A 133,341-nucleotide genomic window follows, 5' to 3' on the forward strand; every position below is an offset into this window, starting at 1 on the left:
CCGACCCTCCCAAGTGCAAGGAGACAAACTTTCATACGGGAGCTCCACAACAAATTTCCAGAACCCAATGGTGGACTTTGCAACAAATGTTAGGAAGGTGTAACCCCAATCCCCTGAAAACACTCCCTCAAAATCCCAGAGCTGTGGAGCCACACAAGAGGAAGGGCTCTGGGCAGGCAGACCGGCACGGGAAACCAGCCCCCTCCAGCAATAACAGGGCAGCTGTGCTGAGCTGGTGGGGCCCTGCTGGATGTCCCACCCTCCTCCAAACCTTGTGTACCTGGAAGGTGCTTTGCAAACAGCACAAAGGTGTGTGTGAGGCGGTGAAATCCAGCCCTTCCTGGTAAAGAACTCCAGCTGAACCTGGGATTGGTCCTGCAGCAGGATCCTCAAATATCTCAGGACAGGGAGGGTGAAGCCCTGTTCTCTACCATTGTTGTTCTCCAGTCTGTTCTGGGGCTTCTCCTGTTTGTTACCTACACGGGGGCTCCTTGTGGCACTTCCCTGGGCAGAGCATCTCTGTAACCCCTCCCTGCCTGACAGAGACGGGCTGTCAAGGACTGCTGGTTTTAGGAGAGGGATTAAGGTAAGTAAGGACAACATGACCAGTTGCCATCCCACACCAGTCCCACTACAGTAGGAAGAGAAAGCCCTGCTCTCCTTTCATGCTCTGACCTGAGCTGGGCTGTGCCCTTCCAGCCATGGTGACACAGGAGGTTGAACAGGGTTGTTTTTTGGGAAGGGAAGCAGAGGAAGGTGTGTGGCTGCATGTCAGAAAAGTCTGGATTCATGAAGGGGGTAAGATGGGAGTCTCATATACCATGAAAAATGAGGTGAAGAAGGGAAACACAACTGTCTTCAGCCCTTTCAGAACTCCCCAACATCCAATGCTCCTCACTGTCCTAGGACCCTGCTGACTCCTCTTGGTCTTCCCTCTAAACCTGCTCTGCCTCAGCCTTGTTGCCTGAATATTCAAGGAGGATCAAAGTTCCATTTTTCCTGCCCCTCTCAGAATCTTTTCTCCTTTTCTGCTCTCAGCTCATTAGATGACACACAGAGACTTGCTGATTTAGTTACTCCTGTTCAGGTGTTTGCAGAAGAATGGCTTTTGATGCTATTTTTCATAGAGATCCAGAATAGTTTGGGCAGGAAGGGACCTTAAAGACCATCAAGTTCAAGCCATGGCAGGGACACCTTCCACTAGCCCTGGCTGCTCCAAGACCTGTCCAACCTGGCCTTGAACACTTCCAGGGATGAAGCATCCACATTTTTCACCAAAATATATAGGAATGACTGGGAGTGGGGGGTTACTTTTGATAACCCTCTCATTTCTTGACTGACTTCTTGCTACCATAACAGCACGCAGAGGACACAAGCCTGGCATCAAGGACTCATGGATGTTGGCATTTTTCTGAGAGCACACCACAGAATGCAATTCTGCACTGGGATTATTCTTCAGCCACAGTGCCAGGGTGTCCCTAAGCAGACCATGGGAGCAGGTCAGGAAGAAGGCAGCCACCTGCCTCCAGCCCTGAGAGTGGAACCACATGGGGAGCACCACGCCATGCTCCCCACTGTCACAATCCAGTCTTGATGTCTGGCAAAGAAGGTGACAGTGCAGCCTCTGCAGTTCTGCTTTCCAGATTTGAGTTCTCTGGTGCACCAGAGTCCAAATCCCTTGAGTACTAAAGCAGCCACAGCCCCTTCTCCCAGACTTTTTGAGAAGCTGTGACACCATTGAAGCCACTCCTGGGAGTTCAGCAGCTCAGAGGAGCTGCCTGGATGTGTGTTCCCTGCCCTGGTGGGCAGAGCAGAGTTCATGCAGCACCTCTGCCAACAAGACTGAGGGAATGGGAGGGTGGCAGCTCCTGGACAAAGCTGTGGCAGGTGAGGAGCTTTTAGTAGTTCTGGAAGCTCTTGGAAGTCCACGACTGCCCAGCCCAACACACCTGGACAGATTCCCATGAAGCCTCATAGAGGAAGGAAAGAGGGCCAGATCCCACGGGATTGTGCAATCCCACAGGGACCTGCTGAGGAAGGTGAAGAGGACTGGCCAGGATCCAGGTGATGAAACACCCACAGAGGTCAATTTGTGCTGATGCACCAACCTTTCAGTCCCAGACAGAGAATTCCAAGGAAAGACCAGGTCATTGAGGGCTGCCAAGGGAGGCAGGTCAGCAGTGGGGTGAAGACATGAACACCTCTCTGGTGCCTCCTGGAAAGTGTCTCTGATGTGAGAAAGGGTCTTCCCATGCACTTTGGAGGCCACAACTACAGCCAGATTTTTTTACAGCTTTGACAGTGCCTATTTCTATTGGCAGAGTTGTGCTTGGCAGGACACATTGTCCCTTCTGGCTGGTGTGAAGGAGGGAACTTCAAATGGTATGTGAGTGACTGGGGAAGAGGTGGGAGCTGCAGGGCAGAGGGAGCAGCCCCACTTCACAGTCCCAGCTGACTGTGCACACCATGGTCCTGCTGAGGCAGGGTCTGCACTGAGGAGCTGCCAGGAGGTTCTGGGCAAGCTGAACATGCTCTTATGCCATGGAGGGGGTCTGTCATGGAGCTGTCCTGTCCTTCTTGGTCCTGGTTCCTTCTGCCAGGAAAGAGAAGCCTGGAAGAGGTTGGCTAAGGGAGGACAGTCCTTGCTGTACTTCTTGCTTTTCTCATCCCAAGCTGGCAGGACAACTCGAGATGAGTCTTCAGCAGGAGGTGTCAAAGGGACACATGGGACAAGGTGAGTGCTCATCTTGTCTCCAGAGCTCTCTTCCTTCTTGGCTTTTTGGGGAGCCACTGTGGCAGGGCCTGTCCCCATAATTCCTGTCTTGGTCACAAGGTGTGAGGGAGCCACGTGTGGGGAGAGGAGGGGCCTTGTGCAAGGAGAACACTTGTGAACATATTGGGGAAAATGCAACAAACCTCAGGAGTCTGGTTGGTCAGTGAGGAGCTGGGTCAGAGGGAGAGCAGAGCGAGTTTGTGTCTGAAGGTTTCAGGAGAGAGAGATACTGGGCAGAGCTGGAGGAGGACAAGCTGGTGGTGGAGGTGGGCAAGAAGCAAGTCCAGGAGCAGGAATGTGGGTGGTTTAGTGCTTGGCTCAGGAATTTGTGCCAACAGCAGGAATGGAAAAGGCTTTGCCAGAGGCAGGGCTGAGGCTCAGGTGTGTTGGGGACTTTGGAGGAGAAGCACATAACACAACAGGAGAAGGGAAAACTGGTGACAACAGGAAGGTAGCAGGAGCACCTGAGAGGGTCCCCCTGTGTGGGTGAGAAGACCGTTCTACCTGCTCCATTTGTTCCACTGCTCAGTGTAAGACCAAGGCTCAGGCTTTGTCATGGAGTTCACAAGCCAATAAATCCTATAAAAGCCTGGAGAAAGGAGAACAGTTTTCTTCTGTCCTGGCATGTTGTTTTACCCCAGTTCCTGGGGTCATGCTCCAGGGCTTGTCATTGTAGATGTCTCTCTAGTTAAATTATTTCCTTTCAGAGCTGATTTGATCTGTGCTGCTTTGAAAGCAGTTTTAGGGATGTTTCCCAAGGTACCATGGCCATATTTCTTCTAAACCAGGCGGTTTCTGAGTCAGCTGCTCATTGCCCTATTCACTGTCCCGTAGCCATTTGGACAAGTCCCTGTCTCAGTAGTTATTTCATACCTATAGTTTATGTAGGGTTTCATATATGGCATTTCAAGGACCTTCTAATTGAATTTCAGTTGCCACCTGACTTTATTTGATTAACAGAAAAGAGGCATTTTGTGAGGCATATTCTGAGATTTCAGAGAAAAGTTATTTTGAGGGATTCATGGAAGTTGAAGAAACCTTCCCACTCAGTGCTTCAATATGCTGGAGTTTGGCTGTGTAGGAATTTCTGACACTCTGATATTGATCACGTGTATTGGGAAAAATCCTCCCACTTTCCCAGCAAGGAGCTTTGCAAACCCCACCCCACTGATCCAAGTTGTAAATTAATCCATACATCCCTATCCTGGACAGAGATCCCTATCCTGGACAGAGATCCCCACGTGCTCAGAGTCTGGCTGTCACTGGCATTGTCACAGGGACTGCTGCCGATGTGCCTTTGGCCAGCACACTGCACAAGCCTCTCCTTCTGCTGAGTCCCTCCCTGTCCCAGCAGGGTGAGCCCTGGCACTGCCAGACCCCTGACCCCAGGCCATGGCATGTGGAGTGTGCCCGGGCTGCGAGGGATCCTTTCCGTGCCTGTTGGGAATTACAACCAGCTTGGCAACTGCTGGAGTAAGAACTGCACTCATCCTTTGGACAGAGCCCAGGGCTCCAGCTGAGGATTCCCAGCCCTCCTTCAGTGCTCCCATCACTCAGTACCTTGGATCACCCTCATCACATTCCCAGCACCTGCTCTGGTTCTCCTGGATCTTCAGTGTCAATGAGGAGAGTGGGATGGCAGGTATTCCACAGGTGCTTCCTGTTTTGGTGTCCAGCCATAATTCCTGATGTTCTGTTCTCCATGATGACCACCCAGTAGATTTGAGGTGATATTTTTATAGAAGGCTGTGCTTAATTAAGCACTTGTTGTACATTAGAAACTCATTATCAAGAAAGGGAAGCTGATTAATTATCTCAGATGTAGAAATCCAGACCACAGACAGCCTCTCATCATCCAACAGACCTCTCCTCCCGTCCCACCTCAAACAGGGGCGCAGTGGAACAGGGAAAGGTTTGGACAACTTGATCTGAGACAGAGAAAAGATCTGGAGAAGAAGCTACAGAGTAGGGATCCTTCAGTTTGGATAAGGGACAACTGATGCTGATACAACAGTGCTTGTCCAGACCCCTTCGTTTCACAGAGCGTGGACAAGAACTTACAATTATTGTGGCATCAAATTAAATAAAATCAAATAAAACCTAAAATCCCACACTGGATGCTGTTCTTCACACCACCAGGACATTGTCACCAGGAACTGTGGGACTGCACCAGGAACTGTGGGACTGCAGGTGACTCCACGTCACAGAAGCCAAATGTTCACGTGCAGTTTAAGGAGAAACCACGTAGATTTATGGAAGAAAAAAAAAACCACTGTTACTAAAACCATCAACACCCCCTTGGGCTGGGGAAGTCCCTAAGCTGCAAATTCTTGGTGTCTGGGAAATTTTTTCAGGAGAAGAGTCGTTACGTGCACATTCTGTTCCTGTGATTTTCCCAAGGAATCTGCTTTTGCTCGGAGTTGCTGCTGGATGGGAGCCAAATTTCAAAATCTAAACAGAAAATTGGGGAAATTGTGAAAGAGATCAAAAGAAAAATCAAATTACAAAGATGGCAAAAATGAAAGCAAGGGACGTGTCATGGATTAGAAGCACGCAAAGCTTGGAAAGATGAAAGGCAGGAGGGAACACGCTGAAACTCCTCTGGAAATGCCCATTGCTCCCTGACATCCAAGTACCTGGTGGGGATTTCCCACTGTAGTTTTGTCTGGAGAGGCAACAGGTCCAGCATTTGGATCCACAGTCACCAGTGGGGGTGGGAAGTAGCCTCATGTACCCACTTGTCCCATGGGCAGTTTGTCCAGGGCAGGGCACACTGCTGAGGGGCACAATGGCCCCGGGGACCCTCGAGTGGGGTGGACAGGGATGAAGTAGAAGCATCAGGAGACTCCAGAGGACCCGAAGGGTAACTTGGATTCTTGAAATCCATGTTCCTCAGGGTCTGCCTCTCACCACAAAGAGAAGCTGTGGGAGGGGTGCTGTGAACTGCACTGGGAGCATCCCCACCTTCACCACACTGCAGGACATTTTCCAACCTAAATCCAGTCTGGACCTGATATAAACTGGAATCCTGGATTTCCTACTTCCTTTGCTGGTGGAAGGTCCATGTCTGTGCAGGGAGCTGGGTGGTGGAGGTGGAGCAGTCAGATGTTTTCAGGGCAGTTTGAGGTGAGCCCTGTTGGTGCTGCTTGTCCACATCAATGGTGTGTTGGGCCACCCAGGGGGGATGGGGCTGAGGTCTGACATGGAGCATGAGCAGGTGTCCCTGCCCACAGAAAGGGAGTTGGGATTAGATGTTCTTCATGGTCTCCTTCCAACCCAAACCATTCTGTGATTCTATAATGAAGAGCCAAAATGAGGGGTCAGCAGAGTCTGCAGAGCTGTGTATTAGTAGGACCTGTTGTGCTCTGACAAGGGGTAATGATTTTACACTAAAAGAGGGTAGATTCAGATTAGATATAAGGAAAAATTTTTTTAGTACAAGGGTGCTGAGGCCCTGGCACAGGTTGCCCAGAGCAGCTGTGGCTGCCCCAGCCCTGGAAGTGTCCAAGGCCAGGTTGGACGGGGCTTGGAGCAACCTGGGCTAGTGGAAGGTGTCCCTGCCCATGGCAGAGGGGTTGGAATGGGTTGGCCTTTAAAGGTTCCTTCCAACCCAAACCATCCTGTGATTGCTCAAGACAGGACTGAAGAGCAGGGTCAAGATAGTCCTTGCACCCTGGAGGAAACAGGAGGACAGAGGGGAGATCACCCATCCTGGTCGTGCCATGTCAGTCTTGCTGAGGTCCTAGGAAAGGGTCAACAGCTCAGAGAGGCTTCCAAAGAGGTCTCTTGGATGGATGGAAAAGGACTGTTGATCACAATTAATACTCAGTCAGTCCATGTAGAGCTGCTGGGTTCTGGGGAATCAAGGACTGCTGACAAACTGAGCCAGTCTGAGAGCCCACTGCTGCTCCCCTTCCTTTCTTCATCCCCCCTCTGCTCCCAGCATCAGCCCTGAGCACTGTGTTACACCCTGTTCTGCACAGTTCTGCATCCTCAGCGATCTGATCCATGGAGAGCTCTGTGGGCCCTGAGCCCATTCCAGGTGGGAGGGAGGGAGGGAGGGATAGATGGATGGATGGATGGATGGATGGATGGACACACAGCTCTTGGCAGAGGCAGAAGAGACGTGGAGAGCAGCCCCTCCTTCTGTCAGTGCTGTTCCCTGAGCTGCCACCACCTCAGGGAGCTTCCCAAGAACATCTTGTCCCAAACCCACCTTTGTCCTGGTGGCCAAACCTGCAGCCACAGCAGGGGCTGGGTGTGAGCCCCTGCTCAGCCTGAGCCCTGCAGTGCCAGCCAAGCTCCCAGCTGAGCTTGGGTGAGCTGAGCCTCACCCACAGTGTGGAGCTCCAGCCCACATTGTCCTTTCTCCCAGCTGTGCTGCAGCTCCCAGGTGCTGATGGTCTGGCCAGTGTGAACAAATTGTTATTCCCAAGGCACTGAACACACAGCTCATCAGTCAGGGGCGTTCCGATGGATGAGTCAGGCCTAGGAAAACAAAATCCAGGGAGTGCAGCCAAGCAGGGACTGTCCTGCCCCTTACCCATCCTCAACCAGCATCCCAAGAGTGGGACCGAGTCCTGGATCATTTTTGAACCCACAAATACTTTGGGGAGTTGTGTTTTGAATCCTCTGGGTTTGCTTTAAGCCACAGTTTCCTGGCCACAGTGTGTGGGCCAGTGCTAAGTGCTCTGAGCTCCCTTTTGCCATGAGCTGCACACTGCAGACACTGCTCTGAGAGGACAAACAGCCACCCACAGGAGCAAGGAAGTGATTAAGGGGAAACAAAGTGGATGTGGATGCCAGACTTGAGGGTTCTGAGAGCAGGAATGAACTACTAACAGTCTCAAATCGATCATCTGCTATTTCTTCAGCAAATAAATTGGAGTGGGGGAGAGCCTGGGAGACTTAGAGGCAAAACACTGTGCTGAGAGGAATAGAAAAGAACAGAACAGAAATAAATTTGGGCTGAGAGGGAAGGGAGGAAGTGTATAATGCACACTTCGATGAAGAAGAAGGCAGGGGTTAAAAACATTAATATTTAAGCTACAGCTTAGTAAAAAAAAAAAAACAAGGAAAAAGTGATTAAAATCTACCAATATAAACCCTCCATGCAGATTTGGCAAGCTGGGCTCTCTTGGGGGATTTACATTCCTTCCTTCTGCAGAGGGAAAAACATCACAGCCTGAATTAGCAACTGGACTGTCCGAGGGGAAATCTCCCCCTCGCAGGGATGGCTCGACTTTGAGGTCTAAATTTGCAACCTAAACACATAAAACCGGGCTGAATTAAGAGCAGACGTGAGTCCTGCTCTGATCCTGGATAAAACCAAGCTGCCAGGGCTGGGTTTCCCCGTGTCCATCCCTCCCTTCGCTGCCGCCGCGTTGCCAGCAGGTGGTACTGTGCCCCCAAGGATCGCTCACGGAGGGGCTTTGCCAGGGAAAAAAAATCCTTTCCAAACACTTGGGAAAGGTGTTCGCTATTTTTCCCTGCCCCGTGGGCTCACCCTGCTGCTCTTGGAGCCCTTTTCTTGCCCTGAGCTCCTGAGGTGAGGTGTGAGGGCTGTGGGGACACCTCCCATCACTCCTCAGTAACACGACCACAGAAGTGACTGGTAACTTGGATTTTGCTCCCTCCCCATCACCTGGAGCAGTTCCACCTCAGGCAGCTGAGGGAGATGGGATGCAATGGGCTACCCCTCTGTGGATGGTTCTTCTGGAATAGTTGTCCTCCTACATCTTCACAGCTGGGACACCCCAGTCAGTGATGGGCACTGCCAGGCCCTGGGAAGGTGTTTGCAGGGATAGAATCTCTACCTGTGCTTTGCTGAACAGCCCAGGTTTGGCTGTGGTGGGACCAGGAAAGCCCCAGTGACCCAGAGTTTCCACCCACACCACAAATGGACCTGGCCCAGGTTGCCCAGAGAAGCTGTGGCTGCCCCTGGATCCCTGGAAGTGTCCCAGGCCAGGTTGGACGGGGCTTGGAGCAACCTGGGCTGGTGGAAGGTGTCCCTGCCCATGGCAGGGGGTGGAACTGGATGGGCTTCAAGGTCCCTTCCAACCCAAACCGTGTGTGATTCCGTGATCCACGTGGCACCCCGCTGGATGGCACTGTGTCCCACACTCCGAGCTCTCCATCCTCTCGTGCTTATCCCCCAGCCCGCGGGAAGCACGGCAGGGAGGCAGGTGCCCTGCAGGTCGGCAGCAGGTTCTGCATCACCTGCACTGCGTTTTAGGACAGTTTTCCTGGAAAAAAAAGGATGTTTTTCGAGAAACGCCAGTAATTGAGAATCAGCCACTGGTTGCAAAAGTGTGAGCAAGACAAAAGGTGCTGCACATGCCAGTTCTGATTCACAAACATTCACCTTTGTGATCACAGAGACAGTGATCCTGCTCCAGTACACAGACAACCTGCTGGTTTCCATGTTCACTTTCCATCAAAAATGTGATAAATCAAAAGGAGCAACAGATAAAGGTAGCACTGATGTAAACAGAGATTGCTCCCCAAAAAAGGTTATTTTTACAGCTGTCACCACTTACCCCACAAACAGGACACCAGGATAACTGGGAGGGTAACTCCAGGAGGGTAACTCCATGTGGCTGTGATGACACAGTGACAGAGAAATTTAAGCCAGAGCAGTGGCCAAGGAGGGCCTGAGGAACCCCCACCTGAGGAGCCCACACCTGAGGAACCCCCACCTGAGGAGCCCACACCTGAGGAACCCCCACCTGAGGAGCTCACACCTGAGGAACCCCCACCTGAGGAACCCCCACGTGGGGAGCCCTCAGCCTCTCTGAGGGGTGGGGAACACTGTGGGGTGGGTACAGAGAAGACCACACTGACTGGGGGATGTTCCAGTTGGGTTTTTTTTTTCTTGTTATGGAACAGAAATGGAATTACAGGGATCAAAAGTGAGGCTCTGGTATGTTTTTAGCTCCAGCTTCCCCCAGCAGTAAGACCTCCAAGGGTGGCCCACTTATCAAGCTACATGATGGAAAGATGATGCTCACACAGTCTGAGGGGTGCAAGTTCCTTTATTTTTGTCTACAGACAGCAGGGAAGGCACTGCAGGAGTGACAGAGCCTGGGAATTATCAGCTGCTCTGCAAAGCAGGACCATGGAGCTGACAAATAAAGTCCTGGTTGGGTGGAAGGAGGATGGGATGTGTGTCCAGGGAGCAGCATTGGGAACAGGAGACAGAGCTGCCCAGAACAGGAAAATCTGGCAAAGACAGGCAAAATCCTGCCTGCAAACACTTGTCCGAGTGGGTGCCCATTGATGCAGCTGCTCTTCATTCAAGGATATCAACCTCCCTTCCTTGAAGGCCAGTTCTTCCTGAGCAGGGAGGTTCTCCCTGGGCATGGGACACTGACAGACACCAGGAGCTCCAGGTGAGCAGGCAGGGCCCATGTCTGAACTGGCACTTGGACCCTCCAGCCCCACTCAGGGCCTGGCTCTGCTCTCAGAGGGTGAGAACCAGAGCAGGTTGTCCACCCTGGCCTGGGCTCTCCCTCTATCCGTCTGCCTCACTCCTGTCACAGAATCCAACACCTCAGCTCAGCACAGGAGTGGGAAAGGGGCTCTGGAGCAAAGTTCTAAAGGTTGGGAGGGTGAACAGGGCCCAGCCTCGGTCACCACCCCACATCCCAGCCATTCCTGCTCTTTCAGAGCTCACCACCAAAGACCCGAGAAGACCTGAGTACCCCCAACAACACATGAAAAAACAGAATTGGCCTCTGATAAGCAGGTGAGCCCACCTGGCCACGGGGTGAGAGCTGCAAGCTGAGCTATGCTCTGCTCCCAGTGCTGTCCTACCCCTGCAGGAGACTCATTTCTCTTGCTGCCACCTCTGCCTTCCCTTTGCCTTTTTATCTCGTGTGTACAACACCAAAGGGGCCCGAGCAGGACCTCTGGCAGCACATCACACTGTGGACTGGGAGTGCAAGTCCCCAGCTCCAACCTCACCCTGGGGTAGACCCAAGAGCACAATCTGAGCTCTACAACACAACTTTGGGACTTGTGTTATGCATCTGCCACTGGAGGAATCAGAGGAGGCAGCACAGGGCTGGATATATCCCTTTCATTTCAGTTCCTGGCACTTGGTCAGCCAGATCCCTCCCAAAAACCCAGGAGCTGTGGCAGGCAGGAAAACTGCCTCCAGCTCCCCTGGAAGAGGTGTCCAACCCCCCTTCATCGTGGGGGCTGTTCGGGTGCCAGGGTTGGTGTGAGCTGTTTGTCAGCTCTGAACAAGTAACAATTCCATGACTACAGAGGAACTGGGGGTGGTGAGTTGTGGGGGAATAATGGGCTGGAAGAGGCTGGTCCTGCCCTGAGGGGATGGTCTCCAGGGCACAGGGAGCACAACTTGTCCTAGATTTTTTTTTTCCCCCTTTTTTTTCCCCTGAGATCCGAATGTATAGTTGCAGGAGGGGACAAGGGGGGAAAATGAGCTGAAGACTCGTAACTGCAGAGGCCGTTCCCTGTGAGCAAAGGGCCACATGTCCCCTTTTATCGCCAGCCATAATTCCCTCCTTGGCTCAAAGGCGGCTGTGAAAAGAGCAGGACTGGTTCAAACTTCCTTGGGGTCTCCGTGGCAACCAGCCCTGCAGGAGCCTTTTCTTCCTTTCCCCATTTTCCTCTTTTGTTGTTGTTGTTGTTGTGTCATTAAAACTTCCCGGATTGAATCCCCACCAGGCTGCTCCGCAGGCACCGCTCCAGCCCTCCTGTCTGCCCTGCCTCCAGCCAGCTGCCCTGCCTTTTCTCAGCCCCTGCACCAGCCAAGCTCAGCCCCAGCCCAGCAAAGCCCACTCCAAACTCAACCCCAGCCCAGCAAAGCCCAGCCCAGCTTCCCATCGGGATGTTTGTCCTGTTCCACTTCATCCCTCCCCAGTACTTTAATTTCCTGCACTCCAGCCCAACATCCTCAGAGTAATCAAGGGAAAATGGTGCTTTCCTGATCCCCTGGGTTGGGCTGTCTCAGAAGGGGTGTGGGGCATTCCAGACCTGGCACCCCTGCCCTGCAGACCCAGGGCTGAGCAGAGCCTCTCTTGCATCTGTTTGGGCACAGAGAGGGCTCCTGGGGACCTGTGGAGCCTCATGGCCTTGGACAGCCAGTCCTGGCCATGCCAGTGCCAGATCCAGCACAGATCCCACACCCACTCTGAGTGCAGGCAACAACTCAAGAGAGGCTGAGATCTGTCTCATCCATCCCTACCTTGGCAGCACCACTGCCAAGGAGTGCTGTGACCTGGAGCTGGGTAAAGAAGCAGTAAATATGGTTTAGAGCTCCTCCTGTGTTGTGTTGGCTGTGCTGGACTGTTACACTTCCCTGCTGGCAGGGCAGGGCTGGGGTGGGAGTAGCTCTGGGGTGTGGGGAGTGAGGCTCCAATCTCTTCTCCCTGGTGACCAGTGACAGGACCCAGGGAACAGCTGGAGCTGTGCCAGGGCAGGGTCAGGTTGGATCCCAGGGAAAGGTTCTTCCCCCAGAGGGTGGTTGGCACTGCCCAGGCTCCCCAGGGCAGTGGGCACAGCCCCAAGGCTGCCAGAGCTCCAGGAGGGTTTGGACAATGCTCTGAGGGACAGGGTGGGATTGTTGGGGTGTCTGTGCAGGGCCAGGGGTTGGACTGGATGGTCCTTGGGGGTCCCTTCCAGCTCAGGGTGCTCTTTGACTGTGATTCTAGGCAGGGGCATTACCTGTGGGCTCAGCAGCCTGCACAAGGGCTCAGCAAGGAGAAGGTCTCCCATCCTCAGCCTGCTCCAGTTCACTCCCCTGACCACACAGCCCAGGAGACACAATACTGATGTAAATTCAGCAGCTCCTTTTCCTCCAGCAGCACAGGCCCTCACCAACATTAGAGGGCCCCAGGATTTCCAGCTACAACATCATGGAAAGTCATAGCCTGCAGCAAAAAATAGCTGGGCTCATTTTTTACCCACCTCCAGGATAGTGCTAGACTGGAGTCCTGGGGAAGGAGAGAAGGAAGGGGAGGACTGACACTACTCCCTTTGCTCCCCATCCCTCCCCCATCCCTGGGATGCATTCCTCCAGATGTCAAGGTAGACAGAGCTGCCTTCAAACAATCCAAGACCTGGGGCGTAGTTTCTTCTCATGCTCAGCTCATGCAATTACTCAGATTTACAGCAGCTCTGAGAGGCAGCTCAGCCTCTCCCATAGACTGAGGCTGCCCTCAAAACTGCCCTTCACTTCTAGTTCCAGAGACAACATTCACTGACTTTCCAGCACTTTGTGTAATGGGCCTGTTCCCAAAAGATCTCTGGGACCCACCATCCAGGCTTTATATTCCCATGGCACATCCTCATCCACCCTGAGCCACCTCTGCTCCCACACACTCACCCATGTGCAGACCTTGGGCACATAGGGTGGCAGCTGCACATCCTCAGCCTTCCTGCTCCCCCCTCTCCTGGATCCTCACCTACTGCTTCCAAATGGAGTCAAAAATCACATCATTGTACAAGAAAGTCTTCTGGGACCTTGTCCACAGGTATTATCCTACCCAAAGGTGCTGAGGTGAAGACTGAAGAGAACCCTAAGTGTCATCTGGAGATATTTTTCCTGCTAAAAGCTGCAGGTTGATGGGACAAGTGTCCTACTGTACCTTAACTTGAGGAGAGAGCAGGGGTGACTTGGAGTAGGGATGATGTGGGTATAAGAACAGAAGGGGAACAGAGAAGACTTTAAAGCTGCCTCCCAAGTGCTGCCCCTGTGTCAGCCCCTTGCTGCAGCAGTGTCCCCACACGGTGCAACGTGGGCCAGCACTATTTGAGGCAAAGCTCTGCCAGTCAAACATAATAATGGCCTTGTATTTACTGGACTTTGCCCTGGGTTTCACTGCTCCAAGTTGCCATAGTCACTAAAACCCATGAGTTAGGGCTTCATTAGGTGATTCCTTTTCAGTGGCAAGATAGAAGAAAGATGTGAAAATCTAACAGAGTTTGAAGTGCTGAAGGAATTTAAGTAGATGACACTGAAAGAAAGATGCTTTTCCTCACAGTCTGTAAGAGCTCCAGGTCGGTGGCACCAAGATGAAGTTCCTTAGAGGATTTCTGGCTCACTGGCAATGGTGGGGGAGCCAGGACTCAGCATTTCCACTTCACTGTTTCCTGTGATCCTCTGGCCACAGAGCAGGATAGATGTGAATAAAACAACTAAACCAGGGGCATCACCATTTATCCTTCTTGTATCCTTCAAACACAAAAACTGGGATTCCAGTTCTGCTCATATGTTCATCTGCTCAGTATTTATGAAGCCTGTGATTCATGACTGTCCCTTGGTGTTCTGGTTCAGGGCTGCCCAGAGGGTGAGACAGCTCCCTCCTGAAGGAGCTGAGAGGATACACACAGAAACAGGGATTTCCACAGGTTTACAAGTCAGAAATTCAGGGGCAGATAAGGAACCTGAGACAGCAAAACTGCATGAGGAGTCATTGGCAAAGTTGAGAACAGAACCCTTATTTCTTGAGTTTGGATCTGAAAACAGGTACTACAGCAGGTTACTCTGCCAGTGTTTTAAAATGAGAGGCTCTGAGATTCCCTGGAACTGGCATTAAAGCTCTGCTGGAGCAAAGATGGGGATGAGGCTCCCAGCAGGGACACGGGGTGGGCGCGGCCAGTCCAGGCAACGTTGGGGGCAGAGAAAAAGCATCCTCAGAGTTGCTCCATCAAAATGGGTGACCCTTCCAAATGTAACCCCAGAATACCAAGGCCTGACATTTTGAAAGGCCCCCTGAATTCTGCAGGATGGTGGGTAAAGGCAGGAGGACAAGTCACAGTACCTCGAGCACTGATGAGACAAGGTGCAGAGGATAAACACAGAGAAACACTTTGGGAAGCAGAAATTATTATAGAGAACTTGCAGCATCAAGTAATTAGTGCAAAAATGATAGGAATCATCGAAAGTGTAGTCAGTAAGTGTAAAATATGTTTGCAAAACAGTCCCCAGTCCTACAAAAGATCTCCTTTGGGGGTTACAAGAAGAGGGAACTGTCCTGGACATTACTGGCAAATAGGTTTTCCTGAGTTACCTCAACAAGGGAGTTTTAGTTGGTACATTTTCTGGATGGCATGAAGCTTTTCCCTGCCACCCCAACAAAGCAAGGGAAGTTACCAAGGTGTTGTTAGAAGAAATAATACCCCAATTCCATTGGAAATGTCAGATCACTGGTGGTAAAGCACATGGAGAAGATCCATGGAAATACACAGCATTGTTTCTGTCCAAAGCCCAAAGTGAGGAATATCCACCAGGCCCTCCTTTAAGCTGCTCTGCTCAGGTGTTAACACAGGATGGCTCTTTCCAGGTAATGACCACCTGGGTGAGCCCAGGGAACATCAGCTAAGGTGTGAAGAACCAGGAACAGCAGAGGAGAACTGCCTGTGAGATCCAGGGGGGACACAAAGGACCTGGGAGAGAGATTTGGCCAAGAAAGCTGAGGAACAGGTAAGTTTAGAGGGAAATGTTGATGTTAACAGCAAACAGAGCCCTCAGAAACACACGAGATTTTGGTAGTTTAAGATGGAAGGAGTTCAAACATCTCATTTATGCTTTGAGGAAGGATTTCTTCAGCTCTTTACATACTTTTATATAATTATTTACTTTAGAATTGATGGCTACAGCCATCAAAGCACTAATGCCCTGTTTTACCTCCACTTCAACAAACCCAGCTGATTCTAGTACTTGAAACCCCTGAAAAGACCATTGTCCAAGAGATCCACCTTCTCAGTTCCTGTTTCTGGCCATGCTCAGAAGTGCCCAGGTGTAAAGTTCAACCTCTAGCACCCAACTAAACCACCCTGCACCATCAGGTCATCCCAGACCATCCATCTCTTGCCCTTGGCAGTGAGGTTTGAGTTGTCCTCCCCACATCACACTGACCATGGGGTGACTCCCCCAGGAGAGGTCTGAGCTCCTGGTGTCCCACACTCATCAGTGGCTCAGTGCATTGCAATCCATGCTGAGAACAAATCCAGGAGGCTCCATGGTCCCATCACCCTCCCCAGGCACTTGGTTTCTTCCTGATGGGAGATTCCGACAGAGAAAGGAAGAAAAGCTAAAAGAAGTAGAAGTTGCAAAGTTAGAGCCCAGGGGGAAGAAGAGGCACATTTCCAGTGTGGTTACAATGCTCCTTTGCTGGAGTGTTGTTGGAATAAACCAAAGGATCCCTTTGGGTTCCTCGGCACCTCCAGCGACCACGTTTGCAGGACCACAATGTCCCACAATACAGAGGGACCTTTATACTGACATTGTAAAGGCAACAGGACTTTTCTCAAGCAGCCAAACCTCTGACTTCCTCAATTTCTTTCATTTCTGGGCATACTGAAGCTGGTCTATAAGAGTCAATACTGCCAAACTAGACAGAGTGATGTGATTGAAGAGACCCTCAGTTAATAAACCTGTCAGTCAGCAGCACAAGGAGGGGTCTATGAGTGAAATTTTGAAATTGTACTCTTTGGGGTAACTGTCATTTGCTCTTAGAAATTACATTTAAAATTAATGTTTGCTGTGGAACTTATAAATATTTGTTCAGGCTGGCATGAAATACCCCCAGGATAATTTTAGCATGTCCGCATCAGATTTTCATTTTGCAGCAGAGAAGACTCAAAGTGAGTCTGTTCCTTTCACAAACAATGTTGTCTTCATCCCTGTGAGACAGGCCCTGCTCCCTGGGGAGCCAGGCCTGCCATTCCAAGGCTTTGGGGATCAGGGCTGGTGCAACCAAAGACACAACTGAACCCTGACATTGTTTTTCCACTCATTTTTCTGCTCATTTCAGTGGGAGAAACTTGGAGCCAAGAGCCACTGGGACAGTAAGGACCTTCTACTCACAGCATTTCCAAGCCAAAGCAACTGCAGACATGCTTGAAACACAGTGTCTTCACCAAAGGTGGGAGAACATGAGTTGCTGGTGATGGTGGGACAAACAGACGTTCAGAGCAGACCAAGAGACAACGGGAGGGAGACGTTCAGAGGAGTTCTGGCAACTCGAGAAACTTCATCAGAGACCTTTCCTGCCACTTCAGCTGTTTGGGACCAAACCTCTACCAACACACCTCATCTTTCAGGACCTGTGTGTGGCCATGTCAGTGATGCTGGGCAGGTACAGGGTGGGAGCTTTCACATCTCTGCTGCTGTTGGAACCCAGCCCTTCCCAGGGCAGCACTGAGACCTCTGCCCATCTCACAACAACACGTAAAGTCTCTGGGTTTGGTCTCAGGTTGTTTTCCCACTTGATTTCCTGCAGAGGAGCCATTATGGAGCTTGGTTTGGGCTTGGCTTACAAATTCTGCCATGGAGAGATGGATAAAGAGCACTTTGTATTCCCCAGAGTGTGATGGACAGGAATGTCTCAGCCACCAGAGAATCAAAGAATTATTAAGGTTGGAAAAGACCTTTAAGATCATCGAGTCCAACCATTAATCCACTACTGCCAGGTCCACCAAGACCTTGATGATGGTCTCCAACCAACCATTCAATTCAGATTTCAAAAGCTTTCCCCATATGGATTCCTGCAGTGTCTGAGGTTTTTTGTCCCCTTCCGTGGGCTCTCAGTCACCTGCAGTGTCACCTGAGACAACTCACTTCAGTCTCTCTTTGCTGCCTCTCTGAGAGTTTGACACTTCAATGTCAGAAATTCTGTCACTCGGTACTATTAATCCTTATTGTTTGTGAAGCTTCAAAACACCCACCAGTAGAGGTACAAACCTGGGCAGCACTTTCAGTTCTGCTTTTCTGGACAGGCTTAGAGGTGGTTTTGTGGCATTTCACACACTCCATGGCATCCTTTAACCAGTGAGTGAAAAATGACCATTTCCTGGGACTGGAATGAGACAGACAAGGGCACAGAACCACCTTCATCCATCCTGCTAAACTTCCTTAACCTCCAGAAGAGGTGGGTCACACCTTGAGGGTCTATTTGGAATAGTTCTTGCTCTGCACCAACCTCAAACTGTGACTAAAATTTCTGCAGGGCTGTGCAGCTTGGCCAGGTCAGGCCCATTCCAGGGTCCATCTCCATGGTTAAAAACACAGGCAACAGAGTTCAAGATCTGGGAATATTTCCAGGCAGTGTTTAATTTAGTGAAACAGATTAAATCCTTGTCTTCAAATGCTCATTTGACAATCGTTGCTTCCTTAGACCCAGATGATTTTGTTCAATAAAACATCTGGGTGTCAGTAAAAGATTTGCCAGGACAGACACCCAACACATCCTTTGGGATTTGAAATCCCATAAGAGAACAAGCCATATTTAACATCTTTGATGGGTCATAAACAACTGGAAAACCCACTGCATGAAACCTGGAGAACCTTGTTCTCCCAGTCCAGGAACTGGGGAAGAGGGAAGGTGTGATCAGCTGCTCTTGGGTGTGTGATGGCCAAGAAAACAATTATCACTTGTGAGAGCAGCTCTGCATTAACTAAGTGTCCAAACACACAAAAGTCAATAAAAACTGGGAATCAAGGAAGACAGAAGCAAGAGGCAGGTGCATCATAGGATCATGGAATCGTTTGGGTTGGAAGGGACCTTGAAGCCCATCCAGTGCCACCCCCTGCCATGGGCAGGGACACCTTCCACCAGCCCAGGTCGCTCCAAGCCCCGTCCAACCTGGCCTTGGACACTTCCCAGGATCCAGGGGCAGCCACAGCTCCTCTGGGCAACCTGTGTCTCTGTGTTATTAAACACCCAGAAATCTGTTGTGCCCGGAGCCTCAATATAAGGAGAAGGTCGACAGCTTTCAAACCCATGAGATGACTGAGCTGTCTGAGAGCACCTTGAACCTCTGTTACAGCCATGGCTCTGAAATAAGTTGATTTATTGTCTGCTCCTAAAGCACCTGAAGTCCAGGTGGTGACACCATCAGCCCCAGGGCAGCAACAGAGCTGTGGGTGCTGAGCGTGTTTTAGGAGCAAAGGCAACTGTTTTGGTTTCTCCCCTTTCTTTGTCCCATTCTGTCGAGTCATCCCCTGCTCTGACACAACAGCCCCTGTAAAAGCAGGCTCTCTATCCAATAGCAAGGATTTTTAAGGAAAAGCTTTGTTGGCTCCATTTGCAAACCATAAAACTGATTATGATTTTTTTAATACTTCCATGTGTGGGGGTTTGATAATATTTTCATCCTTCTGCATCCAGAGATGCCCTTCCCAAGAAATCCATTCATGGGACACACTCCCACCTCCCTGCTCCCCTCTCACCATGACATGGCATTTTTTCCCAGTAGAAACCCAGTCTGACAGCGCTTCCCCCCTCCACCCATCCCACCCACCCACTGAAAACCTGGGCACTGCGGGTTTCATTTCAACTTTAGAACCAGTTGTGCCCACACCAAGGCAGCCAGAGGGTTGTTGTGTCCCGGGTGCCTCCGTTAGCAGGGGTTGGTGCTCCCCTCTCTCCATCTGGAGAACAAGTCGTGTGTCTCACCCCCAGCTCAATGGAGGTCGGTCACAGCCACCCCTCAACCCTTCACCACGGCCACCCCTCACCCTTACCTTGCAGAGTCCTGGTGAGCAGGGGCTGAGCATCCCGGGCTCTGAGCAAAATTGGGGGGAAAAAAAAATTGAAAAAAATTAAAATACAAAATAACCCCCCAAATGTGAGTGCCCCAGTAAAGCCTGGTGCACAGAGGGTTTGTGTGGCAGCCAGGGCTCGGAACAAAGTTGTGGGGTGGAGGGGGAGGAGGTGATTGACAGCCCTGGGCTGAGACTCATCCCTCACCTTGGGCCCTGATTGGCCGCCTGCTGACATCCCCGAGCCCTGCACTTTTTAATAGACGCTTTTGGATGATCTACGGGGGAAAGGCTTGGAGAGGTGTGTTTCTGACAAGCCAGAAAGTCACCCCGCACCACCAGGGACTTGGACTTGGCTTAACTCTTCTTTTGATCCTTTTTTTTTTTTTTCCTGCAAGGAGGGGGATCCTTCATTCTGGCACTTCATGTTTTGCTGAAAACTTCGCCGAGATTTTCCCCCTGCACCAGCCTGGACTGATGGATTACCACCTGCTTGGACTAATTCTGTCTTTTCTCTTCAATGGCACAAAGGTCTTAGCCGGGTACCCAATTTGGTGGTAAGATTTCTTCCTCCCCCCGCCGCCCTTCCCTCTTGCTATGATTGATTAATGAATTAATTAATTATTAGCCATGGGGGCTGTGTGGACGCAGGTTCCCTTTCACCCCTTGCCCTGCTGAGCCGGTTGATTCTGAGCATAATTTCACCTGCAATTAATGAAATGAATGAAAAGTTTGGGGGTTATTTTGAAAGGGTTTCCCTTTGCACAAATGGAGCCTTCCCCACCACTCTTAATTTCTCCATTTTCGGCACTGGAGCGAAAGGCTTTTGGTTGAGATGGGGAAGGATGAGGTTTTATTTCCCTGAGCAATGGGAATTTCATCTCTCTCATGACTCTGTCACAGGGATTTTCCTCCTTTCTATTAAACTGCGATTGAGCCTTTAAAAAAAAAATTAATTCTATTTTCTTTTTGGCTGCTGCATTTTTTGGACTTCTTTCTCTTCTTTTGTTGTATTCTGTCATGTGAATTTAGTCTAGCAAATAAGCCCAGAACACAAATGGCACCTGAGAAAATATTCCTTAGTAAAATTCCTCAAAGATGGATTTTGTTCATTTTAATTATGGAAATGGCACTAATTTCCTTGCACCAACGACAATAATAATTTTTAAAAGAATTGGTTATATCTTAGAATGGGGCTGATAAGTGACCTGAGTTACTTATTTTAAAAATAAATAGAACACCATAGAAATAAATACATGAACAAAATGCAATTGGAAGCACTTTAGAACAAAAAATATCGAATCAAACGTTTCAGATCGTCTAAACCCAGCAGACAGCGAGTTGCATAACAGAATATTTCGGTTCATTTTTCCCTTTATGTTGGATTTCTCCTTGGAATATCTCTCACGGAGTTTCTGTCTGTAGGTAGGGGCTGTGAGCCTGAGGATCCATAGGGCAAAGAGGGAGATGGTGGAATTTGGTGCTACTGAGATTCTTGGGTTATTTTCGCCTTTCCAGAAAAGTCTCTCTTTTTATGACAGAATTCGATCCCTTCAGTGCCAACAGGGAGATGGCAAGAAGTCGGTGGGAATGAACTTGGGAATGGGCTGCCATGGCTGGGGATATTTAGGAATCAGAAGGGAAAAAGGAGCATTTTTTTATAATAATCCATTTATTACTGCGGGCTTGGGAATGAAAATGTGCCGTTCCAGTGGAGAAAGACTGAGAACACAATGAGAAGTCCCTGCTCAGGAAGCGTTTAAAGGCTCCGCAGGTTCATGAAATGGCTAAATCACAGCAGGTTTTCCTGAAGAATTAAATGATTTCCTTGCCCTGAGCGTGGCTGCCGAACTTCAGGACCTCAGCCTGTGGCAAGGGAGGCTCCTGGATCACAGAGAGCAGCACTTTGATTCCTCACATCCCTCACATCCCTTGTCTCCTTCCTCCGGGGACCCGCGTGTCGGCACCGCAGAGGTGGAACAGGTCAGGACAGCAGGGCTGGATCTGAGGGCAGGAGCTGCACAGGGCACTGAGACCTTGCTGTGCCATCAGCTCTCCCAGGGTGTCACCAGCTCCTCACCTGCCCCAGGCTTTGATACAAATTGGGATTTAAAGCCCGAATCAAGGAGGGTTTTGATTCTCCAAGCGAAACCTTCTTGAAGAAAAGCTTTGGGTTTAACCTGTGAAGCAAAAATGTCCCTGTGAGCCAATGTCTGTCCCTGTTTTCAGGGGAAAAGGCTGCAGACAGGTGTCTGCCCCAAGCCCTCACCTCCTCCAAACCCCCAGGAGTTCACCCCACATGAACAATACAGAGATGTCAGACACAGGCACCAGGGGCACGGCGGCAGCCGCGGAAGGCAGGGCGGTGAACGTGCTCTCCTCGGGATTTCAGGCAACAGATCCGGGCTTGGCGTATTTTTTAGAGATTCGGGCAACATCAAAGGTCCAGAGAGTCTCTGCTGAGCCGGAGGGATGTGGTGAGGTGCCCCATGTAGGGCTGAGGTTGCAAATGCTGGGGGGTTTTAGAGGTTTCGTGGAGGCTGAGGGAACAGGAGGCAGAAATATCTGGGCCAGGGCTCCCTGGCTGCAGAGACAAAGCTTCCCACAGTTTTCACAGGGATGAAATGTCTCCTTCAGTCCCACTGAAGGCTTTCGGTGCCTGCTCTGGGCAGGGCTATGCAGTGGCCTCTACATGCTGTGATATACACTCTTAAAAAATATCCTTTTCCAGTTGTCTTCCTGAACCTCTGATCTTTAGGCAGCACAGAGCAGACTTTGGGGGATGAACCTCAACTGCAGGGTTCAACATGCCCCAGAGTAGGGGGAGGGAAGCACAGATGGGGCACAGCATCAGCCCAGTCCCCTGTGCTGGGCTTCTGCACCCCACCAGGCCAGGCAGAACTGGGCATCCCCTGGGCTTCCTCACCCTCAGCTAAACCCAGCCCAGCTAAATATGACCCCTCCAGGAGGACTGTTCACCTGGCAGGACCCCAGGGATGCTGACAGACAGCGCCCAGTCCTGCTGGGACAACCTTGCTGGGGGTTTTCCTGCTGCATGGGGAATATTTTCACAGCAAAATCAAAACAGATAATTTTTGCTGTGGGACATAAGCAGGAAAAATGTTTATTCCTGTGGGGATGAAGAAGTGTCTGGATGTGCCCCAGGAAAAGAGGGGCAGTAAGACCAGGGTCTCAGCACTTTGGAAATGGGTTTGGGGGTGGCTGGAACAATCCAGCTGCTCCAGACAATGGCCAGCAAGGATGGCCTCAGTGACAGTGTGGTGGAGGGGGAAAGGCAAAGGGATGAACCTACTGAGGGTTTGTGGAGTTGTAATTTTATTGAGGGGCTGGGGAAGCATGTGGCCATCTGGTCACATTGTCTGGAGGGAGGAAAACCCAACTGCAGCCCTGCAGCTCCTCACCATCACATCAGAGGTGGGTTCTACCTTGGCCTCTGTGGTGAAGCTCTTTGAGCAGAGCAGAGGGGTCACCCCCCCAGCTCTGGGCACAGGGCACAGTGTGGAGAGATGACACGCAAAGGGAAGGGGTTTGTGGTGCAAATCCAGAGCTCAGTGTCCAAGCTCACTGGTGGCAGCAGGACAGTGAGGCTGCAGAGACAAGAGGGGGGTTTCAGACAGCCTGGCTGTTGGTAATCCCCTGACATCTCCCTGTCCCCCTCCAACCAGCACTGAGTGAGGTCCAGGGGTGGCACAGACTGGATATAACCTTCAGTGAGCAGGGGAGGTATTTTGACACAGGTCCAACCCTTCTTCACATGCTCCCATCCTATTAGAGCAGAGCAAAGGAACAAATGGGGTACAGATGGGAAAAGGTCAGTGAAACGCTGCTTGTGGGAGTGCTGACAGGAGGGGCTGAGGCCAACAAAGCTCCCTCAGATGCATATCCAACTCTTGGGCTGTCTGGGTTACTGCTGCTGAAAGAGAGGCGGAGAAGGAAGAGATGGGGAGGTGTGGAGAGGCCATGGAGACCAGGACTGCTGCCCATCCTGACCCTCAGCAGTGGAGGCAAAGGGGGTACCAGGGCCATGGCTGGCACCCCATACCCACAGGCAGCAGTCATGGGACCAACAGGAGGGATGTGGTGACACCAATCACACCTGCAGTCATTTGTTTAATCCCAAAGCCCCTGATGACACAAGGGAAGGCAGGACATGTCTGAGTCACTGGGGCTGGGGGTATGAAGGTGTGAAAGACAGGTCAATGCAGGGTATGGACAGGCTGATGGGTGGGCCCAGAGCTTTGCTGGGGGATTTTAGCTGGAAATGCAGCCCATGGGCAGAGCTGTGTCAGTGCAGGCCAACAGAGACATTGTGGCCCAGGAAACAACCCGAAATTGCTCCCAGGGTGTTGATGCACATTCAGGGGCTGAGGAGGACAGTCAGAGAGACAGCTCCACCCATGCATTGAGAAGGAACACCAAATGCTCTCCTCTTCCATGGACATCATTCCCTAAAAAGTCTTGAAAACCCCTGCTGTGTCCCCAGCCTGGAGAGAGGAGAAAGGTTTGGAGTCACTGCTGTAAACAGGGAGCAGAAGATTGAGCCCCACTCCTGTCATCATTCCTCAGGACTTGGCATTCCTGGGTCACTGCCCATAGCTGTGGCAGGGTGCATCTCCCTGTCCAGCACTCCCTTGTCTCTCAGCAGGTGACTCAGCAACTGCAAGAATGGCTTTGTCCTTCCTAAGTTGTTGCATTTTATTTCTGTCCCTCAGGAATGTTTTGGGGGGGAACTGGAGGCTCTGGCAGCTGCCTGAGGATCCCAGTGGCCTTGGGCCCTGAGAAAGAGGCAGAGAGAAACTTAAAAAACATGTTCCCACTAGTCCCAGAGCAGCTTCCTCATAAGGAAAAACCCATATGTGAGAACCATCAGTAGCTGCAGTCTGAGTTGGTTGTACCTGGTGTCCTTCAGCTGTCCCCTTGCTTTGAAAGGGTTTTGGGGTTTAAAGGTTTCCTTCAGCACTTTCCACAGCCAGGCCTGGTCAGTGGGAATGCATGTCACCACCTGCATAGGAGGGTTAGGCCGTGCCATGAAAGCAGAGGTTCTCAAGCTGGAGTTCAGATTCACCCCCTGTCCTGAGCAGCAGATTCACCAGCCCTGCCCACTGCCAGGGGAGAGATTCCAAGGGTGCACAGCCTCGGGAACCCCAGCACATCCCAGGCCTTCCCAGGGCCAGGTGGCATCTCTTGTTGGTTTTCTCTCTCCCCTGCATAGAATCCCTGAATGATCTGGGTTGGAAGGGAGTTGAAGATGATCCCATTCCACCCCTGCCACGGCACAGGGCAGCACAGGGGAGTCCTGAGTTCAGCAACAGCTTCAAAATGCCACTGGAGCTCCAGAGCAATCAGAAATTTCACATTCCCTTGAAGGTCAGAGAATTATTCCCTCCAAATCTAACCACTCCTGTCTCCTGGAGTGTCCCAGCTCCAGGGCCAACTCTGTCCTGTGGGGTCAGGACAAGTCTGGAGCCACATGAGCACAGGGAGAGGGGCTCTGACTCACACAAAGACTTGCAAGTGTTTCTGCCTTTCAGCCAGAAATCTCTGGTACCAATCTCATAACTAAATTTGGAAGCAAATTTAAGTGGTCACAAAGAGCTTTAAGACGCAGTTTAATTGCAAACTGGTTGTTTCTCATTTGACTTCATCTCAAGGAGCATTTGACAAAGTGAAGTGCCTGCTGAAGGGGCCCATGGAAGAGCACTGGGAGTTGGGGTGGTACTTCTGGCCCCCTGATACCCTCACAGCTGGCTGGGGCTGTTGGGGGCCACACAGCAGAGCATTCCCATGCCAGCTGTCCCACCTACTGCCTCTCTTCCCCAGTACTCACCTTGGTGTGGTCAGGCAGGAATTCCAAACCAGCCCAGCCAGGCAGGGAGTGGGATGGTGGTGACCAGCAGGAACTCACAGCTGGGCTCGTCTCAGACAGAGGGAACTCTGGGCTGCACTGGGAGCAGGAGCATGGGCAGCAGCTGGAAGGGAGTTGGCATCTGGGGCACTGGCAGTGCTGTGCTGGGATGTGTCCCCCTGCCAGCTCATGTAGAGAATGGCAGTGGGTGCTTCCAAGGATCTGGGCCATGTGGCTCACCAGGAAAGCTGGTGGGACCTGGGCTCATGCAGTGTGGCCAGGAGGAGGCTGAGGGTGTTCAGCAGCAGCCTGGGGCTTCTTGCAGGGCTCTTACAGGCAGGACAGAGCTGACCTTTTCTCTCCAGTGCCAAACAGTCCAACAAAGGGCATGTTTGGGATGTTAAAGGCCCGTTCCTGAGGGGATCCTCCCTGCTGCAGGGTGGTGAGGCTCTGAGCCAGGAGGAGCTGTCCTGGGGCATTTACAGCATTTAGCTGCATGAAGCCTTGGCCACCCGGGGCTGATGCTGGGGGGTGTCCTGCTCTGAGCAGTGACTGCCACCCCAGCCAGGCCAGGGCAGCTCATGGCTCGTCCTTCTCATGCCCCTGTCTTGGTCCAGTGTCTCTCCTGCTCCTGCAGCTCAGTCACTGCTCTGCTGGGTGTGGGAGCCAGGGGCAGGTGCCTCCAGCCCTTCCTGCAGGCAGGGAACAGACCTGGGCAGCCTGAGCACCAGGGGACATGACTCTTAAATCACTAAATCACTTCTGACTTTTAAGTTACACTTTCATCCTTTGCTGACACTCTGAGGACACTGCTGTCCTGGGGGACAGATGAACACCCTCCCCAGGGCTGGGAAGCAGGAGGGAGAGGGTTTTCTGCCACCTGACGTGGGTGAAAGGGTCTCAGTGATGCTCATCAGGCCCTTCCACTGCCAGGTCAAACACTGCCTGGCTGGATTTTGCGTGGAAAGGCAGGAAAATGTCTGGGCAGCCTGTTTTAAAGAGCTAAAAACCAAACACTAAACATGAAATAATAAAGACTAAAGAACTGTGCTGCATATTGAGGACCTGCAGATGTGATGCACAGCATTTTAAGTTATCTCTGTCATGTACTAGCTGAAAAATATCTCCATGTGACACGTGCTGCCAATCTCAGTGCCCAAGGCTCACCAGCAGCTCTCCCAGGCCTCCTCAAACCCCCCTCATGTGCTGCCCAGGTACTGGAGCTGTTGGTGCCTCTGCCCCAGACCCTCAGTGTGAGCAGTGCAGGGCCCCCCTGGCACACACAGAACCCCCCTCAGCTGGGTCAGGGGGTGTTCTGAGCTCTGGCTCACTGCTGACACTCTGTGCCATTGTCCCTCTGACTGTCGTGCCTTGTGTTGAGCCCAAGTTGTGTCTGTGCCAATCTGGCTCCACTTGAGCCCATTCTCAGACTTTTGCCAGGCCTGAGTGAAACATCCTTGGCATGTCTAGTAGGAGCCTTGGCAGCTGCTGGTTGCCCTCTTCCCACTGACCAGCATTTAAAATGTGACAGCACATCAAATGTGGAACACTTTTGAGCACTCCAATAGAAAGAACTCTGGATTCAGAGTCCAGCTGTTCACCAACATGGACATACCCACAGTCCTTGATGGAAGTCAAGGCCTTTCCTCTTTCAAGAAATCCTTCTGGTAACTACTATCATTTTTACAACATTATAAAGTTTTTAGAAGATGGATTCGTGGATTTTATTTGTGTCCATGTGATGATGATCATGTCTCAGGAGACAGAGTGGAACCTGGACATAAAAATCCAGTGATCTGGTGTTCCTTCTTTGTCCAAGCACAGTCCTGTCCCCAGTTTCCTAAAGGCAATGGCTCTAAACGGAGCTTATGGTGGAAATTGGGTTCAACCTGGCACAGCTCTAAGCAGTTATGAGCTGCATCTCAAAATACTGACCCACAGCAAAGGAACTGGGGTGGAATGTCTGTCCCAGGAGGGGAGGATCCTGCTGTGTGAAAATCCCCAAGGATTTTCTGCTGCAGCCTCTCTGTAAAGCAGAGCTCCAGAAAGTCCCTCAGGTCAGATCTTGGAAGGGATCAAATCTCCTGGTCCTTCTCCTCCCCTGGGAGATGGAGCAGCCAATGACTCCAGACCAGACACCTGTTTTTCACTGGCTGTTGTTTTGATGAGACAAATTTGGTGTTCATCTGCTCCTGCTCCACAGCCTTGTTCTTCAGTTCCCAACTCCACTCAGTGGATCTATCAGAGATTTTCCTAGAGGGCCTGAAATGGGAAGGGCTTGTCAGACACTTGGCTGTAAAATTTACAAATCCCATATACAGACAGTCACAGCTCATGTTCCCTAAATCACCTTAAGCTGAATTTTAGTCTCAGATATAATCTCATTTTTGCTGACCTGATCTGAGGTTCATTTTGCATCTACAAATGGAAGTGGTTCCAAGGTTTGTAGGTAATATTGCAGTGGTGCTGGATGTAATGAAAGGTTTTGATATCAGGATGTGTTACATGAGGTTGTTTGGTTGAAGTTTTCAGGGTAAAGGCCGTGTCTGGACGGGGCACAGGCTGACAAACACTGTGCTGTGACTAACACTTGGTGCCCTTTTAGCACTACCTGGGCACTGGGATTTGTAGCTTTTCCTGTGCCAGTACCTGGAAAGAAAGCTCAGAACTACATTTATCCTGAGACTTCCTCAGCTCTCCCACCCCAGGAGCCCTCTCTTTCTCGTCATTTGACTGGGAGCATAGCCAAGACTCCTTAAAAATTCCAAACTAACCCCAAACCAGGAGGTGTTTGTAAAGCACAGGGTCAGACAGTGGTGATTTACAAATCCACATCATCTGCCCTGTCTGACACGTGTCCCCTGACAGCCAGAGGATTCCTGTCCCAAGATCACACCCCCAGCAGGCACACAGGCAGTGCTGGGGCAGGTGAGCCAGGAGAACACCCACAGCCCCCCAGGAAAGGAACCAGGAGCCTTGGCTGGGAGGGTTCCCACTGCCCAGGCCTGGAAATTGGAATATTCCCCCGTAACAACAAAGCTGTTGGTCCCCAGGACTGTCAGTGCAGCTGCTTGGCCACCTCTGACACGGGGAAGAAACACTTTGAAAAGCAAATTTGCTCAGATAACGGAGCCCAAGTCTCTCATTCCTTTGCTGAAAAAATCAGGTTTCCTGATTTGCTAATTTGCTAATTTGTCTTTCTCACAATTTGCTGAACCTGTCTGTATTTAATTAATCTTACAAATCTAATCAAGTCTAACTGGCACCTTTCCCAGTACTCTCACCTTTGAATGAGAAACACTTTCCCTCCTCTCCTCTGGCATCACGTTGGCTCAGGCACAGGGGACCTTCCTCCACCTTTTCAACAAGTAGACCCTCCAAGTTTAAGGCAGGAGGGGCCAGTGTTAGGTGATAAAATAGTGATTTTTTTTTTATTCTGATCCTATTTCTATGTCCCACAGTCATCCAATTTTCCTGTAGTTACTTTCTAGAAATTGTGAAGGCTCATAATGTGGAAATTTGCAGTGATCCTTCAAAGATGTCACAGGAGTTTTTCACAGCTCTGGTGGAGTCCTAACAAGTGTCACTGAGCTCCTCGCTCCCTCCTCCTCCCCTCCCACAGGACATACCAGGACTTGGCTGCTTTCCTTACTCCCAGTGGCACATTTGCAGATCAAGTTTTACCTGCAGAGATGTAAAATGAGCCCAGTGCCAGTTTGATTCCCTGGATGAAGGTGGCAGAGCTGAAATGCCTGCAGTCCATGAGAGGACTCCTGTACAACAGAGCTGGGTCCAGGTCATCCACAAACATCACAAAACTATTGATTTTCCTGTAGGAGTTCCCATTTCAGCTCCATCCCAAATTTCAGCCAACAGCACAGACATCCCAGATCTCAGCTCTGCAAATCCCTAATCACTGATCTGCTTTTCACTTCATTCCCTGATATGTACTTCCCACAACTGCTGATGCTTTCAATACTTATGGGTTTGAGGGTTTTTTTGTTTTTGTTGTTTCAAAAGATTCCACTTGTCTTTTTTAAATTCTGACTGATTATTGCATGAGATGTGCTCTGGCCTCATTAGGTTTGGGGACAACCAACTCACCTTCAGTAAGTTTTTAATGACATCTCCCTGATGTCTGTTTGACAAGTGGTTAATGCAGAACACCAAGCCAGGTCTGTCTGGACATTTTCACTTGTCATTTCAGTTTGCTCTTTTTTTTTTCCCTGTAAATCTCCTAAAAATGAGATCTGCAGAAACAAAGATCTTATTTGTGGCTCTGGTGGGGCATGTTCTGCTGCTTCTGTTTGGTTAAGTGAGAGCACTGAAAAGGTCTGGGAGCTGATTTAAGCCCCTACACAAAGGGAGCCTGTGCCTCAAACAGTGGTGCAATGCTCACAACTGAAGTTTTGGAGGCTTAAGTTCTACCAACACCCCTAAAGGAGCCCCTCCCCATGTCCAGTGTCTGTGGTCTTCACAGTCTTGTTGTGAACAGAGATCTCATACCTTGGTGACAACCCTTCTCCAGGCTCTGAGCAGAGAAGTGAGCTGCCCAAAGGCTCTAGAAGGAATTAGGAGCAGCCAGACACCAGGGGGACACACTGGTGGCAGCACCATCACCTTCACGTTCCATGGTCTAGTCCTTGAAGTTCTTGAAAACCAGCCTTTCATGCCCAGAGGACTCAGGAGAGTCTTCCCAGATGTTCAGGGACAATGTCACTCCCTGCAGTGCAGATGTGCCCAGGCTGAGGCAGATGTGCCTTGTTGTGGTGGTGCCTCCCACCATCCCAGTGCTCCTAATGCTGCCCCACCTTCCTTCCCTAACTCCTGCTCCACCTTCCTGCAGGAACTGCTTCAGTTGGGTCCAGCCAGGAGACCTGGCTCAAGGGACTGTGCTTTGAATCACAACAAAATGTTCAGTGCAGTGTCCAGGTCTTGATGGTTCAGTTGTGAGTCTTGGTGTCCAACCCAGCCTGAGGTTTAGTTGTGCTTCTCACAGATCCCCTCAGCCCAGCAGCCCTTTGTCCCAGCTGGGCTGGGAAACGTGGCTGGGTGACAGCTGGGGAGGCTCCTCCATGGACTGGGGTTTGGAGGAGAAGGCCCTGGAGTTCCACCCTGAGCCTCGAGACCTTGGCTCAAGGGATGTGTTGGCTTTGCCGTGGGGTGGAAACCACAGGCAAACTGGAAAATCAGCTTTCTGATGTGGTTTTGAATGTTGTGAATTCAAGGCTCGCTGGTAACCCACGAGAAATGAGCAACTGGGTGTAAAACAACCTCCCCTGAGCACTGGAATGACTTACATTGGAAAACTGCTCTGTAGGGAAAGCATCTTCAAAGAACATTTGCTTTGGGGTTGTGCTTTTAGTCTTTGTTTCCTGAGTCATATCAGGCTCCAGGAATATGTTTTGCCTGCCCTTACACATGGTATCACCTGATAGAGGGTCCCCATCCCTCCACCAAGTTCCCTGAGATGTTTTGAGCTCAGCTGTGATCAAGAGAGCTGCTACTGGCCAGAAAAAAAGTATTAAAAAGAAGGAATTTCTTGGCAATAATAAACTTGTAAGAAAAGGTTTCATTTTTCAGATTGATACTTCTCTATTCCTGACCAAAAACTCTGGGAGTAAAGGATATTTCCCATGACTCCAGATCAGATCTTCTGTTAAAAATTATGGAAAAAGTAATTTTGACATTGGTGAGGACTCTACAGTAGAGTTTTGCAAGGACACAGTGTCCAACACACTGAGAAAAGGCTGTAATGGGAGAACAGTGGGAAACAGGGAGAACAGAGAAAACCTGGTCTAGTGGAAGGTGTCCCTGCCCATGGCAGGGTTTGGAATGGGATGAATTTTGAGGTCCCTTCCAACCCAAACCATCCTGTGGTTCCATGAAGATCCTGTGATCCTGTGATGGGGTTTGCAAATGGACCATTCTCAGGATGGTCCAGCACAAAGCAGGGCCACAGAGGACAGGACTGGGTGACGTTTGTCCAGGGGGACAATAAACAGGCAGGCTGATTGGAAATGCCCATGAAGGAGTGCAAATTAGGAAAGGATCCCAAATCTGCCCAGCATTGATAGAGGTTGGATTTTCTACGTTGGGAACAGCCATTATTATGGACAATTCTTTGCAGTTGGGACTTCAGTGCTCAGTAACAAACAGTAGAATGTTGCTCTCTCACTTGCTCAGATTTCTGGGGCCTTTCTTTCAGATGAAGAAAAGGTCTGCTGGGAGCTGTGCTGGATTTTTTTCTCTGAGCAGAAAACATCAGCATGTCACTATTTCAGTCATTATTTACTTTTTATTGCTGCATCCCAAGGTCTGTTTGCAATCTGATCATTGCATTTCCCAAAAAATGGTTCTATAAAATGAGGAAAGCACAGCAACAGCCCACCAGGAGCAAGGGACTGGAAGGGCTGAAAACCTTAAGTGAAGAGACAACACTGGGATTTGCCACTTGGAGAAAGGCAATTCCACATGAATGCAGGACAGACCTTGCAGAGCAGGGATGATGACAAGAGTGTGGGGAGGAAAAGAAATTTGTTGCTCAGGATGCAAGAACCTGGTGTGGGTTAAGCCAGGGAGGCAGCCAAGCACCAAACCTGTTCCCTGGTGCTGGGATGGGGGAGAGAATCAGAGGGTAAAAGTGTAAAACTCCCAGTTTGAAATAAGGACAGTTTAGTTGGTAAAGCAAAGCTGCACACACAAGGAAGGCAAAGTGAGGAGTTCTTTCAACATTCCCATCACAGGCAGGTGTTCAGCCTCCCCCAGGAAAGCAGGGCCCTGTCACACATCATGGTTACCTGGGAAGGCAATGCTGGAACTCCAAACATCCCCACATCCTCCTTGTTCCCCAGCTTTTGGTAGTTGGTTATTTACCATACAGGTATTTACCATACCTGTTCAGAGTGAGCCACCTTCCCTGCACAGGCTCCAAAATATCTCTCTTCTCCCCAGCCCACGATCACTTCCAGGATTCTGGGGTCAGCAGAGTTTCCCATTCCAGCCCTTGAGGAGTGACACTCCCTGCATGCATGTCAGGGGTGGGATCCATCATCTGAACATCCAGCCCAGCCCCTCACTGAGGTGCCAAGAGGAGCTGTGCTCCAGTCCCCACCATCCTGAAGTGTCTCAAACCCCTCCATACATGTCCCTCTTTCCTTCAGAGGGTGTAAAGCACATTTCTCACATCTTGTCCTGTCTGGACTGGCCCAAAGACCCACACACAAGCTGTCTCCTGTTTAATTCATTCCAAGGCTTGTTGATGCTGCTCAGGGGAATTATTGACCCCTGGGACTGAAATTATCTGAGGGAAATGTGTAATTAGATTGAGGGACACATTCCCAGAAGGAACTGTGGGGGCTACAAACACCACGGGGTGAGAAAATCACTGAGTGATTTTCACTCACTGTCCTTAAACATGACAGTCCAGAGCCAGCCTTCAACTCAGGACATCCCACATCCCCTCCCTGCTGGAACCTGCATGGACAGGGCAAAGCCACCTTTTCCTCTTGCCTTGTTTCCCGTGGTGCTTCCAACCAGAGCTGAGTTACCTGGGAAGGAGGCAGAGCACCATCTACACAGACCTTTGAGCAGACCCAGAGTGTCCCATGGGTAGATATTTTCTGCAACAGTCATGGCAGTTTGTCTCTCACACCTTTCTAGAGCCCAGAACCATCCACTCCAAGTGCTGCTTTGCTCTCCATGGAAAGAGAACAGCCACAGCCTAAAGAGGCCTAACTTTTCACCACAAGAAATCACCAGGTTCTAGATCTGGTTTCCAGAAGATCCAATTTGGCTGTATGAACCATAAAAGACTTTAAGATCCAGCTCAACCTGCTGAGAGAGAACTGGGTGCCTTAATCTCAGCCCCAGGATGGGCAGCCCAAGTGACCACAGTCCCTGTTGTCCACTCCTGGCCAGGCTCACCCTTCTTGTGGTAACCTCAGGCTGTTTACAGGAGCAGAGGCACCCCTGGCTCTTCAGTCCTGGTCTCAGAGCACAGTGAAGGACTCTCCAAAGATGCAGCCCAGGCATCCCCCTTAGACCACACCCCAAGCTGTGGGACAGCTGGGTGGATGTGGTGATTCCCATCCATGGTGTTCAGTGGGATATTTCCATAGTGCCTGAGCACTGGGAAGTGCTTTTCAGTGCAAAGGCTGTGATTGATAGTGGGTGATTTCTAGAGAGTTGGCACTTATTTGGGTCAGTCACCACCCAGCCTCTCCAAAGGGACATCCTGTGGAGCCATTGGAGAGGGTTTGGCTCACCCATGGGTGTGACCAGCATCCCCACCAGCCTCAGGGAGAGGGGTCTCTACCTCCCCTCGATTTCTGTGATGCCCCAGTCTGGATGGAGTGTCCTGTCACCTCCTCCCTGGTAGGAAACATTTCTCTCCATTGGTGCCAGGTTTGGGGAAGGAGACAGGAAAGGTGAATCTGAGCAGTGGGAATGGCTCTCAGGCTGGAGGGATGGGGAGGGGCAGCAGCACTGGGAGATGAGGTGGCCTTGGTCACACAGGGTGCACACACAGGGGTACAGCCCTGCAGGACCCCCAGACCTGGAGGGAGATTCTCCAAACTAATCCCAGTGTTGGAGGGAAGGTTTTCCAGTGCTGAAAATCCTGCTGTGTTTATTGAGGTCACAGCCTGGGAGCCTGAATTTGCATATGCAAATCATATGCATTTATGTAAATTCCCGGTCGAATAATATTCTCCCAGTCCCTGCAGAATAGATCCTCTCCCGCAGCAAATCCCTTGATTGTGTTTTCCAAACTGAGGGTGACATTGGTTTGACCAGGCATTGCTGAACATAACATTTCTATCTGCTGCAGGAACAATGGGGGGAGCCCAGTCCTGGGCACACACCCCTGCATGAGCAACTTCATGGCTCAGGAGGAGAAGCAGCTCCATCTCCCCCACCCCCCCAGTCCCCCCAGCCTTTGCTGGCAGAGCACTCGGAGCCGACCCGCGTGTGATGCCAAGACAAAGCGCTGGAAGCAGATGCCAAATCACTTTCAAGCCCATGACAGAGCCCTGAGTCACCCAAACCGGAGCAGCTCCCCCAGAACGGGCTCATCTTACAAAAGTGCTGTTGCTGCAGCAACACTAATCCACACGCCAGTGGGCAGGGAGATAATGTGAGGGATGCAACACCCTCCCCGTGCTCAGACAAGGGAAATTACACCCATCCAGAGGGATCTGCTGGCTCTGTTAGGAGGCCCTTTGTTGTGGGACTCCTCAGGCAAAGGGACTCCTCAGAGGGAACCAGTCTTGGAGCAGGTGAAGGGCTCAGCTCTGACCCCACTTTCTGCCCCACAAGCTGCGAGGGAGGAGGATGTGACTGAGCTCCCTTTGCTGTCTGGGCTGACTTCTGACTTCTCCACGAGGTCACTTGAGGCCCCAGGGTCTCACACCTGTGCCTCACACCCAGTCTGGGCTGAGGAGCATTTGGGTCCTGGCCCAGTTCCTTGGCTCTTGTCACCAGCAGGTCCCAAGGCCATCAGTGCTACAGCAACAGCCCCTCTCTGCACTCCCCTCCCGCCCTGCTCCACTCGGGGAATCACAGAATACCCTGAGTTGGAAGGACCCTCAAGGATCACCGAGTCAGGACACCCCAACGATCCCCCCATGTCCCTGAGACCATTGTCCAAACACTCCTTGAGCTCTGTGAGGGCTGTTGGAAACAGAAAAGCAGAAGTGGGGGGGACATGAGGAGGGATAGTTGAGATTACAGTATGGGACAAGGGGGTTGCAGTGAGCAACAGAACAAAGGGAAGGAGGAAAGTCCAGGGGTAGGAGGTTTATGGAGGAAGAAAGTTGTGACAGAGCAAAGGGAGTGTGAATGTGACACTTTTGGGGTGAGACCTTCTCCCCTCAGAAAGATAATGGCTTTTAGGGTGGGGTTGTTGACAGATGATGTTGGGTGAAAAAACCCAGCTTGGAAATGAGAGGCTTTCTGGGCCAGGTGTTAGAAAGACAGGAGGTTGGGAAGTTTGAGATTTGGGACTTGGCAATTCCCATCTCAGTGCTGAGTAGGAAGGACTCAGGAAGGGGAGAAATGAGACCTGGAGAGGGGAGTAAGAGGAACTGCCCTCTGGCTCTGGACAGAGACAGTGTAACTGGGAGGCAGGCAAATGGGCTGGAGTGGCTCCAGGACAATGGCACTGACTGTGTGACAATGGCACTGAAACCACCCAGCACGTCCTGGTGCCACCCTGCACTCCTCCCCCTGCCACCCTGCCAGGTGTCTCTCCATCCTCCCTCACAGAGTGGGGGATCCCAGCAGTGCATCACTCAGATCTGTCCCCCCTCCCCAGCAAAGCTTTCGGTCCTTCAGCGTGAAATCCATCACTTGTTACCAAAGAACTCAATATTTAGTCACAGAATCAAGGAATAGCTGAGGTTGGAAGCGGCCTCTGGAGATCCCTGAGCTCAACCCACCAGCTCAAAGCAGGGTCAAACACAGCAGGTTGCCCAGGACTGTGCCCTGGTTGTGTCTCCAAGGACAAAGGCCCCACAAGATCTCTAGAGAACCTGTGTCAGTGCTCTGTCACCTCACAGTGAGCAATTCTCATGTGTTCAGAGAGAATTCCATGTGTTCCAGTTTGCTCTCATTGCCCCTTGTCCTGTCTCTGGACAGCAGTCAGAGGAGTCTGGCTGCAGCTTCTCCACTCCCTCCCACCAGTTATTTGCACACACTGACCAGATCTCTCCATGGATTTCTCTTTATTTGCACACACTGACCAGATCTTTCCATGGATTTCTCTTTATCTGTACACATTGACCAGATCTCTCCATGGATTTCTTTCCCTCTCTCTCTCCACAGTTCCAGCTCTCCCAGCCTCTCGTACATCAGATGCTCCAACTCCAAAACACCTTTACTCCTCCACCCACTGCACAGGCATTTCCAGCCCCACAGGACACTGAAGAGAGCATTTAAATGACCTTTAGTGCTCTTACCTGCCCCCACAACACCCAGGAGTGCAAGGCAGGGCTAAATGCTCACCTGTTGGGCTCCTCTAACTCCATTCCTACCTCATCCCCTGGATCTGCTCTCAACCAAGCAGAAAAGCCCCTTGTTGCCCAGAAGGGGAAATGCCACTTCACTTCCCTGCACAGTTCACCTGCCCAAGCCTCTGTGGGTGCAGGGGGAGGTCCTGGGGGGTCTGAGGGTGGTACCACCAGCAGTGGGATCCAGCTCATCCTGGGGGAGTCTGTTCAGTGACATGGTTATTCCTGTTGTGGTCAGAGCCCACCTGAGCTCAGGCTGTGACATCCCAGCCTCTCTGTAAATACCAGGCAGGCTGGTGGCTCTCACGGGGCACTGCTGTGGGGAAGGTCCATGTTCCTGTGCCAACTTGGGGGACAAACACCACTGTGGCTTTTCCAGCAGCTTATTGGGTTTTGTTTCTTATCTTTCCAGAAGATAATGCACCTTCCTGGTTGGTGCTTTCAGCCTCACCCCCCTCTGGTGGGGATGGAGAGCCAGTAAGGGCCTTCTGGGACAGATGTTAAAGTGACTCCCACAGGTGCCTGTTCTCTGTGGGCTGGGGGAGGCACTGGCACACCCAGAGAGCTGAGTTTGGAGTGAAACCTCCATCCCTGGGAACTCCACAGCCACACTCACGGGGGGGGCCAAGCCAGGCTCTGGTAGCCCTGTTGAACCATCGTGTCAGAGAACAGTAATTGATGCTGAAAGGGTCATCTGCTGGTCTCTGACCTGGAGGGACTGCTCAGAACAGCCCCCGACCATCGTGGTGGGTTCCACTGGACTCCCACCTGTATGGCCATGCCTTGCCTGGCCTAGGGAGCCCCAAACTGGACATGGGATTGTACAAGTGCTGAACATTCCAGTCTTGCCAGTGCAGCCCTAGGATGCAGATGACCTTTTTTCCTGCATGGATACAAGGGACTCCTGTTCCAGTTGTTGCCCCCCTTCCCTGCCAAGTGAGTCAGTCCCAGCCTGTCCTGCTGTGTGGGGCTGTCCCACCACTGAAGCAGGACCTTGCATTTGCTTTTCTTGAGATTCATGAGGTTCATGGAAGTGTCCAAGGCCAGGTTGGACAGGGCTTGGAGTAACCTGGGACAATGGAAGGTGTCCCTGTCCATGGCAGGAGGTGGAATTGGATGATATTTAAAGTCCCTTAAATCCCAAACCAGCCTGGGATTCCATGGTTCTAATTATGCCTCTAAAATGAGCTGCTGGAAGGGAGGGGATTATCTTCTAATTGCCCTGATTGAAATTCCTGTGCACAAGTCATTTAACAACCAGCCAATATCTTGATCTTCCTTCTGTCTCTTCCTTCTGTGCTTGACACAAGGCTCTGAATTTCATTATTCCTTTAACTATCAGGACTGTGAGAGCCAGCTTAGATTTCCAGCCACAACTAGACCATCTTTCATACTTTTGGTGCCAGGTCCCTTCAAGAAGCAACACACTTCTGAAGAGCTGGAGTGGTGTTGGCCACTGAGTAATTCTGTGTGATGAGAGAAAGGGTTTCATTTGTACAAGGAGGAACACTCCTGAGGATCAAGAAGTAATTTTCTTTTACTTAAGATTCTCCTCACTCAAAAAAATGCAACAGGAATTTGGCACAGGTGGCAGGACTTCCTGCCCAGGATGTAATTTTGCCCCAGTCCTTCCTCAGTTCTGGGCCCATCTGCTTGTGAGAGATGAGAATCTGCTCCTCTGACAGGATCTGCCTCAGATCTGCACCAGCACCAGTGATGAGCTGCTGTTCCAGAGGCCTGGACAGCCTTTACAAGAGCCCAGGCAGCTCACAGCCACGTCCTCCTGGCTCTGAGCTCCACATGGCCCATGAGAGCTGAGAGGGGACAATCAAAATCCTGATCCAAGACCTCGATCTCCCCTACAAAGGGCTTTGTCCAGCTGGGAAAAGCAGGGTGGGCAAGAAGGGTGTGCAGGGCCAGCACCAGGCTGGGAACACGCAGGGGATGGAGGGACAGGACAAGGGGGAATGGCTTCCCACTGCCAGAGGGCAGGATTAGATGGATATTGGGGAGAAATTCCTCCCTCTGAGGGTGGTGAGGCCCTGGTACAGGTTGCCCAGAGAAGCTGTGGCTGCCTCTGAAACCCTGGAAGTGTCCAAGGCCAGGCTGGAGGGGGCTTGGAGCAACCTGGGTTGGTGGGAGGTGGGTGGAAGCCTGTGACAGGTCACTGAAATGATCCAGGTTGGCCCAGGGGCACCACACCCAGAGTCCTGAGGGTGCAACAGGACAGCTCTGGGCCCTGGAGCAGAATTTGTTTCAGCTTTTGAGCCATCAGGACTCAAAACCCAGCGGAGACTGTGACAGAGGTGCCAAGGGGACAGACACTGCAGGGCATGGGAGGGAACCAGGGGTCAGGACAGTCACCTGGGGTGGTGGGAGCAGATCCCGGGTTTACAGTGGTGTTTGTGGACTGTGGATGTTTGTGCAACAGGAGCTGCAGGCAGAGAACTTGGAAAATGTTTAAAGCTAATTTCTTTACAAGGCTTGTTTGGATGAGAAAGGAATAGAGCAGATCCGGCAGAGGATGCAGGAAAAAACATCTGCAGGGGACAGAGGAACATTCCTCAGTGCTCTGTGAATTTAGGGAATGCTGAATACACCACCTGCCATGGCACTGGGAGGGTGTCCTTCTCCATTCCCTGCATTAGGGACCCTGCAATTCCTGGGTGCTCTGCAGGTACCAGAAGGTTATTTCAAATTACTGAGTTGGTTTAAATTCTTTATGTACAGAACTCCTGTGTCCTGCCATGTGAAACCCCTGAAAGCTTCAGGGCACCTTACTGAGTGCAGATAGGGAATTTAGCTTTGTACAGGGGGGAAGTAGGGAATGTTGGTTTCCCAGAAGTCCCCCCTTACAGAAGAGCTGGATCCAACTCCTGCAGCACTGCCTAGGCACATCCTCCTCCTCTGCTGCCCCTGCCAGTGCAACCACTATTGATGGAGCTCCTCATGGACCCAGAGCACAGGGAAATAAATCCTCCTTCCCCAGCAGGCAGGGCCGTGCACTGCAATCACTGACTCTCAGCCTTTCACCCCAGGGTGAGTAATTCATTTGTAGTGGCCCAAACAGTTCTGTTCAGAACAGCACAGGCTGGATTTGGTGACATTCAGTGTCAGAGACTATGCAACAAGTGCTGGACATTGAGAGTTGTGCCTTTGCATTTCCCTGGTCTGAATTCCCACTCACCAGCCATTGTCTCACCCTCTTCTGCTGGACACAAAGTCTTAATCTTCCCCTTCTTCTCACTGTAACTAAATAATCTCTCAGAAGTCTTTCCAATAGACTAATCAAACTGTCAACATAAGCCACTGCCTCAGCTCACTGCTATTGCTCCTTTGTCCCCTTTCCATGTTTAACATCCCATTTATAAGAAGGAGGAGGTTTAAACCACTCCAGTTTGTGCAGCATCGTGTGCTCTTGACTGGGTGAGACAGCACAGGCTTGGCCAGAACTCCATGAAGGAAACAGAAGTGCAGAACCATCCCTAACATGTGCAGGAGGAAGCTGTGGGCAGCTCTCAGAGCTGAGTAATCCACTTCCAGGAACATGGCAGTGCCCTCCTTCCTGGGATGGCTCATTTGACTCTGCTGAGTGTCAGAGAGGTGGCTGCATCCTCCTGAGGTGCCACTGCAGGCAGCCCTGGCTCAGTCACTGCAGGGCTGGGCCGTGTCCCATCTGCTGTCAGGGAGGTGCCATTCGTGCCCCCCAGCACAGTGGCACTGCAGCCCCGAGTCACTCCCACCTTCAGACGTCCCCCAAAGGGCTCTCTGCTGAGCCAGGCCCAGCTCTGCCAGCGTGTCCCGGGGCTCTGCTCCATGCCAGGGACTCACGAGGCCTCGGAGCCTTTTCTTCTGGCTGGGAACTCACCCTAGAGCTGGTCCCTTCCCATGGCAGCTCCTCCTGCCAGGGGGGAGCACAGTGGGCAGCAGGGCAGTCACAGCCAGGTGGTGACCACCAGTATAGCATTCCTGAAGAACTTATCCTTTGGCATCCTCCATTATCTCTTTCTCTTTCCATGTGTATCCCTGAGCTTCCCACATCCCAAACACAACTACAGAACCCAAGGGGTGGGCACTGCAGTGTCCTGTGGGGAGTTACATTTCTTCAGCCAAACTCATCTGATTTCCACCCAGAAGGGACCTGGTTCAGCAAAGTCAGTCCCACAAGAGGCCCCTCTCAGAAGGCTCAGACCTGCTGCTCCATCTCCCCTCTGGCCCTCCCTGCCAAGCTCTCCCCACCCCTTCACATGGAGGGGTTCAAGGCCAGGCTGGATGGGGCCCTGAGCAACCTGCTCTGGTGGGTGGCATCCCTTCCATGGCAGGGGTTGGAACGAGATGGTCTTTAGGGTGCCTTCCAAGCCAAACCATCCTGTGGTTCCATGATCTCTTTTGATCAAAGCCAAAATCACTTTGACTTGCTAAATCACCAGAACACCAACTCAGCAAAACCAAACCCAGTCAGTGGCAGGGGAACACCTGGGTCTTGTGCAGGGAAGGCAGGTGAGACACACTATTTTATTCTATTTTGGTTTGTTTTATTTCATTTTACTGCAGCCCAGCTGCAACCTGGACTGTGGAAGTGGCAGAGCAGTGGCAGTGTGGGTGCAGGGATGTGGGTGATGGGGGGCAAGTCCATGCATAGGAGAGCAGCTCATGCCATGCCTACAGAGAAAAAAAAATGAATAAACCAGCAAAATTTAATTCAGTTTGTGTGGAAAAAATCTGCCTGTGAACCTTCTGGAGATCTGTCCTTGGTCATCCTTCACCCAGCAGAACACCACATGCACTGCACTGTCCAGAACTCAAGGGCAGCTTCACCTGACTTGAGCTGGGAAGTCCTTCCCTAATTCTCTGTGGAGTCAGAGCAGCTTCTCTGGAGTGTGATCCCTCTCCTCTGCAGCAGCTCTACATGGACCAGAGTGACTGTGTCCCATCTGTGCCTGCTGCTCTCCACCAGTCACTTGGGAATTCTGAGTTACAGCACCTGGAGATGAAAGGGGAGAAGTGGACTCGCCCCCGGTGACAGGGAGGGCAGGAGATCCCATCAGCCCCTGTCAGGAACTCCCAGGTTAGGAGGAAAGCTGAAGAAATCAATGTTTTCTGAAGCCCTGATGCACCCAGCACATCCTGGCCCTTGCACCCATCTCACCATCCAGATGAACCTTCACCTGACAAAGCCTCTTCTGGTCTCAACCTGCAGCTGTTTGCACTGGAAATATTTGCATTTCCCTAAAATCTCCCACATCAAAGAACTTGAGCTCTTTTGGGAGCAACCCCTGCAAGGCACCCACCCCTCCCAGGGCCTACAGACCTCCCCATCCAGGCATCACTGGAATCTGGCCACACTCAGGTTAATTGAAGTACCTGATGCATTTCAGAGCTGGATGTGGATTTTCCATGGTCCTGTCTGCAGAAGGATCCTTCCCACAGGGAACAGTGGCCACCTCCAGCCCATCAGACACGCAAACAAGTCTCTGCAAATAGTCCAGTGTGGGAATTTGCTGTGTGCAACAGCAGCAGCAACAGCTCCTTGAGTGTGTGAAGCTGAGGCTGTTTTCTCCTTGCAGTGCCTCTGTTGAGGTGCAGTTTGCTCCTTTGCCTTGGCAGCAAAGCCAGGGCACAGGCAGGAGCTGACCCAGAGCTCGAGGGGGCTGGGTTTATTTTGGAGTTGTCCATCACCTTGTGTCTGTATCTGTGGAGGGACAGGCTCTGCAGCCTTCACCACTGTCCCAGGAGCTGTGTCCTCCCATCACCCTCCTCCTCAGTCCCAGGCTGTGTCCTGTCCTTCTCATGCAGCCTCTGACTGCCAGAGGTGACAGCTGTGACACCAAGGGGACGGATGGTTCCCCTTCTGCCCCGAAATCAGAGCCTGTGACACCAAGTCACAGCAGTGCTGGTGGGAAGGGATCCTTCCAGTCTGTAATCCAGACTCCTCTGGAGCAGCATTCCAGAACAGCAGGGGCTGTGTCCAGCTGATACCCCCAAATTCCCATGGATGACACCCCCCATGTTGCTGGGCACCTGGAAAGGGAATTCTTCCTAATGCCCAACCTAAACTTCCAGGCTGCACTTCAGTTGTTTCCCCTTTTCATGTCATCTGGTGCCAGTGGGAAGAGTTTGGCTCCATCCCATCTGTGGCTGCTGTTGGACACCCTCAGCCTCCTGTCCTGCCCAGCCCCTGCCCACCACGGTTACACCTCTGTCCACATCCCTGCTCCCCTGAGCACCCAGCACTGGATGGAGGGCTCCCAGTCTGGTGCCACCAACACCAACCAGAGGGGACAATGACCCTCCTTCATGTGCTGACCCCACACTGACACAGCCCCACGAGCAGCCACGGATTTGGGTCCAAACGAGGCACGTTCAGCCCTTTCACTGCGAGTGAACCTTGTGAGAGGAAACAAATGACCTCCCAAAAATCAGCTTCATTTATTCAGAGGCTTAGCAAACATGGTGGTGGTGCAGGGTTGGGGCTGTGTGGAGCAGGAAGATCTTGGTGACACGCTGGGCACTGCTCAGCACAGCCAGGGGGAGGGTGGCACAGCCTTCTTGGGCAGCATCACATTGGCAGGGAAACCTCCTGATTTTGGAGACCTGTGAATCAGGAGAGGTTGTGGGATCAGAAACAGCAGCAGATGTGAGGTTTTTAACCCTGGAAGAGCTGGATCCTTTCCACCATGGTGATGAAAGCACCCTTTGCTTTCACCTTTATCTGCCTTTCTGCATTGGCTCTTCTTCTTCTGTACCCCAAAACTCCCTGAGTCTTTGAGGGAGGGCTCAGCCACACCCTGCACCTGCTCAGAGGGATTTCAGGGCATTGCCTCCTCTGGAACCCAGCAGGGAGGGGCTCCCTGGGCACTGAGGAGTCAGGGACCTCCCCCTGGGCCTGTTTCAAAGCACAGGAGTTCCCACAGCACCTCTTGTTCAGGCCAGACCCATGGGAATGGGCCAGCATTCCCAGGAGTAACACGGGCCAGTGCTTGCCAAGGGGCAGGTTTGGAGGTGGTCTAGATGGACATTTTGGAGGGGCAGTAAATCAGTTCTTCCCATGGAAAATGTGTCCCATGAGGGACGTGAATGTGAGCAAGTTTTAACCTCACAGGTGGAGCAGACCAGTCTTCAGTGGGGAAATCCCCTGGTTCCCAAACCCTGCAGGCTGGGAAGCAGCTTTAGAAGGAGTTGGTCCTGCCCCACAATTGCTGTCCCATCACTGGGGCATCACCCTCAGACACCAAACGTGCCCTGTGCTCATCCCACCCCAAACGTGCTCACAGCAGGAGGGTCCTGTGGCTGCTCAGCACGAGGGCTCAGCCTGGGGCTGCTGGAGCTCCCTGGGACTGATGGAGTGAGAGACTCAGCCCACAGACAGGCTCTGGGGTCTAACACCCTCCTGCCATGGGAGCAGCACTGATGGGCAGCGAAACTCAGCCCTGAGATGGAAAAGTGACACTGATTGTTTGGCTGGGCACTGGGAGGTTGAAGAAAACACATCTGGGGTTCAGACACAGGAAAAAACTGCCCCCACCATCCATGTGTTACTCCTGCTTTCAGTCAAGAAACAACCTGATGATGCAAGCCCTGAATTAATGGCTGGGGTCTGAGCGATGCCTCTCCCCTGCACCCCTTTAAGCCCCTAAACTTCATTAAACCTGCAGAGTCTGGATGCACCTTTTAAAAGGAATGAGGGAAACCCCATCCCACTGACAATTGTAACAGTTTTTAGAGGGGAGGAAGAAGAAGTAAAGCACAAAAAAAAATCCCCTTTAGGAGGGATGCTCATTTTTAGGAGGGATGCTCATTTTTAGGAGGGAGGCTCCTCTTTCGGGGACTTGCTCTGTTGTTGTTGGGTGTCCTTTGGCACTTTTTTAAATGATTGACACAGCAGAATGAGAAATACATAAAATGATGGTTAATATTCCCATCTATAATATAAATATAATAAACACACTGAGCAGGGCAGCCTCCTCCCAGCACTCACCATGGTGCTTCCATGAGCCTCACCCTGCTTATTCCCTGCTCTGGCTTTGCCTTCCCATATCCCTGCACTCCTTTTCCATTCATGTCTCCCTGGGATTAAACATTCAGAGTTCAAAGTAATCCATGCCCTGCCATCCTGTCTACAGCCTGTCCATCCCTCCCTCCCTCCATCCATCCATCCCTCCACTCATCCTTTCATCCATCCCTCCATCCACCCATCCATCCATCCCTCCATTCATCCTTTCATCCATCCACCCACCCATCCATCCATCCCTCCATTCATCCTTCCATCCATCCATCCTTCCCTCTATCCTTCTGTCCTTTTCTCCATCCTTCTATCCATCCCTCCATCCCTCAGTCCATCCCTCCCTCCATCCATCCATCCTTCCCTCCATCCTCCTCTGTCCCTGTCAGCAGATCCCAGGGCTGGAGCTGGTGTCCTGCAGCCCAGGGCCTCTCCCAGCCCTGCTTTCCCCCGACCCCCAGCAGATGACAAGGCACTGGTGGCTCTCTGTGGTTTGAAAGCTCTTCAGAGCTGGCAGCTCCCAACCCCTCCCCCTCTTGCAGGAGATGCTTCATTTCCAGCCAGCAGAGTGGATGGGGAGGGTGGAAAGCACTCCCAGCAAGGCCAGGAGTGACACCAGAGTGGATCAACCACTGCCCCTGCAGCACCAACTCACTCCCAACCCACAGGGATTCAAATCCCTCCCTGAGTGACAGTCACACACTGCCCTGCTTTGAGAGGCCCCTGACCCACTGCCCACCCCCAGGGGTGCCTTTGGTGGGGCACCATTCCCTGGAAGGGTGGCTTTGCTGAGCTCTGCTGCCTCTGCCCCTGCAGTACAGGACAGGGACAGGTCCCAGGGACATGGGATCACCCCTCTGGAGTAAGCAGAGCCTTTGGGATCCAGCCAACGTGAAAATAATCCTGGGTTTACTAGGAACAATTTCCTCAGTGTGCAGATATGGGGCTTTTCATTTGAATTAAAGCAGATTTAGCCAGGGATGTGTTTCAGTGGCTACTTCAACGTCAGTGTTGATTGGAGGCTGAAATAAAACACCCCCAGCCTCTTCCTCCGATTCCTCAGCCCTGGAGCTGCTCCTCTTCGGCATCTCCTTGGAGTATTCATGCTTTAGCAAGGCCTGGGACCTCCTCTTTCTGCTACCTCAGAGTAAAAGCATTAAAGGCACCTCTCCCCTCCTCTGGGACTGCAGACAGGGCACAAGTGTCCAACCCTTGTTTTCTGGTCAGAGGATCATCTCATTTGTGAGATTCCTTGATTCCTCCTGGAAATAACCAACATCTCTCTGCAAATGGAGCAAGTTGCCAAATTTCTGACCAGCTTGTGCCCCTGGACAACAGGCTGACCATTCCTGGTCTTGTCAAGATCCTCCCATGGGGCACAGCCCCGCCACTGGGAATGTCTCTCTGTGGCACCAGAGGGGAACCACTGTGTGCATGGACAAGAAACAAAAATCACCCAGGACTTCACATAGAGGAATGGAGGAGTTTAAACCCCCTGAGCTGCCCTTCTGGGAGAGCTCTCAGAGTGATGCTTAAGCTATTTCCCAGCAGCCACAGGTCTGAGAGGGATTCCTGGGTCAACTCTTGCCTTTGTGAAGGGTTTAAGAGGTTTCCAGCCTTCAGGTGTGACTGAATTAAGGGAGAACTGTAGTTGGACAGAACGTGGCCTTGTGGGCTGGTGAATGTTGGGCACATCATGCAATTCATGCACACTATTTAATGAAGGCATCTTCAAACACATCAGCTGGAAACAAAGCTCTTGTTCAAGAGGTCACATCACTGGTGTGGAGAGTCCACAGAGACTTTCCAGGGCAGATAAACATGAAACCCCCACGTGCCTCTCCTGCCTGTGGGACTCATCCCTGGCTGGAGGATCAGCCTCCAATGCTCAGGCAGCTGAGCCTCCTATTTAAAAACTGTCTGTTTTATTGGCCCCCCAAGGACTGCAGAGTTTGGTGGGGAGTCTGTGGTGATGGTGATATCTCAGACCCGGGAAAAAGTGTCCCCTCTGTGGAAAAGCTCAACACTCTGGACACGTTGGGCTGAGATTAAACAGTGGGTGATTCCTGAGTGAAGGCTCAGTCAGCAGAGCTGCCATCCAGTCCCTCAAACTGCAGTTTGAATCCTGTCACGTTCTCTCTGTTCTCCATGTTCAGTCAGGACCTGGCACTTCCCAGCCTGTGATGTGCATTTATATTGCATGTTTTGACTTGGGATTCAAATGAACATCTGTCATGTGGTGGAAGCCCTGTGAGCACAGCTGGGGTGGACAAACCAACAGGGCCCAACAAACTGAGCAGGGTCTGGCTCTCCTGGAAGGTTTGTGCTCCCCCCACACTGATGCTCAGGGTAAATTTGCCCTTTAATTACCTGGAAAGCAAGTGTGGGATGGGGCCTCTGCTGGGAAGGGGAAAGGCAGAGCTGGTGGGAGCTGGGAAGGGCTTGTACAGCACTAAATACAGAGAACATGGAAGTGCTGCTCCCCCCTGGGCCAGGCAGAGCTCAGACAACAGGAGGCCACTGGTACAATGGCCTGTTTGAAGCAGAACATGGACCAGAATTGGAAAACAACAAATACCTCTAAAAACTGTGCAATGAAAACAGGCAGAGACAGGTTTTCTCGAAGGCAGCAGGTGGCAAACAAGGTCTGAACTGTGAGCTGGTTTTCTCCTGCTGGTTCACAGCTTTCCCAGAGCATTGGAAAAACCTCAGGGATCGATCCAGGGCATTGACACAACATTAGAGAGCATGAGCAGGGCAGTGTTTGCCTTGTAACCCTGTGCTGCAGTGACCTGAGCTGCTGGGGGAGGAAAAACCTCTTGTCCAGAGAAGCTGTGGCTGCCCCAGCCCTGGAAGTGTCCAAGGCCAGGTTGGAGCAACCTGGGATAGTGGAAGGTGCCCCTGCCCAAGGCAGGGGGTGGGACTGGGTGGGCTTTAAGGTCCCTTCCCACCCAAACCATTCTGGGATTCCATGATCATGATTTCAAAGAGCTTCATTTCCATCATTCCTTGGAGCTCTCAGGGAGTGTTTCTGGCCGTGGCCTTCGAGGCATTTGGGAAGAGCAATCGTTATTTAAGTGCTGCTGAGACAAAGGGAGGAGGATCTGCTTTCAGCTGCTGAGTTCAGAGCTGGAAAAGATTCCCTCAGCAGCACATCCCAGGAATGTTCTCCCTGCATTTTGAGCAAAAAGCAGCAGCACTGACCTCAGGCAGCCCCAGGTGCTGCCCCACTTGGGAGCTCACGGGGGGCTGAGCACAGTCTGCACTCAAAGGTCGACCTTGTCCAGGGCTGAGGCAGCTTCCTGTCCACCTCCAGGACTCCCAGGGCTCCCAGGACTCATGAAAGACAGCGACAGGTTCATGGGATTGCAGAAGAAAGAGAAAGGGGTGACACCACCAAGTTGTTCCTCAGGAATCTGGTCCCCTCTGGGTCCTTTGCTTCCTTTTTTTTAATCATGAAACTGGAATAGGAAACACATGTGAGCAAACCCCAAAGTCAGACCTCACCATGCCCTGCACACACAGCAGAGGATGGACAAACCTCTCCCCACGGAGCTGCTTTCCTGCCAGGACATCCCCTCAGGGAGGGCTCCCAGCCCCTGTTCCACGGAGGAGCCTCTCACCAGGGTTTGTCTGGGAACACCCAGCTGGGATGAGCAGCCTGTGGCACATGTGGAGGCCAGTCCTGAGTGCTCCAAGCATCCTCCAGTCTCCTGCAGACAGGGAAGAATAAATGTCCCAGCAGCTTTTGAGCTCACTGTCAGGAACCTTTCTTGGTGATCACCCTAAAATCTGCTTTTCATATGTTAGGGTACAGTTCCAATCTGGCCAAATCCTGCTGTTTCCAGACACTACAGGGTCTCATTTCTCTTGCTGCCACGTGTCTTTCCAACCAGTGGCCCAACTGGAAGATGAGTTTTCTGGCCAGCTCTGTAGGAAGGATGAAGGTGGGAGGGTGGGCAGAGCATCCTCCCCACTGAGGCAACAGGAGGACAGGAGTCACCTCTTCAAGGGTGAGAGGATGCACCCACTGGTAGCTACAGAAAGAGGATCTGCACAAGACAATTTACTCCCAGGGCTTCAAAACCCCATCCCAGACCAATGGGAACCACAGAGAGTCAGCTGGATCCAGGGCCCTGCCCAGTCTGGCACCATCAGGTGGGAACAAAAGGAGTCACTGGTCTGAGAGTGTCAGGACTCCTGAGAGTGAAGGGATGAAGCAGAGGAAAAGGGATCTCCTGTGTGTTTGCCATCAACACTCACAGTCCCTGAGTGTGCCCTGCACTCCCACAGCACACACAGCCAACCTTCATGTGCCCATCTGTCCCCTCACACGTGTCCACGAGGAGATGAAGGGTCTCTCAGCCACGTGGAGCTGTCTGGATTTTATGGGTCCTGCCTATGAGTGTGCAAAGGGACTGGGCCTGGAGTTGGTGCTGGAAAAAAGGGTCTGTCACCTTCTGGGGGTAAAGCTGAGGCAGTGGAAAGGGGTATGAAATGAGGATTTCCCTTTGATGTGAAGGGAGCCAGAGAAACACGGGCTCAGGTAGGCAGGAGGGACACTGAGAGCATGGAGAGCAAGGCAGGGGAGTGTGTGGTCTGCCACTCCTGCAGGCCCAGCCTCGGGGTCGTGTTTGTGCTTTAAAAGTTATCCTTATCCTCCACCTATCCCAAATTCACCCCATGACACTTCCTTCCCTAAAGTGTTTCCTTCTTCTCCACGAGCTCTTGTTATTGAGATTTCATTCTGTGATTTAGATTTAATTTGTGATTTAGATTTCACTCTGTGATTTAGATTTTAGATTTAACACCTTGTGTTAGAGCCAATATTTGTCCCTGGGATCCCAGATATGATGTCAGAGAGATTTTGTTTCATCTTCACATCTCAGCTGCTCTGTGGAGGAACCACCAGCCCACAGGACCCCGGAGCTGCAGCCCCTCAGTCACAGCACCTGCCCCCTGTGCCTTCCCAGGACTCCTGGGGAAATGGGGATGAGGGGCCAAGAGGAATGAGGTTTTCTTTTTCTGTCTAAGAAGGATCAGCAGTGGGGAAATCACTGACATGGGAACAAAACCAAGCATTAGGTGATGACTGGAAAGAAGCTGCTGTCAGTGAGATCAACAAGAAAAACGAGGAGCAAACACTTGGGAGTGATGGAGACTGTGCAAAAGAGGAGGAAAAGGGAAAGATGAGAAAGCCTGGATCAGGTCATCAAAAGCACATGGAATCCTCCAGAGCTGGGTGTGTGGCCACGGGCAACCAGAGCAGCCTCCACCCTGCCAGGGGCCTCACAGCACATCACAATTCCAGCCTCAACAGATGGGCCAAAACAGGCTGCACGTCCCTGGTCAGGCCTTCCCAGCAGGAAAGTCTGCTGGCTCAGGAGCTTAAAGAAGGGATTTGGCCAAGTCTGGGGTTGAATGTGAGGAGAGTCCTCCCTGGAATTCCCCAGAACCACCTCCCCTGTGAGAACCTGCTGCTGCAGGAACATCCTGGACACCCTGGCACTGGCCATGGCCTGCCCTTCACAGCTCTGCAAACCCAGGCAGGACAAAGCATCCTGTCAGCCCTGAGCCTGTCTGTGAGAGGGGGGTGTGGGGAACCACAGAAACTCAGGATGGGTTGGATTGGAAGGGACCTTAAACATCCATGTGCAGGATGTTCTCCTGCCTGTCCACGTGTCCCTGCCTCGCAGGGTGGAGAGTGGAGCTGAGGTTGTTGGTGTTCCCTGGGGCTGACCCGTCGTCCCAGCAGTGCTGAGCCCCCTCCTCAGGTCCCAGCTGGTGGCACTGGAGGTGCAGGACAGCTCTGGGAACCAGGCCCAGGGCACTGCCCCTTGTGCTGCTGCCTCCCAGCCACACCTGGCTGCCCCTTCTCCGTGTGTCCCATCCAGGGCTGGGGAGATGGAGCCCAAATACTGCATGAAGTCCTGGGCAGAGAGGGGCAGGAGCAGCAGGGAGCAGGAGCTGTGGCAGGAGGCAGCACTGGCACAGGGATTAGGGGCATGAGCTTCCCAGCCACAGGGGGAGTCGGGTCTGCCTGTTCAGTGTCTTCAGCAGAGATGTCTCTCCCTGGGATTTCCTTTACAACATTCAAATCATTAGTGGGCAGTTAAATCGACCCTTTGGGGCCAGCTCAGTGTCCAGCCTGAGCCTCCAGGCTGGGAGAGCAGCTCAGGACAAGGACAGCCAGCCATGTGTCTCATAAAGCAGTGGCATCTCTGTCCTTGGAGATGCTCAATCTGTAGGAGGACAAGGCCCTGAGGGACCTCATCCAACCTGGAAACTGGCCCTGCTCTGAGCAGGAGGTTGGGCCAAAGCCCTGCTGAGGGCTCTCCCAGCCTGGATTAACTAAGGACCACAAAGGATTGATTCATTCACACACAGCCCTCGGGTGTGGGCAGGTGTGTGAGGGAGAAACAAATGAGGTGGGAGAGGTGGGTGATGCTCCAGAGCTGCTGTTTGAAGGTGCTTCGATGGGCAGACAGGAATGTGCTGCACCCCAAGCAGGGGAGATGGGGAAAATAACCTGGGGAGCAACAACCCCCTGCACCTGTGAGGGCTGGGGGCCAACCAGCTGCACAGCCAGACCTGGGGGTGCTGGAGGACCAGGATTTGAATGTGAAATGGTAAAGACAGTCATCAGGGCTGCCCAAGGAGCAGCACTGACAGCAGGTAGAGAGAGGAGATCCTTCCCTTCTCCTCAGCACTGGTGGGACCCCACCTTGAGTCCTGTGGACTCCCAGGACAACAGAAACAGAATCCAAAAAAAAAATAAAATCTGAGTTGGGAGGGGCCCCAAGGATCACGGATTCCAACTCCTGGCTCTGCACAGGACACCCCAGCAATCCCACCCTGTGCCTGAGAGTGTAATGAGTCAAAACTCATATTTGCCCACACTGGCACCTGCACTGTGAGGTCTCTGCTCTGAGTTCCTGCTGGCACAGAACTGCTGCTCCCTCTCACGTCTCCCCACGTTCTGCAGGGACACCCCAGGCTGGGCTGGAGCCTGAGCAGCAGCTGTGGGACTGTCCCTGTTTGTGTGAAACAGTAATGTCTCAGGGCTTCTCTAAAAAAAATACATTTTCACCCTTCAGTGACAATTTCTGGCCAAATAAGCAATTTGACCCACATATTTAATGCTGAGCCGTTGCCAGGTCCTTGGACTGGTAGGAAAAGATCCTTTCAGCTCTGCCCTTCCCAGCACATCTGCCCCACTCAGCTGCTGCTGGAGACTGGGATCCATCCAGGTGGGACTGGGGTGGCTCAGGGTCTGCTGGGATCACCTGCACAGGCCAACCTGGGACACGTGGCTCTGACACCTCTGACCCCGAGCAGCCCCTCTCCAGGAATGCTGGTCCCTCTGCTGATGAACTTGGCCTGGGACAGGACACTCCCCACCTTGGCCACGATTCAGCAGCTCTCAGTTGGTGTCTCCTCACAGCTGAGACTCCTCAGGGTATTCCTGAGCCTCCAGGTGTTGCTTCCCCAGATCCAGCCCCTTGCAGGTCCTGTCAGATCCTCCAGCCCCCTGGGGAGGTCTCAGACACTTTGGAATACCTGGAATGGCTCCAGAGAGCCGAGTCCTCCCTCTGTGCCCACCAAGGACCAGGGTGTCCCCGGGTGTCAAAGCCCTTTTCACACCAGTGGGACCAGTAGTAGAAAGTCTTGTTTCCTCAGGAAACACTCATTTTTCAGTACTTTTTTGAACCGTTGGCTCCCTTTGGCTCACCAAATTCCCCCTAGGGGTGCTGGGGGGGCAGGCCCATCAGTGGCAGCAGCTGCCCAGCCCTCACCCTGTCCTGTCCCCCGCAGGTCCCTCGCCCTGGGGCAGCAGTACAGCTCCCTGGGGTCCCAGCCCATCCTCTGCGGCTCCATCCCGGGCCTGGTCCCGAAGCAGCTCCGCTTCTGCCGCAACTACATCGAGATCATGCCCAGCGTGGCCGAGGGGGTGAAGTTGGGCATCCAGGAGTGCCAGCACCAGTTCCGCGGCCGCCGCTGGAACTGCACCACCATCGACGACAGCCTGGCCATCTTCGGGCCCGTCCTGGACAAAGGTAACACCAGGGGCCCTGGCGACGGCTTGGGCAGGGTGGGGAGACTGGCACAGCTCTGCTGGGCCCCTGGATGCACCATATCCTACCGGGAACACGGCAGGGAATGGCTCAGAACTCCCGGCTGTCCACCCCAACTGCCCCCATTTCCTTTCCCCGGTTTGTTGAGTGTTACACCACGAGGGAAGGGTCTGCCCCCGTCTCAGAAGGACCAGGGAGGATGTAAAGCACAGGAAGGGGGAGGTTTAGCCCCAGGCACATTCCCATGTCCTGGAATTGTGGGCTCCACCTCCCTGCCCAGGCTGGGCAGCGCTTCCACACAGCAGGGACCAGCAGAGCCCGGGAAAGCCGAGGAGAGGGGCTGGGCTGAGTTCCTGGGATCGATGCAGGGCCACTGCAGCTCACACTGCCCACCCCAGGAGGGCCGTGGGCTCAGGTTTCCCCACCAGGGAGAAGCCACGGTTGAAATCCATGGTCTTGATCAGGCTGAGTGGGGATTTCAATGCATCTTTTCACAGATGAGCCCAAAATGCCCAGGGCTGGGAACAAAGAGAGAGAATAAATGTGCTTTCCCTCTTCTCTTTTGCTCCTCTTCAACCTTTCTGGATCCACTGGCATGGATCAGGCACACTCTGAGCACGTGGATGAGGCACCATAAAATTGGGATTCCCAGGGAGATCATGAGCCAAAATGAGGTGCTGGGCCCCAAGACACCCTGAAAGGAGAGTCTGGAGGGCTTTGGTGGCAGATCACAGAATCATAAAGTTCCCTGAGCTGGAAGAGACCTCTAAAGATCATCCAGTCCAACCCCTGGCCCTGCACAGACACCCCAATAATCCCACCCTGTGCCCAGAGGATCATCCAAACCCTCCTGGAGCTCTGGCAGCCTTGGGGCCGTGCCCACTGCCCTGGGGAGCCTGGTCATTGCCAACCACCCTCTGGGGGAAGGACCTTTCCCTGAGATCCAACCTGAGCCTGCCCTGGCACAGCTCCATGACAACCTGTCCCACATCTCAGATGTCCCATTAGCAAACCAAGACCCCAGACTGAAAGGCAGTCCCAGGAAACTGAGCCCAGTGGTGGATTAGAAACTCCCAGTGGACAAAAAGCTCCAGTTTGTCCATCCTGTCCCGTGATTCTGGTGACTTTGGGCCATGTTTAGCACGAGGGACATCCCCAGGTAACATCTTGGTTTCACAGCTTCACAAACACAGCCCAAAGCATTTCCCTCTCAGCTTCATGGGTGTCAGCACCCACAGGGTCCCTGCAGCCCAGAGAAGTCTCTTTATCACACAGAAATTATTCTTTCCAGTGCTGCCTTGGAAATGGCAATATTATGGTGTAGCCTTTAAGAAACTAGAGAGACTGGAGTGAGAGCAGAACACTGGACTATTTCCCAGTAGTCTCCTGGACAGTGCAGGAGTTCTGGTGAATTTTCTTACAGAGTCCCAATATTGTGCATATAAACAATTCATGAGATCCTTTTCCAAGCTTCAGCCTCCCAGTAAGGGAAGGAACCATTTCAGTTCCCTGAAATGACAGTCCAATATTTCAGTGAAAATTACTCCTTTGTGTTAATGTGCAATTCCTTGCAGGAATCAGGATTGTAAAGTCTCATTAGAGCACTAATAGGGACCTTGACAATCATTTCCCCTCTTTTTTGCCAGGATGTATTTTGGGGTAACTACTGTATTTACTACCAAATAACCTGTCATCAGGGCTCCCCACACTCTAACTTGCTGCCTAATAAAAGCCTGTCCTAAATTTCAGCACTTAAAAGATCAGAAAGTTTTAATTTTCTTTAAAAAATTTTCATTAAAAAACTGCCATAAAAATTTTAAACACATTCTGAAAGAACTGTTGGAGCACTGAAAATCTCTCACCACCATTTCTGTCAGCATGAAAGCACTTAAAAATTGGATTTGGACCATCCTCCCAGTAATGAGCAAACTGAACTTTGAATTTATGAAGAATATTTTAAGATCCTTTGGGCTGCAGGGACTAGAGCAGAGCCTCCTGTGTGGACTTGTCTCAGCATTGCCACGCAGCCCAAGCTGACAAGGTAAAATATCACCCAAACTCTGAAACCCTTCTGACAGATGGAGAAAAATTAGTGAGCCCATTCGTTATCCAGCTTTCCCAATCCCAGGCAGCACTGCCAGGCACCTCACTCCCAAAACGCATTTATTCTGCTGCCTTACTAACCTGTAAGTAGAGCAGTTAAAAATAAACAGTCTCATCTGCAAACAAGGACACATCAAAGCCCAGCCCAGCCCACGGTGGGGGTTATTTACACTTCTGAGCTGCGCTCGTGTCTTTTCTCTGCTGCCTGAAAAATTAATGAGCAGGGACAGGATGGGACTCATGTCATCTGTGCCAGTGAGGAACACGGGGAACCTTTGAGAGTCCCAAAGTTTGCAGCGTGAGGAGTCACAGAGGAAACAGAATCTTTTCAGCCCTGGCTTTGTCAGCTGAGGGAAGAGAGAATGTTGGTGATCAGACTGACAGGACTCGTTATCTGTGCCGAGTGTGGGAGCAGCACTCCCTGCTGAGGGGCTGTGGGGAGGGGAGGCACTCCTGGGCCTTCAGGGAATCATGGAATAGCTTGAGTGGGAAGGGACCTTTTAAAGAGCATTATGTCCAACACAGCATCACCTTCTGCCAGGCTGCTGCACTGTCTTCCTTAGATGCAGCAACAACAGGAGTCAGGGAATCATGGAATGGTTGGGCTGGAAGGGGTTTTAAGGCCCAGCCAGTGCCACCCCCTGCCATTGGCAGGGGCACCTTCCACCAGCCCAGGTTGCTCCAAGCCCNAGGTTGGACGGGGCTTGGAGCAACCTGGGCTGGTGGAAGGTGTCCCTGCCCATGGCAGGGGTGGCACTGGATGGGCTTTGAAGTCCCTCTCAACCCAAAGCTTCCCTGATTCTGATTCTCTCTAAATGTCACTATTTGAGGAACTTGCCTTTTTCAGCCACTGTGGTCTTTTCGTTACAACAACTATTCACAGCTCTCAACACCATGCCCAGGCATCTCAAATGAAGGGTGAAGTTCAGCCACCAAGACACACCTTTTCTTAGAAGTGATGATCTGCAGGCCAAGGTTATCTCCAGGAGATATATGGGGTGTTTATCTCTCCACATAAGTCCAGCTGGGTTTGCTGTTGTATAAAGTGCTCTGAGCAGGCTGTTTGCATGACTAACTCCTGTACTTCCTCCCTGCCTCAAGCAGACTCGATTTCATCAGGAGTTACTGTAAATGAATCACTAAAACCGTATTTTTTTTATGTTAAGCCTCCCAGCCTGCTGAAATGCAGACTTTGCAACAGGCTCAGGGCCTCCAGGAAAGCCTGTTCTGGTTCTCAATTTACCAGTAAATATCCTAAATCCTGCTCTGGTTCAGAACATGCAAACAAAACGCAGGGAGGGAGGTGTTGCTTTTTTCCTTTGTCATCTCCCCTTTTAACAGGCAGAAACAGTGTCACCCGAGCCTCACATGAAATCATGGAGTCATGGAACAGTTTGGGTTGGAAGGACCTCAAAGCCCATCCAGTGCCACCCCTGCCATGGGCTGGGACACCTTCCACCAGCCCAGGTTGCTCCAAGCCCCGTCCAACCTGGCCTTGGACACTTCCAGGGATCCAGGGGCAGCCACAGCTTCTCTGGGCGACCTGTGCCAGGGCCTCCCCACCCTCACAGGGAAGGATTCCTTCCCAATATCCCTTCTAACCTGCCCTCTGGCAGTGGGAAGCCATTCCCCCTTGTCCTGTCAGTCCAGACCCTTGTCCAAAGTCCCTCTCCAGTTTCTTGGAGCTCCTTTAGGAGAGCCTTAAATCAAGAGTTTTGAGCCCATACCCTGTGGCATCCCTGGGAACCTTTGCCATGTCCCCTGTCACTGATCTCAAGCACACACCAAGGGCAACCCCACAAGCAGACCCAAACTAGGAGGACAATCCCTGCTGCAGCTCACACTGTCATTAGGCCAACAGCCATGGAACACCAAGCCCAAAGGAGCTGGTGTCCCACCTGGGACAACTGCCTGGCTGAAATCACCCCTGAGGATCAGAGCAACATTTGGGGTAATCTCATCCTCTGCTCCCTCGGGTACATTGAGGCTGTTTTGGAGAAACTTCAGAGGTGCAGTTCTCACTACAATAGCATCAAAAATCACTTTTATACAGGGAGGGACAAGGGGGAATGACTTCCCACTGCCAGAGGGCAGGTAGAAGGGATATTGGGAAGGAATCCTTCCCTGGGAGGGTGGTAAGACCCTGGCACAGGTTGCCCAGAGAAGCTGTGGCTGCCCCTGGATCCCTGGAAGTGTCCAAGGCCAGGTTGGACGGGGCTTGGAGCAACCTGGGCTAGTGGAAGGTGTCCCTGCCCATGGCAGAGGGTGGAACTGGGAGGGCTTTAAGACTCCTTCCAACCCAAACCATTCTGTGATTCTAAGTTTTCTCTTTTGCATGTCTTATTTTATTACCTGGGCTATGAAAAAAAAAAAAAAGAAAAAAAAACAAACCAAACAACCCAAACCAACCCCTGAACGTGGGGTAAGATCATGTTTTTACAAGCAAATTCCCCAGGATGATTTATACTGCAGGTGTGCAGTCTGGGACAGGGAGGGAGGAAAAACCTGCTTTCCCCCTCCCTCTTCTCCCTTTTCTTTGTGCAATAAGGTCAGTTCTTATCTACAGTCGGTGGCTCCTCCAGCCGAGTCCTGCCCAAAGCCCGGGCCGAGCCGGCAGCCAGGTGACACTGCCCTGGGAGGGTGGGGAATGGCCATTCCCTGGGGGAGTGACAACCCCGTGGTGTTGGTTAAAGCCGGTGTCCGGAATGAGCGGCTGTGAGGGCAGGAAGGCCCCACAGCATCTGGAGCCCGAGCCCTGGGGGAGAAGCGGTCTGGGAGCCGCAGGCAGGGCGGGATCTGCGGGAGCGAGCGCGGCAGGAGCCTGTGCGGGCTCACACACCTCCCCTGTCCCCGGGGCAGGGGAGCCGCTCTGCCCCTGCCTCCCCGCGCTCCTTCTCCGGGAAGATGCCGCCGGTTCGGCAGGAGGACGCTCCCCATGGCCGCCGGGAGCGGGGCAGTGCGGGGGAGGCGGCGGGGCCGCTGCCCTCGGGGGTCCTTGTGTGCTCGGCTAAGCCCCTGCCACGAGCTGTGAAAAGGCCCGGGACTCGCACCAAGATAACCCGTGGCTTTTCTCAGCCACGACACTCGCAGTCATTTGCATCTAAACAGGGGTGTGTGGGATCAGGGGCCGTCTTGATATAAACTCAGCAGCTTAAAGGGAGGGGGAGGGAAAGCAGAGAGAGGGAGAGAGAAAAATAAGCTTATACCGATGAGAAAGAGCTAAGCTTCCTCCCCTACTGTGAGGCAGGGCGAGCGATACCATCCGAGCGCCGCAGTCGTTTCAAATCGCTGCCGCATTCACACGCCCTTGGGGCCATCCTGAGCCGGGGGCGGGGGGCCGGGGAGCGCCATCAATAGGGATTTCCCAGCCGGGCCGGCGGGATTGGAGGGTGACGGCAGGACAGGGGAACATTGCCCCGTTGCTACGAGGTGCTCCTGGGGAATGCCAGTGCTCTGTGCCGTGGGTACGCTGGCCGGCGGAAACATTCCGCATTATGCGGGTAATACAGTGTGACACGGCGGGAACAATGGCAAATTGAGTGTCCCAGCAGGTAACGGCCCGGCCGGGACACAGGCGCGGTGGTGCACTGTCAAGGCGGCTCTAATCCTCCCTCGCCAGCCCCTCCCCTGGTTCTGGGAACGCTGCTCCCGCCTTTCGTCTCTGGGAAATTCTCCCGGCTCCTCGCCCAGACCCAGGCGAAGATTTCAAGGCGAGGGGTTTGTGTTTGCAGCTCGCTGCCCCCCCGGCATCGCGGGGAGACACGGGGGTGCCGAGGGAGCCGGGGGTGCCGGGGGAGCCCTGCACCTCCGCGGCCGTGCCTGTCCCGGCTCAGCTCCATCCCACCACCCCTGCTCCCTTCCCGGACTTAAAGACGCACAAAATCTGCGGTGACCCTCCTTCCCATGACCCTCCTTCCCATGACCCTCCTTGTGCCCATCCACACCCTCTGGATGGAACGCGAAGGCACATCAGCCAGGAGAGCAGCTCCTGTCCCCTCCCTGTCCCCTCCCTGTCCCGGTCCAGGGCCAGAAGGGCTCCCTGGCTCCTCTAATCTGATGTGCTTTGGGTCACAGGCCACCCAAAGAGTCGTTGTCAGGCCGAGACACCCCAGGTGGTGCAGGGACCTTCAGCTGGTGGCCCACAGCTCCCAGTGGTCCCAGCATAAGCAGCTGGTGAAAGATACCCAAGGAAAACCTTGGTGGGTGGATCCCCATCGGGGGTGGGAAGAGCAAGGAGGGAAGAGTTTGAACGCAAAGAAAGGGAAAACCACAGCAGGGTCCCACCAGCACAGACAGGACTGAGCAGCCCTGGTTTGGGACCCCATTTGGCTGCAGCAGAGCAGAGCTGTGGTTTCCACAGCTGGAACAACCCACAGCCACCTCCTTCCAGTGCCTGCACGGGCTGAAATCCGCCCAGCTTGGGGTACCTGGTCTTTGGAAGCCAGACCCACCTCCACAGAGAGACTGAAGCTGGAGAGAGAGAGCTGCTGCAGGGGAGGGGTGCAGGGGGGATGGTCCATGGCTGTCCACAGCTCCTGCTGGGGAAGGAGGGGACAGGCTCCAAGGTCATTTTTCCAGCAGAAATTTCTGGCTTCGTCCCACACCCACTGACTGTCCTGATCATCTGGTCACACCACACCCAGAGGCACTGGAACCCTCCTGCCCCCTGCCCAGGCACAGCAGCCCCTGGAAAATGGCCTTCAGCTCCTCCCTGCTTCCTGCACATGGGGAGAGAGGTTGGATTGACTCCGACATCTGCTCTGGATTGAGAGACCTGGAGTCTCCATCCTTACAGGATGGAGTGAAGCACCCCAGGGAGCTGTGGGTGTGCAGAGCGTGGCACAACTGGAGGCTCTGAGCCAAAAGGTGCCCAAGGGGGAAAGTTGAGACTGAGCTAATGACTGTGCTTGGGAGAGCCTATGTTAGTGCAGCCACTGAGGCCAGCAGGCAAACTCCTCTTGATTTCAAAATGAGTAGGAAGAGCACAACACTGCTCTAGAAAAAATATAGAAAATTTAAAAAATACCCAACCAAAACAACAGGCAGGTCACCACTGCAGGAACTGCAGACGGCCAAGGACCATCTGTGCTGAGCAGGGACTTGCCAGTCTATGCCCGAAACAGGAGACCCCTCTGAGTGCCCTGAGCTGTGGTGGGATGGGCTCTCCTCCAGCCCTGGTCAGCCCTCAGCTGAGGGAGAGTTGGATTCCTGGAAAGGGGAATCACTCCAGAGATGGGCAGCCAGGCTGGGGACTGTCATGGACAACATTTTACGGAAAGATTTAACAAAAAGGGCTCTTTGAGCACGGGAAAATGGCAGTTTTGCTCCCTGCAAGAACCATGGAGTAAACTCAGGGGCCATTAAAGATGCTTGAAGGTGAAAGTCAATGTGAGCACAGGAACAAGGGATGTTACTTGGCTGGGCTTTAATCTGGGTTAAAAAATCCAAGTTCTCCAGCGTCCTGCTTTGAAACCAGGGGAAGAGCCATCAGACAGCACCAGTGAAAAGACCAGCTCAGTTCAGAGCATGTCACAGCTTCTCCAACAACTTCCTGGAGGGTTAACTCACCGAGATAATGCAGGAAAATGCAGGAAATACCCTTTCAGTTTGACTGTGTTTTGTCCACTTATGGACAGAGGTCAGGACTCCCGAACCCAGGACATTAAATTCACAGAACTCACAGTAGGAAAATGCCACCCAGGCAACACAAACTGCTGGGGACATCCCCGGGGGGCACTGTCACTGCTGCTGTTCGAGTCCAGGTCGGGGCCCCACGGAATGTCCAGGGAAGGGGATGGCTTGAAGGTCACCCTGCCATGGCCACAGGTGGAAGAGGGGATGGACTGGGATGCTCCAGCTCAGCAAACCCTCTGTACCCTCTTCATCTTCATGTGGATTTTCTGTGTTGTCCCCACCACCTGCCCAGGTCTCTCTGTCCTGCTGGGACATTTCCTGTCCCTCAGCACAGGGATCCCCCACACTCCCATTCCCAGCCCCCATCCACCCAGGAATCCTGGGCACTGTATTTCACCCTTCCTTCAGCTTTCAGCACCTTTCAGGGCTTTCTCCAGCTTTGCTCCTTTGGGCCAAAATTCATTCACTGCAACTGTTCCCTGGAGCCTGGCAATGGTTCCAAAGAGCCTTGAGTTTCATCTGCTTCCTGAAAGGAAAGTCCTGTTATCAAACCTGAGGATCCTGAGGGCCAGGAGTTGGACTCCATGATCCCTGTGGGTCCCTTCCAACCCAGCATATTTTGTGACTCTGCTTTGATTTCCTCTGGGAAACTAGTAAGCAACTTCACGGGCATCTGGAAGTTGGGTTTTATTATTTATTTATCTCCACTAAAGGACAAGTCACATGTTGTTTATGTGACACATTTAACAGGAATGACCAGCTCTTGGGCTTTGTGCTGCCACAGTCTGCCCTGAATGATCTAAAACCTTTCTCAACACCAATGAGCTTTGTCACCCCCCCCGGACTAACCCCTGGCACAGAGCCCCTCCCTGGGTTCCAGGAACTCTCTTCTGAGGCCCCTCGAGCTCCCACTGATGTTTAGTTCACCCCTTGGCCTCTGTGCCGGATCAAATCCTGCACCAGCTCTATCTGGGAGAACCCCAAAGCTGGAATCCCACCAAAGCTGGAATCCCACTCCTCTCTCTCCTCCTCCTCCTGCAAGGGCGATTCCAGCAGCACCCGCTCCAGAAGACATTCCTTAAAATACCCATAAATTAACTTTTGGCTTTCCAGTGGGGTTTAGAAGCCGCTGAGGGAGGTTGGGAAGGACAAGGCTGCCTGCTAACCCCCGCCTGTGTGTTGGCAGCCACCCGCGAGTCGGCCTTCGTGCACGCCATCGCCTCGGCCGGCGTGGCCTTCGCCGTCACCCGCTCCTGCGCCGAGGGCACCTCCACCATCTGCGGCTGCGACTCCCACCACAAGGGGCCCCCCGGGGACGGCTGGAAGTGGGGGGGGTGCAGCGAGGACGCCGATTTCGGGGTGTTGGTGTCCCGGGAGTTCGCGGACGCGCGGGAGAACCGCCCGGACGCGCGCTCGGCCATGAACAGGCACAACAACGAGGCCGGGAGGACGGTGAGTGCCCGGGCAGGGGGTCTGTGTCTGCAGGGGTGGCCCAGGGGGCTCCTCCTGGTGCCACGGGACTGCAGTGATGCCCAGGCTGAGGCTTCCTAAGGTTGTTTCCCAGGGCCCAGCATTTCCACTCTCTCCAAACAGATTCACACTCCATCCAAACATGCCTTGCTTGCAGCACACACATAGAATCATGGAATGGTTTGGGTTGGAAGGGACCTTAAAGACCATCCAGTCCCACCCCCTGCCATGGGCAGGGACACCTTCCACTAGCCCAGGTTGCTCCAAGCCCCGTCCAACCTGGCCTTGGACACTTCCAGGGATCCAGGGGCAGCCACAGATTATCTGGGCAACCTGAGAACATCTTCCAAGGCCACGTGTACAAACACAACTCAGTCAGGAGAGACCCCAGGTCAGCAGTGGACCAAGAGGATTTTCCTCCCAAGCTCCTCCTTTCTACATGTTCCCTGTTATAACATTGTCCCAGTGATTCCCTGGAGTAGATGATGGTTGTCAGTTCCTTCCAACTCAAATATTCTAGTCTAGTCTAGTCTAGTCTATTATTTCTATTTCTATTTCTATTCTATTCCATTCCATTCCTGCTGTCTGCAGGTACCTGGGCCCTGCCTGCTCTGGGTCATTTGCAAACTCAGTCAGACCTTTCCAACTGTGCTTGAAGCAAACACTGACATGGCTTTTCCACACCACAGCAGGCAGAGGTGGAAGGGTAGAAGGCTGACGGCTTCTGGTACAAAAAAGCCCACCAAACTGCAGTAATTTTAGCAGAAATCAGTGATTATTTTGCTCCACACAGAGGAGGTTTCTGGTAAAGAGATTTATGTCCTTAGATTCACAATTTCATTACATTCTAGTGCAAACTGTCAGATGTGGGCCATAAAGGAAGGGTCATCAGCAAAGAGAGGACAAAGGGATCGGTCTCCATCCACGGGGGTCAGAGACACCGTCCAACCCCCACTTCTCTGGGCTCTGACTGTGCACACACACAGGGCAGGGGGGACCCCAGTGAAAGGACCAGACCTTGGGATTAGATTAGACTAGACTAGATTAGACTGGGTGAATGATCAGAGCAGCTGCCCACCTCATGCTTTCCTAGTGTGACACCTGTCTGGAGACGTTTCTGGCCACCACAACTCATTCCCAACCAGCCCACACTTCCCAGACCGAGCTCAGAGAAGCCATTTAAACCCAGGTGGCAAAGGCAGGGGATGGAAAGCAAACCCTGCTGCTGATCCTCGTTCTCTCCCCCCACAGACCATCCTGGACCACATGCACCTGAAGTGCAAGTGCCACGGGCTGTCGGGGAGCTGTGAGGTGAAGACCTGCTGGTGGGCCCAGCCCGATTTCCGGGCCATCGGGGACTTCCTGAAGGATAAATACGACAGCGCCTCGGAGATGGTGGTGGAAAAGCACCGGGAATCCCGGGGCTGGGTGGAAACTCTCAGGGCCAAGTATGCGCTTTTCAAGCCGCCCACGGAGCGGGACCTGGTCTACTATGAGAACTCGCCCAACTTCTGCGAGCCCAACCCCGAGACGGGCTCCTTTGGGACCAGGGACAGGACCTGCAACGTCACCTCCCACGGCATCGACGGCTGTGACCTGCTGTGCTGCGGCCGCGGCCACAACACCCGGACTGAGAAGCGCAAGGAGAAGTGTCACTGCATCTTCCACTGGTGCTGCTACGTGAGCTGCCAGGAGTGCACCCGCGTCTACGACGTCCACACCTGCAAGTAGGCCCGGGGAGGTGTCCACTCGTGGAGGTGCCCCAGGGCAGGCCCAGGGGTGCAGCCCCCGTGGCCTCACACTGCAGAGGACGGCACAGAACTGCTGGTGGCCCCAGCCCCTCACCCGGGTCAGGGCTGGCCTGGTGCTGCAGCTCGGTGGATCTGGGACTGCTGCTCCCGGGGACAGGCAGGGACGGGGCAGCCCAAGCCAGGCCTGGCCATGGCAGGCAGAGCTGCCACAGCACACCCTGAGCTCTGTCCTAGGCCAGGACAGGTCCTGCCTGTGCAGACAAAGGTACAGGGGTCAGGTGGAAATGGGTTTTACACAGTGAGAGCTGAGCAGACACAGCTCCCCCTCTGCTGTCCTGGGCTTGGCAGATGTGGTGGGGAAGAGGGAAGGAGGTAAATCCTCACACCAGCCCAGCTCCCTCCTGCCTGCTCCAAGGAGACAATGCTGGAGAACCAAACCTGTCCGAGCACACAGAGCCCACGGGTGGTCTCTCCTTCCCTCTCCCCGCTGCTCTCCCTGCTCCCCACAGCCCCACATCTCCTACAGTCCCCTGGGGAGGATGGCAGGAAGGCAGAGCCCAGAGCTGATCCTCCAGCACGTGGCCCAGGACGAGGGCAGGGCACAGGGCACTGCTGGCACCTCTCACAGGGGACACAGCCCATCCCAGCACCCAGGGTGGATCTCAAGGATCTGGGATCCACCAGATCCACACCTATTGACTAAGCATTCCCTGACATGACTTTATATCCCAGAGGGAGCTCAGGGATGCCCCTGGGGACAGGTGACCTGCCAGGTGAGCTGCTGCTCCAGCTCTGGACATCAGCGACTCTGGGGAGACAGAGGCCACGGAGAGAGGGAATGTCTGTCCCAGGCCTCCCCACCAGACAGGTGTGGTCCAACCACTGCACCCAGCAAGAGAGAGGTGAGGGAGACAGGGAAGGGAGACCTGTATCCCACAGCACAACCCCCGGCAGACCCTCCCCTTCCCACAGGATCTGCTGAGCTGCCCGTTGTCCATGAAGACCCCACCAAGCACAGAGGCTCCAAACCATCAGCAGGGATTTGGGCCCCACCTCAGTGCAGGAGAACCAGGGTTTGTCCCACCACTGCTCCCCAGGCCCCCTCCCCTCCCTGAGCACACCCCTCACTCTGGGCTCACCTTTTCAGGGGTAACTGACCCTGCAAATCAAAAAAACAAGATTCCCTCTGTCCTGGGGGGCTCCAGGACCAACAGCCCTGTTCAAAGGCACTGCTCACACAGCAGTGATTCCACAGGGAATCGTGGCCTGCCCATCCCAGCTGTGGCTGCTGCTCCACTCCCTCCTTTCTCCAGGGGAAGGAGCAGCACAAAGAGCAATAAAGGGGTGAGGGACCCTCCCAGGGGGCACAGAGAGGGCCCAGCCCTCACACCTGTGTGGGGACAACCAGAGCAAAATTCCAGGTCCTTCCTGGGCAGAGTGAGAGGAGCTCCTGGACTCACATGGCCAGAGGAGCCTCCACTTCCAAAAAATAAAATCACAGAGAGCTCAAAAGCCCTCCCCACTCAGAGCCAAGCCGTCCTCTGATATGCATCTATTTAAAGTATATATTAAATTCCACGTCTGGAAAGACTCCCAGTACCTGACTTTAAACAAAATCCCCCTTTTGTTTGTTTTTTAATCAAGAAAAGGTATTTAATATTAAATAGAACATTTATTGCCTTGTAATTATTTTACTGTAGCCAGGTATTCTAGCACTGAATGGAAGATCTTTTTCCATCAATCTGCTGTATCCAAAGTTTTGTATAAAGTTGTAGAGGTCGATTTTTTTTTATTTTATATTCAGAAAATTTCTCTTTTTATAAGCATTATTTATTATACAATGTATATACTTGAGTTAACTAAGATTATATATTATATAAATATATATATTTGGAGAAAAATATATTTCAACTTGCATTTTTTTGTGGTACACCATTAAAGAGAAGGTATAAAAAATCAAAACTATGCACTTGCCAGCTTGTGTGGTTTGGATCCTTCAGGTCCTGCTGAAGTGGTGGGTCATTATCCAGCTGCTTATGGGCAGGGGCAGTCATGGAATTATGGAATCACAGAGTGGTTGGGGTTGGAAGGGACCTTAAAGACTATCTAGTTCTTACACCCCACCATGGACAGGGATATGAATGCAAGACAACGATGGCAAAATGTATCCAACAAAGGAGATTTTATAGCTGAATGCTGAGCTTTGGGTTTAGGAAGTGCCATGAGCTGTGTGCACAACACAGCACAAAACCATGGAAACATTAGGGTTGGAAAAGACCTTTAAGATCAAGTCCAACTGTTCCCCCACCACTGCCAAGGCCACCACTGCCCCGTGTCCCCAAGTGCCAAATCCAGAGGCCTTTTAAATCCCTCAGGGATGGGGACTCCACCACTGCCCTGGGCAGCTGTGCTAGGGCTGGACAGCCCTTTCCATGAAGGGATTTTCCCAATATCCAACCTGACTCTCCCCTGGCACAGCTGGAGGCCGTTCCCTCTCCTCCCATCCCTTGTTCCCTGGGAGCAGAGCCCAAATCCCCCCGGCTCCCCCCTCCTATCAGGGAGTTGCAAAGAGCTAGAAGATTAAATTAGTCTTAATGGATTAAAACAGGTTTTAGACTTCATACACTCCCCCATGTACCCCTAGGCTGTCACTGAATCACCTTCCAGTGGTTTGGACAGACCAAGATCCAAATTTCCTCACATAAAAACATCTTCTCTCCTGTCCAGGAATAATTTGTGGGTGTTTCTGCAGAGTCTCCCCCGTGTTAATGATGTTTTTAAGTGCACATGGTTTTCCACAGCACTGGCCTCAAACACACCTGTCTGAGGGGTAAAAGCAAATATAAAATCCCTGTGTTCTTACCCTGCTCCTGTTTGCACACAAAGCCATCCCAGCTGCCTGGGCCACGTGCATGGACAGTGCCCACACTGGTGTCTCTGCCCCACGGCACCAGCAATGCCACCAGTCACCCTCAACACACATCCTGACACGCCAGAGAACCAAAAACTTGACCCAGGGAGGGTTCTGGGCCTCACAGCTCTGGGGTTGCAGCTCTCTGTGTCTGCCCACCTCCACCCCACAGCATCCTCCCAAACCCATCCCAGCACCTGGAAATAATCTGTCCCTGGTTAAACAACTCCATTTCAGAGACATTTCTGGAAGGTTCAAGATGAAACAGGGTAAGGAAGGGGATGAAGAACTTGGCCCTTACTGTTGAAAGCAGTATTGTTTGTACCTTACATGTTTAAGGCCTGTGCCAGGCAGAGCCCCAGAGAACACACCAGTGGTGGGGAGGTGCTCCAGGAGCCCTTCCCTTGTGCCACCTGCAGGAAACAGCTCGGATGGAGATCCTGGAATAGGCTGGAGTAGGTGGGCTGTCACACCCAGCAGCTCACCCTGGTTTTCCAAGTGTGACACAGCCACCTCACACACACAGGGACATCCATGGGGCTCCTCAGCTCTGCAGGGCCCAGAAAGCTCCAGAATGGGCTGGACCAGAGACCTCTCAGCCAATTCCTTGGAGACCACGGGGGGTCACTCTGTCCAGGATGGGGGGAAATTCAATCCATCCACTTGTAGGCATCCCCTGAGCACCCCCTGGCCAGTAGCACCTGGGAACAGCTCTGCTCCTCACACGCCTCAGCTCAACCAGCAGCAGACAGACAGCAGCCAGGGCATCACAAGGAGTTGTGCTTTTTATTGAATCCATTGAATGTGCAATTAAACCAGATATTTATTCATCAATATAGTTCTGGACAAAGACATGATAAGGTTTACAGCATTTACTCTGAAATATAAGTTACTGTGTGCTGCTGTCACCCGGACTGGCAGAGGGGAGGGAGGAACAAATAAATCCACAAGGTCATACACAAAATGAGAGGGAACAGCCAGCACTGGGACTCACAAGGGCATCACAACACAACAGCACTGCCAGAGAACAGAGGGGGGTGGCTGGAACACCCCCACTGCTGTGAGCACACACTGAGGACAACAGTACCTGCACTTTGGGCCTGGAAGGACGTGGAGCATCTCCTTCCCTGGACACCCCTCTGGTACCACTGCAAGCCCTTGCAGGGGCTCTGGGCAAGTTTAGGAAGCTACACTGACTCACATCTGATAAATGGCTTTGATTTCATGCCCCACCACACTGAGGTATGTGCCATGAACATTACTGAAGGAGCAGAGCCCCAGAACCAGGGGAGCCTCACGCAGCCACTGGCAGCACCTCACTGAGGCCACGTGGCTGTTGGGAAGGACCATGGAGCAAAGTTTGATACATTCCTTTATTTCAGTGCAAAAACATGGCAATGCACATCTCATGCACCTGCAGAGCTTGGCTTCCTCTCTGTGTCCAAGGAGGAATTTCAACCTTTGGTAGCATGGCATGGAAATGGGATGTGAGGCTGGAGGACACCAAAGCTGCCACCTACATGAGCTCAGGAAGAGCAGGAGGCTGGAACCAGCATCTCTAAAACTGTTGTTGAATTAACAACAAGCTTTTGATGCCTTAAATACTGGATTTGGAAATTTCCTCTACTCTGATCAACATCTCCCTGCCCTCTTCCCGTCCCCAGTGCCACTGGCAGTGTCTCATGGGGCCCCAAAATACCTGGATATAAATAAAGCAGGTGCAGCATCCAGGCAGTCCTGGAGCTGGACTGCTGTGGGCACTGCCTGTGGGGTGTGGGTCTGGCTCAGGGTTCAGTGAGGGATGGGATGACACCACAAGAAAGCCTCCACCTGACCAGGATATGACAGAGCAGTGCTGCAGTGTCCCTTCACCAGACTGGCAAGTTTATTAGGAGTCAGAATCTCTTTGCCACTGCAGGAATGCTGGACACAAGTGAGCATTGGCTTCAAACTCCCAGGACATTCCCCCATGCTCAAATCAAAGGATGCAGCCTGGCTGCACAGAGACAGAAGCACAGTGTTCTAGGAGACACTTGCACATGACATCAGAATATTAAAGACAAAGAATAAAGATACTGTATTGCACTAAACATGCAGATTCCACATGGGGCTCTGGGAAATGGGGAGCATTTCACTTTGTCCAGTGTGTTGAGCACAGAAGAGTAAAGATCCCAGTGTATTTTCTCCAGGTTGGTCGCTTTTCCAGCTGTTGATCTTGCACTTGGTCCACCTTCAGTCTAGGGTAGGAACTCTTGCAAAAGAAGCCAAATCCATCAGGAAAGCATCATGCACATGTATAAAGCATCAAGCACACACTGGAACCCACTCACATGTAGCCAGGATAGATAGTGGTGTGAGCTGCCCCAGCACAGGCACTGCCCTACATGTATTAGAAAGTCATTCTCTAGGAGATGCCACTGTCCCACTGGGCTCAACTACTCCCTGTGGCACCTACAGGGAAAGAGTAGGACATCCTTCTCTCAGACAGGAGACACAAGAAATCAAAGTTCCAGATTTCAGACAAACAGCTGGATTTTAACTCGAGGAGAACCTCTTCTGATTTACTTCAGTTAATTGTGGCCCAGTATCTCATGGAAACTTTAAATCAAGGGTGAATTAAGACAGGTAGAGAATTCAGACATGCAAGTTCTCAGCTCCTTCACACCTCCCCCCTCCCAAAGTGCTGTAAGAACAGATCTGACACAGCTCTGAAAACACAGAGGGGCCAACAATGAGAGCAGATACCCCAGCACTGCAGGTTCCCCTCAGAGATGCTCATTTCTGAGCAGAAATGGGAATTTTAAACAATGCTTTAAACTAAAAGTACTTACGTTCCTTCTTCTCTCAGAAGAGCCAAGAACTTTTTCACCCGATACTCAGGATCCATCTAAACACCAAACAAACAGTCCCATCAGTGCTGGGGCATGGGATTGTTGGTCCTCCCATGGAAGGACTCTAGGGAAGTCTTCCCTAGATTTACATCAAAATATACACTGAGTGAGGACTACAAACATTTGGACATCAGAGGCTGTTGGTTCTCAGAATCTTTGTGTTGTGTTGTAACAGTTCCTGTGTCCCAGAAACTCCAAGCTGTGTCCCCTCTGCAATCTGCACTGACATCCTGGATCTTTAACACACAGGGACAACACAGGGGACTCATTCTGGAAACATCCAGCACATGGATCTAGGCAGCTGACTGGTTGTGAGATCCCCAGCTCTGTCACCCACTTGGCAATAAAGAGGCAAGGCTCTACTAAAAAATAAAACTGGGACTTCTCCCTGGAGGAGGGAAGCAAAGTGTCACCTGTGCCCTGACCTCCCACCCACGAGGCCAAGCACAGGCTCCACAACTCCCCCACTAGGTTTGCCATCCCCAAAGGAAAATTTCTTCTGATTCCAGGTGTGAAGAAGCCATCCATTTAAACCCCTGACTGCTGCAATGGAGGGGAGAAAATAAATGCTAACCCAGCTCAGGAGAAAACAAATCCTAACCCAACATCAGCGTCCCCAGCGATGCAGGCAGGGGACAGAGCCAGGGAGAATTTCTGCTTTGTGCTAAGAAAAGCCTGAAAATGTAAAACTTCCCAGTGCTGTGAGATGTGTCAGCAAGGCCAGGACCTCACTGCCAACTGCTGAGCTACTTTTCGATCAGAAAAATAAATTCACTGAAACAAGAAGATTTAAAGGAACTTGCTGAGGCTCTCTGAGTTATTTAACATGCAGAGGAAGGTTGGTGATGCTCAGGTCCTGGCAGAGATGAAAGGCCACCCCCTACCTGACACAGTGCTTGGAATGTGGAACTCCCAGGGACTGAGGGGACTGTGGCACCACATAGCTGGTGACCACAGAGGGTGCCTGCAGTGTCCCTCTGGCCTAAATCTTCTCCACAATCTCTCCCAGTTGACGCCAGGCTACAAGGGAAAGCTCATCTGTCACTGCACCAGTTCTCCCATTTCTAGGTGTGGATGTGGCACCTGGGGACATGGCTCAGTGGTGGCCTTGGCAGTGCTGGGGGAACAGTTGGACTCGAGGATCTCAGAAGGCTTTTCCAACCTCAAGGATTCTGTGATTCCATCAGAAAGGCTGGAGGCACCCTGAACACTGGTTACCTGGATGTCCCCTTTCTCTGGGGGCATTCACAGGTTCAATCCACCCTACAAGACTCAGTATGTTCTGTTAAAAACCCAACATGATCCAACACAGTTCTGTACAAACAAATATCTTCTTTTCATCCTTAGAAAACCTGTACTAAAGCCACCAGCTGAAATTCAAACTTGCCAAGGCCAGAGTTCTGCTTCCCACATTGAAGATGCTGAAGTGGCCAAGGCAAGACACTGTGTCCATAACCTGCACTGACTCCTGGGGAGGAACAGCACTTTCCTGCAGACACAGTACCTTTTCCAAAAGACTAAAGCAGGCAGCTGAAAGGTCACAAAGACTCCAACTGGACCAAATTGCTTATTAACAATGCAGGCACAAACCCCAGAGGCTGATCTGCCTGGGAAGGGGTCAGTGGAGTGCAGAGGAAGCAGATTCCAGACTCTTGGACAGACCCCCTGTGAAAGGGGAAATGCTGCTGCCAAAGTGGGTGGGACATTCTCTGGACCACCACAGGGACTGACCCTGTGACAGAGCTCACACAGGTGAAAGGACATGGATGCTCCTTCCTGGGCAATGCAGCACCCCCAGGACATGCCCAGGAGCCCTCAGGAAACAAAGGAACTGAAGGGACTTTGTTAACCTTCAGTCCAGGGAAGGAGATCCTGCACTAAGATGTGACGTTCCTGCTGGGAGTGAAGTGCTCCTGAAAACCTGCCATAAACCCCAAACTTTCAGCACATCCAGGTAGAGCATTTGCTTTAAAGTAAATTAGGCAATATTGCAGATGATCTTTCAAAACAAGTTCCCATCTCAGTTAAGATACATAAAAGACAAACAGCTTAGATTAAGTTTTATTTATGCTGATTAAGTTTTGTTTATGTTAAACAGAAGTTACCAAATCAGGAAACCCTGGAGGTGCCAAAAGGGGCTTTCTGGAACACTGCCTGGCTCATCCAGGTTCCTGCTCCAAGGAGGAGAGAGCCCTTGGGTTTGGGAGTGCTGCCAGCAAGGTCCAAGAGCAACGCCAGGCAGGGAAGGGACACAGGAGGAACCAGACCTGGAAAGAGCAGGTGTCCAGCAGCACCCAGAGCACTGTGAGGGGCCCTGTGCTGCAGCCAGGGCCACTCCAAACTAAACTCCTCTGTATTCCCACGGGAAATCCTGTGTGTATCCATGGATCAAAGGCCTCCATTTGAAAAAGAACATCGTCAGGACACTCAGTGTACACAGGATGGCCAAACGTGGGACACTAAACACGAGCAGCTGGACATTAAAGAAGGGCAGGAACAGCAGTAAACAGAGTCTGAGGGGAATGAAGCTGCCAGAAAGTGTGGGGTTACACAGCTCATAAACATCCCACCCAAGGCACCAGAGCAGAGCAGGCACGCCAAGAAAGGATTTTGATACCGAGGGTCTGGTTCAGTGTGATTTTAGTCTGAAACAGTCTGGAAGTCACTGACCAGCTTAGGAATCCCTATGGAGAGCACAGGGTGGGGGTTCACTGCTCTAACAGAACAAAACCCACTGTCAAATTCAGAGAAAGACACTATATGCACATTTTTTACAAAGAATTCATTCACCATGGCATCTAATCAGCTGAATTCTGAGAAACTTCATCCATCAGTTGGAATTTTTAAGAGATTTCAGATTCAAATTTCTTTCTAAAAAGCTGTGCTCCAGCTCAGTGAAAGAAGGAACCAGTCCTGGACTGGTGCAATTGTGCTTTCCTGTAACACCCAGGCAGATCAGAGCTCCCTGTGGGTTCCAGTGCACTCAGCCCAGTGCTGTGTGTGCAGGGAGAGCCTGCCCTGCTCTCCTGTATTTATAGCAGTTCAGCAGACGGAGTCATGGAAACACCTCAGACCTTTTGGAGCAGAACTTGTTCATATTTAGCTCCCATATGCTGTTGCCTCTGCTATTACACAACCACCTGCACTGGGTGTAACAGCACAAACCACCTTCCTGCCAACCCTCCATAGCAAAGGGGACCATTGGTGGCTCTGTGGGCAGGGGCAGCAATTCATGGGACACTTGTCAGTGCATCACAAAGGGCAGAGCCACAGCTCTCTCTGTCTTCTCCCAGCCTGGCTGGTCAGGGACTCACTCACAAAACACTGGTCTGGTTAAAAAATCAATGCACCAGATCAGTTCAGCTGCACAGCCCAGGACAGCACTATGGACAACACAGGTCACAGAATCACAGAGTATCCTGAGCTGGGAGGGACCCCCAAGGACAATCCAGTCCAGCCCCTGGCCCTGCACAGACACCCCAACAATCCCACCCTGTCCCTCAGAGTGTTGTCCAAACCCTCCTGGAGCTCTGGCAGCCTTGGGGCTGTGCCCACTGCCCTGGGGAGCCTGGGCAGTGCCAACCACCCTCTGGGGGAAGGACCTTTTCCTGAGATCCAACCTAAACCTCCCTGACACAGCTCCAGCTGTTCCCTGGGTCCTATCCCTGCTCACAGAGAGCAGAGTTCAGAGCTGCCCCTCCAGACCCCTTGGGAGGAGCTGCAGATCCCAGTGAGGTCTGACCTCAGTCTGCTCTTCTCCACCTCAATGAGCCAAGTGACCTCAGACACTCCTTGCACGGCCCCTCCAGACCTTTCACCATCCTGTGTCCCTCTTTTGGACACTCTCTAATACCTTTATATCCTTCTGATACTGTGGCACCCAAAGTGCCCTCAGGACTTGAGCAGAGCAGAGCAGAGCAGAGCAGGCAGAGAGTGCAGCCACGGGGCCGGGCTGGGAACAGGGCTGGGGTCAGCATTCCCACCCACCTCCCAGTTCAGAACTGCCCGTGATTTACAGAACCTTCTCCTTCAGCTTTGAAAACAACCGGCACTGAAGGTCAAACCAGCACCAGAACACGTCCTGTGGCAGAAGAAGGGCTCCATTGTCAGGGCTCAGGGGATGGGGCAGAGCCCGGCAGCCCCCCAAGGCCAGCACCCCTCAAACACACTTAATACATGTGAGCAATGACTTACTGACTTGCCTGTAGGTATGGAATTAAAAGCCAAGGAAGAAGAGGAAAAAGTAATCTAGATAAATGACTTTATTCCCTGAGGTGACATCCAGTCAGAGCAGATCCTCAGCGCTGAGCAAGTTTTAACAGAATTGGGAGCAGTGAACAGAGGGGGACATGACTTATCTGCTGGGAACCACATGCCTCTTCCCTTCTGCTCTGCCTCTGCGAGGAAGATCTGAGGACAGTTCACTCAGCTGCACTAAACCCATTTGATGGGAGCAGGGGGGGCCCTGGGCTGTCAGGGGGGGATTAGGGCTGCACCTCCCCCTGTGGCAGCTCCAGCACCGAGGGCTGGTGGCTCCAGGCGGGGGATGTGCGGGGGAGGGCTCAGAGCTGCATATTTCTACCCTCTGCAATTATTTTCTTTAAAGTGCTGAAAGTGGAAAATAAAGAGGAGAGCAGCTGAACAGTCTGACAGATTTATCTTCTTCAGGGAAAGAGCACATACACCTGCACAGGCACCTTCTTCTCAAAAAACCCCAGGTGATTGCTATCTGCTGGGTGGAGAGCAGAAATTCCATAAAAGGTGAGTTAATCCAACCCCTCCTGCAGCAGATGCTCTGCTCTGAAGTGCAGCTCTGAACAGCCCATGGGCACAGGGGGGATTTAAAGATCTCTGAGGACCAAGACCTGGTGATTCCTTTGTTCTGAAAACATCTCCTCACTGAAGCTCTTTTCCCAATTAAACCAGTGCAAAGGCTTCCACCACAACTGAAGAGGAGTCTGCAGAGAAGGGGGAACCTCCAGGACCCCTCTAAGACCCCAGTCCTTCCTGCCCCAAAACATTCCTACCTGTAATGACATTTCTATCAGCATCAGCAGCTTCTTGATCCCGATCCAGACAGGCTTCCCTTTGACATTCTGTGCAATGGTGCTGCGCTCCTTGTCTTTGAAGTTACCCAGGAGCTGGGGGGGAAGAATTCAGGAAAAAGTCAGCAACAGAAGACTAACAATAGGAAAAATGGTACCTACCTCAGGAGAAAGGGAATGGGAGGCTCAGAAGGAAAATTTGCTGCAATATACCTAGACAAGGCAAAACACTGAGATTCTTTTATTCCATAAGGGTTCTTTCCATAACATCCCATACCCAACAGTTGGTGCTGTGCTTTTACACTGCATTCCAGGTTTTCTCCAGATCAGAGACTACAAGGACACAGTGGTTCAAGCCACAGGGAGTTTCCAAACCTGCTGCAGGAGCATCTGTGTCTCTCAGGCTTCTGTGACACCTTCAGTGGGACAAGTTTGCCAGTCGGCAGGAAAGATTTGCCTGTTCAGTTTATTTGAACAACCTTCAGCACTCACCAAATTCCCACTTTGGCACAGAATAAGGAGCCATTAAGGGCAGGAATTTCTAAGGAACAGATAATCTCCTCAGCACCAAACACCCTCAGTGGATGCTGTTCCAGCTCCTGGGAGCTCAGCACCCTCCGGGCACACTGAGCTTAACTGTCCCAATTATATTCATTACCCACTTCCCTGCCCTCGGAATCTTTCAATCCACACCACAAACCTTTCCACCAGACCTACAGTTCTCTAACTGTGCCTTAATTTAATGCATGAAAAAGTCATTTGGAGAAGCCTTAGAACTGCTGTTATGACACAGTGTCGAGTAGCACAATGTTACCAAGCCAAGAGCCAAAATCCCTCATTTCCAGCAAATGCTGAGCTTGTTTGTTACCCCTGAACTGTTCCTCACCTCCAAGGCCTCCATGAGCTGCTCCCCCGTTGCAATGTTGGGCACATGGATGGTGGTGCTGAAGGCATTCAGCATCTCCATCTCCTGCAGGACGTCCTTGCGGCTCGTGGTGCCGATGATCAGCAGCTTCCGGCCCTGCCCAGGGAACGAGTGTCAGGGAAGGAGCAACGAGAGAGCAACCAGCCCGGGGAAGCTTCAGCAAGCTACAGCTGATAAACTGGCTGTTAAAAAACCCACTTCAAATAAAATTAACAGGATTAAATCTGTCGGCAATTGAAGGAGCCAATACCAACCACACAGGGGCAGGATCAGATCTCAGAGTAATGGCACCAACAGGGTCCCAAAATTAGGGTGCACAGAAGCCCCACCACACTCACAGCTTTGCCACCTCACTGCTCCTTCTGAATCCAGCATTATAAATAGCTGGATCCTCATTAAATTTAAAAGCCTGAGCAAACTCCCACTCCCAAAAGCTGAATTACAAATGACTTCTCGGGCAAACAGCCTGTCTTTAGGAACCTGTGGGTACAGGGAATTCTCTGTCCCTGCACAGACAGTTCCAATGGATTTCCAGCTCAGGCTTTGGAGCAGAGGCTGCTGTGAGTCCCTGAGTTCCCACTGCAGTGGGATGTACAGGACAGTCCCACCCTGGCAGCCCCCAGGTCCCAATCCACTCTTCACACAGCAACCCTAAGTCAGCCTGAGCAATATCAGGGTTTATAAATAATGAGCAGTGAGCGGAAAACATCAACTGCCAGTACAAATCCACTGCTGTTCCCTGCTCCTGCAGAGGCCTTTCCAGTGCAATTTGCATTTCCCCACACAGGGTTCAGACACTGATCATGCCTGGCTGATGGAAGGAGCTGCTGGGACCATCAGATGGGATCAGTTCCTTTTCCATCTCAGGGAGCCCATGGGCTGGGAGGGGCCTGGCTGGCCATGGATCCTCCTCTTTTGCTGTTTGGCAGTTTGGCTGATGCTCAGAGACAAAGGGACAGTTCCAGTGCCAAACTAGAGGGTCGTTGGGCACTGACCAGGCTCCCCAAGGCTGCCAGAGCTCTGAGGGACAGGGTGGGATCGTTGGGGTGTCCTGGAGTTGGCCCTGATGATCCTTGGGGTCCCTCCCAACTCAGGACATTTTATGACTCTGTGATTCTATACAAGTTCTATATTTCAACTTCATGACACAAAACTCTGTTCATCACTGCCCGACAGCCCGAGGGAAACCAGAACACGAGGCTCACACAGACTCTGCTCCAAGCAACTGGAGCCTCAACATGGCAGTGGAGCCTCCCGTTATGGAATTTCAGCAAATCCAGGCAGCCCCAGGGAAGGGCAGTGAGGGAGCCCGAGCTGTGCTGGGACCAGGCACTGGTGACATGATGGCTCTGTCACCCCCCAGCTGCTCCCTGTGCACCTTCATCCCCGGGTTTGGGGCCTCAGCAACTCCTCACATGGAAGGGGAGAAAACACCATTCCCCAGGTTTATGAGTATAAAGGGAACATCACTGCTGACTGGAGTGGCTTCCAATTCACACCAAGGGATGTGGAATCAGGGATGCATCTGGGATTAGATCAAACTGGGAGATTATTCCCCCCTTTACTTTCATAAATCAACAAAAGCCTCCAGTGTCCCAGCAAGGAAAGAGGCTGGGAGCAGTGAAAGGGCAGCCCCAGGAGTGGGTGTCCCTCTAAGGGAAGGAGCTGGGGGCTCAGGAGCAGTGGAAGGGCATCCCCAGAAGTGAGTGGGTCTCCCTCTGAGAGCACCTCACCCAGGCAGACATTCCCTAGCCCTGCCCAGACTGTGTGTCCCGTTCCACGGGGATGCTGCTGGTGCTGCCCCTGGGATGCAATTGTTGGGAAGCAGCAGGGAAGCACATGTGAACGCTCTGTGGGCTGGGGAGCGTCTCCAGGCCCTGTGTGACTCTCATGTAGATGAAGCAGCCCCGGCTCCGGGAGCTGCCTCTGCTCCGTTCTCAGGGAAGTGCTTTTCTCCCGCCTGGCTCCCTGCTGAGACAGCCCTTTTCAGCCTTTCCATCCCCCAGTCCCTTCCCCTGCACAACACAGGGAAAATTCATTGAATTAAAGGCCCAAGAGAACATGGTTTATTTTCTTCTCTTCAAGCCAGTTTAGAAAAGATTTTTAATTGGTTTAAAAAAAGATGCTAAACAAAATGCAATGGTTTTCAGTCCCCTTGAACCAGCAGTAACAGATACCACTATTTAACACTGCTGAGTGGAACCACAAGCAGGAGCTGTGACTGGGAATTTAAAGCAAGCTCAGAGAGGTTTCTAGTTTATTTAAAGTCTAAAGTGTTTAGTCTCAAAAGAAAACCAGAACCTTCAAGTGTTTGGCCTTCCCACACCACGTTCCAATAATCCAGTCTCACCAGGAAGAGGGGAGCCTGGGAGGCAGCTCTCATACACCAATTCAACAGACACACACACCTCGATGCATAATTAACAACATTTCATCCCAGAAGTGCTTGTCTTCCACACAGTGATTACAGGGAGCTGTTTGCACATCAAGTCTATCCCTGCAAGTGCTGTGACACCCCAGTGAATCCCTGATCTGGGCCACAGGGATGGAGCAGCTGCAGCCACCCCTGCTCCCACTGTGGGGCTTCCACTGCTTCTGTCCTGGCTCCAGGCTCTTCCAACCCACAGGAGAGCTGGAGAGGGATGTTGGACAAGGTCCTGGAGGGACAGGACAAGGGGCAATGGCTTCAAACTGCCAGAGGGCAGGGTTAGATGGGATATTGGGAAGGTGAGGGTGGGGAGGCCCTGGCACAGGGTGCCCAGAGAAGCTGTGGCTGCCCCTGGATCCCTGGAAGTGTCCAAGGCCAGGTTGGACAGGACTTGGAGCAACCTGGGCTAGTGGAAGGTGTCCTGCCCATGGCAGGGGGTTGGAATGGGTGGGCTTTAAGGTCCCTTCCAACCCAAACCATTCCAGGAACCTTTGAAATCCAGAAACACTGAAGACCCCGCTGACAGCAGTGGGGAACAGCTATTGTCTCCCCAGCACCTGCCATGGATTTCTCTCAGCACAGGGACATGCCTGCCATGTGCCAGGACACTCCATTTTCACAAGGAACCATGATCCCAGTCCCACAGAAATGTGTGGTGGTTTGACCTCATGGACCAGCACTGATGCTGCCCGTGCATTTAAAGTTTTTACCTGCCTCTCAAATTACAGCAAACCCCTGAAACAGCCATTCATTCCAAATAAACTGCTCCCCAAAGGAACTCACCATCTCAGAGGGGACTTGGGGTGTTGATTAACCCTCAGGATCATCCCCCTCGTGAGTTCCTCACTTGAGCTCAAATCCCCCAAGACTCTCCATGTCCAAATTCAACCTCTTTCACAGTAAACAGTCACAGCAGAAAAGGCTTTTTCCTGTACAACTCTATCTCTTATACACAGTTTTGTTTTCTTCAGTGCAAAAGACACCCACATGCCATGGCTATCCCAGGGAACTTACACCAAACACACCCTGCCAGCAGCACTGCAGAGCTGGGGCAGCCCAAAGGGCCCAGCTCACCCCGGCCCTGATTCCCACAGAGCCAACTCTGGACACTTAGAAAAAAAAAACCAAACCCCCCACATGATCAATCAAACAGTGACATTTCCTCAGCAAACTCGCTCTCTACCCTCCAACAATTTATGGCTTAAGTCACCATAATATTGGCTGTCAAGACAGAGTCTCCCAGCCCCCAGGGCACTTCAAACCCTGCTGAGAACAAATCTCTGCAACATGCACAAACTTGGCAAGTATCTGAGAGCTCCAGCCCCGTGTCCTGCTCCTGGGAGCCCCAGGTGCCAACCAAAGAGCAGCTCAGCAGCAACACACACTCACCATGGTCAAATGGACAATTTAACATTTTAAATTCCTTCAAAAACTGAACCAAATCAAGTCCTATTTTCCCTACTGATTTATGGGAACAATCACGCCCTGGCACTGTGGAACACCCAGCAATAGGTCAATGATTCCATGAGATTCTGGGATCAGAAATGGCTGTGCTGTTGCACACAGGCTGCTCTGTTCCAACCATGTGATAAAACTTGGATTCTGTTATGTCACAGACTTCACGTGGCCTAGAAAGCTCACTGGGAAGATCTTTGTTCTCCCAGGCTGACAGTCACACAGGGAACTCAGGGCCTGTGGCACTACAGTTTAGTTCAAAGTCCTCTATTTGAAAGGTCTTTTCACCAATCTCTCTAATGAAAACAATGCTCACACACAGGTTGCTGTGCCAAGATATTAAACATGACAAAAATTTGACTTCATCCAGGCTGAGTTTTGCTGCTTTTTCCTGACACCAACTTTCAAGGTGTTCCTGTTACAGTGTTATTTATTCATGCAGATTCTCTCACACACAGAGCAGAGATCCACTGAACAACAGGGAAATGGCAAACAAGAAAGGAGGCCCTGCCTGCCTGTCTCGTTCAGGGTGAGCTGCAGAACCCTCAGCACTTGGGATGTTCTTAAATCTCATCGAGGCACAAAGTGCAAACAGGACCAGTATGAGAGGCACTTCCTCAACCACTGTAATTAACACCTGACAATTTCAAGTTAAGAACAAATAAAACCCCTGACAACCACAATCACAGAGTACAGAGAAATCGATTTATAAACAGGGAGGGAGCACCTGGCTGAGCCAGGGGTTGGTCTGGCCCAAACAGCTCCTCAGAGAACAGGCAGCTGGAATGTTTCAGCTTTACATGGTGAAGCTTACATGGGTTTCCTTAGTCAGTATTTTTAGGACTGACTGCAGAAGATTCAGCCCTCAGTAATTAGATATTTCAAGTTGAATCCTTTGTGGTTATCCCAGAAATGTCCAAGTGAATGAAGAGCAGCAGGCTGGGATTAACATGACTGACTCAAGAGACAAAGGCACTCGTACCACTGGCAGCACAGCAGCTCTCAGCACACACAGAGCTCCCCCTGTCCCAGTTCCTACAGGAACAGGGCATCTCACTCTGCCTTACCTGAGGGGGGGCCTTCTTCAGCAGCACAAGCAGGGCTTGCAAGACCAGATTGGAGAACCGAGGTCCAATGGGGACATAATCTGAAAGGAAAAATGCACTTTAATGCCCACAAAGCAGGTGCACATCTAAGCCACTTCACCATATCAAAACCAGCCCAGCGCTCCCAAAGGAAATGGTTCCAGACCACCTCCAGTTTGCAGTGTTTCAATATGGCAAATCTGCCAGCATTCCTGCAGCAGCCAGCACAGCTCTCCCTCCCTGACTCACCCAGAAGGCGCTCGATGTCATCCACGACCACACAGCTGAGCTGGGACTTGTAGGCATCATCAAAGATCTGCAACCAGCAAAATGCCTCAGTGTTAAACTCAGCAACACAACTACAACAGCCATGGCCAGACCTGCTGGTGTGGCTTCAGTAAATATGGCAGCATTGAGAGGAATAAACTGAGCATGAAAAAGAACCCAGAGAGCAGGCTCTGCCTGCATTCAGTAAAGCACTGCCAGCTCCCCAGAGGCAGAGCTGTTCTGTTCCTTTACCCCACCTCTGCAGAAAGCAGCTGCTCTGAGGTTCATTGTAAGCAAGGGACAAACCAGCACCATTACTGCTTTTTGGAGCTGGGGCAACACTGACAATATATAATACATACACAGGTCCCCCCCAACTGTACCACGATTATGGAGCTTTTCTCCTCAGGCTGCATGTTGGTTACTCTGCAGGGAGAAGGGACCGACGTGGGTATGGACTGAGGCTCCACACGCCCTTTCTGGAGCAGCAGTGTCCTGCCCAGCTTGGGATGGCAGCAGGAGGCAGCACTAAGGACAGCAGTGGTGCTGCAGCCCAGCCTCCAGCAAACCCTGACTCCAGTGAAATCCAGAAGGCTCCTTTTGGAATCTAAGTCACAAACTGGGCCCCCAGTTATGAGCACGTTGCTTCTCTTAAGCACCTTCCCTCCCTTAGAATCTCTACAGCTCTGCATCAAACTGAGTCACATTCCACTCAAGGCTTCATTCAGTGTCACTCAGCCTGAAGAGCGAGGGCTGGTCTGGTTCAGTAAATGAAAATGTTCAACTTGATCACATTCCCCTGCTCCCCAGGTTGTTAGAATTCTTGTTTAACTGTGGGCTACCACCTCAAATCTGTTCTCAGTCTCATTCAGGCAGGATCTATTCTCTCCAAGTGCACCCTAAGCTGTTCCTGCCCTCACAGACAGAGCTCCAGAGCTGCTCATCCCAGGTCTGTTCTGCTCCACTGTCAGCCAGGATCACACCAGACCCAGCTGGGACAGAGCCTGAAACGTTCCCTGAGACACCCAGTAATACAAAAACATTATTGCAAGGCACTGGAGTGACAGGACAAGGGGGAATGGCTTTAAGCTGTAGGAGAGTAGATTTAGATGGGATATTGGGAAGAAATTCTTCCCTGTGAGGGTGGGGAGGCCCTGGCACAGGGTGCCCAGAGAAGCTGTGGCTTCCCCTGGATCCCTGGAAGTGTCCAAGGCCAGGTTGGACGGGGCTTGGAGCAACCTGGGCTGGTAGAAGGTGTCCCTGCCCATGGCAGGGGGTGGCACTGGATGAGCTTTAAGGTCCCCTTCAACCCAAACCATTCTACAATGTTATGATTCACTCAATTTTATAAATAAATATATGCACAGGAATTTTGGATCCAGAGAGAGCAGAAAACACCATCACACCTTTCCCTCCCTGAGAGAACCCAGAATTGGGCTGTGATCAGGCAGAGAGCAGGACCTGTACTTACCTTCTTCATGGCCTGGCACTTGGCTGTTTCAGAAAACCCAATCATCTTATCTGGAGAACAGATCTTGATAAAGGGGAAGTTGGATTCTTCAGCTATTTTTGCTGCTAGAGCAGTTTTCCCACTGTGAGGGGGACCTGAGACAAAGGACAAGCAATGAATAAACAAGGGAGAAAGCAGCTCTGGCAATGCTCAGTGTGGATGATACTTTTTAATCCCATCCAGAGGTATCTGCAGTTTGAAACGATCTCTCCTTCTACTTGCAGAAGGAACACACAGACTCCTGGGCCAATCCAATCCAATCCAATCCTCCAGACAATGGCAATTAATAGAACTATTTAAGCACATGGAGACTGATTTGCCATAAAACCATAAGAGGACATTACATTTTTTGTAGGACTGGCCACTGCACCAAAATCAGTGAGTTTGTGTTTTGGAGAAACTTCTTGAACTGTGTTTATGTCCCTTTTCTAAACATGATTGCTGCTGGTATTGTGGCAAACAAGTCAGCAGCAGGAACACCAGGGAAATAGTGACAAAGACAATTTGATTTTGGCCTGAACTCACACCAGGATAATTCAGAGACCAAAGACATCTGAATCCATGCAGCCAACACAGATTAATTTGAAGAGCCAAAAGGAATTGCACACAGGACACGTGATGGTCACAAACACACAGAATTATCCAGGGGGTCTACTCAGGGTTAGTTCCACTAAGCAACAGTGGTCATCCACCTTTCAGGAAAATAAAGAGGGAAGAGCTAAACACCAAATTCTACTCCAACACCTGTAATGCAGATACTGGAACCAGTTTCCAGCACCTGGAAACTCTCCACAGTCACTAACAATGTGGATAAAGGGAAATCCACCTCTGGCTGGCAGAGACACCTAAATCTGGCTGTTGGAACTCAGCTAATTACACTGATGAGCTCTCCAGTGACTTCAAAGAGAATTTAGACAACTGACTCAGCCAGAGACACCTCCACTGTAAAACAGGCATGAGCAGGTTATGAACTGGTACATTTTGGTCATTAATTGGTGCATTTTGGTTATTAACTGGTGCATTTTGATTATTAACTGGGTACACTTCTTCTCCCTTGTTCCAAACACAGGATTTCACACAGAATCACAGAATCAACTAGGTTGGAAAAGACCTCTGAGATCAAGTCCAATTTCTGACCTAAATTTCCTCCAGCTGAGGAGCCAGTTTTAACATCTGAAGCAACTTCAGCCAAGCAAACTGAAAGAGCCCCATTCCATTTCTCCCCCCGTGTGCTTCCTACACACCCCAGCACAGGAGGGAACAAGCACCCAGGTGGGCAGGTGACAGCAGCAGTTCAGAGGAGTCCCTTGGGTTTTTCCTGGATCTGCCCCCAGCTGTACCTTCCAGGAGCACGCTGACCAGGGGAGTGCGGTCGCTGTTCTTCGTCTGCTGGACCAGCAGCTCCCCATCGTCCAACACCCTCGTCACAGGGTCCCCCCACTTGATGATCCCGTTCATGATGTAGCTGGCATAGTCCTCCTGGTTGGTTCCAAATGCCTGGATGAAAGAAGGAACATTTCTTTTACCAAAAAGTGCTGCATCACATCAGAAAACCCATGAGACAATTAAGCATCACCAAAATGACCAGGGCCAAGGCCCTGGAAGATGCTGAAGTGAGACAGTCAGACCCACTGGTGACTCACAGCATTCCAGCTGAACACAGGTGCAGACCAGGTACGTTTAGAAACGTTTTTTCATACACCCTCACAACCAACTCTAATCAGTGCAAGTTGCCAGTGGGTTCTGACTTCACACTGTGAGAAGACAATTCTCAAAAATGAGGCTTAAACCTCTTCCTGCAGCCCATATTAAAGCTGTCACCCAGGAACTGAAAGAGGCCTAAAGGGGAGAGAGCACATATGGCAAGGAGAAGAAATCCTGAGTTGTTCTTTATGTGTTCTTTTATTTTTTATGACTCTCCAGCAGCAACAGGCACAAACAGAGCCTCAGAGGCTCTGTCACCCTCCTGTCACCCCTCCAAACAGGGCACTGTCAGCCCTGGGGCACCACTGCCTGTCTGATCCCAGCAGGAATCTGCTCTCCCCACCATGAGCTGCATTGGGGGGCTGTCCCAGGACTCACACATTCCCACTCACCGGTTTGATGTCGTTCTCCAGGGATGCAAAGAAGTCTCCCCTGGTCACACGGAGGCTCTCAGCCTTCTCCATGTCCACTTCCACTTTATTGCTGGCCTAAAAAGGCAAGCAAAGGCACTGAGGAGCAGCAGGACCACACAGACCCCTCCTCATCTTCCCTGCACAGACCCAGCCCTGCTGGAGCAAAGCTCAGCTCCCAGAGCCACATCCAGCCCCACAATGTCAGCAAGGAACTGTTGGGCACTGGGGGTTCACAGCAGGAGGGGCCAGGCACTGCTTCACTGTGTTCTTACTGTCCTGGGAAGGCTTTAGGTGCAGAAAACTGGATACTCCATTCTCCTGTTAAATGAGTAGGGAATGATCAACCAGCTGAGCAGTAACAGACTTTGGAGAATCCTTCAGGATTTGACATTGATAATCATTCCCCCCCCATGGCAATCCTTGGCCTTGATTCTGCTTTGTCTGGGACCTGTAATAATGTTGTGTGTCAGGGCAGAGTTGAATGCCCTCAAACTTTTAATTTTCCCTTTTAGCACATTAGCAGGAATGCTCCACTAAAACCAAGGGAGGGATTCCAGCTGGGGAATCGCTGGAGCCATAACTGTGAAGGGCTTTGGGCAGCACTCAGGAATTACATGGATTCATCCACAGAATCCCAGGTTGGAAAGGGCCTCAAGGATCATCTTGGCAGAAGCACAGTCAAGACAGGATGGCCCAGCTAAATCTCAAAAGTCTCCAATGCTGGAGAATCCACCACTTGCCAGGGGAGATCATTCCAAAGGCTGATGGTTCTCATTCTGAAAAACTTTCCTTGTGTGTCCCATTGGAATCTCCCCAGGATGTACCTACTGCCCCTCACCTTTTCCATGTGACTCCTTGGAAAAAAGGAAGTTCCGTGAATCCTGTAACACCTCCTGCTTCCCCCGGGAGTGTAACAGCCCTGCATGATCTGATTGTTCAGGAAGTGAACATCTGGGCTTTCAAGGGGTTTCCTGGAAGGCAGAGCCACCTCCACCACCTTTGCCTAAGGCCTAAAATAAGTTTAACCCTCAAAGATGTGTCTCAGACCCCCTCTGGCCAGGATGACCCACAAGAACACACAGTACACTTGGGCATGGGAAGGAAAGAATAATAATAATAAAAATAATGACATGATGCTTGTCCTGTAGGGCAGCAAATGCAGCCCCTAAAGAGCAGCCACAGAATCCAGCCTGGCCAAACCCTCTGTGTCAAACACACACCTACAACCAGAGAATGGCTGAAAGGAGTCCCTTCTCCCAAAAACACCCACCAAGCAGAAACACAGGATGCCAAATATATCAGCCAAGGGATCTTTAGTACAGGTGATCACTTTGGGGCTTTGCAGAGGGAAGTGAAGGTGCTTGAAACACTTTTAACATATTCCTGAAGTTGTTTGAATGCTTAAAACCAGGGGAGCTCTTACCTCCCCGGCCTTCCATGAGTTCTGTGTTTTAATTTTTCACACTTTGAGAGATAATCAGAAGAGTTTAAATGATTCAGAAGACCCTGATCAAATGCCCCTTCGTTTTCCATTTGTCTCTCACTTCTCACAGGTGCTTCTGAAAACTAGGTCAGGCCTATGATGTATATTTTAAATTTTCAGTACATGTAGGAGAGAATAAAGTACCTTAGTGCATCATTTGGCTGAAAACATCTTCAGAATAAATAATATTATCCAAAAATACTATGTCAAAGTGTTTGAAAAGCAAAACAAAGCGTGGCTGCTTCCCATGTGGAATACAAATCCATATGTTACTGGGATGTCAATCACAACCCAACCCAAAGGAAGGGACTGCTCTTCCCCATTTGCACAAGGCCATCTTCCCTTCTCCCACATGACATCCTGGCACAACAGGGAATGTATCAAAACACCAGCAGTGCCCAGACTCACCCAAAACTCAAGCACTGAGAAGACATCAACTACCAGCAAAATTAATTATTCAAGGAAAATGTTTTGCCTGCAAAGGGATGAAAATCCATCCAGAGGTGCTGATTATTTTTCTTTTTAGACAGAACACATGAAAATGAGAAAGTGTTGATGTTTGCAGTTTTTTGCTACAGGAAACAATAACTTTTCAAGTGTTATGGTTATACAAGAATAATTAGCAGAAAGAGTCTTTTTTCCTGTAGAAAGAGCACTCCCAGGAGATATAAATGTTTAACCACCAAATGATTTCTCACTCACTTCAATCAAGATGTGATTTGCTTTCCTCACATCCAAGGCTGAGCAGATTTTTACTGATCAAGAACTGATTTTACTGAACATTCAAGATTCCAAACATAACTTTTTCCCTTTTTTTTCCCCAGAGATAGATGACAGGACTGACCTTGATGTGTCTGTTCATGGCAGTGGACTGAGCAGCTCGAACCAAACCTTCCAGCTCAGCACCACTGAAGTTCTTGGTCTCCACTGCCAGCTCTGCAATGTCCACGTCCTCAGCCAGCAGCTGGTGCTCCCTCATCCTCACCGTGTGGATGTGGAGGATCTGGAACCGGCCCTTCTCATCCGGCAAGCCTGGCATTGTAACAGAGCACACACCAACACCTCAGCACAGCACTGCAAACAACCCTGCCCTCTCCTCAGTGTCCCTCCAGAGGCCCCTTCTCCCCACGAGCAATCCACACTCAGTCACAATATCTGAGCATGCTTCTCCTTGGAGAACCTTCAACCACAAACCTGACCAGCGTGAAATCAAGTTCTTGCTCTCACACTTCCACACCAGGAATTCACCTTACACAATGTGCCCATTCCCTTGGCACCCCTTAATCCTGCTCCCACCTTGCAATTACCATGGAATGCTTTGGGTTGGAAAGGACCTTAAAGCCCATCCAGTCCCACCCCTGCCATGGGCAGGGACACCTTCCACTAGCCCAGGTTGCTCCAACCTGGCCTTGGACACTTCCAGGGATGGGGCAGCCACAGCTTCTCTGGGCAACCTGTGCCAGGGTCTTACCACCCTCACAGGGAAGGATTCCTTCCCAACATCCCATCTAACCCTGCCCTCTGTCCATTACAAGTCACTGCTCCTTTCCTGTCACTACAGGCTCTTGTAAAGTCTGTTCTGTTCCTTTATCCCTGAGTGTCCTTTCCCAGAGGGTCCCCATCCACTAATTACTGAATCAACTGAAAGTCTGCTCTCCTAAAATCCAGGGCCCTGATTTCCCTCTTCACCTGGTCCATATTGTCCTTATAAAATGTTCCTTTTCTTCAATTGAAGTGATCATTCCCCACTTAGCCACTTAGCAAGTACTTTCTGAAACACAGATAATGGAAGATACAGAAAAACCTTTTCTTAAATGAAATCATAACCAGTCAGTCTGGCACATCATCCTGGTAAAGCCCCACTCTTCTCAGCTCACCTTCCATTCTTCCTTCCCAGCCTTTGCTCCAAGGACTTGATATTTGCACTGATTAGTTTGTGCTGAGGGGATGTGGAAAGACATTTTAAAATGTGCACAGTCCCCAGCACTGTTCAGTCCTTGTCACCTGATCATTTATTCCAGGGATGCCTGGCTCAGTCCCTGGAGTTTATTGAATTTAATTCACTTTTGTCAACCAAAGATGCAGGTCCTGCACCTGCAGTACAACCCACCTCACCTGCACTCCCTAATAACTGCTGGGCATTTACTTGTTTGTAAGTATGAGACTGACAGTTCCAATTTCACCTGCCACTCTGGCATGACACCATAGGGTTTTTAGGGTTATATGGACATTTTCAACTAATTTTCCGCAATTGAAAAGAAACAAAACACGTTAATACTCAGGACTTTGCCTGTTCTGGTTTTTCACTTGCTACAGTTTGAGTGTTTTTATAGCACCAATGCCCAGCTCAGAACACAGACAGGATGTTGTGACATCTGTGTGTCTGTGCAGGACTGGTGGAAATGTTTTAGGAGCTATTCCAAACTCCACATCTGAAACTGCATTTTCAATCTCTAACTTAAAACACAGATTTTGACCAATTTGAGTTTTTCACTGCAAAACAGGATCACTGAGCTTTTCATCAGTTCCAGGCTGTTCTCTACTCAAACTTTCTGCACTGAACTGTCACCTCAGCACTAAGCCCCCAAGGCCAGGCCCTCTTTAGACTTCACCACGATCTTCAGTGATCACACTGATCTCAAATGCAAAGTCAGTGGCTTGTTTTCATGAATCTAAGATGATCTGGGTTTAATTTCTTTAAAAGCCTACATTATCAGATATTCCCTAATTTAATCTGCACAGCCTGAGGCAGATGTGTGCAGTTACAAAGGTCAGACAGCTCTTTTTCAGTCACCAGATGAAATGGCAAACAGAGCTTTTGGCTCACCTTGAGTTCTGCTGGAAATCCAGACCTGCTGATTCCAGAAGCCACAGCAAGTGCTGGATAAAGTCTGCAGTTCCTGCAGTGGAAGTCACCACTGTCACTTCACGCAGATGAAATGCTCTGCACTTCCTCAAGCCCAGAACTGCTCACACACTTTTCCTGCCTGCTCTGCCAGTTCAACAGCTCCACAACTTCCACCCAGGAATGATCTGGTGCCATGATTTGGCTCCTTTCATTCACGCAAGAGATTCACAGTCCTGCCTACCCAGACCTGCCCGTTCTGCTGGACAGAGACTGAGATCAGGTGTACCAGTAGGAAAGTCCAAAATGGTCCAAAATATTCTGGAGGGAGCTGCATGAGGTTCAGCACCTGAGCCACCCTGGTCAGCTGTTCTCATTATGATCTGTATTTGCAATTTGTACCTACTGTAGGTACATGGAGTTTAGGAATTGGATCTGCAGTGTCCTTACCGATCTCCATCTTCACCTCCAGCCTCCCTGGCCTCAGCAGAGCCTCATCAATCAGGTCAGGTCTGTTGGTCATTCCTAAGTTCAAAGTTAAAAACAAAACAAGTGTTATCTGAGCTTAATAAGTGGGTCTCCACCCCCTGGTACAGCCCACAGAGCTATGGAGGTACCTCAAAGAGCCTCAAGAAAACAGACAGAAGACACCCATTGAGTGCTGGGAAAGTCATGCCCTGAGGGAGAGTCAGGGCTCAAACCCATGCTGGTGGCTGCATCTCTCTGTCCTTGGGATTACCCAGGGCTCCTGCAGCAGGACAACCAGCCAGCACAGCTGGAACAGCCCCCCGCTCCTTCACAGGCCAAGACACCAATGGACATCAATCCTTGCAGGTTTTCTTAGACTATGAAACACTCCTTATGAAAAGCTACAGGAGGAATTGCTGAAAGCAGCGATCTGATGTCACAGCAGCACCTCCCTTCAAACCTGCTGCTCCCACAGCAGCCACTCCCTTTGGATCAGCCCAGCCAGGCCCAACACCAGCAGCAGTAACTCAGCTGCAAGGAGGAGAACCCCAGTGGTGCTCCAGCAGCCCCCAGGCAGAGGGAGGACCATCCTACCTATGACCAGGATGTTGTTGAGCTGCTCCACGCCGTCGATCTTGGAGAGCAGCTGGTTCACCACGGTGTCGTGCACGCCGGTGCTGCCGGCCATGCTGCCCCTCTGCTTGCAGATGGCGTCGATCTCGTCGAAGATGATGATGTGCACCCCACTGTTGGCTCCCAGCTGGGGGAGAGATGTGTCAGGAGTGTCACCGCTCACACCGAGAGCGACACCAACACAACGGGGCCCTCCCGGCAAGCTCAGCCACACAGGAACAACACTGACACCTCCGTGTGTGTTTGGCACCCCCGGTATCTGGGGGTGTGTCTGACCCTTCCCATCCTGCCCATCTCCAAGCCAGGGTGGGTGGTGGGCTTTGCCCAAACTTAGGATTTCACAGCTGACACTGCTTTCAAGGAAGAGCACTAAACTGGACAAGCAATGCCAAGCCCAAAGCTGGAAAACAAAAGGTCCCAGCACTCAGTAGCTGGGGAAACCCTCTGGGAGAGATGGAGAACAAGGCATGTCCGAGGAGGGAGGGCTGCACCAGTGTGGGAATACCCCAGGCTGGACTGAAGTTAGTAAATACACAGCTTGCCAGAGCAGCTTTGTTCTCACTATTTTTAAGGAGCCCAGTCAGTCCCTGCCAGTCAGGCCCAGAACTGCTGCTTCCAGGTTCACCCAGAGGTGAGGCAGTTGCAGCTGGTAAGAGAACAGGATACTTTTTGTGACCGTGTTATGAAGCTTCTTCCCTTCAAATTCCACCTGTAAAACATCTTTTGTGGCCAGGGCAGCCCACGTTAACAGAGGGTGAATGTGCTGGCCCTGGCAATGTGCCCCAGACACACTCATTACAGTCCCAACCTTTCGGAGACCTTTCTAATCTCCCGGCCTGTCATCGGCCCCATCCCCTCCGGCCAATATCCAGGGGATTTTAACAGGTGTGTTATTGCAAAGGGAAAGAGCTCTCAGAGATACTGCAACAACCACAGAGGAGATTGCTCACGTGGCTCTGGGTTACCACACAAAGCTGACTGACTGACTGACTGACTAATAAACCTTTTGCAGAAGAAATTACATCATTTCAAGCCACCACCAAAATCTGTGTCTTGTGAGCGTGAATAAAATTAAAGGATCCTTTGCTTATGACTTCTGAAAAGACTCCCCTGTACTTAACCGTGACTTGCCTGACATGTTAATTTATCAGAAAATCCATCAAGATGAAGTGATTCACAACAGAGAAAAATTACCACGGTACATGTGAAATAAGCATTTACACCTTGAAACTAAAGACTGCGTTTTGATAGCCAGCTACAGTAATGGGTAAAAAAAACAAGTTTGGAAAAACAGAATATTTATCTCCACTTCCAGTTTCAAGCTCTCTAGTTTTGAGACATTACTGTCATCCATTAGTTTTTGGCTGAGAAAAATGAACCATGTATTGATTACAGCACTTCAAGGACTATAATATACCAGTCTGCCTGGAACCCAAAAACCTTGGAAGCTTATCTGGAATTCATGCTATGTTATGTGCCTCCTGAACTTAGGAGCAAAAATCCAAACAGATTAATTATGTCTCTCCCACCAAAAAAAAGAGAAACTAAAACCAGCAAAAAATCTGCAATCCCATTTTTAAGGGGTTTTGGAGCAGGTGACACCACACGACCCAAAGCACAGCAGGACAGGCACTTGTATTACTTCCAAATAAGTGTGCATGGAATTTGAAGACTGTCCACGCTGGGCAGAACTCAGCTGCCTTTCCAGGTACTGAGCCTGTTTTCACAACTCAGTTGTACAACACTAACATTCCACGACTGGCAAGGAACAACTGGAACCCCAAGCCAGGCAGTGACTCAGTCTGTAATGCAGGAAGGAACTTGGTGATTCCAGACTGGCTGCCTCCCGTGGGCACAGCACCCCCCCAGTTCTGGTCTTGCCATGACCTTCCTCTGCCCTCCTCCTCAGCCACCCCCAGTGTCCATGTCTTGCATTACCCTCCATCTTGCCTTCCTCCTCAGCACCCCCCCAGTGCCTATGTCTGGTATACCTTCCTCTGCTCCTCCTCAGCCCCCCCCCAGTGTCCATGTCTGCATTACCCTCCTCTGCTCCTCCCTGGCACCCCCCCAGTGTCCATGTCTGCATTACCCTCCTCTGCTCCTCCTCAGCACCCCCCCAGTGTCCATGTCTGCATTACCCTCCTCTGCTCCTCCTCAGCACCCCCCCAGTGTCCATGTCTGCATTACCCTCCTCTGCTCCTCCTCAGCACCCCCCCAGTGTCCATGTCTGCATTACCCTCCTCTGCTCCTCCCTGGCACCCCCCCAGTGTCTGTGTCTGCATTACCCTCCTCTGCTCCTCCTCGGCGTCAGCGAACAGTTTGCGGATGTTGGCCTCCGACTCGCCCACGTATTTGTTGAGGATCTCGGGCCCGTTGACCACCTTTGGCTCCCTGGCATTCAGCATCTTCCCAATCTGCCTGGCCATCAGGGTCTTCCCACAGCCTGGGGGCCCGTAGAGCAGGATGCCCTTCACGTGCTTGCAGCCTGGAATGGAGAGAGAGCAGGGTTAGGAAGGAGGAGGAGGATGGGACAGCCATGGAGCGCTGAGGGAATCCCCCTCCCGGGGAGCTGGCAGGGAGGTGCCTGAGCTCTGCTCACTGCCTTCCTCAGGGAAATTCAGACACAGACTGATCAGAGTTGTTCCAATGACATGCCAAGGGCCAGGAAAAACAATCCCTGAAAACCATCCCTAAGAAACAATCACAAAACCCAATCCCCACAAAACAATCACCAGTGCTCTCCCTGCATCAGCCACACACAAAGACTGACACCTGAGTTACAGCTCCTGGGGATACCCCACAGCACCAGGGATCACCTGGGAAACGTGGGAATAACACAGCTCTCACCAAGGGCAGGTCCCAGGGATGCTGCTCAGCCCCAGGCAGGGAGGGGCTGCACACACTCCTTTTTACATCCCCACATGCCCTGAGCACCAAGCAAAGCAGACATAGCTTAGACACACTGACCTGATTCTTGAAAGAGAAAACCAGGAATATTGTGTGGTAACACCCTAATCTTTACCCCTGTACTGGGCTTTAAGGAATCCCATATCACACATCCAGTTCTGGCTGCAAGTTCATAGGGCAAATATTGAGAAAACTAAAAAAACACTTCCAAGAACAATCAGCCCAAAATCTTCAACCTGTAAATAGAAAGACCTGAAAGACTCTATTCCAATAACAGGACTTGGAACACTGTGTGTGAGCACTAGCAGTTAAATTTTCTCCTCTAGGGAAGCAGAGGATACCTTTGCTGCCAGCTAAGGCTGGACACACCCCAGTCAGCAACAGGCACCTTTGCCCTGGAAGCTGCTGTTGGAAAAGCTAGGAATGGGAGAGTAGAGATCATGGATCAGCACCAAGTTTTAAATAGTGGGCACCAGGCTCAGGGAAAGCCTCAGAGAAGTACAAAGTCCCAGTTGGCAGAGGGATCCAACTACAAAACCAGGGAAGAAAAACAGAAGTTACCTGGAGAAGACAAAGGAGCTCTCTACTGGCCAACTTAAAAGACATATGCAAGGGATTCAGGAGTTTGGACACTGCCTGGTCACAGAGTGCTGAGGAAACAGAAGAGAAATCTAGACCTTATTTTGTCAAGATCCTTGTATTTCCAGCAGAGCTCCTCTTTCTATTTTCCAGCTGATATTGAGGACCAATGAGTAAAAACAAAGCTACAAGGAAATAAATTTATTTTCAACATTTAGGACCCAGCAGATATTTCAGTATTTCAATTTATTTCTTCCTACACAATTTCTAGCACAATAAAAGTCCCAGTTCCTCACTTTGCCCCTGGATGAGCCAGATGTGGAGGCACAAAGCTCTCAGGATGGGCTTCCCTTGGTTTGGGCCACCCTGGCCCCTCCCAGCACCAACATCTCCTGCCCTTCTCCAGAGTAACAACTGCCCCTGTCACTGTCACCTCACTGGCCAGCCCAGCAAGGACATCCCAAGGAAGCTGTCACTGCTGTAGCCTGTGGGAAAACAGCACATTTGGAATCTACCTGGACAAAAATCTTAACTTTGAACACAAGTGTTTAATCACAGGGGGAGGGAATTCAGGAGCACCTTCTCCTTTCTCTTGCTCCATCCCCTTGCTGCACAAAATCCCTCACATGTGCTCCAGAGAAGGGAGGAACACAAGATATCCCTGTGTTTGAAGATAAAAATCCCTTTGTTTTGTTTCCAGAAAATTTATCTAAAACCTCAGAAATCTTGACGTATTAATTGTCTGAAGTAACAAGTAACACAATAATTAGTGGGAACTGTTCCATGCTGAAGATGACACTCACACTGGCCTTAGTGTTGTGCCAAGGATGTTGTTTAGGTCGGATATTAGGAAAAATTTATTCACAGAAAGGGTGGTCAGGCACTGGCACAGGCTGTCCAGGGCAGTGGTGGAGTCACCATCCCTGGAAGAGATCAAAAGGCGAGTGGAGGTGGCACTTGGGGACATGGTTTAGAGGTAAAACAGTGCTGGGCTGATGGTTGGACTCAACCTTAAAATTCTTTTCCAACTCTGATTCCGTTCTTGCAGTTTGACTTTAAGGATGCAAACTATCCAACAAGAGTCCTGCAGTGCCTTAGATGCACATTAAAAACAAAACCCAAAAAAGCAGCAAACTGATGGCACTGAGCTCAGCCTAAGAGGAGCTGAGCTCAGTTTATTCCACCCTCAGAAGCTTAAGGAGCTTGGGCACAGCGAGGTGTCTGTCACCCACACAGAATGACCTCCCTCCTGGTTCCTGCTCTGTCTCAGCTCCCTGGTAAGTTCAGCCCATCCCAGAGTCCTCAGGGCTGCACAGACCTCACAGTCACATTCTGCCTTTAAAGGACAAACACTTTATTACCTCACTGATACTCTGCTGTGGTTTCCTTCATTCCTGGATATTACAGCCATAAAGAACTGATTTCAATCTGAATAACTGCTCAATTCAACATAACCCCCATGACCCACACACTGCTCTCTCTCTGGCTGTTCACTCACTGCAGTGCAGTTCCAGGAGGACATTGCCACGAGCAGAGCCTGATCCCTCCAAACCCTGGGGAGCAGCAGTGCTGCACTGAACAAGCAGCAATAAAGCTGATTCTTCTGGGCTTCTCTGCAGATAAAAAATTTACTGCAGAAATCAAGAGCTCTGGCTCAGAATTCATGAGTCAGCGTTGAGGCATCAAAAACATAAACAATATCTACTGTCAGTGAAGACAAATCTCACAGAGGGGCGAGTGAGGCACAGGTAAGTTCAAAGGTCTCCCTGTCAAACCCTGTCACGATGGGTGTTGGTGGTGGGAACATGATCACCCCTGGAACCAAAGAGCACTGCACTGCTGAGGGATGCTCTGCAGGGAAATCCCAACAGGCTGGTGCTCCCACAGCTCCTGTGTTCCAGCACGAGGCCAGCAAAGGGCTACAGCAAGTCAGGGCTCGTGCCCACAGCCAGCCCTGGGAGCAGCCTGGGGAGCAGGGACGTCGTTCTGCAGAGGACTCTCTGTCCCAGGGCGTGTTCAAAACACAAACATGAATTGTCTGGGCCTATTCTTTTCTCCTAGTTTTCTTGTAAGTCCTATGAGGAGCCACTGAGGGAGCTGGGGGGGCTCAGCCTGGAGAAAAGGAGGCTCACAACTCTTGCTTTCACAACTCCCTGGCAGGAGGGGGGATTGGGCTCAGCTCCCAGGGAACAAGGGACAGGAGGACAGGGAACGGCCTCCAGCTGTGCCAGGGGAGGGTCAGGTTGGACACCAGGAGGAATTTCTTCATGGAAAGGGTGGTCAGGCACTGGAAGGGGCTGCCCAGGGAGTGGTGGAGTCCCCATCCCTGGAGGTGTCCAAGGAAGGACAGGCCGTGGCACTCAGTGCTCTGGGCTGGGGGACAAGGTCGGAATCAGTTAAAGATGGACTAAATCTTGGAGGTCTTCTCCAAACTAAACAATTCTTTGATTCTTGCAATTTCCAATCTCTCTCCTAGAAGTACAACTGAGTTACATCCATCAGAAGCTTCTCTTCTACGGCCCAAAAAAATCTGAACCTCTTGAAAAGCCCAAACATTCCCCTTCTCTGCATGAGCTGGCTCAGCCACAGCAGAGGGCTGTGGCTGTAACACCCCACACCCAAAATCCCATCTTCCACAGTGGGGGTGTTTGGAAAGCAAAGGACAAACCAGCCTGGGGGCAGCTGGAAGGCTTTGGGGAAGCAGGACAGGTTGGGGACAAAGCTGTTTAGAAACCTCCGAGGATTTTCATCCTCTTCCTGTTCAGGGTGTACCAAGTGGAATGGAAAGGAAAAGAATCCTAGAATATCCTGAGCTGGAAGGGACCCACAAGGATCATCCAGTTCAACCCCTGGCCCTGCACAGACACCCCAACAATCCCACCCTGTCCCTCAGAGCGGTGTCCAAACCCTCCTGGAGCTCTGGCTGCCTTGGGGCTGTGCCCACTGCCCTGGGGAGCCTGGGCAGTGCCAACCACCCTCTGGGGGAAGGACCTTTCCCTGAGATCTGATCTGACCCTGCCCTGGCACAGCTTCAGATGATCCCTCAGGTCCTAAGATTTTCCTAGCAAAAATGCCAGCTCTGGGCCCAGCAGGCTCCCAGAGACACGTGACATTCCCAAGCTTTACCCAGCCATGCTCAGCACTGGACACGCCCTGCTCAGCCTTCAACAACACCTGAGCAGCGAGGACAGCACTGGCCACCTGCTGCAACACTGGGTTGCCACTGAATGGGCAACATTGAGAGCAGGCTCTGAGTCAGGTGGCAGAACATTCCTGAACCCAAAGCAATTAGTTCCTCTTCAAACAGAACTGCCACAAGTGACTCCAGCAGAGATTCCCCTGGACAGCCACGTTCACCTGGCTAAAATCAAAGTTTTAAGCACAAGCAGGACTTTATTAAAATAGACAGGTGATGACAAACCACAAATGTTACCTCTCAAATCACAGTGGGATCCTCTGCACCACACAGGAATTTTGATTAAGTTTATCTCTCCCCTGTCCTGATTTCACCAATGCAGCCCAAATGTCAATACTATTATGAGGATCTTTCTAAACACAAATTATTAGCAGTGCAGACATCTCCAACTCGTTCAGCTCACCATTAGGGCTCCAAATCAAAGGTCACTCCTGTAACCTGAGCCTTAATTATGCCATTTAATGACATACAGTTACAGGCTGAATAAGGATGTTAACAGGAACTCAAATATACCAATGTGGGAAACAAAATATCAGGGAAAAATCATAAAAACTGGTGAAAATGGAAGAGTAACTGGTGTCACCAAGGGAAGTCAAACCCTGTGTCAACCCAGAGTGTCACCTGCCCAAAGACAAGATAACGTTTATTTGTTCAATTCTCCCTCTTCACTTTTTTGTAGAGATCAGAAGAACTGGTTCACTATAACAGGGATTTTCTACTTGGGAGTGTAATTCCCCTTTTAATTAAAATCAAAGCATTCTGGTGTGATTGGATCACTGGGATGCACCACCGGGAACCTGCATGGAAGGATCCCCAGCACAGCAGGGAGATGTTTATCTCTGCACATCAATCTTCAGGCAGGTTCCCAGACTTCACCTGCCACACAGGCAGAATTTCCCCAAAAACAGAGCTGGGTGGAATTTCCCCCTCCCCTCATCCTGGAAGCCCAGAGTTCCTCCAGCCTCCCATCCATCCCCCACAGTACTGACACGGAGCAGGACTGAGGGAACTTGAATTCAAAGCTGGGGCAGGGAAAGGGTCCCAGCTGAACCACAAGTTTTATTTTCAGCAGACCCTCAATGGGCAGGGTTTTGGGCTATCAAATCCTTTGCCTCTGTAAAGAGAAGACAAACTCAGTGAGTTCTCCCTGGATTTTGGAAACAGCTTCCTCACTGCATCCTGTTGGCTGTGAGGATTCCAGCATTCCATCCATCAGCCCCCAACTGCAACACAGCTTTCAGCTCAGACTCACTGCAACCCCCCCTGCCCCAGGTCCCTCAGGAACATCCCCCAGGGCAGAGAGCTGCACAGAACGTGGCTGGGACTTGTGTCCCTGTGTGCTGTGACCTGCTGCTCCTCCAGCTGCTCCCTCAGCTCCTCCTGCAGCACCACAGGACCCCTGCTCATGCTGTTTGCTTCTTCACTTCCTATTTTCTGTAATATGGGGGATGCTTTGGGTGGTCTAAGTCAGTCTCTGGTTTTTTAGAGAAGGGGAGGGAAATGAGAGATGTCAGGGACTTCTTTGCTGTCCTCCCCAAAGAGCCCAGAGCTCTGGTTCAATGTGTGGAGAAGGAGTTCAGTGACCAGACTGAGCCTCACTGGCCACAGGGATCCCTTTGCTCACTTATTTCAAATCCCATCAGGAAGGGAAGACCCAGGAAAGCACTGTCCATTCTCAGCAAGGAAGAAGAGTTAACAACAGCAACTGCTGAGTTCAGGCTGTTAAATACTCTCTAACACCAAGGAAGCCTTGATGTGTTCTGTGACAGCTGCCACAAATATCAGTGACAAAGGGGCAGGAACAGGAAAGAAGAGCAGGAAAAGAACAGGAGACACATGAGCCCACAGCTGCTGGACATTTGCAGATCACCTGGACAGGATCTTCACTCAGGGGCACTCAGAGCAGGGGAAATCACCTCAAAGTCACTGAGAACCTGGACAGCGTGGGTGAGAAACTGGGGGGAAGGAGGTGAATGTCATCCATGGTGTTATAAAGGCAAAGGGAGAGAGCCTGAGGTTGGGCTAAACTGAGAGATCCCTTCCAATCTCAGCTGTTTTCTCATGGTGTGGTACAGACCTGGCACTAACCTGATTCCTGGAAAATATCTTTCTATGTAGGTAGCAAAAAACAAGGATACAAGAAATAGCCAAAAAGAATTTATTAGATCAGCCTGAGACAACTTCCCTCCAGGAAAAGTTGGGGGTCCCACACAGAGGGTTTGAGGAAACAAAGAAAGCAACAGAGGGAGGTTTAGACTTTCCTAAAGATATAAATAGGTTTTACACATCCTCCTAGACATGCAGGAAAAGCACAGGCTGAATGAAGTTAGAGGTAGATGAAAAGTGGATAAAACCCTACAAACTTTAAAGCACAGTGAGAAATGATCCATCCTGAATTTAGTGGCATGTGGTGCCTGGAAGATGGAACAGGACAGAATGCTCCAATTAAATCTGTACATTGCACAGCCAAGAGCTACAAACACACTGACAGGTAGGATTAAATTCATCTAAAATCTGTGTAACTTGATGCACAAGTTTCTAAATCAGGCAGGAATAATGAAGTGCATGTTGCAAAACAAAAAAATCATCAGAGTGGGGATTAGAACCAGGCCCAGACACTGAGGCACAGCCAAAACCTGCCAACTGATACAGATTTTTCATTAAAATCACCCTATTTTCAGAATAGCTGGATGAGATCCTTTCCATCATTATTCTTCTCTTCCAGTATCTGAGTATTTTGAGAACATTAATGTATTAATTTTTAAGGCAGCTTAAAAGACAAGCCTCCACTTCAAGGCAGAATCCAAGAGAGAAAATAATATCTGAGTATCTGCTCATCTGAATGTTCCCCTTGAGTTTTGTTGATACTTGTATGAGCTGAGATGTCCTTCAAAACTACAGAGCTCTGAGACCAACTGACCCCAAGAGGGCAGGTTAAGATGGTTCCCAGGAAATAGAAACCACCTTGAAAAAGTCTGATTTAGGCTATTTGTGGTACCAGGAGAGGATGGGGAATTTGGGTTCCATTCAGCCTCTTAGAAGGAATGTGAGCTTGTAACTCCAAATGTTTCTGCACCTGTTATTAAATGATAACAACAACATGTACATACATGTTGTACATCAGCCTCTACAAAACCACTGTGCCACAGAAATCAGAAAGTCCCTTCCCTGCTGCAGGTCAAGACTGTGTTTCAGTGCTTGGGGACATCAGAGTGTTCTTAAATAAAGAAAAGAAGGTCAGTGTGAGTGTTTTCAGGTCTGGGAAGGGTCTTTACAGTTTTGTTGAAAGTTACAGCTCCAGGCACCAAATATCAAAAACTTTGTTCCAAATGGTTAAATGTCTGTTGGAATCAGGGGGGAAAGAAAAACCCTAAAAAAAGAGAACACTGTTCTAGCAAGCATTAAGCAATCACCTTAATGGCACAAGCCACTGAATAAGCTGGATTTAAAGTCTCAGTAGAAAAAACAGCATTTACCATGGATGGGAAGAAAGGCCTGATCTGCAGGGACACTCTGGGAAAACAACATTTATCAAAGAAAAGGAGGAGCTTTAGCTGGAGCAAGAGGATGCTCTAAACTGCAGCCAGGAGTAACCAAAGCCAGACTCCCTTCACACACAGCTTTACTACGAGCTGGATGGCACAGACATCCCAAAAGGGCTTAAAAAGGAGGAGGATTCCCTGGAAATAGGGCACTGTAGGGCTGTCCTTCAGAGAGAATGTGACTGCTGGGGTTAAGTTCCTTCCTCAGAAGTGCCATTGGTACCAGTGAGGCCTCATGGCACCAACAGGAGGGTCCCTTTTGCCTCAGGAGACCTTCCTCAGGCCTCATCCAGAGAAGGATTTAATTCCACTTGGCAGTCACAGGACTATCAGGAGTCAAGCATCAGTCACTCTCCCCTGTGAGGGTGGGGAGGCCCTGGCACAGGTTGCCCAGAGAAGCTGTGGCTGCCCCTGGATCCCTGGGAGTGTCCAAGGCCAGGCTGGACAGGGCTTGGAGCAACCTGGGCTGGTGGAAGGTGTCCCTGCCCAGGGCAGGGGGTGGCACTGGATGGGCTTTAAGGTCCCTTCCCACCCAAACCATTCCATGGTTCTGTCACACCACACCAACCAGGGAACTGATCCAGCTGAGTACAACCCTATAAACTGCTTTTATTAATAGTATTTTTTGGTTCCAACTGTATTAGCTCCCTCCAGAGTCCCGCAAGCCCAAAGCCATCACAGAGGAGTGGGAGATCCATGTATGGGAAAAGCAAACTGCCCCTTCCAGGTGAGCAGGGACAGGGTTAGTGACCAACTGGAGCTGAGCTAACACTTCTTTTCTTGGATACACCAAAGCTTGTACCATCAGAGCAGCATTTCCCCTCTTGGATGATATGGTTAACTAACACTGACTTATGTGCTCCAAACCCAGAACATTCCTTGGAAGTTAGATCAACCACACACAAACTGCAAGTAATGCTGGAAGGGTCTGTAGAGCCTCTGTGTAGTTTTGGACAGAAATATTTATGGTGTTTGGTATGGAAGCTGCAGGCTGGGAGCACTGGGCAAAGAACAGGACTGGGTGAGCACTGGAGCACCAGGGAGCAAGCAAATTCCTCCTTTTCCTTCCCAATAAATTATTCACAAAGGTGAACAGCTGTCACACTGACATTTCAGATCTGAAATATAGTTAAGAGCAAGTTATAACTAAGGCAAAGAAAATGAATGTCAGAAAGTTTTGTTTTTTTAAATTTCAGATAAGCTCTTTCGCCCTGGGGTTACTCAGAGCTCAGGAGCTCTGCTCCCAGTCCAACTTCTTACCTGAACAACGTCTCTGTGTGCAGCCTGTGTGTAAACATCACAGTGAGGGGGTTTGTGCTTAGAGAGGGAACATGGTACACCTTGAATTCATTGCCCAGGGTAATCCAAATACTACTGGGCCTTCAGAGAATCTCTGTCTTCCTGTATTAAGCAATACCAATTAGAAGAGGAACCCTCTGGCCAGCTCCAGGGCCTCACCCTGCAGCCAGCAGGGATTCCCACCTGCTCCAGAGGTCCCTGGTGGAGGTGTAGGAACTCCACATCAGTCACGTGCTGCCCATGGTTCCAGAACCCAGCTGGCAGGTGAATCCAGCTCGTGGATATGCCCAGGGAATGCAATGGCATGTGACACAGCAGGCTGGCAGCCTGCCCACACACAGCCAGGGGAAGCTGCAGCAACAGGGAAACAAGCTCTCATTGTCTTTAGTCTCCAAACACACTCCTGACACTGAAGTGGCACTGGGTGAGAACTTCCAAAGCCTAAATCTTTTACCTTCACATGTGGTCACATCTCAGGACTTTGTACTGCAGCCACAAAGTCAGAGAATCACAGGATGGTTTGGGTTGGGAGGGACATTAAAACCCATCCAGTGCCACCCCCTGCCATGGGCAGGGACACCTTCCACCAGCCCAGGTTGCTCCAAGCCCCGTCCAGCCTGGCCTGGGACACTTCCAGGGATGGGGCAGCCACAGCTTCTCTGGGCAACCTGTGCCAGGGCCTCCCCACCCTCACAGGGAAGGATTTATTCCCAATGTCCAACCTAAATCTCTCCTCTTTTAGTTTTAAATCATTCCCTCTTGTCCTATCACTGTCTGCCCAGGTAAAAAGTCGCTCTCCCTTTGTTTTATAAGACCCCTTTAGGCACTGGAAGGGGCTCTAAGGTCACCCTGGAGCCTTCTCTTCTCCAGGCTGAACAGCCCCAGCTCTCCCAGCCTGTCTCCACGGGAAGACTTCATGAACACACACGACAGTTGCCTCCAAAGGTAAAACATTTCAAGCACAGGAGGCTGCTGGCAGCAGCAGCAGCACTGAACTGGCCACCAGTGTCTCTGGGTAAAAGCTCTTCTTTCCACAGCCAAGGCCATTTCTCCCATTTCCTCTCTCTGCAGAGCAGTTAAATATTTAACAAATTCAAGCATTTGATGTTCTCAAGCAGAAGCAGAGCAGTGATGTCTTGTTCACAGCCACAAAACCCAGGAGATCCGGGATCATCCCCCCAAAGGCCTCGGCTCTCAGATCAATGGAAAGTAAAAGGCAGGAGAGAGAGAATCAGGCACTAATTGGATTCAGCCCCAGAGTTTCTCCAGTGTTCTTCCACAGATTTTCAAATCACCCAGAAAAGACTGAAGGCACCTCCCAGGGAAGTTTACTTTGCATCAATTCCACAGGCCCTGGAAGCGGCCGCGCTCCACAGGCCCCCGCACAGACAGGACGGATCTCCTGCTGGAAATCTGGTTTGTAATCAAAATCCTGATTGCTTCATTTGTGGGGGGAGGGAAGGTGGCTCAGAAACATAAACATACACAGAAATTATACAGCCTAAATATAAACCCACAGAGATTATATTCCAAGAACAAGGAGCAGCCAGAACATCCCCAGCCACGTTCTGTGACAGAATCAGATACCTGCAGCTGCACACTGCTGACTAAAAACTAAACCCAGCACCATTTATCTGCCTGCCAGCACATGTTTACCAAGGACTGGGGCTGCCTTTCCTTCCCCTGGCCCAAAAAAAGGAGTTATATTTAGAATCAGTGCTTTTATTTCCCCAGCTCCAGGACGTGCCATGGCCTGTGTGTCCTCTGCACTTCAAACCTGACCGAGCAGAGCCCACACCCGGGGCTGTGTCTGTTGGGCTGAGGCTGGGAGAAGCATGGGGCTCCTGCTGCAGCTGCCAGGACAGCTGGCATGGAATATGGGAGAGGGATTATGGAGCATTAAAACAGCCTTTCTTCTGACCTCTAGGGACAGCCCCTGGCAGTCTGGAAGAGGAGCAGTCAGTCCCACTGCTACGGATAAACGAAGCATCCAAAGAACAGGGAGTGTTTCCCCGAGTCATGGAATGGTTTGGGTTGGAAGGGACCTTAAAGCCCATCTCGTTCCAGCCCCCTGCCATGGGCAGGGACACCTTCCACCAGACCAGGCTGCTCCAGTTTCAGCTCCACCAGAACAGTGTCCAGTTAAACCACGTATCTCATTCCTACAGACATTCCAGGTGCAGGGTTGAACATTTGTGTTGGTTTTGTTGCCCTTCCCTAAGCAAGTAACAAGAGTCCAAAATACGTTTGGCAGCAACAGAAGAGGCTCTGTTGGTCTGTTAGATCCCTAAGAAACTGCTGTGTTACAGCATCCCAAGGCTGCCAGCTGATGTCCAGTCCTTGCAGACCCCATGCCCCAGCCACACTTCCCTGGATTACTCACCCATTTGCTCCACAATTTCAGGTGGGAAAACTCGAGAAGCAAAAGCTCGTCGGAAAATATCCGAGAATTCTTTGTCCAGGCCCCCAATGCCCATTTTCTCAAAATTCCAGTCTGGGTTGATGATTGACTGACGGTTCTCCTTGGTCTTGGATTTACCTGCAAAACCAAAGGAATCATTTCAAACACTGAGCCCAGAACTCCAGCAGACACAGGTACAGGAGCAGCACAAGCTCTGCAGGTCAGACCCACGTCCTGTGAACTCCATGGGCGGTTTCAGGAGGACACACTGGGCCAAGGACACAAGGGTAGGACACCAGAGACCTGGTTTACTTGGTAAAGGATTTTCCCAGCCTTCCAACCACTCACAAGGATTTCTCCAGCCAGGTGTTGCTCCTGGGTATTGAAGACTCCCCAGTAGATTTCTCTGCCCCAAACTGGACCCCTGTAACCTGAGCACCCTGAGTGCCTCAGCCCCCAGCTCACGGGGCTGCTGCCAGTATCAGTGTCCACTCTTTTCCAGGCCACCTGGAATGACAAGAGGTTTGTCCTGTATCCTCCTCAATGCCTTTTCCAGCCTTCACCTGGTCTCCCTTCCTTCCCCAGCAGCAGCTGCACACGGGAGCCCCCTTGTTGCTCTCTCAGTTTTCTCTTTTCCCATGTCCTCTGGCAGATGGACCTGCAGGTTGTATCTTAAATACAGGTACAAAATTGTGCTCCACTTTGTTCATATTCCTTTATGAATAACGTGCAGTAATTCTTAGCAAACACAATAATTCTTAACAGTGCTCAGGCTGCATGAGCATGGGCCCAGCATTCCCTTCAAACTGTCCTCCCTGGGATCTTGTCCCATCACAGCCACCCATTTTACCCAACTTTTCCTCCTACATGTCACTTTATGTTTATTTATAGTGAATTTTGTCTGCCATTTTCTACCTCAGTCACCAGGCTCAGTCAGAGCCAGCCTGGGCACCTCCTTGCTCAGGCTTTTCCCCAGTTTATTCAGTAATTCCAATGGGAAGCAAAGGCCCAGCAGAGATTCCCACTGAACTCCACCAACACAGGCTATTTACTCCTTCCCTTTCACCATTCACTGACCCATGACAGGATCTTCTCTCTCACAGATCTCTGGTTTGATTCTTTTTTAGGAAACTTTGATAAAGGACCTTGCTGGAGGAGCTTTGACAAACAAGCAGGCTGTGTGAGCCCTTGTGCCAGGGCTTCCTGACTCCTGTAATGAACTCCAGTGGGATCAGGAGGCAGGACTGCCCTGACCCGAGGCAGGCTGACCCTTCCCAGAGTAACATCTTTATAAAGGTATCCTCTAATTTAATGTTTTATTACAGTTTCTGTTGGTTTCTCCTGTACAGATTTAAGGTTCAAAGATGTGCAGCTCTGCAGACTTTCTCCAGGATCCTTTGGGAAGGGACAGCACATGAAAGTGTCTCCAGACAGCAGAGCAATTTGCAGCAAGGTCACACCAAACAATCACAAGGTCACCAGCTCCTTTACAGCTCAGAAGAGCCAAGGCTGGTCCTGGCAAATCACCACAGTTGTATCTGTTCCACAGCCTCTTCCACAGTTACTCAGCCAGACCCCCAGGCACAGCTCTGCAGTCTCTTTAACCACCTCCTCTCTCTTCTGCTGCCAAGCCACTCACACTCCAGCCCTCCCGAGCTCCTCACTCCCTCTGCAGAGGAGTTTAAAGTACTCAGGGCCTTCAGAAAGCAGACAGCAAGCACAAGTGCTCTGTAAGGATGCTGTCAAACCCCTGCAGTCTCACCTGAAATTTATTCAAGGCAGTTCATAAACAAGCACTGACACTTTGGTGGGTCAGACCAACCTTCCACATGGCTTTCAGCACCCTCAGCTACCAGGGAAGCACACAGGGAGCTGAAAACCCAGAGAGGGCAAAGACTGACGATAACCCTCAACTCCTGCTGCAATGGGGTGAGTTCTTACACAGTGCTTTAAGGGCTGGCCCTTAATAGGTCCCCCAATAGGGACCCTTCCCTCCCTAAAACACCAGAGAATCACTGAGTCACAGGATGGTTTGGGTGGGAAGGGACATTAAAGACCATCCAGGGACACCTCCCACTAGCCTGGGTTGCTCCAAGCCCCATCCAACCTGGCCTTGGACACTTCCAGGGCTGGGGCAGCCACAGCTTCTCTGGGCACCCTGTGCCAGGGCCTGCCCACCCTCACAGGGAGGAATTCCTTCCCAACACCTAAACATGGCAAACAACAACTGTGCCTTCTGCTGACCTGTTCCACAAGCTCTTCTAGGGGAACTTCAAGCTGAGCCAGGCAGTGGATGGGCATCCAGAGTGCAGTGAGTACAGCAAACAGCAGGGCTGTGTGAGCTCAGTCAGCCTGCTTAATCTTGGTCTAAACACACCTGGAATCAATTCTTCAATTCCAAGGGCAGCAAAACAAACAAACAGGGTCGTGCCTCTGACCAACACAGCAGGGCCAGTACGTGTGACCCAGAGCACCAAGAGTCAGAGCTGTGCAGGGCACAGGGAGCTGATCCACCAGTTCCCCTGTGTTTATTATCCCAGTGCTGCACTCCAGCCTTTAGGTCAGACCCCTCAGCCAGGGATGCTCCTGCTCCTGCAGAGCTTGGCCTACACCCCCCCCTTCTGGCTGCACCTCAGCACAGTAAAATTCCTGCAGATTGGATTGAAACTTCATCCATTGGTTTTATAACACAATTTTATGCTAAGCAGCAGAAGTAGAATTGTTTTTTTTTTTAAACAATTATTACAATTCTAATCTATTAAAACAATGCAGGTCCTTTACTGGAGGCAGAGCTCAGTGACACTCACTTCACTTTCATCTCCTCTCTCAGAATTTAATTATTCAGAACTTTACAATTCTCCAGAGACCAACAAAGCACATTAAGCAGCTCTGCCTCAGATCAATGAGGAGATTAAATGAAGTACCAATTTGACAGAAGTAAATTGAGGCACAAGCAGCTCTTTTGTCTTGTCTGCAGACAATGAAATAGAATCCTGGGGGAAGGATCCCTGTTCCCAACCCATCAGCCCTCCCCTGGGACCACTCCTCACACCCACATGTGCCAGGAGGGAGATCACAGGTCGTTATATGGCTCTGAATATTAACAAGCAAAGTACCCCTGCTTGCTCTGCCTCAGTGAACAGGGTTATTCAACACTCCCCCCGTGTCCTGGCAGAGTGAAAACTGAGCTGGTGCAACCACGTGGTCACAGCTGGGAGCTCATTGCCCTGCCCAAGGTTCAGTGGGTGCTATTAACACCTGGATCCTCGTTAAGGTGCTTCATTACAGCCCCCCACAGCTCAGCCCATGGACCTCTGCTGGGTTCCAGTACAGGCTGTGTGTTCCCATACAAAATCTGCAGAAGGTGCAAGGTGTGGTTACACCACAGGCTCCCTTCTGCCCGTTTTTGGAGTGGAATTCTCCTTTCCTAAGTGGCTGCTCCCCCCAGATGTTGTCCAGTCTCCTGGAAAGGGAGAACTCTCTGACATGAAATTTTCAGAAGTTCACACTCACTTTGAGATTTTGGCTAGACATTCAAAAAGTTCTCAATTTCCTACTCCCTGCTCTTTTAATTAAATTTAATGTAAGAGCTGTTGGCTTGTTACTGTCCCTGAAAACATCATTCTCTAATGCTTAAAGAGTTAAAGGATTTCAACTGGGTGCTGCCTTTTGCTGGATCTACTCATCCCCTTTGCTTTTCTCATCTAGACCTAGCAGTGAGGAAAAAAAACACTTGGAGGCAACCAAGTCTCCAAGGCCTGAAAAGCAGCAGAGTTCAAGCATTATTTCTCTCTTTGGGTACAGTGGCACTCACCAATGAGATTGAGAGAGGAGTTCTCAGCTTTCTCAAAGGCAACTTGACTGTTCCCAAGAACCAAACCAACCTCAATCTGGAAAAGGGAGGGAAACAAATAATTAATTGCTATTAGACTCAGCTTCAGATTGCTCCTCAGGTATCCCCAAAAACAGGAAACAGCAGCAAAAGCTCCACTACAAAAGTCTGGGAAGAATGTGAAATAACACCACCTCCTCTAAAACAAACATCACCAAATGGAGAAGCTCATCAGGTGTAACAAAGTGGCTTTTTAAAGTTCTTGGTTCAGTTCAAACCCAACTATGTTATTTCAGCAAGACCCAGCAAGTAAAGAAGAAAATAAGATTAAAGGAAAAATCAAAACTGGACATAACTGGAAGACAAAAAAGCTCAAAACAAATGTGTTTCTATGAATTAGTACTTAAAGACCAAGAGATATTCCTTGTATCTTCCCCAGCCCAGTGGGGGCTGCACTAAACTGCAAACAGTGCTCCTTGTTTCCTCTGACACAACAGACACAGCCAGGTGAGGCACGTGTGACTTCTCCAAATGCAGGTACCCTGAACTGCTCCTGACCTGCAGCATGGACTTGATCAGGACTTAAATGCCTGCAGTCCCTAAGGATGGACATGAATTCCTGGGAGCCCACCTTCTGCTTTTTGCCTGTTCCAGACTCCCCTTTGAGAATGCTGGGATCCATGGCTTCCATGTCCTTCACCAACAGCCCAAAGAGCTTGTCATTAAAGCTGAACACGAGCTGTAGAAAGGAAAAGACTCATTAAAAAAAGCTAGAAAGGATTTGACAACACTACAAAGATTTGAAGGGAGAGAGGCCTGGAGACTGAGTTTACCACCCAACAACTCCCACGTGGTTTTTACCCTGTAAAGATCTAGGGTGCTGACCACGTTCTCTCCCTGCCCCAGCTTAAGAGTGACAGATCAAAAGTATCAAAACATGAAGTCAACTGAAAAAACTCAAAGAGAAACTCTCCTTCCAAGAAAAGCTTCTCTTCCCCCCCACTTTCCTCCCCAGCTCAATGTTCTATATCATCACTTGACATTTTCCTCTCACTTTAATTACTGGTGCCAGGCAAGGAGAACAATTTAGCTCAAAACTTTTCGATCTTTTGCGTTTCAGTTTGACAAAGACACCTCAGAGACAGTGCTAATGAGACAGGATGAACAGAACAAGGAGTAGGGTCCATCCCACAGGGAACCAGCCTGGCTCTGCACCATCCCTTTCCTCTGAGATTACATTTGCAACTGGCTTAAGATTCAGACCCTGCAAGTTGTAAACTACGAGAGGCCAACCTCAACTTGTCCTGAGAATGTGGCAAAGCAGAGGCTGCCACAGAGAGCTTTGCAGGGGCAGAAGCCCATCTGCTGCAGAGCTGAGCAGGGCCAGTTACAGGGACAATAGCTTTCCAAGATCCTCAGGGAAATATTTCATCCCTGTCTTACTACTGGAGTCCATAGAGTAGCAATAAATCATAGAATCCCAGAATGGTTTGGGTGGGAAGGGACCTTAAAGATCATCCAGTCCCACCCCTGCCATGGGCAGGGACACCTTCCACCAGCCCAGGTTGCTCCAAGCCCCGTCCAACCTGGTCTTGGACACTTCCAGGGATCCAGGGGCAGCTACAGCTTCTCTGGGCAACCTGTGCCAGGGCCTCCCCACCCTCCCAGGGAAGGATTTCCTCCTAATATCTAAACCTGAGAGGTGCCACTGAGAATGAACTAAACCTGGTGTTCATCTCGATCTTGAGACAAAAGTGACTTCTCAGAAGACTCCAAGAGCTGCCATGTTCATAATCCAACCAGGCCACGACACAGGGAGACCCCAGCTCTCCCAGGCCTTGGGATTTTCCTCGCAGATTTCTCCAGTTAAGGATAAGACAGATTTTAACCCCCTCTGCCCATCGTGTCAGTGAAAGTCAGGATGGTTTGATTTTTCACAGAGAAACCATTCCCACAACAAACAATTCCTGGCCTTTGCAGCATCAGTCCCTTGGACTCCTCCAGATGTTCCCTTCATGTTCAGTTCATGGTATTGAAGCCCATTTTTGCCTTAAAATCCCAAAGCAAAGCCCACCTGCTGGCCCACGGAGAAGGCCTGGCTGTTGAACTGCTGGATGAACTCTGCAGCCATCTTGTCTGTGTCGTAGGGGTTGGAGTCGATGTTCTTCTTCTGCAGGAAGTCGATCTCGATGGTCATGGTGCCGATGCACTGCTTGGCCTTGTCAAAGGTGTACAAGGAGACTGGTAAAACAGAAAGGAACAGCACATTTCAGAGCAGCAGTGTCCCCAGTGCATTGAACATTTGGCAATACAAGGCTCCAGCACGCTCAAATACAGGACTTGTTCATGTGAAGAGAACAAAGAGAGCCAGTCCCTGGCTGAAGTTGTTACCAGAAGACACAAACAGGTCATCACAGCACACACACCAAATATCCTTCCTGGGATGAGAAAAGGCCACCCAGGAGTGAGCTGTCAAAGAAGGCTCTTCCAGGAAATAGGGATAAAGATAAAACACAAGCACCTCCTGAACTGAGGTCTATCTCCTGGTTGGAGTTCTTTCCAAAAGGGATATGGCAGCAGGGTTATCCCTTTGGTCCTGCAAGGGCACAGCAGGAGCTCCTCCCACCTTACAGTGATTTCCTTTTACTTGCCAAACCTCCAGGCTTTGTCAACTAAAAGTTTCTGGAAAGAACATCAGTCCCTGGCTTTGGTCACATCCCAGGCCCGAGGGGTCAATGCACACAAGCAGCTCTTACAGCCAGGACTGGCTGCAGGGTGTGACACAGAGCAGAACCCCTGCAGCCCATCAGCAGAGCACAGCACCAGCTCCAAGAGCCTGGAATGGCCCACAGAGAGGCAGGATGGGAGGGCAGCAGGGACCTCCTGGTCTGGGAAGGCAGCCCTGGCTCCAGGGGTGCATCTCCAGTGGGAACACGGGAGCTGAGGGAGCTGAACTGCACGGAGGGCAGGACAGCCAATGCACTCACAGCACTCAGGCAAGCCCCTCACCTGGAAAGCCCTTCCCATGGCACTGGGGGCTCCAGGGCTCAGCATCACTGCTCCACTGACATTTAAAGCACAGTTCTCACATTATTTGGGGACCACAACCAAACAGGAGCCCTGGGAAATCACTGGGTTTGTGAACACTCCTCCCTACCTGCACAATAACATCACAGTCCCTCCCACCCTGCAGGGAGTCAGATGACATTTAGTCACTCTGCACAGAATTACTGCATCAGTTTTCCTAACACAGGCCCCCACAGAGTTGGGAAGTTTACAGCAAGGCCCAGGCCAGGTACACTCACAAACCTGCTCTAACAGCTAATGACACAGTATATTAGTGCTTCTTTCCTCTAATAACTTCAGGACTAAAAAGTATTGATCTAGAAACCAGTTGGCACGTAATCAGCAACCACACAGGGGTGAGAAACAAAATAATTTATGGGTCTCCCCTCTATTATAGGTTATTCTTCAGTTAAAAAAAAAAACAAATCAAAACAAAACTAGGTAGCAAAAAAATCACAGAATAGCAGAATCATTAAGGTTGGAAAAGACCTCTAAAATCATCAGGTCCAACCATCCACCAGCACCATCACCAAGGTCACCACTAACCCATGTCCTCAAGTGCCACATCCACGGGTTCTCTGAACACCTCCAGGGATAGGGACTCCACCACTGCCCTGAGCAGCCTGTTCCAAGGCTCTGCAGCCCTTTCCATGAAGAAATTTTCCCTAATATCCAATCTAAACCTCCCTTGGCACAACTTGAGGCCATCTCCTTTCATCCTGTCACTTGTTTCCTGGGAGAAGAGGCCAACTCCCACCCGGGTCCACCCTCCTTCTGGTATTTCTATGGAGCACTAAGGTTTGCCCTGTCCTCAGTCTCCTTTCCTCCAGGTTAAAATCCTGGCTTCCAAGCCCGGTGTGTGAGGCATCCAGGGGTGTGGAGAGGCAAAGACCCACTGCAGCCTGTCACTCCAAACACACCAGGCTTCACACCCAAGCACTGATCCATGGACCTGCTGAGACCACAGGGACTGGGAAAACAAAGGGCCAGGAGCCAGCTTCCCTGACAGCACTCCCAGCCCCCACTGCACTGCTCAGGCTCAGTCCTCCTCACCGTGTGACACAGGATGCTCTGCCCACAACCCCGGGGAGGGAATTCCCTGGAATCACTGTAACCAACTCCAGTGGCCTAATGAACTGTTTGCTCCACCTCAGAGACCACGAGCCAGCCAAGCACCAGAGCAGGTTTCATCAGAGCCAGGGAAAGGAGGAGTTGCCTCCCCAGGAGCACAGAGGTGACTCCTGGGGGTCCAAAGAACAGACATGATCCATTACCTTCACCTGCTGCTGCAAAGAACACAGAGACCCTTCTGGAACAAGGGGCTGACAGGAGTCTGCTCAATATTCCAGCAGCTACAGACAGATTGAACAGCTGCACCTGACAGTGATCCACTTGTTCCCAAAGCAGAGGGAACAGACAGTTCCCAAAGCAGGGTGAGAGCACGAATGAGGGAAAGACAGAACGAACTGGTCTCCTCCAAACATTGGCCAAGGCTTGGGAGGCTCGACTGAGACTTGATATTGAAACACAAATCTTCCATTTGCACAATGGTATCCCTGTCCCTTCATCAAGACACAGAATATTCTCAGTTATTGGTGCAAACATCAGTGCTGCTCACAAAGCACAGCACCCTAGGGCTGCCTCTGGGCACTCTGGGCACTAAAACCTCCCCAGTCTCAAGATTAAAAGGCAGATGCCAAGAAATTCCCCAAGGACAGGAGCTGTCCTCTGTTAGCTGGTGACCCAGGACATGCTCAGTGTTCACATCTGCATGTGGACACTGCTGTCCCACACAGAGCCCTCTGGAGACACTGCCAAAACACTCCTCCAGGTTTTGGAAACGTTAAATGCAGAAAGCCTGCAGGCAGAAGAGCCCCTCCCTCACTCATGAGGGCCTCACCACCTGAGGAAGGGCTGGGGGTCTGAGATTTCCCAGTTTGGTTTCACTTCAGTATGAAAACATAAATTCAGCTTTTACAAACACGTCACAATCACATTGACAACTGACTTACCATCAATCTCCTGTCCAATGGAGAGTCCAGCCCATTTTCTCTGTGAAAACAAGACAAAAATGTCAGGAAGCCAGTCCTTCCACCCAGAGGCTGCCTCCACACCCAGAGGAGCAGGATCCCCTGAGAACCTTCAGCAGCAGAATGGGATATCCCACAGACAACCAAATTAACACGAAACAAGTCAAACACGGGAGAATCTCTTTAAATAACTCTACCTCTGACTTCAGTGGGTTGTTCTGTCCAACCTTCTTCCTCTTCCTGGTCTCCTCATTATCCTTAGCAGAGAATTCTGGTGCTGGACAGGGCTCTTGGCCCTTCTGCTCATTTCCTACCAAAGCTCAGGTGCTGAGTACACCACAGGCACCAGAAGAGCTCTTCCACACTCTGTGAGCATTTTAAAAGCTTACACATGTACAGCAGCTGCAGGGAATTGCTGCAATGTGCTTTCAGGTACAATATTACCTAAACCAAGAGAACTGGTAAGAGTGAAACTGTTCGAACTCTTTATGTCCCTCCAAATACCTGTAGATAGATTTGTGCCACACAGAACCTCAGGAGAAGTAAGAAATGGTTCAATAATTATGTGACACAACAATTCTTTACAATTCCAACAGTTCTGGCTTCACAGTTGCAAAAATGGTACTTTTGCAGTGGTTGCTGTGCATTCACAGCCCACATCCCAGGCTGTGCTGTGTTCAGGGTCTCTCAGGCACCAAACAGAGGCTCCAGTCACAGACACATGTAATCATCACACATAGCTCTGGTGAGATCACATTAGAAATGTTGTACCTTATGATCGTTCATATTTGCCTTTTCACCTGGAAGGAACAAGTCTGGGAGAAGGAATACAATGACCTTGCTTACAAAATGAACATTTCCTCCTTCACACTCTCTCCAATATCCTCAGAATATTGGGGAGGGACCCCCAAGAACCATCCAGTCCAGCCCCTGGCCCTGCACAGACACCCCAACAATCCCTCCCTGTCCCTCACAGCATTGTCCAAACTCTCCTGGATCTCTGGCAGCCTTGGGGCCGTGCCCACTGCCCTGGGGAGCCTGGGCAGTGCCAACCACCCTCTGGGGAAGATTAGTCAGGACCTCCTCTGTGGCAAGAGACACAGCTCAGCTCCTGTGTTCATTTGGGTTGTTTCTGCTACAAGTTTGTCATCACTGCACAGCTCTTCATCTTTTAGGCTCTCAGTACACAACATTTGTCATGGCTTTTGGTGTTGAGAGTCAAAATTATCACAAACGTGGTCAAGAATGAACGTACAACAGACAGATGTTCTGCAGGCTGCAGAGCCTGTGCCCAGACATCCCATCCATGAACACATACAGCAAATGCACGTTTGGTGTCACCCTGGCTGCAGCCATCCATGGCTTTGGGAAATACTGGAAACCAAAACCCAGCATGAGGAAGACTCCAGTGAGCAGGGGCTGAAGCACCTCTGCTATGGAGACAAGCTGAGGGAATGGGGGCTGTTCAAACTGGAGAAGAGAAGGTTCTGGAAAGATCTCATTGAGGCCTTTCAGTACTTAAAGGGGGCTTAAAAAAAGATGTGGATAGACTTTTTAGCAGGGCCTGTAGCAATAGGAAAAGGGGAAATGGTTTTAAATTCAAAGGGGGTGGATTCAGACATTTTATAGGGTGAAGGGGTAAAACTGTGGTACAGAAAGGTGGCAGATACCCCATCCCTGGAAACGTTCTGGTCAGGCTGGACAGGGCACCCTGGTCTAGTGGAAGGTGTCCCTGCACACTGCAGGGAGTTTGGACCAAACAGACTTTGAAGATCCCTTCCAGCCCAAACTGCTCCATGATCCCCTGAAATAAAGCACTGCCATAGCCACTCCTCCAAGGTGAGCCCCAGGCTTCACCCCTCGGCACAGGAGCTTTCCTGGCTGGGCAACAACAACTGGAACCTACAAAAACCAACCCTAGACTTGAGGTTCGTTTTTCTATTTAGAAGTTAATTGTATTAATTATTTATTCTAACCATCATTTAACATCTGATAGTGACTTAACTAAGGAGGAGGAGATCAGGGTTTTTGCTTTTTTTTTTTATTTTATGCATATTCATCTAAAAATACCAACAATGACTGGATGTAGTCAATAAGACTTCTGGCAGGTCTTAAAAAGAGAAAAACAGAGTAAAGAAACCCCTTAAATTCAAGGGAAAACAGGGAACAATAAAAATTCACAAGGAAGGGCAGACACTGCTGTCTTCTTTTTCAAATAGTTTGTTTCTGGTGGGTTTTTAAAAGGTTAAATTGCACCTTTTCCAGTATCTGCATCTCACCATGTGCTAAAAACAGACCAAAGAAATACAACCATGGTCGCTCCAGTTGTAGTAAAAGTCTGCTTGAACTTCTGCTGTCAGAGATCAAATGTGCAGGAATCACATTGACTCCAATCAGAACCTATGTTCAATCCTGATCCCAAAAGAGATTTTGCTTATTCCATAGCAAAGCAGGAAGTCAAACCACCCCTACCTGGGGCAGGCTGAAGGCAATGCTGCCAGGGACCACTGAGTGGTGGGTTCTCAGCGTGAAGATGTACTTGTGGTTGGGAGAGGTCTTCACAACAACATGTCTGGAAGAGAGGACAGTATTTTACTTTGATATATGCACCAGAAGATTTTGCATTGCTCAGAGCTGTGAGAATTCAAAAGGAACATCCAGTTTCTGGTGCTGTAAAGAAAAAACAAAAGCATTAGAGCCACAGCACGACACAGTGAGACAGGAGTCCAGCACCTTCACTGCATAATGGGATCTCAAAGCCCAACTGCAAGACATTGTACCCATCATTACTATTTACATCCCCCCAGCAACCCTTTCCTTCAGCAACTGCTCTGTACCAGTGTGAGGGAACCAAACTATAACCACAAACACCAAGGCTGCTACAGCTAAAAATCAACACTGGTTTCACACCTCAGGCATTAACACCAAAGCACCAACATTTTAACCCAGTACAAGCACTATCCCCAGCTGTGATTCCAACCAGAAACAGATGCAAAGCCCATACAGGGGTCTCAGTATATTGTTTAGAGAAGTCTGATCGTAGAAAAAAAATGGAAGGAGTTTCTGTACAAAAAGCAAAATCACACAGACCCTGAGGCTGTTCCTCCTGATAACCAACTGATCGTGAACCCAGAGAGCGTCCGAGTGCTGGAAAACCAGCATTGGAGTGGCTGGAAAGTGGCCCAGCTGGAAAGGACCTGGGGGTGCTGCTCAACAGCAGCTGAACGTGAGCCCAAGCTGTGCCCAGGCGGGCAAGAAGGCCAATGGTCCCTGGCCTGGATTAGAAACAGTGTGGCCACAGGAGCAGGGCACTGATTGTCCCCCTGTGCTGGCACTGCTGAGGTCACACCTTGAGTGTGGCCAGTTCTGGGCCCCTCACAGCAAGGAGGACATGGAGGGGCTGGAGCGTGTCCAGGGAAGGGAACGGAGCTGGGGAAGGGGCTGGAGCAGCAGGAGCAGCTGAGGGAGCTGGGGGGGCTCAGCCTGGAGAAAAGGAGGCTCAGGGGGGACATTCTGGCTCTGCAACCCCCTGACAGGAGGGGGGAGCCGGGGGGGGTCAGGCTCTGCTCCCAGGGAACAAGGGACAGGAGGAGAGGGAACGGCCTCCAGCTGTGCCAGGGGAGGGTCAGGTTGGACATGAGGAGGAATTTCTTCATGGAAAGAGTGGTCAGGCACTGGAAGGGGCTGCCCAGGGAGTGGTGGAGTTTTTGGTTTTTTTTATTTTATGCATAAAATGTTATGCATCCCTGGAGGTGTCCAAGGAAGGACTGGATGTGGCACTCAGTGCTCTGGGCTGAGGGACAAGGTGGGGATCAGCCACAGGTTGGGCTGGATGCTCTTGGAGGTCTTTTCCAACCTCAGTGATTCTGTCATTCTGTGGTTCTATCCAAAGATCAGGAACACTGTTACAAAAGCAGCAGTGCCAGCAGTCAGGAGCAGCCCCAGCAGCAGCAGTGGCGTGTGCCTGTCTGTCACACTCACCATTTAAGCTGTCAGCAACAAAGATACTCCAAAGCTGCTTATGGCTCTCCTCAGACTCTGCCTGATAGCTCTTATCATGTGATAGGCAGCCTGCCTTTGGCAGGAGAGAGCAAATCCAAAGGAAGCTGGGATTTGTGTGCACTGGTGACAGGGGTGATGATGGAATCAGGTTCCACCTCATCCTCTTCTTCCCAGCTGCCTGCACTGGAAGTGCCCTCGGGTTACACGGGCACCAGCTGTATGCACACCTCCCCTTCCCTGCCTCCTCCTCCGACCCCAGGCACAAGTCCAGGAGCCTGTTAGAGGTGGGAAAGTTCCCTGCAAATGTTACTGGGGAGAGCAAGGCATTTACTGGCACTGCACAGCAACCACGGAGGGTGTCTGGGGACTGGGAGACAGCAGATGTCACTCCTGTCTTCAAGCAGGAAGATCCAAGGAATTACAGGCTGGGCAGCCCCACCTCAGTCCCTGGGGAAGTGATGGAGTAACTAATCCTGGGAGCCAAACATATTAAAGCCCTGGGAGTCACTTCCAGCTTGGATTTCGGAATAGTCAGCATGGATTTACAGTGGAAAATCCAGCCTTACCAATAGGGTGAACTGGTGAGCTCTGAGGCTGAAGGGAGAGCTGGAGATGTTCATCCCAACACGAGCAACCTTCCCGCACTGCCCAGCACAGCCACCCTCACAGACACTGCTGGGATACAGCTGTCACTGGGTGTGCAATTCCAGAGGCAGGAGGTCACCGGGGGTGTGCCCACCCCAGGGGTCCACATGTGGCCAAAACTGTTTAACCCCCCCATTCCTGAGCAGCTCAGGGACAGAGCTCCTCAGCCAGACACACCCAGTGGTGCTGCTGGTCAGAGGGACCTCGGCAGGTCCCATCGAGTTCAACAGAGCAAATGGAAGGTCCTCCACCTGAGGGGACAATCCCACGCACCAGTACGGGCTGGGGGACAGCTGGGGGTGAAGAAGACCTGGGACCCCTGGGGACAACGAGGTCAACAGGAGCCAGCAGCACATCCCTGCAGCAAAGGTGGGTACCATCACCCCTGGGGGCATCAGACAGGAACAGGTTGCACTGGCACAGGTTGCCCAGAGAAGCTGTGGCTGCCCCATCCCTGGAAGTGTCCAAGGCCAGGTTGGACAGGGCTTGGAGCAACCTGGGCTAGTGGAAGGTGTCCCTGCCCAGGGTAGAGGGTTGGAACAAAATGATCTTCAAGATCCCTTGTAACCCAACCCATCCTGTGATTCCGTGACTAGGGAGAGCACTGGCAGCAAGGACAGGCAGGTGATCCTTCCCAGCTGGAATGCTGCTCCAAGGACTGCTCATTTTAAACTGAGCAGTGGATAAAACAGAGAACTGTCCAGGAAGCCAGGACCAAAAGCAGGAGGGTTCCAGCACAGCAGGAGTAATCCAAATTAGTACCACCACACTGGGTGTGACGCTGCAGAGTGTGAGAGAAACATGTCCATAGGCAACACACAGGTTCCAGCTCTGGCACTGGGATAGTCCACCACAAAATACACCTGATGAGAACCAACACCCTGCTGGAAGCAGCTCATCAGACAGGATAAGACCCAAGATTAAAGCTTCTTAAGCCTGGGATGGATCCTGAGCACTGCACACAACAGTGACTTCAACATGCAGAGATTCAGTGTCTCTGCAGGAAGAAACAAACTCCATGTGGTGGTTTGGTCCGGGCCTTCCTTGGTGACCAGTTTGTAGCCAAGGAAGGGCCCAGATGTACCCAGTATTCCCTACGATTTTTACATAAGCCAGGCTATAAGAAGAAAGGAGGAGAGGCCTTTGCTCTCTTTCCTTCCAGTGGCCTGGAGGTGCAGGTTCCCTGCTGTTGATCTGCCGGGTTGGGGAGCGAGGCCTGGTCAGGCCTTGCCGGCCCTGGGAGGCGGAGGGTGCCGGCGATCGTTCCGGAGCCAAGGAGAGTGGTGGGATATTTCTTTGCTAACTCTTTTAGTGGATAGATATTGGGCTACTAATCAGGATATACATATATTTTATTTTGGTTTTGTTCCTTTTCCCTTCCCCCTTCCCGTTCCCTTGTGAAATTGTATATATATTTCAGTTGTATATAACTGTAACATAAGTGTAAATATATTTATATATATATTGCTTTAGCTGTCTCTCTCTCGTTTAGGGTTTTCTTGGTTGTTTTTTTTCTCCCTCTTCTCCCTGAGGTTTGAGGTGGGGGGGAGGACAGGACTTCTTGTGGTAAGGTTTGGAGACTTGGCAGGGAGCCAGCTTCAAACCATATCACTCCACCAGGCTGGGCTTCAATTCAAAACAGAAAAATGCAAGAAAATAAGGACACCTGGTAAAAATACTGCAGGGGGAAGGGAATATCAACAAGGATCTGGTACAAATTAAAATTACTGTATTGGAGTATATAATTCACCAACAACATTTCCAGCCACGCAGAAAGACAGCAGAGCCTGAGAGCAGGCAAAGAGATGCCAGGAAGGAAAATAAAAAGAAAAGGAAAAATAGGGGGAAAAAATCAGCTTTCTGAAAGAAAATACTGGGAAAGGTCAAATCCTGACAGATTCTGTGAGAAAAATCTGCAAAAGGCACAGGAACAACCACATGTCTTCTCAAAGACAGCAGGAGCAGGCAGCTTCCACCAGGCTGGAAGCAACCTAAGTATTACAAATGTTCAAAATAAGGCAACAGCAGAAAAACTAAATGCATTTTCCTATATTGATGTTCACCAGGAAGGAGCTCAGAGATATATAGGGGAAATCTCAACCTCATTAAGAGCTTCTGCTCATAAATGAACAAAAGGAACAACGAATGACCAGGGCCAGGCAGGTCCCAGGAGCTCTCCCAGGTGGAACCGCTGCGTTATTCCATGTGTAAAGCCTTGCCTGGAACGGTGAGAACCAAAGTGGGTGATGCCAGCCCTTAGGAAGGACTCCAGGCCAGGCTCAGGCAACTGCTGGTACATTTGCTGGCCAGGCTGAGCCAACCAACAGACATTAACCTGGGTGTGCATCAGTTTTTATGCACACAGGAGGAGGGAGGGGATGGCTCAGGTGTCTGGCAGAGGTGCCAGCAAGCACCTGATCCCTACAGGCAGATATTCCTCTGGTGCATGTCGGGAAACCTACTGCCATTATCCAGCAAGGCTCCTCAAGGGCTCCTCAGACAACTAAACTGGCATGAGATAGAAGGGATGGTGTTCCCATGGAAAAGGCAGGGATAAAAGGCGAGAACAATTAGTCAGTTCTCAACACAAACAAGAAAACTGCCATTGAGCCAACCTGCCCTGACTGTTGTCCCCTCCCTGCCTGGGTGTGCTCAGCACCTGTTTCTCTCTCCAAACTACCCCAGGAGTCTGCAAGGTAAAAGCAGGTCATGGGAACTCAAGACAGTGCAAGTCCCCAAAATCCAGAGCATGGCCTCCCGTGAACTCCTGCAGCACCAAACAGTGACTCATTCCTGCCCAGCTCACAGGGTGTGCAAAATGGAGCACCAAAAGATGGAGAGCAGCATCCTGGGGCTAAAGCAGCTCCAAGGTCAGACTGCACACCCGAGCAGCAATGGGCAGTGTCAGAGCAGAGCCCTGGGTGGGACTGTCCCCAGGGCCACTGTGTGCAGGCAGTGGTGGGCAGGGACATGAGGTACAGCCACTGCAGGGCTGGCTGGGGCTGCTTCCAGGGATCTGCAATGCAGCACTGACTCCAGCCTTCACCAGGAGCTTCCCTGTGCTCTGCAAAGCAATTCACAGCATCTGCTCCCACCAAGCACAGGCTGTGCCCGCGGGAGCTCTCAGTGCTGCAAACGAGCAGCTCTCAGGAGGATGAGCCGGGCCAGAACCACGGCCAGCTGCTCACCCAGCACACCTCGGGTGCTGCTTCCTGCAAACCTCCCCAAGTGCCACGGCAGGGAGCAAAAGGAACACAGTCACTGCTGCAGGTCTGGCAGCTGGGTCCCTCCAGGACACCCAGACTGGAGGAAATTAAGGTTTGTATAATGCATGAGGTACAATGCTCAGTGCAGGTATTTTTGTAACTCAATTACTCTGGAAAAAAATCTACCAGGGGAAAACCACCATTTGAACAGACCAGGACACTTCCCTGTCCAAATACACACTTTCACCTGCTTCTGGCTCTAAAAGTTCTGCTCATTTGGGGTTTCTGGGGTGGTGGGTTTGATCTGTTTTGGCATTTTATACTCAAGTTGGGCTCATGAAATCACACTGCTTTCATGAAATCCTGTTCATGCCTCAAGGGCCAGGACAGGTCCCAGGGCAGCAGAGCTGAGTGACAGCACAGAGAGGCAGGTCCTAAACACATCCCTGCATTCCCAGAGTTCAGCACCACTGTGCCCTCCACCCTCAGCAGAGTTCACCTGGGGCAGGTATTTTATCTGAGTGGATCATTCAGTATCTCCTTTAACATTTTTTCCCATTTTTCAAACCCTCTCCTGCCTTGTGCTGCATGTGATACTCCCCTCCTGCAATTAATTACTCCTGTCTACAACCTACATCCTGAATTCTGGGAGATCTCCCTAAAGCTGCACCAAAGCACAGAAACCAAACCTGTTAATTGGCTGCTTTGAATACAAAACCCTCCTGTGTGGGCTGAGCTGAAAAATTCATCTGTTTTCTGCCTTTCTCACAGAAGTAAAACCCAGAGTCAGGTTCTGTCAGCCACCCCAGAGCTGTAATTAAAGAATCCAACTTGTTGTGCCCACACTCGGGCTGCTTTTCCCTTTTGTCCTGGTGCATGAAAACCCTGAGAACAGGAGGGAGTTCTCCTGACTCTGCTCAGCACTCCCATGTGATGTGACAGTGAAAAAATGCCCCAAGTAACACAAGTAAATGACAAAAATGTTTTTAAAATAGTTCAAATATTCCAACTGTGTAATAGGAAGAACAGCAAAACCAAAATAAACAAGAAAGATCACAAAAAGGCCTGAAGTCCTTCATTAAAACAGTGATCCTGTTAGTTAAGCAGATGCAGTTCCCAAGGAAGAAATGCTTCAGAGAAACAGTCAGAATTATTTTAGCACCTCCCATTCTGAGAAAGAGCCACGTTTAAAGTTTTAGTCTCTAAAGACACAGGAGTTTTGTTAAATAACCTCCTGTATTCACCCTCCCAAATCTGAAATGCCACTCCCCCTCCACCCAAACTTTGACAACAATTCCTTTGGGGTTCAAAGCTGCCAGAGCAGCAGTGACACTTACTGCCCAGACTGGAAGTCCTTCTCGTTCACCACAGCACAGTTGGTCAAGGACAGCTCGTCTGTGGGACATCTTGCTGCTTGCATAGGCTGGGAGAGAGAGACAGGGGAAAAAGTCAAACCAAATTCTGGTTTTCTTGTGCTAAGCCAAGCCTCAAGACTTCTGTCAATCCACAAAGCACAAAACAGGTCTCGTGAGTCCTGGCACACTCAGAGTCCATTGGTACCAACAAGCTCCTCTCCCTCTTCCAGGTTTCTCCCAACACTTCTGTGTCACAGGTACTTCCATCCCAAAGCTCTGCACTGTGGGAGTACCCTGGATTTTCTACCCTACCTATAGAAAATCCTTTAAAATCCCCCAGGAACAGGCCTGCCAGGCAAATGCTGTACCCCTGCCAGTGAACCCTGGTGCTCATGAAGCTTCCCTGGACGCTGCCACGAGGCAGCAGGTACCAGCATTCCCTGGAAGGTGTTTCTTGCCCAGTAACAGGACACTGGGATATTCTGAAAGCTGCTAAGGGGAGCTGGAGCCAGAGCAGCTCCCCCACAGCCCTGGGCAACCCTATAGCACAGTGTGACCTTCCTGCTTCCCTGCCATCACCCAGAACACTGGGATTTGAGCACACCTATTCTGGATGTACACCTTCACACAGAGCAGTGCTGAGGGTCCACAGGAAGGTTTAACCTCAGCCAGCTGCTGTCCAACCCCAGAATCCCTTTATATCACCTCTCAAAAGAAATATCACAGAATATCATGATGCAAATATCTTCAACTTTATAGGAAACATCCCAGATCCATAAAACACAGAAGAAAATTAAGTTAAACAGCCAGTTCCAGCCTATCACTAAAAAAAATTACTGCAACAAATTTGGGGGGGGGTCCTCTTCCTTTCTTTTGTTTTTTAAATTCAAAGGACCAATCCTATTTCAATGGTCTGTTCATTTTTGTCCCTTCCACTATTACTCACAAATCAGCAGCTAAAAACCGAAATCCCAGCACTCCCAGCCCCATCCCCATCATGAGGCAGGATGGATCATACACAGGGAGCTCAGCAGAGGAACCTCAGCCCCATCCTGCACCTCCCTCAGCCCGTCTGCTTCTGCAGCTTATTCCAGAAAACAATGGCTGAGTGATGAAGATTGGGAACAAAATGCCTCCAGAACTGGGGAGAAGGATGGCAAATGCAAGATGTTTCTATCCTTAGCTATGGACTGAATAAATTTAATTTGGGGAAAAGCTAAACTTGCCCACAGGGTGTCATTTTCAGAATTAAAGCACAACGACCTCTACCCGATACAAATTTACAGGCAGTGCAACAGGAACTATTTGACAGTGTCAACCCATTGCCAAAAGCAATCCAGGATGGATTTTTCTCTTAAGACACCCTTAAATCCCAGCACAAGTGCAGGAAACACACAGATCCCAACACACACATGCAGATCATTTCCCAAGGGTTATTGTCCTGCTCTGCCTTCCTCCCCCAGCCCCTCTGGGCCAAGGATCAGAGAAAATCCCTCCAGAGTAGCCTGCAGCCAGTCTGCCCCAGGGCTCCCATCAACTTTTTATGTCACAATGGGATTTGTCTCAAGTCCTTGCTATTTAGAACAGGGCCAATTCATTACTTCTTCTGAATAATGCTCAACTGCCCTTGACGGATGTGACAGCACAAAAGGATTTCATTTTCAGCCCTGAGACAGATTTATCCACCTGAACGTGAAGTGCAATAAGAGACTCAAATGTTCCTCTAATAAAATATACATCAGTGGATTTCTGAGGCCCACAGCCTGCCTGCTGAGCCTCACTGGCTTGAGCACCTCACACAAAATACTCATTTTATCACCTCTCCTCCCATCTGCAGGGAGAGTCTGGTGAAGGACATGCCCGGATAAAACGCATTAGGAGGGATATTTTTAGAGAAAACAGAGCATGGAGGTCCTGGATTAAACCCTTTTACAGCACTAGTCCTCAACTGCATTTTTAATCCTCAGTGACAAACTGCTTCCTACACCAAGCTGCCGCTGTCCAGTAGCATTCCTGTGCTCCCCTGCAGCATTCCTGGGCTCCCCTGCAACATCCCTGGGCTCCCCTGCAGCATCCCTGGGCTCCCCTGCAGAATTCCTGGGCTCCCCTGCAGAATTCCTGGGCTCCCCTGCAACATCCCTGGGCTCCCCTGCAGAATTCCTGTCTGCAGCTGGGAACACTTTGCTTCAGGAAAAGCACAGACCCCACGGGATGCATTTCAAATCCATCAGGCTCTGCAGGAGGATGGATGATGGCAAAGCACCCTTGGGTGTCTGACACGTGGAAGAAGGTGATGCAGCATCAGCACCCATCGTGCCAGCCTTCCCAGGCTCATTCCCCTGCCAGGATTCTGGCAGGAGCCCAGTTCTCCCTGGCAATGACCAGCATTTCAGATGGCAATTCTACTCCCAGCTCTCCAGCTCCTCAAGCTCCAAGACTCTGAAGATCTTCAGCACATTATCAATATTCTGAACAGGTTTGAACATCAGACAGATGCATGAAAGGGGCGTCACTCCCAGGTGTGAGGTTCCACAGAAAGGGACACCTTGAAGAAATCTGGACATGGAAGAGGTGAGGATTAAACTGGAAAGCTCCCAGGCAGGAGGGAGGAACACACTGTTCTGGGGAGATGCAGGGGCTTCCTCTTCCCTGCCCTCCCCAGAAAGCTCAGATCCCACAAAGTGCTGCTCACAAGGGCATGGACAGGGTTGCTCCTGAGGAATTTTTCCTGGCATAAAAGCAGCAGCCCAGGCCTGTAACATATGGCTGGCATACGCCAGTGGGGGCACTGTTAGGAACACTTTAAGCTCTTGCATTTTGGTTCCAGCCTCCCAGGACACCAGCACCAGGACTCCTGGAACCTGCCCCTCTCCACCGTCCAACACCCACTGCCTGCACTCACCTCAGCTCAGGGAATAGAGGCAGCAAGGTATTTCCAGGAAATCTCAAAGTATAGTTACACCAGCTGATTTTGAGCAAGCTGGCAGGTTACTGGTGGCAACTGGGCAAGGCACAGGTCTAACAAAGCAGAGAGCAGCTCCTGCAGGTGACAGCAGATGCCACCTGCTGCAGTCCCCCTCGGGCTGGAGGTGACCCACATACACCCTCACAGGTTGCCATTATATCAGTGTCCACAATAAAGATAAATCAGCTTTAAAGAAGGCAAATTAGGCTTAAATTAGGCAAAAGAATCTTCCCTGCTTCAGGTATTGTGGTTTACAAAAGCAGTGACTCCAAGGACAGAGAAGTGCCAGGGAGGTGCCTGCACACCTGAGGCAGTGCCTTCCTTCGAAAGCACCCCTGCTCCAGCATCAGCACCCACCATCAGCCTCCCAGCACCCACAATAAACCCAGCAGAGGCTGCTCCAACATTTCTCCTGTTTGCCAAGACAAAAACAAGCCCACATGATGCACTGATAAGTCTCACTCTGGGAGACAAAGGTGAAGGACCCCACCTTCGGGGTTGTGACAAAGCAGGAGCATTGCCTCAGCTGCTCCACTGCTGAGCCACTGCTCAGCAGGAAAACCCAGCCTCAGGAGGCTCAGTGACACTGGCATATTTTTATTTTTACAAAGAAAAGTTGCCCCAAAGAACAAACAGCTTCAAAATAGAAACAATCACCACGATATCTGATCTTTCAGAGATTTTTCCCAAAGCTGCATGGATTCCTGCTTTCCTCCACAAAAAATACAAAACTACCTCCTTCTCAGAATCACAGAACAGTTGGGGATGGAAGGGCCCTCTGGAGACCATCCAGTCCAACTCCCCTGCCAAGGCAGGGTCACCTGGAGTAGGTGACACAGGAATGTGCCCAGGTGGGTTTGGAATGTCTTCATGACCTCCCTGGGCAGCTGTTTCGGTGCTCTGCCACCTCCATGGAAAGAAGTTCTTCTCATGTTGAGGTGGAACTTGTGTTTTAGTTTATGGCCATGCTCTCACATGTTAGGAGAGCTCAGCCCAGAAGGCAATGCTGTTATTTGGATATTTTCATACACACATAAACCATACCTTTTGTGTTTTGTGAGCTGTGAATTCACCTCTTGTGAATCCTTTAGGCTGACAACAGAGAAAGCCAAGAAAAACCATGTTTCCCATCACTCAGACCCCGCTGCAGACAAGGTGGTGGTACATGACAGAAGTGCACTGTACCTGCCAGCTGTTACTGAGAAGAGCTAAAACACTGAGTGATAAGGCAGAGATGCTCTTTATTTGAAACAACTGAACTCCTTGCACTTCCTAATGCTGCCCAAGAGATCATGAAACAGCCTCTAAAGGCCAGGCAGGTTTTGTTCCGTGCACTGTTTCCACATGGTTTGTACAAATACTGTAAAGTGTTGTATTTTAAAATCTTCCTTTGTGTAAAACACAGGCACAGACACATCCCCAGGTGTGCAGAGATGGAACTTCTGTCACCCAGGAGTTGGCAGACAACTGTTAGAAGATGAGACATCTCTGGGTACCAGACACCTTCATTTCCCCTGCAGAGCCTCCTGCCAGCTGCACACAGAGCGGGATCCCTGCTCCCAAAGGCATCCAAGCTTCTCTTTAACTGGTGGGCAGCAAAGTCACTCCAAGCCCAGACTCCATCACCCCGAGAGGGCAAGGAAGAACTCGTGCAGGTGCTGTTCCTGGGAAGCAGGGTCAGTCCAGCCTGCTGCAGGCTCTGTGGAACCAGGGCTGGCTTGAAGTCAAACATTCACCACTACAGGTCTGCAAATAAAATTGAGTTTGAGTGCTGAAAGGAAGAATTATGATGTTAAAGGAGCTTTGAAGATAAACAGGGACTGAGATGATGATTCACACACCCAACACATTACCCAGGACTATGCTCCTGATGGAAAGCAGACACACAGAGTGACACAGACTGTGCCTAAAGATCCGAGGGATCACAGGATCCCAGATGACCACAACACCTCTGGGCTGCACACAGGGGACAACCAGCAGCACCAGAGATGAGCTGCAGAGCTGGGGCAGCAATGGGAGGACACAAACCAAGCTCCTTGCACAGGGAGCCTGAGGACTGTGCTCTCTACATGCACATATACACCACGGGGCTGAGTAACAGCTCTGTACTAAAGGACAGAAAAAATGGGTGTAAAGCAACAGTAATGCCTGCACAGCTCCCAGAGGGCAGGTAAGAACGGAAGGAAGCTGCTCTGTGACAGCCCACAGTGGGAAACAGTAAAGACAAAACCAAAATTCCCCTAAAGAACAACTCAGTGGTATTTAAGAAAGGAATAACAAGGTATTGCCTCCATCAGAGACCAGACTCAGCAACAGGAGCTGTCCTAAATGCTGTGGTTCTAAAATGTAAAAAAAAAAACAACACCCAAACTTAAAAAACTTAACTAAGGAAGCTTACTAGCTTGCAGAAGGTTTAGAAAAGGTTTTTCCGGATATCTTAAAAAAATATTGACTAAAGCTTCCCCAGCCACAAGAAGAGTTCAAACACCTACAAAGAACTGTTTGGAACAGCAGGCCTGGCCAGACAGGCCTTTCCAGACCTGCAACTGCTGTGCTGGCAGGATAAGCTGCTGTCCCTGGAACGAGGAGCCCGACTCCCTGCTCAGGCCTGGCTGTTCCACCAGCTCCATCTGACCTCTATTTGCTTTGCTGAAAGCTTTTATTCTCTTCAGGAAGGAGCTTCGTTCTCTCACTAACAAGCTCATAAATACCAATTTTCTCCTCCTGATAAAGAGGAACACATTAGGAACGCTAAAAATCTCAGAATTATTTACATTTTGTCAAAGCCAGGGACCTCTGAAGGAGCCGACACCAAGGCAGCCTCAAGAGGGTCCAGAGGAGGAGAGATGAGCTCCATCCCCGCTGCCCACGCCCCCCGGGACCCGCCCACGCCGTGAATCATCTCCCCGTGATCTGCCAGCAACACAAACCCAAACAGCTGAAAACAGGAGAGAGGGGAGAGCTCCCATCACCCCCTCCTGCATCACCCAGGGCTGGGAACGAAACCGGAACGTTCTCCCTGCGCTGTCTGTGCCTGTGGCACCGGGAACATCCTCCCCTGGGAACAGAGCTCTGCCCCAGCACAGCAGGGCAGGGGGGGCAGCAGGAGAACCAGACTCCTCATGGCCACTCTTTATCCACCACACACACCCCACACCTTCCCAGTTTCTCTGTGTGAGAGCAGCTCCCGTGGGCCTGGGCAGCAATCCGGAAATTACTTCTGTCCTGGCACTTGACACCCACTTTATCAGGGCAGCCACGAAAGGATATTGGTTCTCAGGGAGGCAGCTGCTGCTTCCCTTTGTTTGCAAAGCTCACACGAACTCAGATGTGCAAGGGCTGCTCTGTCACTGCAGCACTATTTACCTGGTTCACTGAGCAAGGTGCTCACACCTTTGGGAACTGGGCTCTGCTATCCTTTATTTGACAACGTTATCAGAAAGACAATTTACAGCTCCAAGCCAAAGGGTTCCAAGAGTTTGCCTGATTAACAGAGAAACAAGAGTGTAAAGGAGGGTTTCTACAAGCTACTGTTGTGGCAGAGCATCCCTAATCCAAACACACGGGTTGCTCTGCCCCAGGATGTCCTTCTCCAGCCCAGCTCTTTCCAACGTGGTCAGCCAGTGGATCTCGGGAAATACACCTGTACCTGAGCTGCTGTGCCACGGAACCAGGGGGCTGTTCCCCCACAGCTCAGCCTGAACAGCAGCTCCACCTTCCCTTTAAGCAATAATGACCCAAGAGAGGTGCATTTGTAATTAACTCAGCCATTTGTGGAGTGGATGTTGCCTCACGTTCCTTAAGCGAGCCAGGATGACCAACAATTTAATCACAGGGAATTGCTACTTGTTGTGTTTCATCTAAAGCTCTTAAAAAATGCCAAGGGAATGAACCCCCAGCAGCCACTGTAGTGTCAGCCTGGGATGCAGGTCAGGACACCTCATGGATGCAAATTTCTTCTCATTTATTTAGCAAAGTTACCCAACAGCAACAAGGTTAAAAATATCCCTGTAAACTTGGAATGTGCCTTGTGAACACCCAGGCTGCTGCTGTCCCCGAATATTTACAGCTCGCCCCAGCACTGACACCTGGCACTGAGCTCCCCAGGACTGACTGATGGACCAAACACACCCAGTCACGAGCAATTTGTGTTCAAGACGCAAAAGCTTGTAAATATTTCTGTATTTTCTACAGACAAAGCACATGACACAACTCCAGGGCAGCAATTACTCCAGATCTTTTAATAGAAGGTCACTGCTTTATTGTACCCCAGGAGACCAGAGAGACGTGGTAAATCTCTTTGTGCTGCAAACCTTTGCCCTCCCTGGGGGGAGGCTCTGCCAGCATGGGAAGGAGCACAGCAGTGGGGCAGCAGAGCCTGAGGAATCAGATCCAGCCTCGGTTTTACGAGCAGGACCAGGAGCAGTTGGCTCAAACACAGTTACAGGGCACTCCATCGGAAGCTTCTCCACCAATTTTAGCAACTGTGTTCCTTGTTTGAATGCTTCTGTTCACAGACCTTCTCCAACACAGCTCTCCAACTCCTGGAGATCAAAAAAACCTCCTGAAAATGGTCATGTGGGAACTTTGTCACTAAATTCTGGTCTCTGCCCTGATGCCTCCTGAGAGCATCATGCAGAACCTCGTACTGCCAAAAGCAAGGTCACTGTCCCTGCTCAGGGCTGTCACTGCTCCAGCTCTCCCTAAAGCTCATCCCCTCTCACACCTGGACACAGCCACCACCTCCTGGATCAAAAAAAGATCCCAGCGTGACCAGAGGACCTACATTTTAGTTTTCATGTAAACAAAGGAATCAATGACGATTTCATTGCACTGAAACTATGTCCTGCCTGGTGGGTACTGCAGTAAAGTAGAATATATAAAACAGTCACTACTTTCCAGGGACTGGTTTTCTGTAGACTCAAACAGATCTGATTTTATGGCAGAGGTTCCCCCAAATTCATAGTCAGGGCTTCTCCTGAGCCACAGGGTCTTGCCCTGAATGACCTTTGTGCTCTGAGGCACAGGACACAGAACAGGAGAGCAAGAGAGAAGACCCTGCAGTGCTATGGGGGAAAATAAAGGTAAAAAAGTAATACTTAAGAAATTCCCACTTGAAATGATCCTCAAAAGGATTCTCTGATTTCTTATAGATTTTTTTTCTCTACTAAGAAAAAATCTGAACTAAATTTAATTATTCTGGCCTGTCCTCATAAGTAAAGAGGTACTAGCACCCCCAAAACTGGGGATGGGGAGGCAGAACAGATATCTCCCTGCTGCACTGACTTTTTAAGCACAAGCTGTGGACACACTGCTTCTGCAAGACCAAGACAGGCAACAAATTAATCAGAGATGACAGGGGCAGATATCCTGTTCCCACAAACATTCACATGGTCACAGTTATCAGCATTTTACTTTAAATAATTTTAGATTTTTTAAATTCTAATAATCTATGTGATTCTATTCTAATTCAGCAAGGGCCTTCAAAGGCAGGAGCCCTGCAAGAAGGTCACAGGTCCATTTGAGATGATTTCACAAGACAGGTACGAGGTTGCAGAAGTGATCTCAGAAACAGAGACCGAGATTGAGTTGTCTCCCATTTCCCTAAGACATTGCTACAAATCTATTTCTTCATATTACACATTAGGAAACACTAAAAAAAGCTAAGTGATGCTGGCAGGCTCAGTACAGGCTGCGAGAAGGAACCAAGTTGATTCACAAACGTTTCTCCAGTTGCCTGACGACGCCTGCAGCTCTGAGGGCTGCTTCCATATGTTATCAGAAACCAGACATTACAGCTTTAACCCATAAACATAAACCCCAACCCTCATCATTTCAAAGTCTCTACCAAGCTATCCAAGCTAAAACTGTACCGTTTGGGTTTTAAACACTTTGAAATAATTTAAGCAAACGATAAGCCAAATGTTATTTATTGTATAGGGCTGGTTCAGGTATATTATATATATTAGAAGTTAGGAAGGAATTCCTCCCTGTGAGGGTGGGGAGGCCCTGGCACAGGTTGCCCAGAGAAGCTGTGGCTGCCCCATCCCTGGAAGTGCCCAAGGCCAGGTTGGACGGGGCTTGGAGCAACCTGGGACAGTGGAAGGTGTCCCTGCCCATGGAATGGATGGGCTTTAAGGTCCTTCCAACCCAAACCATTCCATGATTCTGTGATGACTGCAGGAGCACAGGAGAGCAGGGTTAGCCCAGCAGTGCCTTCAGCAGCCTGGAACACCGAGGGACATGGTCTGTCCTTCGCTGCCTTCCCACTCCTGCTACACTCTAATAGTTGATATCAACAGATCTCAGGAACCCCTTCTGCTCAGTCTCAGGCTCTCCAGAGGAGCTACAGCCCTGCTCTGCAGGGTGAGGCAACATCCAGTAGGGAAAGCAAAACCATTTCCAACCCAGTGCAATGGGAATATGAGAAGAAAATAGGGCAGTGTGTGCCATGACTGGGCTAAAGGCAACACCGCTCCAAACGAGCCATAAAGAGCAGAGAAAGGAAATTGGAAGTGTTAAACTGATGATACCCTATAAACCAGCCACTATTTCTAGTCCTCATGAACTGTTCCACAAGTTCAGCTATCGCAGATCTGACGTTCCTTAAAGGAAACCACGGCAGGGTCTCTGGTGGGGGATGCACACTGCACAGGAGTGCTCAGCACACACATTGCCCTGGGGAGCAGCAGCCCTGCCCCATCGGCCAGAGGACCTGCACCACAGGGATCCCTGTCCCACACCAGCCTCCTGCTGGACCCACAGCCTGACACTGGCTGGAACCAGGCACAGAAGTCATCGGGCCTTTTCACGTCCCTCTGGGAACTAATTTCTAACGAGGTTCAAATCAATTAGTTACAGACAGTGCCAGTGAACTTCCAGGGGTCCAGCTGGTACAAGGGATCAAACACAGACACAGCAGCTTCCCAGCGTTCCCTCTCCTGCAGCAGATTCTGGCTGATGCCCTGGCAAGCCTCCCTGCTCTGCCTGTGTGCCTAATGATTCCCATGCAGAGAGATCCAGAATAAATTATTACAGAAACAGCCATTATTTCTAATCATCATAAACTGTTTTTCCTGTAAACTTCAATCACTGCTAATCACTGTCTCTTCCTTGCCATGGAGAAACCCAGTGCAATTAGGGGAGCAGAGCAACACACCTGAAACAGCACCACAATTAATCACATTTGGCTTATCACTCCCCTAAATTATTCCAAATGTTACTGCAAGTTTAAATATTTTGTCTCATATTTGGTACATGAGGAGAGCCATTCATTTCTCCCTGTGGAAGTGTACATGCACAAATCGAACACCCCAGTCCAGTAGAAGGGATTAAGCTCTAAATCACATTTGCAAGACAGATTTGCAGGGCAGGAGGAGTCACTGAAGCTCCTGAACAGGTTCAAGCACCTGTTAGAAATGCTGACAACAGAAGAGCATCAGTGTTCCAGCATCAGCCTCACCTGTTGTGCACAGAGATCTCACACACCCCCACCCTCCCACCGCCTGTTCCTTATTTACACACAGCTCCAGGGGCACATCTGAAGGGATGCTGCTGCCTGCTCTCCCTGACTCCTCACCCTTCCCAGGGGCCAGCTGGAGGGAGCAGGCAACTCCTCTGGTAGCTCCCACCAACAGCTTTAACATTCCAAAGGATCAGATCCAGCTCAGAGAATGAGATGGAAAATTCAGGTTAAGAACTCTCTTCCCTGTGTTAAATAACCTGATAATTCTGCAACAACTGCATCTGTAGGTAAATCAAGAAAACACTGAATAGCAAGAAGCTTCCTGGTAACACAAGCAGAGCATCACCCATCAAACTGCCACATTAGGAGGCAAATGAACACCAATCTTTCCCTTAAATCTGCATAAATCCCTCTTTCCTCCACCACTCTTCCAAGCTGGCCAAATAAAGGCACATTTTCTCAGGTTTTTAGTAGCACCAAAGCTCATAGCAGCAGGAAAAGTTGAGGCTGATCCTTCTCCTTCCTCCCCACACCCCCAGTCACCAGTCCCAGCACTCAGTACATGAAGACTCCTGAACCCACCCAGAGAGTGTTCTCTGGTGCCACAGCACGGCTGGGAGGGCTCAGGGGAGCAGGGTAAGGCAGCACCACTGCAGCCAGCCTGCTCTGGGCTTCAGGGACTCTCAGAGCAGTGTGCAGTGTGGCTTAAATGATCTGACCACTGACCAGAGCTCTGGGCGCCCACTGGGGCCACACAAAGCTAAAAAAAGCACTCAGGGCACACACATTTCCCTGGGCTGGTGCAAAGGATGAGACAAAGAAAAAGGTGCAAGGGAAAAAGTGAGACCAGGAATGTGGAGCAGGGACAGAAGAGAAGCTCTTAACAAGAGACAGACCACAAAACATGGTTTTTTCCCCAATTACTCAGCACATTTCAGGGGTGGCTCTGGAGCACCTGTGATGCACAGCACATCCCTGGGCCACACTTCTCACCCCTGCTCTGCACCACAGCCCTGCACCAGCTGCCCTCCATCCTTCACCCAAACACAGCACAAAAACACTTGGAAAAACGATTCTCCAAGATTTCCATCACTGAATTATTTGGCCAAGAGACAAGATTCCAGCTGGAGGCAGGCACCAATGAAAAATGTGACTTTCCCAAGCTGATATCCAGCAAAGCATAACTGAGCTCCTGGCAAAGGGCAGAGCAATCCAAACACATCCTGCAGCACCTGGACACCTGCAATAGAGGGGATGGACAGGGCACCACAGGAAGGGATTTCACAGACAAGGCTGGGCCTTCACATTTTAAGGCCCCTCTGGCCACTTGCTGATGTGATCTGTGACCAATAAGGGATTTTTTAGTTTTTAAATAAATACAGAACAAAACTACTGGACAACCCTTGAGGTGTTTTCACCCAACACAATGTGGACCCACATCGTAGAACTGTGCCTGCCTGGTCCCCACAGGGCAGAGGAGCAAATCTCCCCATATCCCACAGCACCCAGGGGTCACTAGGGCCTCACAGCACCCTCGGGGCACCCCAGAATCCATCCACACACCCCATCCTCACAAATGCTCCTCAGGG

General features: G+C 50.9%; 2 protein-coding genes across 3 annotated transcripts; one reads left to right on the forward strand and one right to left on the reverse strand.

The window, feature by feature from the left end:
* The first annotated feature begins 19,565 nt into the window (after nt 1-19,565).
* On the forward strand, nt 19,566-63,179 carry WNT3 (Wnt family member 3). The gene is made up of 5 exons (XM_008929331.2): nt 19,566-19,590; nt 19,688-19,846; nt 51,982-52,223; nt 61,165-61,430; nt 62,700-63,179. Exons 2-5 carry the CDS (start codon nt 19,767-19,769, stop codon nt 63,177-63,179), a joined length of 1,068 nt encoding a protein of 355 aa, XP_008927579.2. The 5' UTR covers nt 19,566-19,590; nt 19,688-19,766.
* A 3,698-nt stretch (nt 63,180-66,877) lies between these two features.
* NSF (N-ethylmaleimide sensitive factor, vesicle fusing ATPase) lies at nt 66,878-121,400 on the reverse strand. 2 transcript variants are annotated; one of them, XM_008929329.3, is made up of 20 exons: nt 121,305-121,400; nt 114,587-114,686; nt 112,097-112,136; nt 109,093-109,259; nt 107,650-107,757; nt 107,001-107,076; nt 103,169-103,324; nt 91,548-91,747; nt 89,224-89,389; nt 88,612-88,686; nt 86,161-86,348; nt 83,813-83,908; nt 83,057-83,213; nt 81,678-81,811; nt 80,189-80,255; nt 79,922-80,001; nt 74,933-75,067; nt 74,029-74,142; nt 68,942-68,997; nt 66,878-68,361 (listed from the first exon to the last, which is right to left on the reverse strand). In XM_008929329.3, exons 1-20 carry the CDS (start codon nt 121,385-121,387, stop codon nt 68,343-68,345), a joined length of 2,217 nt encoding a protein of 738 aa, XP_008927577.1. In that variant the 5' UTR covers nt 121,388-121,400; the 3' UTR covers nt 66,878-68,342. The 2 variants fall into 2 exon arrangements, with proteins under 2 accessions (XP_008927577.1, XP_008927578.1); XM_008929330.3 differs by having other exon boundaries at nt 66,878-68,561.
* Between the last annotated feature and the right edge of the window lie 11,941 nt (nt 121,401-133,341).

The sequence above is a fragment of the Manacus vitellinus genome, unplaced genomic scaffold (assembly GCF_001715985.3).
Source record: "Manacus vitellinus isolate BGI_N305 unplaced genomic scaffold, ASM171598v3 scaffold_100_pilon, whole genome shotgun sequence".
NCBI lineage: Eukaryota > Metazoa > Chordata > Aves > Passeriformes > Pipridae > Manacus > Manacus vitellinus.

Bases quoted from the DNA above. Each gene is read 5' to 3' on its own strand.
- WNT3 (XM_008929331.2), top strand. From the start codon at position 19,767: ATGGATTACCACCTGCTTGGACTAATTCTGTCTTTTCTCTTCAATGGC. The intron at 19,847-51,981 runs GTAAGATTTCTT...TGTCCCCCGCAG, and splicing joins GCCGGGTACCCAATTTGGTG to GTCCCTCGCCCTGGGGCAGC. The intron at 52,224-61,164 runs GTAACACCAGGG...GTGTGTTGGCAG, and splicing joins CGGGCCCGTCCTGGACAAAG to CCACCCGCGAGTCGGCCTTC.
- NSF (XM_008929329.3), bottom strand. From the start codon at position 121,387: ATGCAAGCAGCAAGATGTCCCACAGACGAGCTGTCCTTGACCAACTGT. The intron at 83,909-86,160 runs GTCAGTCCTGTC...TTGCCTTTTTAG, and splicing joins CCATGAACAGACACATCAAG to GCCAGCAATAAAGTGGAAGT. The intron at 83,214-83,812 runs GTGAGTGGGAAT...TCTTTCATCCAG, and splicing joins TGGAGAACGACATCAAACCG to GCATTTGGAACCAACCAGGA.